The sequence below is a fragment of the Pelophylax lessonae genome, assembly GCF_965119305.1.
Source record: "Pelophylax lessonae genome assembly, chromosome: 5".
NCBI lineage: Eukaryota > Metazoa > Chordata > Amphibia > Anura > Ranidae > Pelophylax > Pelophylax lessonae.
In genome coordinates, this window is record NC_138772.1 from 165398348 (window position 1) to 165533470 (window position 135123).

Sequence of the window (135123 nt, forward strand, 5' to 3'; positions counted from 1 at the left end):
TACCAAAAATATGTAGCAAAAAACAAATTGGCCTAAATGTTAAAAAATTTAGATTTTTACATTTTTTTTTGAGAATGTTATATAGCAGAATGTGAAAAATATTGTTTTTTTTTTTTTTTTTTTTTTTCAGAATTGTCGCTCTTATTTTTGTTTATAGTGCAAAAAATAAAAAAAAATCGCACAGGTGATCAAACATTACCAAAAGAAAGCTCTATTTGTGGGGAAAAAAATACATCAATTTTATTTAGGTACAGCGTCGCACAACCGCGCAATTGTCCGTTAAAGGAACACAGTGCCGAATCGCAAAATATGGCCTGGTCATTAAGGAAAATCTTCCGGTCCAGAAGTGGTGAAACAAGCCTCTGGCATACTGGGAGAATATAGTCTGGTCAGATGAGACCAAAATTTTACTTTTGGGATGCCATAATACACACCATGTTTGGAGGTCAAATGGCACTGCACATCACCCCAAAAACACCATGCCAACAGTGAAGTTTGGAGGTGGGAACATCATGGTGTGAGGCCGTTTTTCAATATACGGTACTGGCGAACTTCATATTATTGAAGGAAGGATGAATGGAAAAATGTGTCAAGACATTCTGCCGCCATTTACCAGGATGATGAAGATAAAATGAGGGTGGACATTTCAGCAAGACAATGATCCCAAACACAAAGCCCAGGAAACTCTCAATTGGTTTCAAAGAAAGAAAGTAAAGCTGCTAGAATAGCCCAGCCAATCACCTGTCGAATCCAATAGAAAATCTATGCAAAGAACTAAAGATCAGAGTTCAAAGAAAAGGCCCACGGAACCTTCAAGATTTGATGACAGTTTGTGTGGAAGAATGGGCCAAAATCACACCAGAGCAATGCATGCGACTAGTTTCTCCATACAGGAAGCACCTTGAAGCTGTCATTACCAACAAAGGATTTTGCAAAGTATAAACCGCTTCCCACCCACGATGTAGCTGAATGACAGCTACAGCGTGGGCTTACTTTGCCAGGAGGGAGTCTATTGACGTTTACCTGTGGTCGTGCACCCTGTGCCATGCAGGAGGCGCACTCTGTGTTTGCCTACCCCGTTGAACTCAGCTGTTCACAGATCAGGGTAAAGGGCCAATCATGGCGGCTTATTGGCTTTTTCCTTCCTCACGCTGAGAGAAAAAGAGAGCCGATACCTGGCTTGTGTTAAAGAGACATTGGCACTGATGATCAGGGCAATGATTATCAGTGTTCTGATTATTAGTGCAGTCCCCACCAGTGCTGCCAATCAGTGCCCACTTATCAGTGCAGTATACCAGTGCCCATCTGTGCAGCCTCAACAGTGCACATCAGTGAGGGAGAAAAATTACCAGTTTGAAAATTTTATAACAAACTTTGAAAAATGATTTTCTTGTTTTTCTAAAATTTTTGGTCTTTTTTCATTTGTTTAGCAAAAAAATGCAAAACTCAGTGGTGATTGAATACCACCAAAAGAAAGCTCTATTTGTGTGAAAAAAAATGATAAAAATGTCATTTGGGTACAAAGTTGCATGACCGTGCAATTGTCATTCAAAATATGACAGTGCTGAAAGCTGAAAATTGGCCTGGGCAGGAGAGGGGGTGAAAGTAATCAGTAGGCCAATGGTTAAATACATTTCAGTTAGCATGTTCAATAGTTTTTTCCTGTGTCATTCCATTTTATTACACAAACTAATTTCTGAATGTATTTGTTTTGGTTTTTTTGTATGTATGGATTGTGTAGATTGTTACAGACGTAGTAAAATTTCTCATCCGGAGGAGAGCCTTGGGCAGTCTCAGAAGGTGCTATCACGAATTTTGTTCTTTTATGCAAAAAAATTGATTGCACTACGGTGGAAGAGTCCTGACCCTCCTTCTGTGGAGGCTTGGGTCTCTCTTGTTAATAACGCACTACCTCTCTACAAGCTTACTTATCTAGCTAGGGGTTGTCCCAAGAAATTTAACAAAATTTGGCTAGTTTGGGTGGACTCGGTTTCAGGCTCCTTGGAGGTGTAGTAGGGTTTGTCTTCTGTGGAGAACCCCTGTTCCAGGGTATGACCGAGCCTTGGCTCGGCCCCCGTAGGCTACGCTGCTATGCTCTGGTACTTCTACTAGATTATGGTTCCATATGGTCGGATGGTTGGGGGGGGATGGTTTGGGGTGGTTAATTTTCTGTTGTTTTAATTCCTTGCTGTTCTATTATGTCGCATGCTTCGATGGGTATGTACTCCTGGTTTACGCATCTCCTGTCGTTTGCTATCTACTGTAACCTGATCTTTTGATATCATTGGTTTGGAATTGCTGTTTGTGTGTTTTGAATACCAATAAAATACCTTTAAAAAAAAAAAAATTCTCGTCAATAGCACCTTTAGAAATACATTTACCTAGAAAAATGGTGACGTGTTCAATACTTATTTTACCCGCTGTAAATGAAATATTTCACTACTATTATGTAACTATTAACCGCTTGCCGACCGCCGCAAGTACATATACTGCGGCGGTCAGCCCCGTGCAGGCAAAGTGACGTATGGGTACGTCACTCGCCTGCGAGCCAATAGGGGGTGCGCGCGCCGCCGGAGGCGCGCTCCCGCCCCCCCCTTGCTCACTCTGATCCCCACGCGTGTGACCAGCGGACTCGATGTCCACCGGTCACTCGCGATCGTCCGTTACAGAGGGAGAAAGGCAGGCGGCTAATGTAAACAAAGCCGCCTGTCACTCTCCCTTGTGTAACAGCAGAGATCATACGATCCTGCTATGTAGGATCGTAGATCTCTGCTGTTACATGAAAAGCCACATCCCTGCACAGTAAGAATCACGCCCCTAGGGACACACTTAACCCCTCCTTCTCCAATAAAGTTAACCCCTAACCCCTTCCCAGTATCATTTTTACAGTGCATATGTATAGCACTGATTACTGTAGTAATGTCACTGGTACCCCCAAAAGTGTCAAAAATGTCAGTCAAGGGTCCGATCTGTCTGCCGCAAAGTCGCAGTACCGCAAAAAAAATCGCAGATTGCCGCCATTACTTATTAAAAAAAAAAAACAATAAAAATGACAAAAATCTTTTCCTTAGCAATAACTTTTGCGCAAACCAATCAAAATACACTTATTGCGATTTTTCTTACCAAACATATGTAGCAGAAAACAAATTGGCCTAAAATGTTAAAAAATTTTGATTTTAACATTTTTTTTTTGGGGAATTTCATATAAAACAATTTGAAAAATATTGTTATTTTTGCAAAATTGTCGCTCTTTTTTTGTTTATAGCGCATGATCAAAAAATCGCACAGGTGATCAAATACCACCAAAAGAAAGCTCTGTTTGTGGGGAAAAAAGGACGTCAATTTCATTTGAGGACAGCGTCGCACGGCCGCGCAATTGTCCGTTAAATTCACGCAGTGCCAAATCGCAAAATACCCCCTGGTCAGGAAGGGGGTAAAATCTTCCGGGGCTTAAGTGGTTAAAGAATATCAGGTTTAAACCACCGACCTCCTCAAGAGGGGTATACAGCTGCTCAGGGTTGTACAAATGCTGCAGTAAAAATAAAAAACAGCATGTTGAACATGACCCATTCAAGTGAAGTTGTGTAGCTGCTGAAGTGTGGCATTTTTATGGGTAAATAATTTAATGAATAAAACAAACATCATTTTATAATTTACAGACAGAAAAAGCAGACCCAGATATAGTCAAATTTCATATACTTACAGACACCCACAATAAATAACAGTAAAAAAGAGATCTTGGAAAAAGCACAAATCAGTATAAAGTAGTCCGGTCCGGCAGTAAAGGAACAGTGATATAGTCTACAACAGCAGAGGGATAGTACCACTGCCACCCAATGCTCCGCTGTAGATTCCTTTAAACTCTATACAAATAATATCTTTATGAAATTATATTCAAAAGTACTTTAACATTCTCCAAACACAACACATTGCAAAAGTATTACAATACACACCATGAAACATTTAATCCTGCAATCTATAACTGGGGGTTGGCAGGAGACCCATTGCTGCATTTCTTCTGTGTCTCATCATCTCCTTATAATCACATTTTATTTTATTCTACAAAAAGTGTGAACATTTTATGGTTTTACACTTTATTTCACATTCGTTTCATTTTTTTTTTATAGCTTTAGGTCATAATTTTTACTGGCATTTTACTTTTTTCCCCATTACCAGGAAAAAGGCTCATAAAGTGTGTGGACAGTATATTTGCTACACAAATACTTTACCACATTCTATCTATGACTGGAAAAATCCTTAAAAAAATTATCATATAGAGCAGCTTTTTTTTTTCTTTTTGAAATGTTTGTGAAACATTTGTAACCACAATAATTTCAACAGATTCTACATCTCAACACAAAGGAATATGGAAAGTTTGACAAGAGGGGGTGTATTTATAGTATGCCTACTTCTTCATACTTCTTATTGATCGCCTTAAAGACTGGGAAGACAATGTAATAGAGCAGCACGAAATGCCAGCAGAATGCTTGGATGTATAGGTTGAGGTATAAGCAGTAGAAAGAGAGAAGTGCTTATGCCGCTGTACAGAACCACTGGTGAGACCTCACTTGGAGTATTGTGCGCAATACTGGAGGCCATATCTCCAGAAGGATATAGATACTCTAGAGAGAGTTCAGAGAAGAGCTACTAAACTAGTACATGGATTGCAGGAAAAAACTTACCAGGAAAGGTTAAAAGGACCTTAACATGTATAGCTTGGAAGAAAGAAGAGACAGAGGGGATATGATAGAAACTTTTAAATACATAAAGGGAATCAACTCGGTAAAGGAGGAGAGCATATTTAAAAGAAGAAAAACTACCACAAGAGGACACAGTTTTAAATTAGAGGGGCAAAGGTTTAAAAGTAATATGAGGAAGTATTACTTTACTGAGAGAGTAGTGGATGCATGGAATAACCTTCCTGCAGAAGTGGTAGCTGCAAATACAGTGAAGGAGTTTAAGCATGCATGGGATAGGCATAAGGCTATCCTTCATATAAGATAGGGCCAGGGACTATTCATAGGATTCAGATATATTGGGCAGACTAGATGGGCCAAATGGTTCTTATCTGCCGACAGATTCTATGTTCCTCGGAGGAAAAACAAAATAAAAATACTGTCCCACAAAATCTTCTAGGTAGAACACGAAGCCTTTCTCAGTGGGGTTAATTTATTAAAAGTGCTGGAAAGTGCAAAATCTGCTGCAGCTCTGTATGGTAGCCAGTCAGCTTCTAACTTCAACTTGTACAATTAAAGCGGAGTTCCGGGCAGAATTTTTTTTTTTTACCTAAAAATACCCCCGGGACAGTCAGGGCTAGTGCATTTAAAGCGGAGTTCCAGCCATTTGACTCACCTGTCCAACGGTCCAGCGATGCGGCCGCCCGAAGCCTCGATCCTCTCCCCCGGCACCGGCATCACTGCTGTGGGCACCCGGCTGTTACAGTTTGCGGCTTCACAGCCGGGTACCCACTGCGCATGCGCGAGTCGCGCTGCGCGCCGTGATTGGCTGGCAATCTTCTGGGACCTCTGACATGTCCCAGAAGATTGCAGGGAGGGAGGGGGAGAGGAGAACTTCCGCTCAGGGCGCCGCGGCGCTCCGAGCGGAAGTGGGAGCGGGTACCTGTCAAAACTAGGTACCCGCTCCCCCCCCCAAAAAATGACATGCCAAATGTGGCATGTCAGGGGGGTAGGAACACCTAAAGCGGAAGTTCCACTTTTGGGTGGAACTCCGCTTTAAAGTGGAGTTCCACCCTTAAAAGTAATTTTTCCCCATCTGCTTGCTCTCTGTTACCTGAAAAATAAATGGATAATCACGCTTTTTTTTTCTTTACTTACCTTGTTTTAGAAGAAAAATATACTCACCTTACTTCCTCTTCCTCTCTCTTCGGCCGTGACCCGCGCCATCACTTCCTGCTTGCATTAATTCCTGGGAGCTGAGTGTCATCGCTCCCAGGAATCAATGCGCCTGCACCGGCCCCGCTCAGCAGTTCCGGTGCAGGCGCGTCATTCACTGCTAAAAAGCTTCTGGGCATGCCCAGAAGCTGTGCAGGAATGACGTGCCTGCACCGGACATGACGAGCGGGGCCGGTGCAGGGCATTCTGGGACGAAGAGGACACCGAAGAGGAGGCGCTGGCTTCAGCTGCCCACACCTGAGATGGCAGCGCTGGACAGGACATTTTCAAGGTAAGTATTTCTTCTAAAAGGTAAGTGCGACCTGGGACAGTTCAGAGGCTATCCATTGTGGAATGCACTAGCCTTGACTGTCCCGGGGGTATTTTTATTAAAAAAAAATTTCCAAGGGTGGAACTCCGCTTTAAGCAATGATAGCCTCTGAACTGTCTCCTGTTTCACTTACCTGTAAGAAGAAATACTTACCTTCAAAAAAGTCTTGTCCAGCGCTGCCATCGCAGGTGTGGGCAACTGAAGGCGGAGCGTCCCTCTTCGTGTCCTCTTCGGTGAAGTCGGAGTCTTCCCTGAACAGCTTCTGGGCATGCTCAGAAGCTGTTCAGCAGAGAATGACACGCCTGCACCGGAGTCACTCGTCGTATTGACTCCTGGGATCGATGACGCTCATCTCCCAGGAGTCAATGCAAGGAGGAAGTGACGTTGTGCGCCGTGTCCACAGAGGGAGGAAGAGGAAGAACGGGAAGTATATTTTCATTAAAAACAAGGTAAGTGAAACAAAATGGATTTTACGGTTAGACAAAAATTCTATTTTTTTTTTTACAGATCTTTGAATAGATTACATAGAAAATAAGACTTTTGCAAGACCGTATTGCCAAAAGAAATCCTGGTTTGTAACATCACTGAATAAACACACCCATCATGGAAATGGAAAAATTGCTCGGGCTCGATAAGGGGTAGAAATGTATGAACAGAACATGGGGTTGATTTACTAAAACTAGAGAGTGCAAAATCTGGTGCTGCTCTTAGAAACCAATCGGCTTCCAGGTTTTTGTTTTTTTCGTCAAAGCTTAAAGCGGAGTTCCACCCTAAAACTTTTCTTTGCACCGTCCGTTTGCTTTAAAAAACCTGAAAAAGAATTGGATAAGTAAAATAGTTTTTCTCTGATGTTGATTGACGGACACAGCTTCCATCATTCTTGACCATTGGGTTATACTGCCCCCTACAGAAGTAGGACACTAGGCAGAAAAAACTTCTGGCTTCACCCATGGGCAGTCCCAGGGGGTATGCTCCCTCTCCCTGCTATAGTCACTCAGATTTGTTACAAGCAGTGTCAGGAGAATTATATCTCCACAGAGGAGTGGGTGCTGTGTCCCTCAATGAACATCAGAGAAATGGATTTTACGGTAAGTCAAAAATCCCATTTTCTCTTTCGTTCATTGACAGACACAGCTCCTGTCATTCTTGACCATTGGGACATCCCAAAACAGTGTTAAACATGAGGGATGGGAAACAGCAAAAAAATTCTCAAGGCTAAGTATTAGCCAGCCAGGCAAGAGGGGCTCAACCAAAACAACTGGTGTTCCCACCTGAAGAAAACAATACACCCTCAAAGGGCATCAGGTCCTCCCAAACAGCAGCCTGCAAATTCTTGCGGCCAAAGGAAGCAACCACAGATGCCAACACATCCACTTTATAAATCTTTGTAAAGGTGTGCACCAACAACCAGGTGGCCGCCTTGCAAACCTGCATCACTGATGCTTGAGGACGGAAGGCCCAGGAGGCACTAAGTGCGCCTTGACAGGGAAAGGAAGAACCTGACCCCTGATGGAATAGGCCTGAACCCCCATCTGTCTGATCCATCTGGAAATGGTTGCAGAGGTAGTGGACAACCCTTTGTGAGGTCTATCCGTGAGCACAAATAGAGTCAGACTTCCTGAAAGACTCCGTAGCTGCCAGGTACACTCTAATTGCCCGGACCACATCCAAGGCATGCAAGGCAATCTCCTTTGGATGTTTAGGCCTGGGACACAGGAAAGGCAACACAATGTCTTCATTCAAATGAAAGTCAGAGACCACCTTAGGAAGGAATGACAGACAGGGGCAAAGCATCACCTTATCCTTGTGAATTACCAGATAAGGTGAACGACAGGATAACGCCGCCAGCTCTGACACCCTGCAGGCAGAGGTCATAGCCACCAAAAAGACCACCTTCTGGAACAGCGTAAGCAGGGGAATCTCCCAAATATTTTCAAAGGGAGGCTCCTGTAGAGCTGAAAGCACCAAATTAACATCCCAAGGCAGCAACAGAGTACGCACTGGAGGAACCCTGAAGAAAAGTACGCACCAGGAAGTGTATAGCCAAAGGTCCTTGGAAAAAAAATGCCAAGGCCGATACTTGGCCCTTGATGGTACTCAAGGCCAATTTCTAGTCAACCCCCCCCCCCTTTAAAGGAAGGTTAAGATCCGAGCCACCGAAAGAGTGAGGATGAACCCCAAGAGACTCACACCATGCATTGTACATCTTCCACAGACGATGGTAGATCTTCCTAGAAGTAGATTGCCTAGCTTTTAACAGTGTAGGAATAACTGACTCTATCCTTTAGCACCTGGCATTCAACAGCCAAACCGTCAAAGCCAGCGACTGTAAAGCAGGATGGACGATCCTCTTTGGGACAGCAGATCCTCCCTGAGAGAAGCTTCCAAGGAACGTCCGTGACCAGTCGCACCAGATCGGCGTACCAAGCCCCGGCGGGGCCAGTCCGGAGCCATTAAGATGACCAGAATCCCTTCTGTCTTGATTCTGCGTAGAAGTCTGGGCAGAAGCTTGAGAGGAGGGAAGATGTAAATCAGATGATACTGACCCCACGGGCCACCAGTGCATCTGTGGCATCGCCCAGAGGATCCCCTGACTGAGCTACAATCCTCTGCACCTTTCTGTTGAGCCAAGACGCCAACAGATCCACCTTCGGGGTGCCCCACCGGAGACACAGCTGAAGAAACACCTCTGAATGAAGGGACCACTCCCTTTGGTCCAACGCCTGCCGACTGAGATGATCCGCCTGCCAATTTTCTACCCCGGAAATGTGCACAGCAGAGAGAGCTGGAACAAACTGTTCTGCCGACCTTAGAATGCCGGCTACCTCCAAAGCCGCCAGGGCACTTCTTGTGCCCCCTTGGCAATTGACATAAGCCATGGCCGTGGCATTGTCCTATTGAATGTGCACAGGGCATCCCTAGAGACGATCCATCCAATGATCCAGATAGTCTGATCCCTTGGAGTTCTAGGACATTGATTGGTAGTCTGGACTCTTCCAGCATCCATATCCCCTGAGTAGAATGCTTGCTGAGGACGCCTCCCATGCTGGACAGGCTGGCATCCATGGTGACCACTGTCCAATACAAGGGGAGGAAGGATTTCCCAGCTGAAGTGCTGGAGAGCGAAGCCACCATATCAGGGACTCCTTTGTTCCCTGACTCAGCCAGATCTGATTTCCAAAGACTGTGGAGTCTTGCCCCATTTGGTCAGAATCTCCTTTTGCAGGGACCTCGTATGGAACTACGCAAACGGAACCGCCTCAAAAAGGTAGATACCATCAGGTCCAGCACCCGCATGCAAGTCCATTTGTTGGACAGCAGGAGGGGAATTGCAGCCTGCAATTTCTGGAGTTTGTCTAGAGGAAGGAGCACTCTGGCTACGGCCGAGTGCAGAGTCAGGCCCAAATAGTCCAACTTTGTGGACGAAACTAGGGCAGACTTCTGAAAATTCAGAATCCAGCCGAACTCCCGCAGAGATCGTATTGTGATCTCCAAGTTCTCCACCAGAGCAGATGGAGACTCCACTCGCAGAAGAAGATCTTCCAAGTAGCTCAGTACCGCGATCCCCCCGTTGGCATAACAAAGCTATCAGCGGAGCCAATACTTTTGTGAAGGCCCCAAGGAGCAGAGGCGAGACCAAAGGGTAACGCCACAAACGGATAATGCTCCTCTCCCACAGCAAAGCGGAGAAAACGCTGGTGACTGTCACATATTGGAATGTGAAGGTAAGCAACCGTGATGTCGATAGAGGCAAGAAAATCCCCTGACCACCGTTCGAATGGACCCCATTCTGAACTTCTGCACCCGCACAAAGCAGTTTAGCGCCTTGAGGTCCAGGATTGGACGCACTTTGCCTTCCTTCCTGGGAAAACCTAAAAACGTTCCGAAGTCAGAACCGGGACAATCACCCCTTGAAGGAACAGGTCTTGTAGCACCCCAAACAGACCCTGTAACTGGTCTGTGGGCAGGCGCATGTTGGAAGGAAAAAAACCTTGCCAGGGGACAAGAGCGAAACTCTATCTTGTAACCGGACCGAATAACTTTGTGGATCCCTTTGTCTTGCACCAGGTAACGCCTAGTAAAGCGCCTAGGAGCCCCATGAGGACGCTTTGGTTGCCCCCACTCTTTAGCGACAATTCTGTCAAAATAGGCGGGGAAAGGAAACATCTTTGCTGCTCTGAATGGCTTGTGAGTGCCAAAGGGTACCTGCGCCTCTGTCGCAGCTTCAGCCGCGTCCTCCATCTTCAGGGTCTCATTCAAAGATACAATCAGTGCATCTACCAGCATCATTTCGTGCGTGGTCACAGACGTGGAGGAATCACACTCACTATCAGAGGATTCCAGGCGCGTGGTCGCAGACCCAGCAGGGTGACCCACGTCTGCAGCGGCCAAATCAGATTCAGTATCTGATGAGACAGATGAGGCGGGGGGGGGGCGCTTTTAGCAAGCCCATCGACCACAAGCCGCCTCTACCTGGGACACAAGCAACTCCAGGACCTCTGTCAGTGTATGGATGGATGGTTGGGACCCTGAGGGCCCCGCAACCTCAGAGAGGGGATCAGGTGGGGAAAACTTGCTCCAAAGGACTCCATGAGTCAGCAGGGGGATCCCACAAAAGTGTAACACACTTCTAAGGGACAACCCCCACCATGCTGGCAGCACCACCCGGTTGCCAAGCACAAGGAACAGAGCGATCCTCAGCAGAGAGGGAGAGGACCCCATCAGACTCACTACCCGCTGGCACAGGCACCTGCAAGCACCAGGAAATTCTGCACTACACATGCAGTGATCAGGCAGCTAAATGATCCAGGAGTCAGCACCAGGGGATAAGGAGGCAAAATCGCCGCCCACAGGGCTTTACTGTCATGGCTGCCGCTATATGCAATGGTAAACCACACAAAAATGGCCGCTGGACTACACAAACATGGCCACCTTCTATAGAAAAACACAGGCTACAACAAACTTGTGGCCCTGCGCAGCACCATGAGGCATACAGGGACCCAGAATGGGGGGACCAGGCCTCAGGACAGATTCAGGCAGGATGGGGGGCCCTTGGCAGGAGCCCCCACAAGGTACAACCCCCCTGCATTTTTTATTGTCCGGCCTCTGGTGGCGCACCCCCGGCCCCCATCATCAAATACATCCCCAGCGTATGTGGAGGGGGGGCAGGATGCAGGACTTGACAAGGGGGGAGCCTGCGGGAAATAGGGGAACCCGGGGGTCCGACCGTCCCAAGGAGGGGCCAAGGTCCACCCCAAAACCCTCCAGGGGTAGGGGGGGGACAACTACTCACCATACCAGGAACCAGGTGTGCACCGCTCCAGAAAGATCCTCCCCTCCATCGAAATGGGGGGGCTGTCGGCCAGGAGAAAAGCTGCGACTCAGGCCGAGGCTAGGTCGTATGCGACCTCGTGAGATGTTTAATTTGCAGGGCCAGCCCCCGTCCAGTGGGGCTATGTCGCGACCAACTTAGCGCAGAGCTAAGGCCTGCGGGCACTCGCTGGCCATACTGGGATGACCACTGACCATCTCACAGGAAAAATCCAGTAGGAAAAATTTTCTCTAAAAAACATTCGCCAGGAGTGACTATAGTAGAGAGAAGGAGTATACCCCCTGAAACTATCCATGGGTATAGCCAGAAGTTTTTTCTGCCTAGTGTCCTACTCCTGTAGGGGGCAGTATAACCCAATTGTCAAGAATGACAGGAGCTGTGTCCGCCAATGAACGAAAGAGAAAGTAAGTTTTACTGCAAATACAAAATATACTTATTATAAATTTGTACAAGATGTAAAAACAGCCCTCACATCCCCCACACATGGCTCTAAACTCTCATATATGCTTAACTGGAAATGAGATCCAAGGGAATTATTAGATGTTTTGGACTGGAACAAAACTTGGTTAGGAACAGCAAAATGTTACACCAATATTCTAGCCCAGGGGTGTCTAACTCAATTTTATCGTGGGCCGCATCAGCATTATGGTTGCCCTCAAAGGGCCGGTTATATCTGTAAGATTAGATGTCCAGAGCACCCCACGTCCCCTTATACTCTTGCATGAGTTGTCAAGAGCCCCCCCATCAAGAACCGGGTTTGTAACCCCTGGGAAGCTTAACTTTATAGACCAATTTCTAAACTCACTGCTACAGAATTGAAGTTAGCCACCTTCATTTTCCTAGCTACACGCCAAACCATAGCCAAAGCTTAGAGACAGCCCTCCTTGAACCTCATGGTGGTGAAGTTGTGGAATAAGGACACTGAATCATGAGGAAGTAACTTATATACCCATTATATATACAGTAAACCCCCGCTCCATCGCGGTTCCGTTTTTGCGGTCCCGGTATATTGCGTTTTTTTTTGTAATGTTATTTTACTATATAAATCATTAAAATGAAATATTTTAGTGTTTTCCATAGCTCTTGCTAGGTCTCTCAGTATCTTTTATGTGTTTAAATGAGTTTCTATTGTTTTAAAAGTGTGTTTAAAGACCTTAAAATGCTTTTACACGTACGGTGACAGTAAAAAATCATGCCTACAATGCATTTTTATAGGGTTTTTCTATTTCGCGGATTTTCACTTTTCGCGGCTGGGTCCGGAATGTAACCCCCGCAATGGAGGGGGGTTTACTGTATATATATATATATATATATATATATATATACATACATACATACATACACACACACACATACATACATACATACAGTATCTCACAAAAGTGAGTACACCCCTCATACATTTTTCTAAATATTTTATTATATCTTTTAATGCCCCAACACTGAAGAAATTACACTTTGCTACAATGTAAAGTAGTAAGTATACAGCTTGTATAACAAACAGTGTAAATTTGCTGTCCCCTCAAAATAACTCAACACACAGCCATTACCGCTGGAAACAAAAGTGAGTACACCCCTAACTGAAAATGTCCAAATTGTGCCCAAAGTGTCAATATTTTGTGTGAACACTAATATTTTCCAGCACTGCCTTAACCCTCTTGGGCATGGAGTTCATCAGAGCTTCACAGGTTGCCACTGGAGTCCTCTTCCACTGCTCCATGATGACATGATGGAGCTGGTGGATGTTAGAGACCTTGCGCTCCTCCACCTTCTGTTTGAGGATTCCCCAAAGATGCTCAATAGGGTTTAGATCTGGAGACATGCTTGGCCAGCCCATCACCTTTACCCTCAGCTTCTTTAGCAAGGCAGTGGTCATCTTGGAGGTATGTTTGGGGTCATTATCACACTGGAATACTGCCCACAGCCCAGTCTCCGAAGGGAGGGCATCATGCTCTGCTTCAGAATGTCACAGTACATGTTTGCATTTATGGTTCCCTCAAACTAACTCCCCAGTGCCGGCAGTACTCATGCAGCCCCAGACCATGAAACTCCCACCACCATGCTTGACTGTAGGCAAGACACACTTGTCTTTGTACTCCTCAACTGGTTGCCGCCACACATGCTTGACACCATCTGAACCAAATACGTTTATCTTGGTCTCGTCAAACCACAGGGCATGGTTCCAGTAATCCATGTCCTTAGTCTGCTTGTCTTCAGCAAACTGTTTGCAGCCTTTCTTGTGCATAATCTTTAGAAGAGGCTTACTTCTGGGATGACAGCCATGCAGAACAATTTGATGCAGTGTGTGGCGTATGGTCTGAGCACTGACAGGCTAACCCCCCCACCCCTTCAACCTCTGCAGCAATGCTGGCAGCACTCATACGTCTATTTCCCAAAGACAACTTCTGGATATGAAGCGGAGCACGTGCACTCCACTTCTTTTGTCGACCATGGCGAGGCCTGTTCTGAATGGAACCTGTCCTGTTAAACCACCATATGGTCTTGGCCACTGTGCCTTTAGCTCAGTTTCAGGGTCTTGGCAATCTTCTTATAGCCTAGGCCATCTTTATGTAGAGCAACAGTTCTTTTTTTTTTTAGATCCTTAGAGAGTTCTTTGCCATGAGGTGCCATGTTGAACTTCCAGTGACCAGTATGAGAGTGAGAGCGATAACACCAAATTTAACACACCTGCTCCCCATTCACACTTGAGACCTTGTAACGCTAACGAGTCACATGACACCGGGGAGGGAAAATGGCTAATTAGGCCCAATCTGGACATTTTTCACTTAGAGGTGTACTCACTTTTGTTGCCAGTGGTTAGACATTATTGGCTGTGTGTTGAGTTATTCTGAAGGGACAGCAAATTGACACTGTTATACAAGCTGTACACTCACTACTTTACATTGTAGCAAAGTGTCATTCCTTCAGTGTTGTCACATGAAAAGATATAATAAAATATTTACAAAAATGTGAGGGGTGTACTCACTTTTGTGAGATACTGTATATATAGGATACCCATCCAAAATTCTTGAAAGTTGGGTCCCCAAATCTAGAGTACAATCACAACTTGAACCTCAATCACTCATTACTATTGCTTTGAGAATGATAGTATAACTAAAGGCAAAACTTTTATTTTAATTTTTTTTTACTTTTGGATAGATTAGGGATGGATTATAACACCTGTCAGTTTGTATTGTTTTCTGTTCCCTACATTAGGGAGATTCACTCTCTCTATTTGTCCTGTTTATTGAAAGTAACATCATTGAAAGTAAAAAAATCCCAAATTTTGGATTTTCCCGAGAAAAGCAATAGAGGGGAAATCTTCTAATAGGGACACTAGTTCTGGTGACCTGGGGGTCCCTAAGGGAGTCCCTAATTGTGCAGGGATTTCCTGTTTTGGCTATGGGACCGGAAGTGAAGGGAAATATCCCCAATAGGACACAGATGGCAAAAAATAAACTGTCTGGTTATAACCCTACCTTACTCCGTCCAAAATGAAAAAAAAAAAAAGTTTTGCCTAGAGTTGGAATTTAAGCTCTACAAACTGGGAATTTCCAGCTGGGCCCCCGATGTCTTCCCTCTTCCTAATCCATACATTTAACACTTCAACCAGCACTACTCCTTTTTCCCTTCTCCTTTCCTCTCCTTTTCAAATTAATTTATATATTGCTCTAGTTTACTACAACACCCAATACCTTGGGAAACGACATTTACCGAGAGAATACCATCTACATATGGCTGATGCTACCTGTGCATGGCCTGGGCACCAGCTATACCCTACCCCTCCCCCCTTTTCTACCCAATCCATTTATAACTACTGTATATCTTTGGGTTTATTTGCTGGCCTTCATTTCTAACGTGCAATAATCAAAGTGATCTTTTCGCTTTTGTTTACATCTATAAAGCTCATCTGATATTCTATGTGTTATATAATGTAAAGTATACTGTATGTGCTTCACTCTGTACTAAAATGGTTAATAACTACAAAAAAAAAACATATGTGAAAGAAAATTCTCATTGCAAAGTGAATAACCTCTGCTCCTTTAGGTCCCATTCACACGCAGCATGGCAGTAAGACGCACGTTTTTTCTTTATGCGTTGGCAGCTCTCTTCATTTGAACAGGCTGCTGTAATGCAACACTACATTAACTTGCCCAAAAAACACATGTTAACACAACACACCGGGGCACCAAGGTGTTAAAAGGGCCCATAGTAAATAAACCCTATACTCCTTAGGACTTTCTTACCCTTGCTTTAAAACAAGCCCAATGCGATAACAAGCTGAAATCCTTTGCTTCCAAAAGGTTCAGTCTGCGAGGTAGAAGGGAAGGGGGGAGTGTTTACCTGCACTAAAATTTACTTTAGAGTATTTTTGTATTGTGAAAATGTATGTTTGATAAACATGTGTACCAATATCGTGTGACTTAAAAAAAAATGCAACTACCATCATTTTTTCCCTGGGGTTTTTGCTTTCAGAAAATATATAAATCTTGTAACGGTGGTTAAACCAAACCAGTTGCTTTGTCCAGAATGACCCCTACCAGATAAGGATACAATTATATCCATTTAATGCTGTACATGGCGTTGGGAAAATAACACAAGATTTGCTCATTAAGGATAAGGGCTCTTTCACACGGGCGATCCGATCAGATCCGCCTGTCAGTTTTTTAAGTGGATCTGATCGGATCCTCCATGCAGCTCTATGGGGCAGCGGATGTCAGCGGAGACACCTCCACTGACACCCACTGCCATCCCTATCAGATCCTGTCCCGTGAAATCTGGACGGATGGAAACCCTATTTTTCCATCCGTTCAGGGATCGGAGCCCTTAGGGCTCTTTCACACGGTCCGCCTCCGTAGGCGGATACGTGCTGCTCAGCGGGGATCAATCCGCCGATCCCCGCTGAGCCGGCGGACGACAACTCCGTCTCCGCTTGCAGTGCGGAGAGGGAGGTGTCACAGCTCCCGCTGCTCTCTATGGGGGATCGGATGAGAGCGGACCGCCAGTCCGCTTTCATCCGATCTGATACCTGAATGGATGGAAAAATAGGGTTTCCATCCGTCCAGATTTCGGGGACAGGATCGAATACGGATGGCAGCGGAGGTGTCTCCGCTGATATCCGCTGCCCCATAGAGCTGCATGGAGGATCCAATCAGATCCGCCTAAAAACTGACAGACGGATCTGATGATTCTGACATGAATAAAGGAGTAATATCTCATCCCTGGTTCCAGCAGGATTCCTCCATCCACGCGTCTGGTCTGGCATTACCAACTCTGTAAGGCGTTCCCAGCCACAATTGCATGCTCCTCTCCTCCACAAACAATGAAGGGTTATTAGCTCTGTTTTGTACCAGAGGTACTGCCCTCAGCCTGGAGTGCCAGGGAAAAGGACAGGGCTGAAGTCGGCTAGACTGGGGAGTACAGTAAGTCATACAGACTCTTCCAATACCAAGCATTTAGCCCTTGCAGTGTTATTTTTTTTACAATTCCAGAATTCAGCTTTAAATATATAGCATAGTCTTTTTAGGAGAAAATGGGGGGAATTACAAAAAAGCACAATGCTTGCACATTTCATACAAACTTAGAACATGGAGCAAATGCTGCTCCTAATCACCAAAAAGGGCAATCTGTTCTCTGTTCTGTGGCTATGACACGCACAGCACAGCAAACAGAAAAGAGCAGGTGCTGCATGCTCTGATCTCTCTGCTCATCCCCGCCTCCCCATTCCCCACATAGCTCAGAACAGAGGGAGGAGGAGGGTGTTAATCCTGGGCAGTCTCTGCTCATGGAGTGTGATCACTACACGGGCAGAGAGAGGGATGTGAACTGTCAGCTGACCACTCACGTCCCGTACGACAAGGTAACGTGGCAGTAATCTGCAATGGTTTTCTATATAGAAAACTGCCATATTCCCTGTTAATTAGAGGCAGACCTGCACTAGTTTTGGTTTTAGAAAAACTGGCGCAGGTGGCACAGATAGACCTGTAACGGCAATCTGTTCTCTGTTTTGTGGCTATGACAGGCACAGCACAGCGAACAGAAAAGAGCAGGTGCTGCATGCTCTGATCTCTCGGTTTATCCCCACCTCCCCATTCCCCACTTAGCTCACAACAGAGGGAGATGGAGGGTGTTAACCCTGGGCAGTCTCTGCTCATGGAGTGTGATCACTACACGGGCAGAGAGAGGGATGTGAACTGTCAGCTGAGCACTCACATCCCATACAACAAGGTAACATATGGCAGTAATCTGCAACAGTTTTCTATAGAAAACTGCCATATTCCCTGTTAATTAGAGGCAGACCTGCACTAGTTTCGCTTTTAGAAAAACTGGCACAGGTGGCACAGATAGACCTGTAACAGGTCTCTCTGCTCTGTTAATGTGGCACGCATCATTTCTGACAGGAAGCTTATTTAATTTCTAAGTAGGTTTGCCCTGAACTCCATCTTCACTAAAAAAATTAGTGAATACTTGAATATACTGATCATTTTCCTTCACAATAAACACAAAAACAATTTTTTTAATTACATTTGAAGGTTTTATTTATTTACACATTTGAGATTAGATAAAGCCATGATTTTAGTACAATGTATTGTTTTCTAATGATCAGATAATTATATAAAAAGGAAGATAATAAGAGTGGATAAATATACTATTTAATGAACAGAACACAATAGTGTACATACAGAAATATATAGTGACGTGAACTCATGAGAGAAGAAATATGGAAGATATTATTGCTAGTTGTTAAAGCAGGATTCCCCATTGTCATCCTGATCCAGGCTTCATTATGTAGGATGATAATCCAGAGCCTACTCCTTTAAATACAAATCAGCAATGACAGCTTCTATCCATCTAGCCTCTCAGATTCTCTCTAATAACGTGTTGCCATATATGTATAGTATGTATAGTAACCCAGAGAAACCAATCATTTACCTGCTGATTGGTTGGTTTCCACGGTTGTTAGCACAACACTGTGCTGGAGCAAAAAAAAAAAAAAAAAAAAACCATGTAAGGCACATATGATTCCATCGATTTAACAGTTTCTTGAAAATAGAAAGGTCTAAAAGATCACCACATACATTACATTACCTCTACACCTACCAACTAGTGCAAGTGCCTGCCTGATTGGATAGATTAGTTAGGTCTTCGTATCACATAGCTTTGGTAAATCTAAAGTTGATTGTACAAAGTTTTAAATGTGTATGGTGACACTACACTGATTTTTACACGGTAAAACACCAGCTTTTTATTTTATCAAAGATCCCAAATCTGATTCAAATTTGAGCAGATGACAATTTTAACAGTGCACTAGTGATAGTAGTACACATATGAGAAAAGCGGGTGCTGGCCTGTATTTGTACACAGACTATTTCTAGGACCACTTAAAGAGGACTTCGTCTGTAAAATACTGTAGCTGCAGAATAGTAATTTAAGGACACTTACCTGTCCGGAGAGCCCGCCATGTCGGCACCCCTAGCCGATTCATTCATCGGCTTCGGGTGCAGGCGCCACCATTGGTAGTAAGGGAAACAGGAAGTGAAGCCTTTCAGCTTTACAGCTGGTGTCCCAGAAGGCAGCGGGAGGGAGGAGGGGCCGGAAAAGTCGTAGATCACCGAGCAGCAATCTTACCCCCCCCCCCCAAATGTGGCAGTAGATGGGGCGGGGGGTTTGAACAAGTGGAGCTTACGCTTTTGGGTGGAGGTCTGCTTTGAGTATAAGATTTTGTTTGTCTGTGTCACAGCTGGGGCAAATTCTCTTTGTCCTGTTGATCTCTGCCGCCAAGACAAAAAGTGATGGGATAACCAAATGTTTACAGTTGTCACCAAAACAGGAAGTCAGGGAAAATTTTCCAGTGAGGCCTCCTGTTCCGCTGAGAATTCTACACAATAGGACTTACTGCAAAAAAAAATAAATAAATAAAAATACTGTATTTAAACATTTTATTATTCTATAGAAAAAAAATTATCCTTTTTGAAAACTGTAACTTCACAAAGGTCAGCAGACTATGCATAGTAAACTCCAGTGTCTTACATTCTAATAAGGGGTAATGGCAGCAATGGAAGCAGCACAGTTCAGTCCACTTCCCATAATGTGAAATAAGTGCTTACATTAAGAATATCTTCACAATTTTAGATCTATAAGATGTATACAAATTTCACCTAAGGACTATGGCTAAAATGTACAGCAGGTAAAAGTCTGCCTCACCTGGCTACAAATTAAAAAAAACTCTGTGCGTATGCATTTAGGGTTCACAATTCAAACATCTTTTTAAAAACAATCAGATCACAACTGGATGATTAAAACAAAAAATTTAAAAGATGAAGAGATGTAGGCCCTTTTTACAAAAAGCAAGCGGATCAGGTCCACCTGAAAAACAGACCAGATCAGACCACCCATTAGAGCTGCACGAATAATCGTTAAAAAATTGCAATCTCGATTCAACCCTCCCCCACGATTTAAAACTGCATGTACTTGATTCTTACAGAGCTGTTCTCTGCTCACTCACAGCTGTCAAAAAAAAAAAAAAAAGAAGAGCCCCAATGTTTATCATCATTGTAAGGCTGCTAAGATAACTACACAATGCTTTACAATGTATCTTTTCCTTCTTTTAGATCAAAGGAATGAACTTCCGTCTATAAGTCCCCATTCACACTAGCGCGACTTGTCAGGCGACTTGGTCGCCTGACAAGTCGCGGTGGGTCGCTCGCCATTGATTAGCACAGGACCCGTTCTAATAGTCGCTCCGACTTAGAAAAAGGGTCCTGTACTACTTTGGGGCGACCTGGAGGCGACTTGCATTGACTTCAATGATATGAAGTCCGTGCAAGTCGCGCCGAGGTCACGGTGCACAGCTTCACAGGTCGCCCCATCAAGTCGTGTCGCCCCTGTCTGAACGGGGTCTAAGAGAGAGCAGTTTAACCTTTTAAAGGCTAAGCCTTTGACACTAGCTGCTTACAAGTTAAAATCAGTATTTTTTGCTAGAAAATGACTTAGAACCGCATTATTTATATTTTTTTTTAGCAGAGACCCTAGGGAATAAAATGGCGATTGTTGCAATCTTTTATGTCACACTGTATGTGCGCAGAGGTCTTTCAAACACAGTTTTTGGGGGGAAAATAACACTTTCATGAATTTTAAAAACTAAACAGTAAAGTTAGCCCAATTTTTAGTATAATGTAAAAGATGATGTTATGCCAAGAATCGGGATCTTTATTCTAAGCAAAAAAATTGTGATTCACATTTTAGCCAGAATCGTGCAGCTCTACCCCTCATTGATTTCTATGGGGCGGGAGATGTTAGCGGACATGTTTCTGCTGACACCCGCCGGCATCCAAACCGATCCGGGCCACTAAAAATCTGACGGAACAGATGGAAACAGAAATGCCGTCCTTTTCCATCCGGCTGCCCCATAGAGAACAGCTGTGTTTGCTCTGCATAGCGGAAGCGGATACGGACTTGTCAGCTGCCTTCTCATTGGGGATCAGCGGACAGATCCCACGCTGAGCAGGTGGATCCGCTCTGTCTGAAAGAGGCCTTTTATAAGATCTACCTTGCGGTAAGTCCACATATGGTGGATCATGGTCTGCATCAGCTTTGTGCACAAGTTATGCTCCCCAATTATATGAAAGGAAATGAAGCTGGCTGGGCTGTATATTACGTCCCTGCCTGACCTCACACTGCCAGCATCATTATCCAATGCAGGCACACATTTAGAGGAGTAAATTTCACACCTAAATGTCACTGTGGGCTGCCAAGGATACACAGTATCTGCTGATCATACAGAGAGGTTAATCTGTAAATCTCCAGCCCCAATTATTAATATAATATCAAACTGAAATATAGGAAAAATGTATTTTCAGCTTTTTGCATAGTGGAAATAAGTTTGGTCGAATGATATGTGCCTCATATCTGGCTGCTGCAGTGCTGGTTACATATCTACAAAGGCAGCAGTCTCCTTTGGGCACCAAATATCCAGTGCTGAGACTTGTAGTTCCAGTTACGTGCTCAGACCTCCTCCATTCATAACAAGCAATGTATTCTTTTCAATGAATTCAAGGTGTTCTGTGATTGGAGGAGGTGAGAACATGACATTCATCTGCACCTCCTCCAATCACAGAGCACCTTGCACTCATTGAAAACAATGCAAAGCTTTTTTTATGAATGGCAAACATGCCAAACAAGTGACCCATAGTTATCCTTGTACCACAACCAGAACTACAAGCGTCCAACATTGTATGTTTGCCACTGGCAGGAGACTGCAGCCTGGGTAAAAAGCAAGATATGTAGCAAATGGTGTAGCAGCTAACTTATTTTAACTTTGCAAAAAAAAATTTGGCCACACCTCAGCTTTAGGGTCCTCTGGCTGGCTTCAGAAATCTATAGAAGATTCCAATAATGAAGTTTCTCTGCAGCTTCTCTCAGTTCATCCATAGTATTTTATAGAGAACACTATAGGACAGGGATCCTCAAACTACCGCTCTCCAGCTGTTGCGGAACTACACGTCCCATGAGGCAGAGGTGTATTTTGTTTTTTTGCTGCCCTAGGCAAGACTAAAATTGAGCGCCCCCCTTCCCTCTCCTATGTAAATTTGTCCCACTCATTTTTTAACGGATGTGACTCCCTCCAAAATTGAAGGACTACAAGTCCCAGCATGAACCCCTGAGATCTGAGAGAGAGAGAGAGAGAGAGAGAGAGTGAGGGGGGATGAGAGGGGGAGAGAGAGGGGATGAGAGAGAGAGAAAGAGGTTGAGAGAGAGGGGGTGAGAGAGAGAGAGAGAGCGGGGGTGAGAGAGGTGGAGTTGAGAGAGAAAGAGGGGGAGAGAGAGAAAGAAAGAGAGAGGGAGGTGAGAGAGAGAGGAGAGTGTAAGAGAGAGAGAGAGAGAGAGAGAGGGGGGGAGAGGGAAAGAGAGGGGGTGAGAGAAAGAGAGAGAGAGAAAGAGGGGAGTGAGAGAGAGAGGAGGGGTGTGAGAAAGAGAGAGGGGGGTGAGTAAGTGAGAGAGGAGGGGGGGGATGAGAGAGAGAGAGAGAGGGGGATGAGTGTGTGTGAGAGAGAGAGAGAGGGGGGGTCTAGCAACCAGTGGCCAATAGAGTCTCAGATGGAGGGAGGGTGGCTTTTTTGCTGCCCCCCTGCAAAGTGCCGCCCTAGGCCTGGGCCTTGTTGGCCTAGGCCAAAATACAGCACTGCCACGAGGCATTGTAAAACTCTGATATTCACAGACATGACTAGGCATGATGGGAATTGTAGTTGCTGAACAACTGGAGGGCCATATAGTTTGAAGACCCCTGCTATAGGAGAACAAGGTTTGGCCATGTCATATGCCACTCACAGTGGTGAGAATTATGTTGAGGATATCTTGCTACTGAAATATCTGAGAGACACAAAAATCATTAACATGCTATATAACCTACTATAAGTCATGCTGATCCAATATATCAATTGTGGATGGGGTTGGCTCTTGGCAGCACAAGCTATGATAAGCACAAATATTATATAAATTATTTGTCTTAAATTTCGTTTCTGGCCAAAGCTGCTGCAATAAATGCCAGTGAAACATTTTGCAAAGATCTTATATGTGCATGAAGGGAAGATATGCCATTCATTTAAAAAAAATTATGATTTAATTATTATTTTATATTAATTAATTGCGAATAAATATTTTGTTTCACCTACGCTAGAAGCCAGTATATGGCAAGATGAGGTCCGCTCATTGGAACAAGCAATCTTAGTTAAAAGATGAAATCTCTCCCCTTGGTGTAGAAGTCTGCCTTTTAAAATTATTTAAAAAAAAAACACATGAATTATTTACATAATTATAATGAGCCACATTTTTCACGAGCTACAACTGCGTTGCCCCTGGACAATGAAAAACAGAACAGAAAGTTCTTATTGCAAAGATGTAGGTAAATGATTTTGTGATATAGGCTGTCCTGTGAGATCAGCTGTGATGCCTCACATACAGACAATACAAGTGTGGAGGCTAGAAGGGCTGCATAGCTGTAGCAGAATGTACACACAGTTCAGTTTTGTCGGTGTTCCTGGATGGGGTGGTGTAGAGGCTCCCCCTCAGCGCCACCATTTGCATTTGGTGGGGCCCTGGTCGTGTCTTTCTTTTGTAAGTAGTTACTTTTCCACATGTACAAGACTTCAACTAGAAATGCAAAGGATGCAAAGAACCCAAAAGCCTGGAAGATAAATGAAAACAAGACATTAGTAATAATGGTGGCCATACACACTTCAAAAAATAAATGCTTTTTTTCCCCATTTTCCAGTTAATCTCATCCAATAGGAATAATCAATCTATAGTCGATAACCCAGACAATCAATATGCAACACATAGGGAAGTGGATTTCAATCAATAATTAAATTTTTGAACCAACACAGCGCCTCGCAGCCCCCCCGGTCCCCGTTGCACTTACCTTCATGGATGATTAGCTTTCACTGCCCACACAGCTAGTGCTGGGAATTTGAAATCTGCGGTCTTTCTCCTGGAATGGTTCAGAGCGACCAACCAATCAGAATCGCTCCGATCCATCCCGGTGTCCCTAAGAAAAGAAGTAGAAGACCGCGGCTTCCAAATCTATGGACCCCTACAGGCTTCAACTCTGTTAAAGGAGCCATAGCTATTAAAGCACAGCAAAATAAGGCAAATATCACAAAAGGAGGAGTAAAATATCGAATTAAAGTGAAATTAAAGGCAAGTTTTTTTTTTTCTTTAACCACTTCCGGACCGCCCATCGCAGATATACTGTGGCAGGGTGGCCCCGCTGTGCAAAATCATGTACATGTAAGTGATTTTGTGCATGGGTTTTCGAGGGGCGCGAGTCGCCAAAGCGCCACTCCCACTGTGATTGGACACAGCAGGAGCCAATCAGCAGGTCAGGTGGCCTTGATGGCTGTCGGGACCCGCCGATCGTTCGGCAGAATGACAGAATGGCGGTCTGCCTATGTAAACAAGGCAGACCGCTGTTCTGTCAGGGAGTAAAAGAGAGATCTTGTGTTTCAGCTAAACTAAGCTGAAACACCGGTCTCTCTTTTCCTCTAGTACATGGGTGTCCAACCTTTTGGCTTCTCTGGGCCACATTGAGTGTAGAGAAATTTTCTCGGGCCGCATATAAAATATATACTATAGTTACGGTATATAAGTAGTAAAATGCCGCCGCGCACCCCGCACTAATTTAGCACAACTAGAGGATGATCAAATGAAATGGAATCAGTATACAGAGGTTTACTTTTCTGAGAGGTAATAAAGGAAAACTCTAAACCACCATGACCACTTCAGTGATTTGAAGTGGTCATTGTGGTAGGAGTCAGAAACACTGCACATGCGCCCCCCCCTCCCCCCTCCAAGGCAGCCTCTGACTACCGTTAGTTGGAAGCTGTTGTGGCCGTGCCCCCTGACCAGACTTCCTTCCTCCCCAGCAAAAAAAAAAAATGGCAGGGGGCAGTGGGCCGCATTGCCTGCGGTTCCGGGCCGCAGGTTGGACATGCCTGCTCTAGTACATCCAGTCCCCCTACAGTTAGAAAGCACTCCCTAGGAGCACACTTAAGCCTTATCCCTGCCAGTGTCATTTACACAGTAGCAGTGCATTCATTTTAGCGCTGATCACTGTATTGGTGTCACTGGTCCCCAAAAAGTGTCACTTCGTGTTAGATCTGTCCGCCGCAATGTTGTAGTTCCGCTAAAAATCGCTGATCGCCGCCATTACTAGTAAAAGCCATAAAAAAAAAAATAAAGTCCATAAATGTATCCCATAGTTTGTAGACAATATAAATATGTATCAGAATACATATTGGCCTAAATTAATAAAAAAGGTGATTAAGAGGTGATAAAATACCACCAAAAAAAAAACACCTCTATTTGTGGGTAAAAAATGTTGTTTCGGTGCATGATCGCGCAATTGTTAGTTAAAGCAACACAGTGCCGTATCGCAAAAAAGGACCTGGTCATTAGGGGGTAAAACCTTCTGGAGCTGAAGTGGTTAAATAACATGTCATACTTACCTGCCCTGTGCAGTGGTTTTGCACAGAGCAGTCCCCAATCCTCTTCTTCGCAGGTCCTTCACCAGCACTACTGGCCCCTCCCTCCTGCCCCCAGAGCAAGCTTGTTATGGGGGCACTCAAGCAGGCTCACTTCTGAGCCCCTGCTCTACATTTCCATTCACACACACAGAGGCGCAGCTCAGCCCCATCCCCTCTCACTCCTCAATGGCTCCCTGGCCATGTGACTAAAAGGCCATGTGACTAATCAAAGCCACATGGTAAATACCACAAATATCACTGGATCAAGACTGAAGGTATTTATCTTTGTGGACTGCTAGGTAATTAAAGGAAAACTGTACCAAAAGGTATAGTTGTAATGTAAGGTCTGCCTGAACTACAAAACTCCCCCCACCCCTTTTAGTTCCAATTCACTTGCATATATGGACTTCTTTCCCAGTAAATCAATGTTGCTGCCTTGACCCCTGAAAGCCTGCCCACAAACTAGGGTGGATTTACTAAAAGTAAATAGTCTGTGCACTGCAAGTGCACCCACATGTGCATTTGCTCTAGATCTAAAGGGAACATGCAAGGAAAATAAAAACAGCATTTTTGCTCGCACATGATTGGATGATAGAAATCAGAAGAGCTTCCCCTCAGTTCTAGAACATCTGCACTTTCAGTTCACTTGCAAGGCACAGACCATTTATCTTTAGTAAATCAACCCCACTGTGTACATGGGGGATGTAGTTCTGGAAGAGTGCTTAGGTTAGTAAAAGCCACCAAATTCCCAGCAGTAACTCAAAAATGTTACCTGCCTGGTAACATTCTTGTTGATATCACAGGAAGTGTAAAATAAAAAAAAGATGTTTTCTGATAGAGGGGAAATGTTTTAGAGCGAGGATCATCAACCAGTAGATTGTGGGCGGGTGAATGGTAGATCTCGTCTCGGTCTGAACTTGCTGACCTGCCATTCCAGAGTATCAATCAGAGTGCAATGCAGAGGGACTACTTGTAAAGTTGGAGCTGTAGTAGGGAGCAAGAGCCACATAGGCCGATGCCTCCTCTGTAGTCCGGGCTCTGTTCCCATGTGGAGTGATACCAACTGCACTTCTTATCCCGGCTAGCGGTTTCCAGAGTGGTGTCAGCAGCAGGAAAGAGGAGACCTTCAGGTCAGTGTAAAGAAATACACTGGGCATAATAGTAAAGGGATGCTTTCACACTGATGCGTTACTGTTTACCCACACCGCGGGTGTAGAGTGGGTTTGCTGCACTTGCCATAGACTTCTATTATATCCTGGGGGTTTGGTGCACTTTCTGAATGTGGGAGTTTTGTTGTGCTTTTCAGAAAGTGCACCACACCTGAATGATATAATAGAAGTCTATAGCAAAGCCCAGAAAAGTTGCAGATGCACTGCGCTGCACCCGTTGTGAAGGTACACTTTGTAATTCACCAAACAATCCTCTAGATGGAGCTCAATAAACACTAAAAAAAACACTGACATTTTTTTTCTTATGCCTTTATAGAAAGTGTTTTATGAGTTAGGATGGGAAAAAAAAACAACTACTGTGAAAGCAGCCTTACAGGGGGATCAGAACAGTAAAGGTTAATTTATTTTTTTGGGAGGCTGTAAAACCCCATAGTTAAGATGTGTATCACACCACCCCCCTCCCAACCGCACCCCCTTTAGCTGCAGTGGCCAAGGCTGTACACATGCCGCAGCAGGAGTTATATGCCCTGTCATGTTTGGTGAGTGTAGCACCTGCCAAGAATGACCCATTCAAGTGAATAGAGCCACTCTGCAAGTGCCCTGTAATCTTGTGCAGTACAGAAAACAAGGAGTTAAAGAAGGCAATGTTGTGTTGCATTCTCACCACCTGCTTTAACCCCTTGGACCCTGCAGAAGCATGCAGTTGCAGGGCACTTGCAGAGTGGCCTCATTTACTTGGATGGGGCGTGATTGGCAGGTAGGAGCACGCACCATAAATATTCCTGCTGTGGCATGTGTACACCTTTGGCTGCTGCCTCAGCAGCTAAGGGGTGGGGGGTGCCAAACCATGACTCAACTGCAAGATTTAACTACCCCCAACTTTACATGTGAACAAACCATAAGGGTGCCGCTGCCAACTGCAACTAAGGGCTCATTCACAAGTGCAGTAGGCACTGCTGCTCCTCTGAAAAGAGACCCAAGTGCATTTGACAGGTGGTGAGGAGGTGATAATGTTGCCTCCTCACCACCTGATTTCAACCCATTTTTGCTGTGCAGTGAATGTGATTGTGACAAGGAAGTATGGCAATTAGAGGTTTAAATCAGGTGTGAGGAGGTGATGCAGTTCCCGGTGATCTTGGACTTTTCCCATGTTGTTCAGGTAGATCTCCACCTCGTTGAGGTTACCTACCCCTGTTCTAGAGGAAGGGGGGGTGGAATTGGGGTAATACCTGAACATTCACTAAGTGTTTGAGAGTGTGGGAATTGGCTGATAACCCTGTCAAGTTTTGTTTTCTTTGCTGTCTGCGTCTTCTCAGGGAGATTCCTGTCCCAGTGGCAAAAGAAGAGCGAATCTAATGTGAAGGGAAATTCTCTCTCAAAGCAGTATTTAACCCAAAGGAAAAACATCATATTGCAGCTTACCAATTCCTGGATGTGATTGATGCATTAGTTTTCTATTTTTAGGCTTTCTTTCATTTATTTATTTACACCTGGTGCTCTGGCCAGTAACAGACACACTCTAATACAGGAGATGGGTTACCGGCCTGATTTAAAAAACAAAAACAAAACAAAAACTGATGCAGCCACCACATCTAATGACTGGTAAGCTGCAATATAATACATTTTTGGTTTTGGATTTAATACTGCTTTAATCATTACCTGAACAGGAGGTTTCCTGCTCACCTTCCATTCTGGTGAACAAGAGGTGAGGGGAACATTTTTATTTCTGTAGCAGTAACAATGGTGAATCCCCAGATGCAATAAAAGCCCAGTAGAAGTTCTAACCCTTTCAATACACTTCAGATACTTCTATTGAGAAGACAAATTAGCTGGTACAGGGCACCCATAGACATATTGACTGGCATACACAGCAGCTGTGAGGTTTAGATAGCAGCTGACAACTTACCACAGATGTATTTGCAAGTGTTGTCTTTTCTATTGTGGCAATAAACACAATAGAGGCGATGAAAAACAATATACCAGTGACCAATGTGATGTAGAAATCCTGAAAAACAGAAATATTTGTAATTCACCAAACAATCCTCTAGATGGAGCCCAATAAACACTAAAAAAACACTGACATTTTTTTTTCTTATGCCTTTATAGGAAGCGTTTTATGAGTTAGGATGGGAAAAAAAACACCTACAAGTCACCAAGATTCTGTTATGGTTCCCTTCAGTTTTAGGTGACTGAAATTATGAGATGTTTTATCAATCCTATAACAGCCTGAAGTTAGAACTGCCCATACCAATAAATTGAAATAAAAAATGCATGTGAAAAGGATATTTTGAAAAATGGGATATTTGGCTTACTGTAAAATCCATTTCTCTGCGTTCATTGACGGACACAGCGCCTTAGGATTCTTGACCATTGGGTTATACTGCCCCCTACATGAGTAGGACACTGCAGAAAAAAAGACTGTCTACACCTACGGGCAGTCCCAGGGGGTATACTCCCTCTCTCTGCAATAGGTACTCAGTTTTCTTACAAGAAGTGTCAGAAGTATTACAACTCCATAGAGGGGTGGGTGCTGTGTCCATCAATGAACACAGAGAAATGGATTTTACAGTAAGTCAAAAATCCCATTTTCTTTCGTTCATTGACGGACACAGCTCCTTAAGATTCTTGAGCAGTGGGACGTCCCAAAAGAGTGTCAAACATGAGGGGTGGGAACAGCAAAAAATTACCAAGGCTAAACAGTAGCCAACCAGGTAACAGGAGCTCAACAAAAAACAATTGGAGCGCACCTGAACAATACACCCCCAATGGGAACAGACCCTCTAAACATCAGCCTGCAAAACCTTGCGGCCAAAGGAAGCATCCACAGATGCCAACATCCACCTTATAGAAGTTAGTGAAAGTGTGCACCGACCACCAGGTGGCTGCCTTGCAAACTTGCGCCACTGACGCCTGATGACAGACGGCCCAAGAAGCACTAAGTGCCTAAGTAGAGTGTGCCTTAACAGGAAAAGGAGGAACATGACCCTTGATCGAAATACCTGAGTCACCATATGTCTGATCCATCTAAAAATGGTCAAAGAAGAAATGGACAGCACTTTTCTTGGCCCATCCGTGAGCACAAATATTGAGTCCGACTTCCGAAAAGACTCCGTAGCTGGCAGGTACACCCGAATCGCCCGAACCACATCAAGGGCATGCAACAGAATTTCCTTAGGATGTTTGGGCCTGGGACTCAGGAAAGGCAACACATGGTCTTCATTCAAATGGAAATCAGAAAACTACTTTTGGAAGGAACGACAGACAGGGGCGAAGAACCACCAAGTAGGGGGCACGACAAGATAACATCGCTAATTCCGACACCCATGCGAGCAGAGGTAATAGCCACCAAAAAGGCCACCTTCTGGGACAGCGTAAGCAGGGAAATCTCCCAAATATTTTCAAAGGGAGGCTTCTGGAGAACTGAAAGCACTATGTTAAGATCCCAGGGGGGTAGAGGAGACCGCACTGGTGGGGTCAGATGTCAAACCCCTTGAATAAAAGGTATGCACCAGGAATGCGTGGTCAGGGGTAATTAAAAGAAGACCGCCAAGGCGGACATCTGGCCCCTGATGGTACCCAAGGCCAATTTCTGCTCAACCCTCCGTTGGAAGGAAGGTCATGACCCGAGCAACCGAAAAAGAGCAAGGGTGAATACCAAATCGACACACCACGAAACGTAAGCTTTCCAGGTACGATGGTAGATCTTCCTAGAGATAGACTTCCTAGCCTTCAGCAGTGTTAGAATCACCAACCAAGGCAAACCTCTATCCTTCAGCACCTGGCTTCCAACAGCCAAGCCGTCAAAGCCAGAAACTGTAAAGCAGGATTGAAGACTGGCCCCTGGGACAACAGATCCTCACTGAGACACAGTCTCCACGGGACGTCGGCAACTACCTGCACCAGATCGGCGTACCAAGACCTGCGAGGCCAAGGCTACCCTTCTCCCTCGATCCACCCTAGTGATTGACATAAGCCACTACTGTGGTGTTGTCTGACTGAATCCTCACTGGAAACCCCGATTCATCTAGTGATCCAGGCACAGCCTGATCGCCCGGAGTTCCAGGACATTTATCGGTAGTCTGGACTCTTCCGGCGTCTAAACACCCTGAGCAGAGCTCTGACCCAGGACACCTCCCCACCTGGACAGACTGGCATCCATGGTGACCACTGTCCAATACAAGGGGAGAAAGGACTTTCCCCTGTCGAAGAGCTGGAGAGCGAAGCCACCAGACCAGACCAGAGACCATTTGGTTTCCTGGCTCAGCCAGATCGGATTGTCCAGAGACTTCATACACTTGTCCCTTTGACCAAGATTTTCCTTTGCAGAGACCTCATATGGCCATATCACTTTGTGGACCCATTTGTCTTGCACCGAGGAGGTCCACAGGCCCAGAAACCAGCAAAGACATCCCTCCACCCCAGGTACGGGTGAGATCACACCTTCATGCTAAAGGAGCCTTGTCCATGGGTCTAGAGAATCCCGCTCTCTGCTTGCCAGACCAGGGCCGCTTGGAACCTCCAGAAGATGACTTGAAAGGTTTTGAACCCTTGTCAGTGGACCCTGAGGGACGAAAAAAACTGTGAGAGCCGAGAAGGACGGGCCATGTCTGCGCTGAGGTGGTTCCTTACCCTTAGTAGTCTGCGGAAGAAAAGTACCCGCCCCCCCCCCCCCCCCCTTGAGACTCCTAATGCGGTCATCCAGGGTAGCTCCAAACAAGCGATCTCCCTGAAAAGGTAGATAAGTCGAGGCTTTTTTTTTTAGAGGTCTGGTCCGCAGACCAACACTTAAGCCACAATACACGCCTAAGAACCACTGCCGAAACAGACAGCCTAGAAACCAGGGGACCCGCACCTAGAGAGGCATTACATATAAACTGCAGCCCCTGGACCAACTGGTCTGCCAGTTCAGCAGGGGCAGGGGGGAGTTGCTCACCCTCCAGGCCACAGCGCAAAAGTTTAGCCCACTCGGTCAGGAGTTGTGACACCAGGGGAATGGTAAAGACCGGCCTAAGCACCGAACCCGCAACAGTGAACATACCGTGGGCCACAGCCTCTGCCTTTCTGTCAGATCCTTAATGGCTGGCGATTCTTCAACCGGAATCATGGTCACCCTATTCAACCAGGAAACCGGGGGGTCCACCACCGGTGGAACAGTCCACTTTTTAAGGAGGAACTCCTCAAAAGGTTACCTCATCGCAAAGCGTTTAGGAACCACAAAGGGATGTTTTGGATGCTCCCACTCTTTTGTGACAAATCTGTCAAAGCAGGAGGGAAAAGGAAACCCCTTCCCAGCTCTAGACAGCTTTTGAGTGCCAAAAGGGGACTGGCGCCTCTGCCACAGCTTCAGCTGCATCCTCCATGTTTAAAGCATCACGCACAGACACAATGAGTGCGTCCACCAGCGCTTTTTCGTGTGCAGCAACGAGTATGGAGGAATCAACCTCACGATCAGAACAATCAGGGCGCGTGGCCGCAGACCCCCGCAGGTGGGCCATGTCCAAAGCTGCTGAATCAGATTCAGGATCTGAGGAGACAGGGGAAGGCAAGAGGCACTTTTGCTAGCCCGCAGCCCAAAAGCCACCTCCACCCGGGACACAAAGGACTCCAAGACTCCAAGACCACTGTCAGTACATCAATAGATGGTTGGGACGCAAACCGAGACCCGGTCATAGGCGACCTTGCGAGGCATTTAACTTGCAGGCCAACCCCCGTGCAATGGGGCTATGTCACGGCTGATTTTTTTCCAGCCTTATGTTCAGCTTTAACAAATGGAAACATATGGCAACTGCTGAAGCCAAACAAGATCTGTAAGACCCAGAAACATCTGGCAGACATGTATGAAGACTGATCAGACATGCAAATCAAGCCAACAAGAAAAAGCAACTATCCATAGACCAAAACAAATATGCAAAGCAGGTTTTCAGACATCGCAGCACGTCTGTTCTAAATCAGGGACTCAAAAGGACTAAGCCCAAAAAGACAACCAGGTAAATATAATTTCAAATGGCACCCTAGATATTTTTTAGTACCTGAACTCTAGAAACTGTGTGCCGAATAAAGACAAACAGCGTGCAAAGGTCTAGTCACCAGTTAAGGCCATAGCCTTCCCAAAGCTGTCTCCACATTCCTGACTTACCATGCCTTGTTCTGCATCGTGTCTCTATGCGTAGGCGGCCATCTTGGTAGAAGAGCAAGATTTTGCTTCCTCATACCAGAGCCTCCCTCTGAAGACGGACAAGGTAATATTCAAAAAGCAGCAAGAAATGTTCCCAAAAGTCATTCACAGAATGAATTCTTCCACTGTAGGCCCTCTTAAACCGCTTCCTCTTCAGTAAGAAGAACAAAGATGTATAGAGTTGACCTTTCTTAATCTCGCAAGACAAGCAATCAGTGACAGTACCCTATATCACGTATTACAGACATACAGTACTGCTATGAAGGTCAAGCCACAGACACTGCTATTTTTCTGAAGGAAATCAAGACAAATGCAAAGGTACCATTTAGGCACATTTAACAATTTTTTATGTTTTCTTGAAGATAGCAAATCTTCACTTTGAGTTCAAGTCCATGTTCAGATTCAGTAGCAAATCACAAAAAATCTGTGGACCACCTGAAAAAATATTACTGGCTGCAGTGGGCGTTACTTTACTAAAACTGTACAGTATGATGCCGAGCGACCCACCATGCTCCTACGAACCTATAAATCCTCAGACACATGCTTGTATAGCCAAGCTGCAAGTCTGGTTCATAACAAATATTATTCTGTTACAAACATGCAATTTTAACCAATTGCCGAACGCCCCATGCAGATTTACTGCGGCAGGGCAACTTGGCTGCGCATAATCACGTAGATCTACGTGATTAATGTGCACGCGGTTTCGGCGGCGCGCAGCCGCGCTCCCACTGTGATTAGACACAGCGAGAGCCAGACCGCGGGAGGAGCAGGCTCGATCGCTGCCAGCCGCCCGCGATCGTCAGCTAGAATGATAAAAGAGCCGCCTGCCCATGTAAACAAAGCAGACGGCTCTTCTCTCTGGGAGGCAGGAAAAGATTGTGTGATTCAGCTAAACTGAATCACCGATCTCTCTCTGCCTCCAGAGTTAGCAAGCACAAAAGGGAACACATTTAACCCCCTTGATCACCCCCAGTGTTAACCCCTTCCCTGCCAGTGTAATTTATACAGTAACAGTGCATATTATTTAGCACTGATTACTGTATTAATGTCACTAGTCCCCAAAAAATGTAAAAAATGTCAGTTAGGGGTCTGATCTGTCCACCGCAGTGTCATAGTCCCAATAAAAATTGCTCATCGCTGCCATTACTAATAAAAAAATAAAAAGTCTATAAATCTATCCCGTAGTTTGTAAATGCTATAACTTTTACGCAAACCAATTAATAAATGCTTTTGGGGATTTTGTTTTACCAAAAATATGTAGCAGAATACAAATTGGACTAAACTGATAAAAAAATTAGATTTTTTAAAAAAAAATTTATTTGTAATGTTTTATAGCAGAAAGTAAAAAATATTGTTTTTTTTTTTTTTTTCAAAATTGTCACTGTTTTTTTTGTTTATAGCGCAAAATCTAAAAACCGCAGAGGTGATCAAATACCACCAAAAGAAAGCTCTATTTGTGGGAAAAAAGGACCTCAATTGTATTTGGGTACGGCGTCGCACAACTGCACCAATTGTCAGGTAAAGAAATGCAGTGCCGAATTGCAAAAAATGGCCTGTCATTAAGGGGGTAAAACCTTCCGGAGCTGAAGTGGTTAAAATAATACAGTTAGGTTATATTCCTGTTAATAGTAGCCATACTTACAACTTTCTTGAAGCTTGGAATGTTGATTTTCCCTTTTAGAGGTGTGAAGTAAACCACTAACATGAGGAGGCTGATTAAAAACGCACTACAGCTGACAAACTCAAAGATGTATAATCCAGAGCATACTTCACACTGAGTGATGACCTCCTCACATATAAATGCCACCAGGGAGAACAGCTGTAAAAGACAAGACATACATTGTGTCAGTGATGAACATACATGCCATTTACTCAACATTATTTTACTTCACAGCACACAAATTCATGTTAGCTTGAGGCACATCACATTTCCAAATATTAAAATATTTGTTGTATTCATTACTTTATTCTATATTCAATTGAATAATCTTTAAAAGTTATTAAAAAGATTTGCAGTTTCTAAGTATCTAGAAGTTTTCAAAAAAATTGCCTGACATTTTTACATACATATTATATCTCGAAGACAATAGAAAAAATGGTGCTGGAGAAATTAGGAAAACCCTACATATTCTAAAATATCAAAGCCATAAACAATGAGTACATGATAAAAAAATAAAAATAAAATAGTCCATATAAAAGGCAGCTTCACAGCATCAGTGGCAGCACCCCATAGAGCGAAGCAATACTCTGTAGGAATACAAGAAAGGAACACAAGGGGGCGCCAAACTAGGTGCAGTATGAAGAACACCTGGGATATTAAAAGTAAATAAAAACTCACGTGTATGAAAATGACAGTCATATCTATTGTACTGCGGCAAGGTGATGAGTCAACGCGGTCTCCTTTACTCTCCCAGTATAGCACAGTGTTCCTGCTATGACTGTGCGCCTCTGGGATGGCAGAAGATCATGGCCAAAACCCGCAGGAACCAGTGTGTAACGCAGGAGGAAGCCTTCGACCTTGATCTTCTGCCACCCCAGAGGCGCACTGTCAGAGCAGGAACACTGTGCTACACTGGGAGATTATGTTGTACAATAGATATGCCTGTCTTTTTCATACAGGCGAGTTGCTTTTTTACTTTTAAAGCGGTAGTAAACCGTTGTTTTTTTGTTTTTTTTTCAATCCTGCAAGGTAAAGCCATAATGTGCTAGTAGGCATCGCCTACTAGCACATTATGTGAAACTTACCTTAGAACGAAGCCATCCAGTGGCTCACTGTCACCACTGAATGCGCTTCCATCTTCTCCTGGTCTTCCTTATGTGTTCGCTGACTTCGGCTGTGTGAGTGGCCAGAGCCGCGATGACGTCACTGCATGCGGGCGGGAGCCACCGGTTACAGGACAGCACAGTATGCCGTTCCTTCAGAGCACATGCGCTGTTGACGTTACTGGCTGCATCAAAAGTAAAATATCTCCTAAATGTGCACCATTTATATCTATTTACTGTACCTAAAGGCAAACCTTTACTATAGGCTTACCTGTAGGTACAGTATCTCACAAAACTAAGTACACCCCTCACATTTTTGTAAATATTTTATTATATCTTTTCATGTGACAACACTGAAGAAATGACACTTTGCTACAATGTAAAGTAGTGTGTGTACAGCTTGTATAACAGTGTAAATTTGCTGTCCCCTCAAAATAACTCAACACACAGCCATTAATGTCTAAACCACTGGCAACAAATGTGAGTACACCCCTAAGTCAAAATGTCCAACTTGGGCCCAAAGTGTCAATATGTTGTGTGGCTACCCTTATTTTCCAGCACTGCCTTAACCCTCTTGGGCATGGAGTTCACCAGAGCTTCACATGTTGCCACTGGAGTCCTCTTCCACTCCTCCATGATGACATCACGGAGCTGGTGGATGTTAGAGACCTTGCGCTCCTCCACCTTCTATTTGAGGATGCCCCAAAGATGCTCATTAGGGTTTAGGTCTGGAGACATGCTTGGCCAGTCCATCCCCTTTACCCTCAACATCTTTAGCAAGGCAGTGGTCATCTTGAAGGTGTGTTCGGGGTCATTATGTTGGAATACTGCCCTGCAGCCCAGTCTCTAAAGGGAGGGGATCATGCTTTGCTTCAGTATGTCACAGTATAGGTTGGCTTCATGGTTCCCTCAATGAACTGTAGCTCCCCAGTGCTGGCAGCACTCATGCAGCCCCAGACCATGACACTCCCACCACCATGCATGACTGTAGGCAAGACACACTTGTCTTTGTACTCCTTAGCTGGTTGCCGCCACACACGTTTGACACCATCTGAACCAAATAAGTTTATCTTGGTCTCATCAGACCCCAGGACATGGTTCCAGTAATCCATGTCTGTAGTCTGCCTGTCTTCAGCAAACTGTTTGCAGGCTTTCTTGTGCATCATCTTTAGAAGAGGCTTCCTTCTGGGACGACAGTCATGCAGACCAATTTGATGCAGTGTGCGGCGTATGGTCTGAGCACTGATAGGCTGACCTCTCACCCCTTCAACTTCTGTAGCAATGCTCGCAGCACTCATACATCTATTTCCCAAAGACAACCTCTGGATATGACGCTAAGCACGTGCACTCAACCCCTTTGGTCGACCATAGCAAGGCCTGTTCTGAGTGGAACCTGTCCTGTTAAACCACTGTATGGTCTTGGCCATCATGCTGCAGCTCAGTTTCAGGGTCTTGGCAATCTTCTTAAAGCCTAGGCCATCTTTATGTAGAGCAACAATTCTTTTTTTCAGATCCTCAGACAGTTCTTTGCCGTTAGGTGCCATGTTGAGCCATGTTGAACTTTCAGTGACCAGTATGAGAGAGTGAGAGCGACAACACCAAATTTAACACACCTGCTCCCCATTCACACCTGAGACCTTGCAACACTAACGAGTCACATGACACCGGGGAGGGAAAATGGCTAATTGGGCACAAAATGGACAATGTCACTTAGGGGTGTACTCACTTTTGTTGCCAGCGGTTTAGACATTAATGGCTGTGTGTTGAGTTTTTTTTTGAGGAGACAGCAAATTTACACTGTTATACAAGCTGTACACTCACTACTTCACATTGTAGCAAAGTGTCATTTCTTGAGTGTTGTCACATGAAAAGATATAATAAAATATCCAAAAATGGTGGGTCTACCATATCTTCTGAAGCTGAAAGGTCTTTGCAGCTGCAGGAGCTCAAAAAGAGCAAAGCATGGAAAGCAGGCTGATCCTCCAGGTGCAAGGTGATATACACTGCATCAATGACATTTGAAGCAACCCCCTGAATATCAGAGTTAAATGAGAGGGTCTGCGGTGTCCCAAAAACAGCCTCTTGTACAATAGACTGTTGGGATTCTGAATTGGAATCAGAAATGGTAACATTGACTACAGGCCTGGCTTGGTTTAAGGTCTCGGGAGGATTACACTCTGTTTGAGATGGCGCCGGGGCCTGCTTAAAACCTCTGTGGGCAGAGTGCTTCAGTAACTGTGTACAAACAGACAAAGGCCAGAGTGGGCATGATGGTTCCTGTGTACATGGTGGAGGCTTCAACTGCAACCATAGGAGCTGCAGGAAGATCCTGATGACCCTATAACAGTGATGGCGAACCTTGGCACCCCAGATGTTTTGGAACTACTTTTCTCATGATGCTCATGCACTCTGCAGTGTAGTTAACCTCCCTGGCGGTATGATTCTGTCAGGAATTCTGTTCCAAAAGCGGTACAATTCTTTTCATGGAAATTTGGCGTTATGTATTATAGGCCTACAATTCTTAGTAATTACTGACTTAAACCTGACCAAAACAAGTCTCTAGTAGACATCCCAGATGTGATAAATTTGAAACACAAACAAGTGAATTATAATCGAATCAATAATATTATTTTATTATTTAATATATAATATATATAATAAAATTATATTATTGATTAGATTATAATTCATGCGTTATATATTATATATAGATATATGTGTGTATATATATATATATATATATATGTGTAGATATATATATATATATATATGTGTGTGTGTGTGTGTGTGTGTATATATATATATAACGCATGAATTATAATCGAATCAATAATATAATTTTATATATATATATATATATATATATATATAATATAAAATGTGTTATGTGTTTTGTGCAACGTTTTTTTTTTTTTTTTTTTTTTTTTGAATTTCCCTCTCTAGTTCCGCTCCCATGCAGCATTGCTGCTGCAGGGAACGGAACTAGGAAGTCCTCCTACCGACAGACGAGCGGCGGAGATCTCGGCTGGCGGTCACAGCAATGAGAGCTCATCGCTGGATCGCCAGGATAAGGTAAGAGACGCTCCGCTGCGCTGTCTGCATAGCTCTGCCCATTCACCCCGAGCGTGACTCGGGGATACCGCTAGCGAGGTTAAGCATCATGGGAAATGCAATTCCAAAACATCTGGAGTGCCAAGGTTCGCCATCACTGCCCTATAAAAATAGGGGGCCCAGGTTCAAGATTACAGGAATCAATTCCTTTATGGGATACAGGTTAGATGCCCTAGAATCATTATGGGAGTATGGGCTTTATGTGTCATTGGGAAGACATGTTGCGCCACTTAGCAGGAAACAATTTGGCCCGATGTGAGGTATGACCTCAAGTATTAACAAACCCAGGCAGCAAGTGGTAAAGAGAGTTTCAGGCAGCCGGAAGTTACAAAGTCACTGCAAGTGGGCAGTAGATGGAGACCCATGTGATGTTTCAGAAGCAGGAGCAGCAGTGGGATGGTACTTCCACTAGGTTGAATGATAGGAAAGAGGGCACAGAGTGCATATGTTGCACTACACCTAGCGGACAACGTCATCGCTCAATACCAGTGTTTTAACCCCTAGCATGGTAACAACCGGTGGTGGCAGGAAATCTGAAGAAAAAAAAAAAAAGGTGACCAGCAGTGTAAAAGATGAGGTCACTCTCGGTGCTTCAACCCTACTGGCCCCACCGGATGTGCCAAGGCTGCAAACCCAGAAAAGCGCTGCATGGCCAACATATAAATACAAAGGCCTGGAAAGCACCACAATGCAGAGCCCAGCAGTGTCTGGGTACAGCTTCCAAAGCTGTTGATTAGGAAACGCAATTTAGACAATTGCAATTAAAGACCAACTAAAACAGCGGTGTAGATACTGTATCTTAATTAAAGTCACAGAAGAAAAAAAACTCCACAAAAGAAAAAAGGCTAGCAATATAAAAATGTTAGATTTTTGTTTCAGTAGAGCTGAAAAATTGTGTTCAAACTCTTTAAATAGCAAAAAACTGGCTTACAACTGCTGTGGTAGTAGCATGACCTCAATGTTTCTGAGTTTCTGTGACACTCAATGGACGAAGAAGAAATTCATTTTCTAAAAGCAGAGAAGCCATCGAGTAAAAATTTTTTTGGAAAATGTTTATTTCATATACTTGCACAGGGGAAGGCTCTTTTACTTCGGCGACCAGATGACTTTATACTAGGGCAATTTTGGGCTCACATGCAAGGGCATTTTTTGCATCTGACTTGCTTATCTTGTTCCTGATATCCCAAGCATAATTTCCCTTAAATCCTATGAAAGCAGAGACTCTAAAAAAAGGTAAGACTGTTCTTTAGGCCAAAGTATCTCTTCCTGGAAAAGCAGGGAGTTTCCCCCTATAGCAGATGTGTCACTAAAAAGGCGATTACAGCAATTTCCTTCTGCTTATTTACTGTACGCTAGTTTACAGGGGAAGAACACAGGCAAATATACACTTTATTACCAAAAGTATTGGGATGCCTGCCTTTACACGCACATGAACTTTATTGGCATCCCAATCTTAGTCTGTAGGGTTCAATATTGAGTTGGCCCACCCTTTGAAGCTATAACAGCTTTAACTCCTCACGGAAGGCTGTCCACAAGGTTTAGGAGTGTGTCTATGGGAATGTTTAACCATTCTTCCAGAAGCACATTTGTGAGGTCAGCCACTGATGTGGACGAGAAGGCCTGGCTCGCAGTCTCAGCTTGAATTTATCCCAAAGGTGTTCTATTAGGTTGAGGCCAGGACTCAACCATACTACACCAAATGATTTGGACCAGTGCACAAAGTAAAAACCATAAAGACATGAATGAGCGAGTTTGGAGTGGAGGAACTTGACTGGCCTGACCTCAACCGAATAGAACACCTTTTGGATGAATTAGAGGCGAGGCCTTCTCATCCACATCAGTGCCTGACCTCACAAATGCACATGACACATGAAGCTGTTATAGCTGCAAAGGGTGGGCCAACTAAATATTAACCCTACGGACTAAGACTGGGATGCCATTAAAGTTTATGTGCGTGTAAAGGCAGGCATCCTAATATTTTTGGTAAATGTATTTTTGATCATTTTACACCAGACTTTATCACAAAAACAAAGTGACTGCATGTACTACATGTACTACAAACAGGATTGCATCCACCAATCTAAAATGTGAACCAGTACTCCAATTTTAAATGTAAACAGTAAATCTCTCACCTTAGAGCAGACCGGATGCTAGGTGTTGTATTATTAGTCACAAAAAGTAATCTGCCCGAATTTCCCTAGAGCCTGCCAACTGCCATTCCACTGTACAATGAGACTGCCTTAGTGGTCATTAAGGACCCAATGTGCAATTAGGGGACAGATTGAGGGAATATTTTTTATTTTTACAACTCCAATTCCAAAAAGATGCTATGATAAATCTACATAAAAGCAGAATGCAATGATTTGGAAAGCTCATAAACCCATATTTTAATCACAATAGAAAATAGAAAATGCATCAAATGTTTAATCTGAGAAATCTACCAGTTTAACCACTTAAGCCCCGAAGGATTTGGCTGCTTAAAGACCAGGCCCTATTTTGGGATGTAACGGACAATTGCGCGATCGTGCGACGCTGTACCCAAATTAAATTGATGTCCTTTTTTACCCACAAACAGAGCTTTCTTTTGGTGTTATTTGACCACCTCTGCGATTTTTACTTTTTGCGCTATAAACAAAAAAAGAGCGACAATTTTGAAAAAAATAACAATATTTTTCACATTTTTTTATATGAAATAAAAAAAAAAAAAAAAAAAGTTAAAATCCAATTTTTTTTACCATTTTAGGCCAATTTGTTTTCTGCTACATATTTCTGGTAAAAAAAAAAATCGCAATAAGCGTATTTTGATTGGTTTGCGCAAAAGGTACATCCGAGAGTACTCAAGGAACTAGTCGTGCGGCAGTCAGGAAGTGGTTAAGAAAAAGAAAAAAATGTATCATTTTGAAATGGATGGCAGTACTCATTTAAAAAAAAAAAAGAGTTGGGACACGGCCATGTTTACCAGAGTGTAGAATCCCCTCTTCTGTTAACAACACTCTGTAAACTGAGGAGATCAGTTGCAGGAGTTTTGGGAGAGAAAGGTTGTTTCAGGATGCGCCAAATATTTTCAAATGGTTAAAGGTCTGGACTGTAGGCAGGCCAGTTAAGAACCTGGACTCTTCTACTACGAAGACATGCTCTTGTCATAGATGCAGTTTATGGTTTAGCATTATTTTGATAAAACATGCAAGGCCTTCCCTGAAAAAAAGAGGTCGTCTGGATGGGAGTGTATGCTGCTTAAACACCTGGATATATATATATATATATATATCTTTCAGCATTGATGGTGCCTTACTAGATGTTCAAGCTGCTCATTCCATATGTACTAAGGTACCCAGAAACCATCAGAGACGCAGGCTTTTGAACAGAGCGCTGATAAAAAGCCATGAGGTCTTTCTCCTATTTGGTCTGGAGGATGTGGCACTCATGGTTGCCAAAAAGAATGTCAAATTGTGATTCTTCTGACTGCAGTTCAGTTTTCCATTTTGAAATTGATCATTTTAAATGAGCTTTGACCCACAGAAGATGGTGGCATTTCTGGATCATGTTCAGATATGGCTTCTTCTGTGCATGATAGAGCTTTACATTTCCTCTTTGGATGGCATGGCGAACTGTGGATACAGACAATGATTTTAGGAAGTATTCCTGAGCCCATGCAGTGATGTCCATCACAGAATCATGCCTGTTTTCTATGCAGTGCAGTGCCGTATAAGGTCCGAAAACTCATTGGCATCCAATATTGTGTTTTAGCCTTGTCACTTGAACACAGAGACTTCTCCAGATTCTCAGAATATTTTGATGATATTGTGTACTGTAGATGATGATATACACTGCCTGGCCATAAAAAAAGTCGCCACCAAAAAAAAAAATCACACGCTCTAATATTTAGTTGGCTTTGATTACGGCACGCGTTCACTGTGGCATTGTTTCGATAAGCTTCTGCGATGTCAAGATTTGTTTCCGTCTAGTGATGCATTCGTTTTTCACCAAGATCTTGTATTGATTATGGGAGAGTCAGACCACTGCACAAAGCCTTCTCCAGCACATCCCAAAGATTCTTAATGGGGTTGAGTTCTGGACTCTGTGGTGGCCAATCCTTGTGTGAAAATGATGTCTCATGCTCCCTGAACCACTCTTTCACAATTTGAGCCCGATAAATAATGGCTTTGTCATCTTGGAATATGCCCATGCCATCAGGGAAGAAAAAAATCCATTAAATGGAATAAACTGGTCATTCAGTATATTCAGGTAGTCGGCTGACCTCATTCCTTGGGCACAAGCAGTAACTATCCAATAGGATAGTTACTGCATGCTTAGTTTAGTTAGTTGCTTAGTTAATTCCAGGTGGCGACTTTTGTTTTTGGCCAGGCAGTGTATTTAAAGTCTTTCCAATTTTACATTGAAGAATATACTCTGAAATAGTTTTTTTCACAGATTGGCGAACCTCTGCACATCTTTACTTTCTAGACACTCTGACCTCTACCCATCTTTACTTCTAATGCTCTTTTTATACCAAATCAGATCACTGACCTGTTGCTAATTAACCTAATTGGTTACAAAATGTTCCTCCAGCTCTTTCTTGTTAGTACAACTTACTATGCCAATTTGTTGTTGCTACTTTTTTCTCTTAAAATTGTACATTTTCTCAGTTTTAACATTTGATAGGTTTTCTATTTTTAATTGTGAAGAAAATATGGATGAGATTGGAAAATCATTACATTCTGTTTTTTTGTAGATTTTACAAAGCACCGCAACTTTTTTGGAATGGAAGTTGTAAAGTGCATTAACATGCAATTTACCACCAAAGTCTCGAGATCTTGAAAAACTTTTTAGGACAGTGTGTGCATCTAGTATGCAACTGATAACAATAATCTGCCAGCACAGTACACACGGGTTAATTATAGTAAACATATCTCAGCAGTCTCTCCTTACCTCTTGTTTACCGGGGTACTTTTATAAAATGCTCTGGTATTAAAAGGGGTAAAACCAGCTCAGATGTGATCTTGGTATTGATTTTTACAGCCAACTCTCAGTTTTCAGGTAGAAGTGATCTGTATGGCTAGTGGGCTAGTGCCACGGATCACTTTTCCAGCATATAGTGCAGATTTTAAAGTGTGTAAAAGAAAAAGTGGACAATCTGACAAAAGAAACCTTTTTTTTGTTCCTCTGATCTAATCGATATCGATCGCAGCCTTCTCCCTCCACAGATGTATGCTTACCGAGATTCTATGTCTGTGGCCTCCTATGTTTCTTTATTGTCATCCAGAGCTGCAAGAGCTGGAGTCCTGTAGATTTCTATAGGGCTTGTCTTCCTTCAACTCATGGGCTGGGTTCCTTCAGCTCATGGGCTGGGTTCCTTCAACTCATGGGCTGGGTTCCTTCAACTCATGGGCTGGGTTCCTTCAACTCATGGGCTGGGTTCCTTCAACTCATGGGCTGGGTTCTACTTCCATTTCATAAGCCAGGAGATAGAGGAAGACAACCCTCAGACTTCTATGGGACTCTTACTGTGTAGTTAGGGAAAGAGGACTTGTGGTCCCGGATTTTAACAGACACAAGAGGCCACAAGCATCGAATCTTGGTAAGGATACATCTGTGTAAGGGGTGAGTGCGATCTGTCAGGTCAATGAATAGGTATAAAAAGAATAAGTGCACTTTGAAACATTCTTTTGCAAGTTATGCCACATGAATGGGAACATATAATAAATAAAAAGTAGGTGTTATCCCAATTTGTCTGCAAAAGGAGACCTTGGTTTTGCTCAGAAACAAAATAAACAAATACTAAGAAGGGGTGTCCAATGTGCCAAAAAACACAAGGGTTGATTTACTAAAGGCAAACAGGCTGTTAACTTTGCAACAGATTTTTCCCCAAAGCCAAGTGAATGAGGTAAAGTCAAAATCAATTCAAAGAAACATAAGAGTGGCACTACTAATACTTCACATAAACCAGTAATAGAATACTGCACAAAAAGTTGTGACATACCAATAACACAGCATATCCATGTGTGTGTCCCAAAATAAGGAACAAAAGTTCTTAAAAAAAAAAAAGACGTGATCCAATGGGTGCCCGTGTACTATGCTAATTTTCAGTGTTTTCTCACCAAATGCATATGACCCTTCATTAAGTAATGGGTCAATAAGCGCTTGTGGGAGCAAGAAATTCCATCTCCAAGCACCACTTTCAGGCTTTTCACAGCTCCAATGCTCTCAAGATGTTAAAATAAAAAAAAAAAAAACGCAAAAGGTACCATCATAGGCCAACCATTGTGTATTGTTCCACAATAACCCCTAAAATCCAGAAGAATACTTTTAAAATTGTTAAAAATGTTCACTCACATGTTTAAGTGCCATAGACCGGCACTAAAAGTATCCAGCAAAACAGCAAGTTACCTGGCCAGCGGTGTTTCAATACCCGGAACCAGCACACGTTCCACCGGAGGGGGGGAAAGGAACGTCACTAGAAGCGACGTGTACTGTCCGTTCTTGTCTCAACAAGTTTCACCTTTCCAGGCATCTTTCGGAAGTGGCAAGGTAGTTTGCAGAGAGTGGTGTCTGGAGATGGAGTTTCCTTGTCACACAAGTGCTTATTGACCCATTACTTAGTGAAAGGTCAGTTTCTTTCTTAAAAGGGGCACGGAGTGACACTTGCACTAAGGAGACTGAAAATTGCATAGCACACAGTGGACCCATTGGAACACTTCTTAACTTTTAGGAACTTTCTTCCTTATTTTGAGACATACATATGAATATACTTTAGAATTTGTGTGTCACAACTTTTTGTGCAGTATTCTATCACTGGTTTATGTGAAGTATAGGTAGCGCCACACTTATGTCACTTTGAATTGATTTAAATTGTCAGTGTATTTCCAAGGTCTCAAAGGGGAGAGGAGCCTAGCTATGGCACCGATACTGGGTCAGAGCTAGGCACGCCAGGGAGTTATCTCCTTACCTAAAGGAAGTGCCATGGAGCCTTCCCGCTTTCCCGTATCTCGAGAAGCCTACGTCTAAGGTCGGCCTGGAACTAGTGGAGCCAAGACAGGGAATGGAGAGCTGCCAGAGGAGCCTGGTCCTGACAGAGGCTGGAGATAGAGCCGTGACATGAGCTGAAGGAGACAGAGCTGCAAACAGGAGCAAGAGCCGTGTAGATCCGAGGCAGTATCTACGATGGAGGTGGGAGATCTGGCGGAGGTCGGCTGCATTCGGCAGCACTCGGCGTAGCTCAGGAAGGACAGCCTGTGGTGTAAAGCAGCCATGCTCTGAAGCACTCAGAAAAATTTAATTTAAATTTAAAGCGTTTAAAAAAATACCAGGGTTATGGCAGCTATCTGCTGCCATAAGACCGGTATTTAGGTTTAAATGGAGGACGTATATATACATTGGCCGGTTGGCAAGTGGTTAAAGATGAATCCGAAATCCGAAATTTTAAATATAAAAATAAACAAAAAAAAAAAAAGAGTTAGCCTTACAAAAATAATTTTCATTTAGCTGAGGGAAAAAAGACCTATAATATCTTGGGATAAAACTAACATCATCTTTAAAAAATCTATACCAAGCAAAATATATACCAATTTTGAACGAAATTAAAGTTGAAATAAAAAAACAACGAAACTACTCTCATGGTAAGGATTGATTAATCTGGTAAAAATGGCGATGTTGCCAAAAATCCTTTACATGCTACCAATACCAAACAGAGGAAAGATGTTTTGTAAGTGAGATTTTAAATGTATTAGACTCCATTCACACTGCCGCGACTTGTCAGGCGACTTGTGTGCCCTCAAGTCGCCCCAAGTCGCTTGACATAACAAATCCAATGTAAATCAATGAGAGCTGTTTTAATTGGCACTACTGAAGTCGCCCCGACTTCAGAAAAGGGTCCTGTACTACTTTGAGGCGACTTGTATCTGACTTGTGCCAATAGACTTCAATGGGAGTCGCCTCCAAGTCGGATCCTTATCTTATTTGAGGCGACTTGTGACCCGACTTTCCAGGAAGAAGAAGGAAAATTAACCAGGCATTCCCCACATTGCAGCCATGCCTACAGTTCCTATATACCATTATCTCTGCCTGGTCTGTGTGAGTGGCACTGGTGGGCAGTGGCACTGGTGGACACTGATATGTGGCACTGGTGGACACTGATATGTGGCACTGATACGTGGCACTGGACACTGATTCGTGGCACTGGTGGACACTGATTCGTGGCACTGATTCGTGGCACTGATATGTGGCACTGGTGGGCAGTGATTCGTGGCACTGATATGTGGCACTGTTGGACACCGATTCGTGGCACTGGTGGACACTGATTCGTGGCACTGGTGGACACTGATTCGTGACACTGATACGTGGCACTGGTGGGCAGTGGCACTGGTGTATTAAAAAAGAATAGCGCAACCATGCAAAAGAAATGACTATCAAATATGGAGACCATCCATAAATAAAAATGGGGATTTGGTTCCACCATATGGCCATATCGTGCTTAAGCCCACCACTGCGTCAAAGTACCCCATTATCGGTGGGTCCTACACTATCCATAAAAAAGGGGTGAATCCAGCCTCTCCAACCCTTGGAGACAACGCTCCTTGCTGGGAAGGTGTGCTAATGCACTGCAGGGGACTCCTCCTATATCTACTTGATAGAGGACTCTGATAGAGTACAGGTGTGTGTGGGGGATGGGATGCTCAACCTCAGAAGTCTGGTCAGACCGAATACATAATAAACAAGCAAAAAAATGGGGGAGCAAACCCTGAACATGTATATCTAAAGCCGGTGCAGCTATGGACCAAGCAACATGTATATTAAAAAAGAATAGCGCACACATGCAAAAGAAATGACTATTAAATATGGAGACAATCCATAAATAAAAATGGGGATTTATTTTACCGGCAGCGGGGAAAATTATCCGGTCTGCTGTCCCCTCAGGCAGGAAGTAGAGTGAGGGCAAGATGGCCCTCACTCGACTCTATGGCCTTGGAGGACTGGAGCAATGTCATACGTCGCTTCCTAGCAACGGATTAAAAGAACCCATTTTTTTCAAGATGAAAAAAAAAGTTTGTTTTTTTTTTGTTTCTTTTTTTAGTATAGATGTGAGATCTGAGGTCTTTTTGACCCCAGATCTCACATTAAAGAGGTCCTGTCATGCTTATTTCTATTATAAGGCATGTTTGCATTCCTTGTGATAGAAAAAAAAGTGATCAAAAAAAAAAAAGTGTAAAAATAAAAAAATAAAGGATAAAATAAATAGGGAAAAAAAAAAATGAAGGCGCCCCATCCCCGTTAGCTCGCGTACAGAAGCAAACGCAAGTCGCGCCCACATATGTACTCGGTGTTCAAACCACACATGTGAGGTATTGTCGCGATCGTTAGAGCGACAGCAAAATTTTGAGCCCTAGACCTCCTCTAGCTCTAAACTGGTAACCTGTAGAAATTTTTAAAGTGTCGCCTATGGGGATTTTTAAGTACCAATGTTTGTCCCCATTCTACGAGCGTGTGCAATATTGAAGCATGACATGTTGAGTATCTATTTACTCAGTGTAACATTAACTTTCACATTATAGAAAAAAATTGGGCTAACTTTACTGTTTTCTTATTTTTTTATTCAAAAAGGTGATTTTTTTCCAAAAAGATTGCGTCTGTAAGACTGCTGCGCAAATACGGTGATAAAAAAAAATTGCAACAATCTACATTTTATTCTCTAGGGTCTCTGCTAAAAAATATATATACTCATATATATATATAATGTTTGCGGGTTCTAAGTAATTTTCTAGCAAAAAAAAAAAAAACTGGTTTACACTTGTAAACCACAAGTGTCAGAAAAAGGGCGGTCCAGAGGTGGTTAAAGAAGCACTGGTATTTTTGAGTGGCTGCTGGGGTTCCGATTTATTTTTTTATACACACTTCAAGGCGTGGTTAAATATTCTACTTCTAATTCTTTGCAAAATGAAACTTTACCTCACTAAGCTGCCTTGCAAAGTGAACAGATTATTTGTCTTTAGTAATGCAACCCCGCCGTATTGTGGCCAGTTCAGTCAAATGGTATATTGTGCCTGTGGATACCTTTGGCTGTACTCCTCATAGGAGTAGGGTGCATTAATTATTTGGTTCGCTGAGTTGCACAACTGTCTCTAACCAGATTCCAACTCTCGACTGGCTTTCAGTAAACTGTTATAACAAAGCAACAACTGGTTGCACAAACTGAAAAAAAAACAACAGGCCAAGTGTAGTAATCTACACATCGCACTTGTAAATATCTTGTGTAATTCTTTCGTTCAAAAAATTGAAGAAAGTGTACTTTTTACATATCACCAAAACATGACCTACTTCTTCCCCTGAACATAGCTGAGTATAAACAGGACAGCCGCTGCTGCCTACACCCTTGTTTCCTCCTCTCACATCAACAAAGTAAAGACTTGCAGCTTTTTCCGCTCAGAATTTCTGAGGCAACCTCAACCATTCTCCATTTCCCAGTGCTGTTCAAACGTCTTTTGGAGACGTTTGACCACAGATTTATGAACGTGGCTAGATGTGGTTAGTAGTTCTCAGTCTAAAATGTTGGCACCTGGCACATCATTTAAAAAGCACATGCAACCAATGTGCAGCAAACAAAAAATAAGAACGTAAACAAAAACATTTCACATTTATAAAATCAGGTATCAGAACTTGTAAGCTACACAAACATCCAGCCTGCTGAGGTATGAAATGCAGAGCATAATCCTGGTGAAACATTTTTTTTTTTTTTTTTTTTACATCAGGTGTATTATAGGCATTTTGCAGGCATGTTGGCCCAAGTAATTTCAGGAGTTTTTTTTTCTGGGCTTGGCAAGGGGAGGAGAGAAGTTCTATGGGGGGGGGGGGGGGGAATGGAAGTTCCCCAGGCATTAAAAAAATGAGCATATTGCATGTTTAGGCCTGGTTCACACTGGTGCGACACGATAGTTGTGCAACTGTCAATCGACATGAACTATTTTTAATCCTACTGCTGCCAGCATTAGTAAATAGATAGGGAAGTATCTCATATTTACTTAAACTTTTTTTTTTTTTTTTAATTTCTTTAGTTACTTCCTGGATTTCTATGCCTAGGCAAATCATGTCATATATCCCAGCAATCTTCAGGAGGGGAGGAAGGGTTCTAAACTCAGCCTATCGCTGAGCTAATAGCAAATGGATTCCAGGAAGTAAATGATACATGAATCATCTGCCTCTACTCAAGATGGCCACTTCCAGAAATGCCGGGGGGTTTAAATGATGAAAAAAATGGAGACATGGATGGATGTGGGCGTTTGCTTTGAATATTTAAAATTAATTAAATAGCATTTTTGGTTTGTGGTGCTCAGATGCAGTACAGTTCCACTTTAATGAGAAATTCCCTCCTCCAGATAAAAAGGAAAAAAATGTCCACAAAGACTCCTGGGATGTCCGTCATAATTTTGGACAAAAACCAGGAAGCAACTGAAGGAAAAAAAAGTATATAATAATAAAATAATATTTTTTACTCTTGCTGTTTCTGCTAGCTCCTAGCAGCAAAATCCAGCATAGATATGAGTATTTTAATTATACTAATTTGCATAAACACTAAAGAGATACATTTTAATATTTAGTTTTTTTTTTAACTTCCGGATATATATCCCCCTCACTAATCACACCAACGTGCCATGAGGTGTAGATCTGAAAATTATTTTATTTTATTGTTCCCAAAAGACATCAAAAATTTATTTTAGGCCCCATTCACATCTGGCGTGTTAGGATCTCAGGCAGAATTCACTGCGATTCTGCAATCCCACATCGTGCTGCAATAGTGTAAAGTCGCACGGCATCGGGTGCCATTCTTTTTCAATGGCACCTAAACGTGGTGCAGTTTTGCTGCATTAAAGTGCACTGCAATCGTGGCAAACCACATCGCAGAGCTTGTCGCCCAAAAGAAGCTCCAGCTCGTTTTTGGGCAACAAGATTAACGCAATACGATTTATCAAGCTACAATGGCGGCAAAATCACACTATTTGCAGTGCGATTCGTTATCTAAAGGCTAAATTGCAGCGATTTTATCAAAGATCCCATAATGCCAGATTTGAACGAGGCCGAAGGGTTCCTCAAGAGTAAAAAGATGCAGCAAGGCTGCTTTAGGAACTGCTGTGATCTGTAGCTCCAATAAAAAACATCAACATTAGGGCTGTTGAAAATAATCGTTGCATCGATGAATCGCGATGCGGCCACCCGCGATTCTGCATCGATGCGGACCCCCCCAATAATCAATTTCTGGTCCCTCCCCCTCTCTTCTGGCTCCTCCCCCTCCCTCCCTCTTCTGTCATTGCTGGATAAGACGCATGTAGGTGTCCGCTTCCTGCCTAGCTCTCCTGCGCAACAGCTCTGCTTACTTCCGGCAAGTTTCCGGCTACAACCACCAAGTTCCGGACGCCGTGCAAATGGCGGGACAGGCTCCTCCCGCAGTGGTGAAGCGCTCCCTTTGAAAAAATCCCTTGGAAAGCTGACCGACGATCGCTCTTTGAGAAACTGCTGATGGGGGTAAGGAGTTAATTTTAAAGCCTAAAAGGGCTCTTGCTTAGCTGATGGGACGATCACTCTTTGGGGAAGCTATTGATGGGTGGAAGGAATTCATTTTAAAGCCTAAAAGGACTCTTGCTTAGCTGATGGGGAAACCCACTAACAATATATAAGGCTGATTTACACATTGAACCCTACTCCAAAGAGACTGCCTCAACTCTCTGAGCAAACTGCATTTTATGGCTGGATTTTGTGTCAGTGGCATTTCCCTGACAGCTGGAATAGGAGTGCATTGCTATTACCATCCCTGAGTAATCTGCAATTTAGGCTACATTCACACCTGAGCGTAGCGTTTTTCGCGCGTTTTTTACCGCGATTTTACCGCGATTTTTGCGGCGTTTTTTACCGCGATTTTACCGCGATTTTTGTGCAGGCGTTTTTAGATTGAATAGAGATCAATGGAAAACGCCTGTAATCTGCCCAAAAAGAAGCTCATGTACTTTTTTGAGCGTTGGGCGTTTTGTATACAGCGTCAAAACGCTCAGATGTGAACAGGGGCCATTGAAATGAATAGGATTTGTCTTGTTGGGCGTTTTGAGAGCTGATCCTAGAGCAGAAAAACGCCCCAAAAACGCCCCAAAACGCCTAGATGTGAACGGAGCCTTATGGCTGAATTCTGTCAGTGGAATTCTTCTGACAACTTGAATTAGGAGTGCACTGCTGCTATGTGGAGTCCAAGTAACTGAGTATGAAACCTATATCATGAAAGGCAACCTGTTTAAACCTTTCAGAATTCTTATGATTTAATTGGGGAAATTTGCAAACTTTCTACTTGTAACTAGATTGGATTGCCTTGCAGCTTTGTTGATTACTTCTGGGACTACATACATTACCAAACTAAGTCTATTACTAGTGGAGTACTTTACATAGATGTCTAGAATCAAGGAAAAGTACATTGGATTATGAGCTAGAGACTGCCGTGCCTGAGTTGATCTCTTAGGTGTAGGGGATATGTTCTCCAAATTAGCCGGAAAATTAACTACTTGTTTAGAGCTTTGATACTTGCTATCAAGAGCCAAATACTTGCTCTTGATACCGTCTCCTGTACCATGTCTGCAGTCTCTAACCGTCTCCGGTATCATGTCTGCAGTCTCTGACCCTCCCCTTTATCATGTCTGCAGTCTCTGACCTTCTCCTGTATCATGTCTGCAGTCTCTGACCATCTCCTGTATCATGTCTGCAGTCTCTGACCTTCTCCTGTATCATGTCTGCAGTCTCTGACCATCTCCTGTATCATGTCTGCAGTCTCTGACCCTCCCCTTTATCATGTCTGCAGTCTCTGACCTTCTCCTGTATCATGTCTGCAGTCTCTGACCATCTCCTGTATCATGTCTGCAGTCTCTGACCCTCCCCTTTATCATGTCTGCAGTCTCTGACCTTCTCCTGTATCATGTCTGCAGTCTCTGACCTTCTCCTGTATCATGTCTGCAGTCTCTGATCTTCTCCTGTATCATGTCTGCAGTCTCTGACCATCTCCTGTATCATGTCTGCAGTCTCTGACCATCTCCTTTATCATGTCTGCAGTCTCTGACCTTCTCCTTTATCATGTCTGCAGTCTCTGACCTTCTCCTGTATCATGTCTGCAGTCTCTAACCCTCTCCTGTAGTGTGTCTGTGGCCTCTGACCCTCTCTTGTAGTGTGTCTGTGGCCTCTGACCCTCTTCTGTAGTGTTTAGGGGGGAGCCTTGAGCTTTTTAAGTTGTTGTCTGCTGTGTTTGGACTTTGCTACATGCAGGGAGTTTTTTTTTGTTTGTTTTAAGAACAGATAAAATAACCATGGGCGTTAATCGTGATGCATCACGGAATCTAATCGTATCGAATCGTGACCCTAATAATCGTATTCGAATCGAATCGTGAGGTAAGTGAAGATGCGCAGCCCTAATCAACATACTATAGATGCTGGAGCTGCCACAACTAACATTCTTCCTTCATCTCCCTAGACAGCAGATATGACTCATCCACCAAAAGGATAAAAACGGAAATGGAGCACACTGGAGTGCGCAGATAAAACTGCTCGAATAGCAAGAAATTAAAATTCCACTTACGTATTAATGACTTGATTAATGCGTACCACCACAAATAGCTCATCCAGAGGAATATTGTGTCCCATAAACAGGTGAAGTTTTACTACCATGTAAAAGCTGGCAGTGGGGGAGACGAGACGGCAATCAAGTTGGAAAGTCTGTGGTGAGCACTGGAAAAACCATGACAAGGGAGACTGCAAAAATGTCCCAAGCTGGAACATGAACAGGGGGCCTGAATGTGTATGCAGGGTGATGCAGCACCTCCACAAACTATCAGCGGGGTCTATGCTCCCATCAGATCTTCATGTTCCAGCTTGGAACATCTCTGCAGTCTTTCTCTAAGGGTGTTTTCACACTTGGTGCGATTGCCTGGTCCGAACCCGAATTCGATTGCCCCCCCCCCCCTCCACCTACCCCCGATGGACTGTGTTCACATTTATGTTTGTATCTGAGCCGCGGTACGCTTGCGTCATCAATCTGCAGCCGGCGCGTACTCATGTTGCTTGGCAACCGCTGTAAACGAGAAGGTGCCAAAATGGATAGAATTGCTCTCTCTCACACATTCGGTACGATTGCGTTCTCATCAGCAGCGAACCGTACTGGAGTTCACATGAACCGTACCCCAGACCACCCTTTTTTAAGCGGAGCCGGGTACGGTTCCCGGGTGTGCACCGAGTTCAAAGACAGTGTTCACATCATCATAAAGAACCAAATTCTGACGTCAATTGAATCCGGGTGCGCACCAAAAGTGCTAGTGTGAAAACACCCTTAGTTTTTCCAGTGTCCACCACAGAATTTCTAACTTGGCTGCTGCCTCTCCTCTCACTGCCAGCTTCTACAGGACAGTAGATTTGAATCTGTTGGTGGGACATGCTATTCCTCCATGTGAGCTGCTTTTGTGGATACGGATTGTTCAAGTCACTTAATTGTAAGTGGAATTAGAATGTCATGACTAAATTGGTTATATCTATGCCATCCAGTGCACTCTGTTTTTGCACTTATCTTTGCATGTACTTGAAGATATATACAGAGCCAGCAAAGGAAAGTTTAACAGCAAACGTTCCTTCGTGAGCTTCCTAACATGCACAACCTCATAATGATATCATAGAGGGTGGTAACAACTAACATAGCATGCACACCCAAAGGTAATTAAGTACGCCCAGAAGAATGCTGACTCAACTGTTCTGGATTATTTATTTCTCAGAAAAAGTACACAAAGCAGACCTAGTACAATGTTGTCAGGTCAGTAACAGATCACCGAATGGTTTTATGAATTGCATGGTGCCCATTCAGGAGGTAGCACAGTGCTCGTTTTTAAAGATAAATATAGAGCCCAGTGCTCTCCCAGAAGCAGTGTTGCAAAAAATAAAAAGGAGGGAAGGAGAGGAGAGGAGCCACTCCAAAAATACACCCAACAAAACATCTCTAAAAGCCCCCCCAAGGGGTTACCACAAATGTCCTTCCTAGCCTTTTTGCTTTTTTTCCTGCGGGAGATAGAGAAATCACATTACATCCCACCCGCTACAATGGCACATCACCCAAGGCCGCAGAACAAAAACAACTTGTACAAGAATGCAGAGCTTGCTGGTTGGCCAGCAGAGAAAACTGTGTGAAATACTTGATAAAGAACCCTAGGTGTCCTTCACAAAGCTATACACATTTTTAGCCATAACTAGTATTTGCTTTAACGAATAATCATTACAGCAAGTAGCCTTTTCATTACAGCTTTGTAAATTGTCTCCCTAGGGCTGATGACACACGGGTGTCAATCCTGCTGGGTTCCTACCACTGGTGATGTGTCCCAATGACCAGTGTCAGGGATTGTCTGGTTGTTCCTATGGAACTGTTCAGACGCAATGATTTGTCGCTCTCATTGCTAGCGATCGAGATTCAGCAATTGCCAATGACAGAGCAACAAATCGCTGCCTCAGAGCAATTCTTTAGGGACACATGGGCAGCCTCTTAGTGCAAAGGACGCTGGCAATTTTTTAGCAAGTGGCAGAATCATTTGTGTGTCTTAAGGCCTCTTGCACACAAGGACATCCAGCTCGAGGGACAGGTGACGCTTCCAGCCTCGTCACAGGCAGCCTATCAAAGTTTCATGCAGGCTACAGCTAGAAAGGGCTGAACCCGGAATTAGGTGGTAATAACGTTTAGCACCCTGTGTGTTCAATGATTAAGGTCCAGAATGCAGAATACCCATGATAATGGAGCTGGTCAATGCCAATTGCAGAATGTTTATGTAAGCTCTGCCAACTATAGTTCCAGCAGTGAATAAAATAAGTCTAGCTCTGTGTTGTCTCCTGCAGCAAGTCAGTACAATAGAGATCTACTACTTGCTTATAACAGCAAGGAATAGACCACTAATATAAGTAATCTGTTAATGCAGTGGTAATGAGTGTGGCTGGGTCAGGATTCCCCTGACCTGACCCAAATGCCCTATAAAAAAAAAAAGAAACGATAATCAATAAGACTATGCTCACACCCAACAAACACGTTCAATGCTTTGAAGGATATTCATGTTAAATGACTGAGCATTATCCAGCTGTGCTGATTTCAGTTTGCAAAAACGCTTTGATTTATCCTAAAGTGGAACTTCACTCTCTCAATCAACATTATGCTGCTAGCATTAGTAAATAGATGGGCAAGTATTTCATATTTACTGGCATTTCTGCAGTTCCTAAATTCGGCTTCAGAAAATGCATGTATAGGGATTTTTGCTTTACAGAGTTAGACAGATTATAGGGATTTTTGCTTTACAGAGTTAGACAGATTAGTCTTGGAATGTGGAGGAGAATAGATTTAGAGATAGTTAGTTTTAGGCTGAAATAACACTTTAATGCTCATCTATTAAAAGCAAAGTATAGACTTTATTTTTATTTTTTTCAGATTCATACTTACCTAGGTGGATGCTGCTGCATCTGTCCCCCGCCGGCTCTGACACCGAGAACCGAGCGTTCTAATACCACAGATCGCTGGGTTCTCATAGCTCTCTGCTCTGCCCCCCATCTCACTCACTGGAGTGCCAGGCTGTAAAGGGGGTGGGAGTGGGCGGCTCAGGCTCTAAGCTTCCCATTGAGAGGCTGAGCCGGGTGCCAGTCCAGGCATATGGGCAGATCCCAACTCCATGGTCGCGATTTTGCCCAAGCTTGGACCGTCTCTGTGACGTCAGCAGACAGCGGACTTTAGCCGTCTGTCTGCTGAAAATACAGGTCACGGGAGCGCAAAATGAACTGCACTCCTGTGATCCACAGGTAAAGTACAGCCAAACGAGCTTTGGCTGTACTTTTCCTTTAATTGATGCAAACAGGTTATTTTTTCCAGTGTGAATCAGAACGTAACACTAAGGCTCCATTCACACCTGAGCGTATTGTTTTCAGGCGTTTTTTGCAGGTGTTTGGAGGCAGGTATTGACATCTGACCAAAAATGCTTGTAATCTGCCAAAAAAGAAACTCATGTACTTTTTTGAGCTTCAGGCAACAAAACGCGCATATGTGAGGGGCCATTAAAATTATTTGGGATTTTGCTTGTTGAGCGTTTTGAAACAGGGTGTGAACAGGGCCTAAAAAGGGTTTTAAAACCTTCTCCTGAAATAAAAAACAAACTTTCGATTTGTCTGTTGAAAAAAAAAAAAAAAAAAAAATCACTTGAGACCCCGTTCACACTGGGGCGACGCTACTTGCCGGGGTGACCTCACAGGTCGCAGTGCGCAGCTCGCACCGCGACCTCGGAGCGGCCGGCATGGACTTCATATCATTGAAGTCAATGCAGGTCGTTCCAGGTCGCCCCAAAGAAGCTCAGGACCCTTTTTCTAAGTCGGAGCGACTTGTGTCGCTCCTATTAGAACGGGTCCACAGCTACTCTATGGCAGGCGACCTAGTCGCCTGACAGGTCGCCCCAGTGTGAACGGAGTCTGAGCGCCGGTTCACACTACCGCGACGCTACTTCCCGGGGCGACCTCCGAGATCGCGGTGCGAGCAGCGTGCCGCGACCTCGGAGCGGCCGCCACGGACTTCATAACATTGAAGTCTATGGCGGTCACCTCCTGGTCGCCCCAAAGAAGCTCCGGCCCCTTTTTCTAGGTCGGAGCGACTTGTGTCGATCCTATTAGAACGGGTCCGCAGCTTCCCTATGGGAGGCGACCTGCGGCGACCTGTGAGGCGACCAGGTCGCCTCACTGGTCGGCCTAGTGTGAACCAAGGCTTAACCACCTATTTTTATTTTTGAGTAAATATTTGGAACTTAGAAAAGTTGTGTTTTGAGAGAGATAAAACAAAAAAAAAAAACGCATGTGATTTTGCAGGTAAAAATATGAGCATTTATTTTTTTTTTTTTTACACTGGAGTCTGCAAAGCATTGCCTCCTGCAGACTTTGCCGACAGCTCTCTGCCCATACCTCTACAACTACTGAACTGCAGGAAGTTCAGTTAACTAAGAAGGCGCCGAACAGCGTGCTTGTAGTTAACTGAGAACTGAAGACCGAGACTTGTGCAACTGCTGAATGATGGACTCATTCAGGGCTGACAATCTACACAGTGTGTAATCAGTGGCAAAGCCACAATTATTAATCACCATTGTTTACTACTTGGCTCAATGTGCTGTAAGCAAGCAATCGTTAGCACGGAGTATAATACGGGCCAAAGTGCAGGACCATAAAGACAGACTTTACTGTTTAGCTGCGTAAACCAAAACTACAGAGACCAAAACAGAGCAGTGCATATGGGACCATGCCATACAATAGTCAGATCTGTGTAAGTCATGGATCTGAATGCAGCAAATTGCATGCCCGTGTGCAAAAGCCCTTAATGTATTATATATATATATATATATATCTTTATTTATTAGGGATCGACCGATTATCGGCAAGGCCGATATATCGAGGGCCGATATTGACTTTTGCCGATATATCTGTAACTGCCCCCGGAACTGCCCGATATTCCAAATATTGCTCATGTAAGGGTAAAATGATGTCACATAGCATAATTCCGTTTACAAATGTTATTGAATATGCCACTCACATATGTACAAATTAAAGATATAAGCAATTCCACATTAGCAGATCTGCTGGCAGATTGGTATCTCTCACCCACTTGCCGTAAGTGATATCCGGGTGATACCGCTCCGTTGGGCATCCACTCAGTACTGCTTGGTCTCCCACCCGCTCCCATCTCCCACACACACTGCTCGAAAAATTTGAAAGGAACACTTTGAAAACACATCAGATCTCAATGAGAAAAAATACCATACTGGATATCTATACTGATATTGACTAGGTAGTGTGTTAGGAATATAAGGATGCCACATCGTTTGATGGAAATGAAAATTATCACTCTACAGAGGGCAGGGCCGGATTAAGAGTATCATGGGCTTGGTGCTGAGGATTTTGAAGGGCCTTAAGGGCCGTGCCTTGGCATGCACCCAGAGGAGGAAGGGTGCAGCCATGCATGCCTAATTCAACATGGGATGCTGTCTCTGAAGCCCATAAACACATCCATGCATCGGCAACTGTCCCTCCTTGTCCGGCCTTCGCGCTGTGTGGGGAGGTTCTGAGGGAGCTGCCTGGGGAAGCGAGCATAGAAGCCAGACTTCTGTGTTTACAAGTGACAGAAGAGCGGTAAAAGTGAATATGGCCAACCCGGGGCCTATATTAAGGTAGGGGCCTGGAGCTGCAGCTCCAATAGCCCCTATGTTAATCTGGCCCTGACAGAGGGCTGAATTCAAAGACACCCAGAAAATCAAAGTGAAAAAATTATGTATTGGGCTAGTCCATTTTGCTAAAATTTCATTGCAACCTAAAATGGTACCAGATCCAGACCAGGGCATCACTGAGCTCCTGAACAGACTGAGGTGCAACCTGGTGGTGTCAGATGGACCAAAACGTAATGTCCCAGAGGTGTTCTATTGGATTTAGGCCAGGAGAGTGTGGGGCCATTAAATGGTCTCAATTCCTTCATCCTCCAGGAACTGGCTGCATACTCTACCAAATGAGGCCGGGCATTGTCGTACACCAGGAGGAACCCAGGACCCACTGCACCAGTGTAGGGTCTGACAATGTGTCCAAGGATTTCATCCCGATACCTAAAGGCAGTCAGGGTGCCATTGTCTAGCCTGTAGAGGTTTGTGTGTCCCTTCATGGATATGCCTCCCTAGACAATCACTGACCCACCACAAAACTGGTAATGCTAAACGATGTTACAGGCAGCATAACGTTCTCCACGGCTTCTCCAGACCCTTGCATGTCTGTCACATGTGCTCAGGGTGAACCTGCTCTCATCTGTGAAAAGCACAGGGCACACCAATGGCAGACCTGCCAATTCTGGTGTTCTTTGCATAATGCCAATTGAGCTCCATAGTGCCAGGCAGTGAGCACAGGGCCCACTAGAGGACGTTGGGCCCTCAGGCCACCCTCATGAAGTCTGTTTCTGATTGTTTAGTCATGGACATTCACACCAGTGGCCTGCTGGAGGTCATTTTGTAGGGCTCTGGCAGTGCTCCTCCTGTTCCTCCGCGCACAAAGGAGCAGATACTGCTCCCGCTGATGGGTTAAGGACCTTCTACAGCCCTGTCCAGCTTCTCCTAGAGTAACTGCCTGTCTCCTGGAATCTCCTCCATGCTCTTGAGACTGTGCTGGAAGACACAGAAAACCTTCTGGCAATGGAACGTATGAGTTGGACTGCCTGTGCAATCTCTATAGCAGGGGTCCTCAAACTTTTTTAAACAGGGGGCCAGTTCACGGTCCCTCAGACACTGTTGGGGGCCGAACTATAGTTTGAAAAAAAGATATGAACGAATTCCAATGCGCATATTTTATTTGTAGTGCACAAAAAAACAGGAAAAACAATACAATATTTATTGTTTTATTTTATATATATATATATATATATATATATATATATAACCACAGCGTGCCCCCCTCTCAATGCCAGAGTGACCACAGCGTGCCCCCTTTCAATGCCAGAGTGATCACAGCGTGTCCCCCTTTCAATGCAGAGTGACCACAGCATGCCCCCTTTCAATGCCAGAGTGACCACAGCGTGCCCCCTTTCAATGCCAGAGTGACCACAACGTGCCCCCTTTCAATGCCAGAGTGACCACAACGTGCCCCCTTTCAATGCCAGAGTGACCACAGCGTGCCCCCTTTCAATGCCAGAGTGATCACAGCGTGTCCCCCTTTCAATGCAGAGTGACCACAGCGTGCCCCCTTTCAATGCCAGAGTGACCACAACGTGCCCCCTTTCAATGCCAGAGTGACCACAACGTGCCCCCTTTCAATGCCAGAGTGACCACAGCGTGCCCCCTTTCAATGCCAGAGTGACCACAGCGTGCCCCCTTTCAATGCCAGAGTGATCACAGCGTGTCCCCCTTTCAATGCAGAGTGACCACAGCGTGCCCCCTTTTAATGCCAGAGTGACCACAACGTGCCCCCTTTCAATGCCAGAGTGACCACAACGTGCCCCCTTTCAATGCCAGAGTGACCACAGCGTGCACCCTTTCAATGCCAGAGTGACCACAGCGTGCCCCCTTTCAATGCCAGAGTGACCACAACGTGCCCCCTTTCAATGCCAGAGTGACCACAACGTGCCCCCTTTCAATGCCAGAGTGACCACAACGTGCCCCCTTTCAATGCCAGAGTGACCACAGCGTGCCCCCTTTCAATGCCAGAGTGACCACAGCGTGCCCCCTTTCAATGCAGAGTGACCACAGCGTGTCCCCCTTTCAATGCAGAGTGACCACAGCGTGCCCCTTTCAATGCCAGAGTGACCACAACGTGCCCCCTTTCAATGCCAGAGTGACCACAGCGTGCCCCCTTTCAATGCCAGATTGACCACAGCATGCCCCCTTTCAATGCAGAGGGACCACAGCGTGTCCCCCTTTCAATGCAGAGGGACCACACCGTGCCCCCCTTTCAATGCAAAGTGACCACAGCATGCCCCCTCTCAATGCCAGAGTGACCACAGCTATACTCTGTCAGAATGCTATACCGTCACTTCCGGTGGCGGTACATCATGAAACAGCTGTGAGACTCGCCAGTGCACATGAGCAGACAGGACGGATTGCCGCTGTTACAGTCATCAACTCTGACAAGGTATACATAGCAGTCCATACAGGGGGCGGGACGGGGAGGAAGTTCGGCTGTGACATTAATACAGGCTTTCTGGCCATTAAAAAGGCATAAAAAAAACAAAACATATACTTAGTATTTTATATAAAATATATATATATATATATATATATATATAGCAGGGCTTGACAAATTTTCCTGAAATCTAAGAGCCAGCTAAAAAAGTTAGGAGCCAGTTTTTTTTTTTTTTTAAACTAACAACCAAGCTTTATTTAATAAAACGGATACAAAATTTACACATAAATACGACTAGAACCCCACTCTCCTGTAGCGCAATTGGATGAAAACAGACTGTCATTCTCTTTCCATCCGATGCCATCTGATCCGATCCACGGGATGGATAGAAAATAGAACAACCATCCGTCTGCTTTTGGAGGACAGGATCAGATGGCGGCAGATTACTGCTCCATAGAGGAGAATGAAGGGTCCGATCAGGTCTGCCTGAAAAACCAACAGGCGGACCTGATCAGACAGCCCGTGTGAAAGGGGCCTTCGGCTGTGGCATGGCGATGAGAAAAAAAAAAAAAAAAAAGATTATATATATATATATATATATATATATATTTTTTTTTTTTTTTTTTAATAATAATAATTGGAAAAAATATATATATATTTTTTTTTTTTTTTTAATAATTAAAAAGAAAAAAATATTATTTAGTTTTTACATTTAAAAAATAAATTAAATTAATAATAAATAACCACACTCCCTGTCAAAGGTAACTAACTGGACAGGGAGATGGTAATGCATTGTGAACAATCAGGCAGTGGAAACAGTAATTACAACAGTCATTACTCCCGGCCACCACAAGAGGGCGCCAGTTCCCAATTGGAAGCCTCTCATCTCAAGTAGGCCGAAAAGCCGGGGCCTCAATTTTCGGACGGCCCGGAAGTCCGTGCACTCCGTGCGCGGAAGTCCGTGCAAAAATGACAGGACACCTTCTGCAGGGCACCCCAGGCGCCAGGTCGCTAATTCTAGTCGCAAATGCGACCTGGCGCCCGGGTTTTGTCGAGGCCTGATATATAGGAGCCACTTCGGCTTTTAATGGCTAGAATGCCTGTATTAATGTCACGGCCGAACTTCCTTCCCGTCTCCTCTCAGTTCTACCCTCCGGCCCCGCCTCTGGTAAGTGAGCTGTGCAAAATGTTCCTCCCCGCCCCACCCCCTGTAAGGACTCGATGACGGGTGTTCTGACAGATACCCTGTCACTGCCCAAAATGTTCCTCCCCGTCCCGCCCCCTGTATGGACTGCTATACCTTGTCAGAGTCGATGACTAACAGCGGCAAGCCGACCTGTCTGCACATGCGCACTGGTGAGACTCACAGCTGTTTCATGACTTATCGCCACCGGAAGCGACGGGAGTATAGCATTCTGACAGGTTATAGCAATCTGTTAGAACACCGGCCCGCGGGCCTTGGTTTGAGGACCCCTGCTCTATAGGGTCCAGGTATCACCTCATGCTATCAGTAGTGACACTGACTCTAGCACAATGCAAAACTAGTGTAAAACAGTCAGAAAAGATGAACAGGGAAAAAAATGTCACCTGTAAAACCATTCCTGTTTTGGAGGTCATCTCATTGTTGCCCATCTAGTACACCTGTTAATTTAATTAACACCAAAAGCAGCAGAAACTGAATAACAACCCCTTCTGCTACTTAAGCGTCCTTTCACACGGGCGTTCCGTATGTCCTCTTTTCCTCCCATCTGTTTGCGGATGAAAAACGGACATAATGTATGTCTATGGGATTGCGGACGTTAGCGGATGACCATCCGCTGACATCTGTTTTGCATCCATTCCGTTCAGTTCCGCTTTTTGAGACAGAAGAGAACACTATTTTTCTTCCGTTTATAAAACGGAACGGACGCAAAAACGGATGTCAGCGGATGTCATCCGCTAATGTCCGCTAGCCCATAGACATACATTATTACATTATGTCCATTTTTCATCCGCAAACGGATGGATGAAAAACGGACATACGGAACGGACCCTACAAAAATGACATCCGAGTACGTAAAAAAAAAAAAAGTGACTGAGCGGGAAAAAAAACGGAGCTGACCGTGTGAAAGGACCCTAACTGACCAGATCAATACCCCAGGAGTTTAATTGACTTGATGCTATACTCTGATTAAAAAGTGTTCCTTACCCAATAGTAAATATATAAAAAAATGAATAATTCATACCATAACAAATAATCTATGCAAAAAAGGAGTGCATTACCACAATATATCAATGCATCTATTTAAAAAAGAATTGATGACAGAAAATGCTGTGCAAATCTAAGTGATTCAGTAACAAAAAAATTAAAATAAAAAATTGTGTAGAATCAAATGAACTTATTATAAGCCCATGAACCATGTAGGGTTTACACAAACACCTTCCACAAGGTGACATGCGAAGCAGATTGTCAGTGTGGTAAAGTGCATGTGCTACACACCCTTCCTGATGTACACCAGTGGTAGAATTTATTTACCAGGATTTTAGTTCTATTACCAGTAGATATGTTGCATGTGGTTTGATCCTAGCCCCACAGTTCTGCAGTCAATTTTTTAAATGATCTTGTGTTATATTTGCATGGCACTTCAGCTTCTATTCACTATTAGGGCTCGTTTAGACTGTTTGGGGGAGGGGGTCTTATAAACATGCGGTTAAAGCGGAACTAAACCATCAATGTAACAGTTTGAAAAAACACTTACATTCTCATCACATGCCGGAATGTAAGGCCCATCTCACACCAATGGACAGATCGGGTCCACCTGAAAAACGGACCACCCATTGTTCTTTATGGGGTGGCGGATGTCAGTGGACATGTGGCTGCTGTCACTTGCAGGCATCCGATCCAATACGCAAAAAAAAAAAAAAAAAAAAAAGGGAAGAAGATGGGGATCTGTTCCTCATCCATCCGGCATTTTCATCTGACTGCTCCATAGAAAACAGCCGGCTATGTCTGTGTCCGCTCTGCATAGCGGAGCAGACACGGACCTGTCATCCGCCTGCTTATCGGGGATCAGCAGAGAGATCCCCCGCTGAGCAGGCAGATCCGCTTGGAAGGATTGCACTCCATCTGAAAGGGGCCTAACCCGTCACATTTCCTAGTGCTCTCAGCCAAACTCTCAAATAGACAAATGGCTGGTGTCATAACGGATCAAATGTTCAGCATCATGGCAGCTGAGGATCAAACAAAGGCTAAGATGGCAGCTTCAGTGGCCGAAAACAATAGGAGGATATGGTTCTGCATTAGGTTGGGTTCACACTTGTGCGATCACAGACATCGCAGGTGATTCACTCCGATTCACTTGCTGTGCCAGATCACATGCAATGTCTGTGCAATACCAATTCAGCCATCCAAACTGTATGGCTGAAATCACATCGCATTCACACCAAAATGGTGAAGGACCCTTTTTTTGGTCCGCACTGGAATCAGACTGCATGGGTGTTTACACCTATGTGATCTGATTCATGCACCATTTGACAGTTTGCATTGTAATCTGCGCACCAATCTGGGGGGTGTCATTAACTTTACATTGACAACTCCAGTGGTTTGCGGATGTCAAGTGTGAACCAGTGTGTGATTCAGGTGCAATGCAGGAACCCGCACTAAATCACAAGGTTTCCCGCATCGCAGGACACAGGAGTTGGGGGCGGGGCAGAGTCCCACTGTCTGTGTCAATGGATGCAGCAGGGGGACTTAGGAGCACGCCTGCATGGGTGCCCCCAGGGAAAACGGTTTCCCATGGAGGCATGAAGAGGAGGGGAATGGGGCACCAGGGGCACCCCAGAAGAAGAGGATCGGGCTGCTCTGTACAAAATTGCACAAAGCAGGTAAGTATTGGCATGTTTGTTATTTTTACATTTTTAAAAAAGGGTTTACAACCCCTTTAAGTTGTGTTTTAGTGTCCTCCAACTGCCCCCCTTTAAGCTGAAATGGCAGTGGATTGGTGTGTTTACATGCCACGGTCAAAATGCTTTGCTGCATGCAACCAACTCAAGCAATGGCAGCAGATGGGGGGGGGGTTGTCATGCCACAGTCGCAATTCTTCACCGATCTTGACCTATTTAAACAAATGAGAACGTTCCGCAAATGTTCCACAACCGTGTGCAATGCACATGGTTGCGGCAGTTTGTGATGCAATTATGGAGTTAAAACACGCAGCGTGGAGATGCCAGGTTGCCTCCTCATCACCTGTCAAATAGACCTGAATGTGGATCACTTTTCAGAGAAGCAGATGTTTGGATGAGGGACTAAACCTAGCCTAAAAGCGGTTGTAAATCTCAGATACGAAATATGAACAAAGCATATTCTTCTATAGTGTGTACTTGTATCAATTCAACACTAAGGGGGGGGTTTACAAAAACTTATGCAGTTGTGCATGGTAGCCAATAAGCTTCTAACTTCAGCTTGTTCAATTAAGCTTTGACAATAAAAACTGGAAGCCGATTGGTTTCTGTTCAGAGCTGCACCAGATTTTGCACTCGCCAGTTTTAGTAAATAACTCCCCTAAAGCCCCGTACACACGTAGCGATTTTCGGCCTTAAATATTCGGCCGCCGAACGATCGGCCGATTGTCAGCTTGTTAGTATGATGCTTCCGACAGCGACTTTTCGGCCGAACAGAATCGGGTGTGCAGGCATTAAAATTTTTGTTGGCCAACACCAGAACGGCCGATTGTTCGCCAGTCAGTACAGAATTCGGCCGACAAACAGCCGATTAGCAAGACTGGGCATGCTCAGAGAAGAAAAAACACACGGAAAGTTAACCATCATATTACATCACTTCTGCAGTCGGCTGTTGTTGGCCGACAAAATTCGTGTGCAGTCTTTTGCAGTTTTCAACAGATACGACAGCCCTGGACAAAAGACGGCCGATCGTTCGGCCGACGATCAGTACGTGTGTACGGGGCTTTAGTGTCATTTCTGTCTGCTGCTTTATTCTTCTGCTCAGCATGAATCACAACGACAATTTTATTATTTTTATATTTTTGGATAGAGTGGGGAGGGATTAGAATTTATGAATGCTTTTATTGCTGTCTGTGCCTCCATTAGGGAGATTCACCCTCTTTGTTTGTCCAGTTTACCATTATCATCGAAAGTGAAAGTAAAAGAAAATCCCAAATTTTGGGTTGACCCCCAGCAAGGGAAAAAAGTGGAAATCTTCCAATGAGGAAAATAGTTCTGGTGACACCCTTGTATTCGCTCATTTTAGTGGGATTTTCTCTTATTTCCTGCTTTGGCTAAGAAGGGAAATCTCCCCAAAGGGACACAGATGGGAATAAAAAAAAAAAAAAGTAGACCGCGATAATTTATAACCCTTCCTTACTCTATCCAAAATGATCTAGGAAAGGATCTAGGAAAAGTGGAGCACATATACAGTACAATTTGTTAGCTGAGCTCCCATCCAGTGCGAAGCAGATCAGTAAAAATATGTAGTACCAAGGGTGGGCAGACAAGGCCCTATCAATGAAAGTACAGTAATGCAACAGACATGAATATTGCGTAAGAAAATTGGACTTCAGGGTGTTAACGAATTGTTAAAGTATAATTAAACAAAAAAAAAAACTAAATAGTAATAAGTCAGTGCCGGTTCACACTGATGCGCTTGCGATTGTAATGCGAATTTGCGGTGCGAGTTTACCTTGCGTTTTTCCATAGTACAGCGCGATTGCAATGCGAATCGCATTGCGTATAATCATGTTAATTAGCTCAGGTGCGATTTTTGCTCCAGCCAATCCAAATGAAATGGGTGTTAACTTCCGGTGGACTTCCTGGTCTTTATGAGGAGAGTACACCGTGGAGTGTGAGCTGTGGTTTTGTTTGGAGATTACGTTGTGGAGAGTGTGCTGTATTTTGGTGTATTGCCACTATGTTTCATTTGCCTTTGGTCATGGCAGCAGTTGCTACTGCCACTGCTGCAGTCTTGATCAATAAGGACAGGAGGAGGAGAAGGATGAGGATGATGATGATGAGAAGACGAAGGTATTGGGTTCATCCCATAATTTCAAACAGGGAAGAGAGAGGTCAGTTCAATGTCCTCTATCATGATCTCCGGCAACATGAAGAGAAGTTTTTCAACTATACTCGGATGTCTGTTAATAGGTTAGTATGTGAGAGGGAGTCTCTCCTTCTTCTTCTCTCTTTTTGCTGCTTCCCTCTATATCTCTTTTTTCCCCATCTCTCTTTTTCCTCTCTCTCTGTTTTCACCTATATCTACCCCTGAATCATTCCTGAAGCTTCCCACGCCCCCCTTTTGCTTGCCACTTACGTGTGTTGTGTTTTTTTTTAGTTTTGACGAATTACTTGGGCTGCTCTTTTCACGTTTGGAGCGTCAGAACACCACCTTCCGGAACAGTGTTGTGCCTGCTGAAAGATTGCTTGTTACATTACGGTAAGTGTGATATATTTTGTGAAAAGTCATGTATTTTTTTTCTCCATAGTTAGCAATACAGTGAATGCAGACAGATATGATGGCAAAGTTGACTTCAAAAAAAGTTTTTATTTTTTTTTTATTTTGTTGCATGTAACAAGAACAAAGGAACAAAATACAGAAAAATTAGGTCAAAAAAGACAACTTAGGTCAACGTGGCAATACAGTGGCAAGTGTACTATAGATCCAAAAAATTTGGTGAACTCTCCAGATCAAGTGGTGTTGAAGAGCCTGAGGGTGTATGATCCACGGTGTTGGGATATAGCCATGGCACAAGCGGGGATGGAGTTCTATGTGACGGTCCACTTGGGGGCCTATATTGTGGATAGGGTGGAGGTATTTTTGGGGAAAATGCACTAGATTGTGATGGTGGTGGTGGTGGTCTGCTGGAGGGGGGGAAATGGGAAGAAGTGGAGACATCCGGTGTTCTAGTGTGGGGGGGGATTACAGAGGGAATTGGGGAAGGAATAGGATATGGGATTTGGGATCTAGGGGTCTCATGGATGCTCCGATATTGGTCAAAACTTGACGGATAAGGGTTTGTTGGAATGGCAGAATGACTGGGTGTGAAATGAGGGGACCATGGAGTGTCTTGCGGTAACTGTCGTGGTACAGAGAACGAATGTATGCAGTTTTGTACCGCCATTCTCATGTCGAAATACCTTTCAGACGGGACCTCTTTGAGAAGAGGCACCAAGCTATGAGCAAATAGTGTGTGAGGACATTTATGTGCATCTAGTTGCTGGCTGATGCCTGACATAATGTCCACTAAGTGCTTTGTCTGCTCGTCTTCCGCCTCAGCAGTTGCCCTGCTGACTCTCCTCCTGTGGGATGTAGAGCCTCGACTTTGAGGCCTGGTGGAAGGCGTGGAAACGTCAGTTTCCTCAAACTCCTGTTCTGGTTCTTGAGCGGATCCTGACTCATCCAAACTCTGTGACTCGTTAGGAATATTTGAACTACTATTCGAACATGCAAAAGCGACGCCTTCTTCCTCATCAACTTGAGCTGCATGCTCCTCCTCCTCCCCTTCCTCCTGCACATTCTCCACCTCGTCCCAACTTGCTTGTGTGCTGCAATGACAAACATGAAACAACTTTTCATCATCCGCTCCAATATATAATTTGAATGATAGGTGGGGATTGGAAGGTGAGGGGTTTGGGGGTGGGGTGAAGAGGGAGGGGGAAGGAAGGATGGGTTAATAGTGAAAGAGAATTTGACAATAAACTTACTTCCGCATTTCTAGAACCGGTAGCAGAAAATCCAGACATCTGGCAAAGGCATAGGGACGCTTAGGGGGGGCACCGGATCCACTTCTCGCCTCACGTTCAAGTCTCTTGTACCTTTGCAGGGTATCCTTGAGGCTACGCCATCTTGTTCGTATTAGTAATTCTGGAAGAGAAAAACATGACTAATAATAACTTTCTGTTTTTTATTTCAGGTACCTTGGAACTGGTAATTCTTTTGCAAGCCTGCATTACGAGTTCAAATTGGGGAAATCTACTGTGAGCACAATTGTTCGTGATACCTGTATTGCCATCTGGGAGGTCCTAAGAGATGTGGTGATGAGAAAACCAACCAAAGAGGAGTGGATCTCTGTAGCTGATCTTTTTTGGCAACGCTGCAACTTCCCTAACTGTGTCGGTGCTATAGATGGCAAGCACATTAGGATTGTGAGACCAGTTGGTAGCGGCACCAAATATTTCAATTACAAAAAATATTTTTCTTTGGTTTTGCTGGCAGTGGCGGATGCAAACTACTCATTCACCTACATAGATGTTGGTTCATATGGGAGCAGTTCCGACTCCAGTATTTTTTCCCACTCCAGTTTTGGAAAAATGCTGCGTGAAAAAAGCCTGGACCTCCCACATGAACGACCACTGCCTGGAACATCTCAGCAAAGCCTCCCATTTGTTTTTGTTGGTGATGAGGCTTTTGCACTTTCGGAACACCTGCTTCGCCCGTATGCTAATCGCTCACTGACTGTTGAAAAGAGAGTGTTTAACTACAGGCTCACAAGAGCGCGCAGAGTTGTGGAGTGCAGTTTTGGTATTCTGGCAAATAAGTGGCGCTTTCTACACACGCCACTGACTCTAACCACGGATAACGCCATAATTGCCGTCAAAGCTGCCTGTGTACTCCACAACTTTGTAAGATCGCGAGATGGATACCTCTTCGAGGACTCCCTGATGGATGATATGGAAGGCGCAGAGTGGATCCACACCAGGGGAAACTACAGAGGGGCCAACATCAGGGAGAATTTCACTGACTATTTTATGAGTCCTGCTGGTCAAGTGCCATGGCAGCTTGATTCCATACAATAAAGAGTATTAATTAATTTTTACTGTACTTTGTTTCAATAAATAAACTATTGTTCAAATGTTCAACATTGCGTAATGCATTTCTTTTCGTCTGTGGTTACATACTGAGCATGCATTGTCTTCCACAGGGCCCCCCCATAGATCCCCATTTAAAACTTGGCCCCCCCACATAGATCCCCATTTAAAACTTGGCCCCCCCACATAGATCCCCATTTAAAACTTGGCCCCCCCACATAGATCCCCATTTTAAACTTGGCCCCCCCACATAGATCCCCATTTAAAACATGGCCCCCCCACATAGATCCCCATTTAAAACTTGGCCCCCCCACATAGATCCCCATTTTAAACTTGGCCCCCCCACATAGATCCCCATTTAAAACATGGCCCCCCCACATAGATCCCCATTTAAAACTTGGCCCCCCCACATAGATCCCCATTTAAAACTTGGCCCCCCCCACATAGATCCCCATTTTAAACTTGGCCCCCCCACATAGATCCCCATTTAAAACATGGCCCCCCCACATAGATCCCCATTTAAAACTTGGCCCCCCCACATAGATCCCCATTTAAAACATGGCCCCCCCACATAGATCCCCATTTAAAACTTGGCCCCCCCACATAGATCCCCATTTAAAACTTGGCCCCCCCACATAGATCCCCTTAAACATGCCCCCCCCATAGGAGAATATATACACATACCTTTCTTTTTGCGCTCTTGAGTTGTGAATCCACTCCAGTCCTCATACAGGCTTGCACAAATTTCTTCCCACCCTCTTTTCTTCATAGCGTTGTTTTTGTACTCTGCAGTACGACTGTCCCATATATATGGCCTGGAACGGACAAGCCTGATCAGCTCCTCATTGTCGATCCCAACACGTTTGGGTGCCATGTTTGTTGATGAAGATGTTTGTGGATGTCACATGCAGGCTCGGGACAGGAAATAGGGGGGTGTAGCTGTCGGGACAAACTATACACATATTCGCACATATCTGAACTGTACATGCGAGTTCAGAGCGATTTACATTGATGTCTATGGAGACTAAATTCGCAACGCAGCACTGTAAACTCGCACAAGACCCTTTTTTTCATCGCATCACATTCGCATCTAGATCGCAACGCATAGATGTGAACGACCGTCACGAATGCAATGTATTTTTAAGTGCATGCGATTGGAGACTTTTTAGAACGCAACGCATTCGCAGTACAAGCGCATCAGTGTGAACCGGCACTCACAGCTTACAGTCCTTAGATGTGGTGGCTGCATTTGTTTTTTTTGTTTGGTTTCAAGCCAAGAACATTATAGGCAAATATAGAAAATAGCTGTTGATTTTGCAGCTCACTTCCTATGAACTGCACCAAAAAATACCTACCTTCCTTCCTAGCTATCCTCTGTAAGAACTACTCTGCCTCCCATGTCAGAGAGCGATATGGATATGTATGTAGTTCATATAAGGAGAGCAGCCTAGGAATGACAACCATGGCTTCCTCCATTGATACAGTGAAGGAGTGAATTAAAGAGGAGGTCCAGGCTCCTTCAGAAAAAATTCAAAGTCAGCAGCTACAAATACTGTAGCTGCTGACTTTTAATATTAGGACACCTAACTGTCCAGGAATCCAGGGGTGTCTTCATCCCAACTGATTCTTTCATCGGGTCTTGGGTGCTGCTTGTAGGACAAACTGGCAGTGAAGGCTTATGGCTTCATAGCCGGGTCTCTACTGCGTATGCGCGAAGCACACTGCACTTTGTGAATGGCCCGGTGGCAGGAGAAGGAGGAGGGGGGCCAAACTTCCAGGTGATCTCACCGCATCAGAACCAAGTACCCGCTCCCCCCTTGAAAGGGTCCAAATGTGGCACCAGACAGGGGGCTAGGGAAGGAGGCAGATAAGCGGAGCTTCCCCCAGACACAAAAACATTTTTTCTGCAAGATTACCAGGTGAAAATAAAGCAGCTTGATAAAAAGAAAAAATGCAGCTAATACACCAAGGATTAGTAAACGGCAATATTTAGGAGATTTGCAGATCATTGCATTCTGTTTTATGTCGATTTTACAATGTCCCAACTTTTTTTGGAATTAAGGCTGTACATTGTGGGGATTTTTACAAACTTTGTTGCAGAGTCCTAACTTTTGTTGCTCTGAAGTAAAAGCTGTCTGTTTGTGTCTGTGTGCACAGCGAATCTGAATGGGAGTGACCTTTATTTCCAATCAGCCGATAGTCTTGTATGGGTTATAATGATGAAACTTTGGGGCTCCATTCTATAAACTACAGCAGTTTTCTCTCTGGCAGCTGTCTGTTCTGGCTGCCGGGGGGGGGGGGTTTATCGTGAGCGATTCATGGCATCACATGCCTCCCTTTTTCCCCCCTCTCACTCCACTTTATTTGAAGTGTACAAATACACACTTCATTCATGTCACTGTACAGCAGCGATATGCGATCCTGTATGGTGCACTGCAATAAAATGCAGCATGTCTGCAATGCATAGTGTGAAGATGTCTAGAATCTGACGTGCAGATTTCTGGGAAAACCAGTGAGCCACACAAGCAGGTAATGACCTTTCTAAAGGGGGGGTCTGTACACTAACTTCAATGCCACAATGCACTTCATTTTAAAGACAAATAAAGCGCTGCAGATTGAAAAGGAAAGGTAATTTGTAAAAACAAACATTCAGTTACAATTTGGCTTGTGTAGAAATCGTATATGCAATATTTTTTTTTCTACTTTTTTTCCACAAAAGCGGAGGTACCCTTTAACTCCCATTATTTCATATTAAAGTAGAACAATAAGGCAAAATGTTTATTTTTCATTTTGGATAGAGTTGGTTTACCTTCACTTTTTGTCCCATAGCCGAAACAGGAAGTGAGGAAATTCCTGCAAATTAAGCACGGTGTTCTATCAGAATATCGCTACCTATCAGATTCTGCAACCGGAAGTGACAATCGGACGGGAACAACTTACTGCGCATGCGTTCCAATAGGTTTCCTAGTGGGACGAAGCAGCTGCGGACATCTTTTTACACCCACACAAGTCTTGAATTTTACACTCATTTTAACAGTAAACTCACCTTATAGACTTAGTACCAGTATTATATTTCTATTATTATTGTAATATAGTAAATACAGTGAGAAACCTGCAGGTAGAAGGTGGCGACGGCCATCTTGAACACCCCACACTGCTCAGCAACAAACTGATTATAGTCTGAAATAGTCTATTTCACCCAATCGCGGTGAAATAGTCTATTTCAGTATATAAGGTGAGTTTACTGCTACAATAAATGTAAAATTCAAAACTTGCAAGATGTCCACCGCTGCTTTATGTTCTGTCACATTGGGAAACCTATTGGAACGTATAGCGGCCATGTTGGAACGCATGCGCAGTAAGTTGTTCTCGTCCGATTGTCACTTCTGGTTGCAGAATCTATTAGGTAGCGGTATTCTGATAGAACACCGGCCAAACACAGCCATTTCCTGCACTGGTTACAGGAAAGAAATCTGCATAATTCCCCCATCAACACAGACAGTACTGAGAGGGGAATCAGCAATAGTCCTCTCCCGGTGGGAGGGCGGGGGAAGCCTGTGATTATCGCTAGCAGCTATAGCAGCCTCTTGCGATAATTGGAAGTGAATTCGGCAGGCTGGTTGTACCCAAGTTGATTGATCTATCAACTTGGTACATTCAGCCTGCCCATTAACTTTTCGAAAAGTGTAAGCCCAGCCTAAGGGCACTAGAACTAGTGTCATCGTTGGAAGATTTCCCCTCTATTCGTTTAATAGAGACAAAGAAAAATTTGGGATTCTCTTTTACTTTCACTTTTAAAATTAATGGTAAACAGGACAAATAGAGAGGATAAATCTCCCTAATGGGGACACTAATAATCCCTCTCTGCCTTTAGTTATACTCTAAATATAGAAGATGGACCTTCCATTGGCAGCACACTTTCCTAAACGTTACTTTAGTACTGAGGATTACTATTTAAAAGTGTTAAAGGAGTTGCAATTAAGATAAAAAAACCTTCTGTGTGCAGCAGCTCCCCTCAGCCCCCCTAATACTTACCGGAGGTCCCTCTCTGTCCAGCGATGTCTACGAGCGTCTCAGCCGTCCAAGATTCTCCCTCCTGATGGGCAGAGACACAGCAGCAGCGCCATAGCCAATCAGGAGAGAGAGAGGGGGTGGGGCCGGATCACAGCTCCGTACCTGAATGGACACAGGGAGCTGTGAATCGGCTCGGGTGCCCCCATAGCAACCTGCTTGCTGTGGGGGCGCTCAACAGGAAGGAGGAGCCAGGATCACAGAAGAGTAGGAACCAGGCTGCTCTGAGCAAAACCAACTGCACAGAGCAGGTAAGTATAATATGTTATTTTTATGGAAAAAAAAAAGAAAAACAGTGAGCCTTTAGACCCCGTTCACACTGGGGCGACCTATCAGGCGACCTGGTCGTCTGACAGGTCGCCTGCCATAGAGAAGCTGTGGACCCGTTCTATTAGGAGCGACACAAGTCGCTCCGACTTAGAAAAAGGGTCCGGAGCTTCTTTGGGGCGACCCGGAGCGACCTGCATAGACTTCAATGTTATGAAGTCCGTGCCGGCCGCTCCGAGGTCGCGGTGCGAGCAGCGCGCCTGCGACCTATGAGGTCGCCCCGGCAAGTCGGATCGCCCCAATGTGAATGGGGCCTAACAATCGCTTTAATTAGAAGATACAGAGCGAAAGAATGGCTATCTATATAAACACCAAAAATATTACAATACTAGGGGTCAGAACTGCTTAACAGGAGCCTGTAAATGAAGGCAGCGTGAGCTGAAGTGGTGGCTGCTGTCATTACTTCTCTGGTTTAGAAAAGACTCCTTTGTTCTTGAAGTTTATAAATACTAGGGTTGCACCAATACAATTTTTTTTTACCAGCAGATACAAGTACCGATATTTTCGGTCAAGTACTCGCCAATACAGAGTACGGATACCTTGGTGATGCGTTTTGAGCACGTACAAAATATATGGGCTCAAATCACACTGCAAAGAATCACATGTGATTTAAACAAGAATGCGGTGCGATTCCTATCCAAAAATCGTATGCGGTTTCCTGCACCGCTTTTGTTTGAACCCAGACTGAAATCACGATGACAAGCCTGGGTTCATGAGTGGTGCAGTAATGCAATTCAGAGAGTCATCGCACAGCATTTCTGCCCAAATCACATGAGATTCTTTGAGTGCAGTTTGAGGCCATTCATTTTTTATGGGGGCTCAAATCGCACAGCAAACATCAGTGAAACCATAATATATTCTTTTAAATAGTGATGTGCCGAAAATTATCATCTGAAAATAGGGTTTTCAGCGTTGTGCCAAAAAGAACAAAAAAAAAAAGGCGATAACGGCTGCCGAAAACAAGTTTTTTGCCGTGATTTTACATTGCTTATGGTGTTTTTCATAGGTCATGTGACTCAAAAAATGCATCAAAAATGCAACACAGATGTATTTTTGATGTGTTCTTGCTGAGTTTTCAATTCATTTCAATGGGGAGGTGCCTTTAAGGCAGTTTGCCAAATATACACCAAAAATGCAGCAAGCAGGATTTTTAACACCGCTTTAAAAAGGTGCCAATCATGGCCGACGATAGATTCAGATTCATTTAAATTCATGATATTAATTAAAAGTCGAACATATTACAATTATTTCTATAATTTTAAAGATTTTTTTAAAATTAATTTTTGGTTTCGGCACCAAAATTTTCATTTTGGTGCACCGCTACTATGAACTATATTCAATTGGCTAACAAAAGGCATTGCCAGTTTTTCCTGCTGTTTGCGGCTAACATGGCATACAATGTTACTGTTCTCAGTTAATTATTATTTTTTTTTTCTTTTGCTGCTGTACTCGCAGCAGTCTAGATCAAGGACTGATAATGCAGTAGGTTTTTTCACCCTGTCTCACCCACACAATGCCCTCGCGTGTCACGTGAATGCACGGGATCAAACACATTTACACAGACATTATCATTGTGGCCTAAATAGTGACAAAAGGGTTATGTGCCACTATTACCTTACTACGCCTTGACAGATAAAATGAAATAAATCCATAATAAAATGTGGCTTCTTTCAGGCTCTTTTTTAGTGAGTTCCTCTTGTTATGCTGGCAAGACCAGATCTCCACTGCCAGCTCCTGACGGCACATAACCTTTGGATCCTGAAGCGATTTCCTTTGCTAGGACTATCCCTTTTACACTGAACAGTTTCTATGTTTCACTTTATGAGAACACTGTATTTTTACTTATCATATGGAAACAATATTAGACCATTTAGGAAAGTCCCTATACACTACCAAAGTCCCTACTGTGCCTAATGGTAAAACCTGCCCTGTCCACTACTGTAATTTGTATCAGCTCCTTATTTAGATCTCCTTGTTTGTGTAATACACAATTCCAGCACCCCTTGACCCTCCTTTAGAGCCGGTTCACATCCCTACTACTTCGGGGGCAACTTGTGCATTACAGTGCACCACGACTTCAGGGCGACTTGCAGGGACTTCACATAATGAAAGTCTATGCAAGTCGCTCCAAGGTCGCCCCGAAGTAGTACAGGACCCTTTTTCTAAGTCGGAGCGACTTGTGTCGCTCCTATTAGAACTGGTCCTGTATCGGTCAATGGACCACGAGGGAGCGCGACTTGTCAAGCTGACAAGTCGCCTGACAAGTCGCGCTAGTGTGAATGGGCTCTTAGGCTTTGTTCACATCTAGGCGTTTTTGGGCAATTTTCTGCTCTAAGCCTCGGCTCTTAAAAACACCCAACAAGACAAATCCCATTCATTGCAATGACCCCTGTTCACATATGAGCATTCTGTTGCCTTAAGCAAAACGACGTCGCTCAAAAAACAATACATAAGCTTCTTTTTTGGCAGATTACAGGCGTTTTTATTTTTGTCATTGGTCACTTGTCAACCTAAAAACGCCTGTAAAAATAGCAACGCCTAGATGTGAACGTAGCCTTATAAGCTACAACTGTGAGAGTTTTAACCCTCCTCTTGTGTTAGGGTCAGAACCGACCCGTTTTCAGGTTTTGAATGTCTATAAGTATCACATAAATTTGTTTATTGCATCAAGATTTTTTTACTTTGTCAGGAACCTCTATTTAAACAATGTAATAGAAAAAGAATCCTTTTCACTAAATTATAAAATACTGTGGTGAAAATTAAGACGTTTATGGTGTTAGGGTCAATTCTGACCCAGTTATAATATAGGATTTTAGGACACTAATAAGTGCCAAAACTGAAATCATAAACACTCTCTCTGCTTAGTAACAGTGACAGCCAATCACCTCTCAACCCTGTGAGCTGTAGTTAGGGAGGGGCCTATCTCTTTTCCTGCTTGTCTGCTTCTCTAAATAAAGTGAAGAAACATAGGACAAATTCATTTCAGAGTTGCTGACTTTATTTTACCATTTTTTAAATTTGACAATGAGAGGTATGCTATCAAAAGAAAGGTCTAGGGGTCACACCAAAAATATTAAAACCAATCTTTTCAAGGATAAAGAAGCCTAACCAAGAGGTAAGAAACAAATTTGATGATAAATAATTATTCAGAGGGTATTTTATGGCTGATTTAAAACACGGGTCAAAACTGACCCTAACATCATGGATAGTAACGGAATTCTAACATAAGAGGAGGGTTAACCACATTGCCGACTGGCCTTTTTTAGCTGCTACAGAGTGGCTGCTGTGTGCAGGATCACGTATATACACCATGTTACCAAAAATATTAGGACGCCTGCCTTTACACGCACATGAACTTAAAGGGCATCCCAGTCTTCGTCCATAGGGTTTAATATTGACTTGGCTCACCCTTTGTAGCTATAACAGCTTCAACTCTTCTGGGAAGGCTTTCCACAAGGTTTAGGAGAGTGTCTGTGGGAATGTTGGACCATTCTTCCAGAAGCGCATTTGTGAGGTCAGGCACTGATGTTGGAGAAAAGGCCTGGCTTGCAGTCTTCACTCTAATTCATCCAAAAGGTGTTCTATCCGGTTGAGGTCAGGACTCTGTGTAGTCCAGTCAAGTTCCTTCATCCTCCTCCATCCCAAACTCGCTCATTCTTGTCTTTATGGACCTTGCTTTGTGCACTCGTCCAAATCATTTGGTGGAGGGGGGGGGGGGGGATTATGGTGGGGGGTTGTTTTTCAGGGGTAGGGCCTGGCACCTTAGTTCCATTGAGAGGAACTCCTAAGGCTTCAGAATTAAAGACATTTTGGACAATTTCATGCTCCCAGCTTTGCAGGAACAGTTTGGGGATGGCCCCTTCTTGTTCAAACATGACTGCACCACAGTGCACAAAGCAAGGTCCATAAAGACCCTTTGATAGCCCCGGATGTTAACCACTTCCCAGCCAATGTCATTAGTACAGTGACCGTGCCTATTTTTAGGACTGATCACTGTATTAGTGTCACTGGTTAACAAAAACTGTCAAAAGTGCAGTCCTGTTATAAGTAGCTAATCGCCGCCATTACTAGTCAAAATTAATAAAATAAAAATTCCATAAATATATTCCATAGTTTGCAGACGCTTATATAACTCTTATGCAAACCAAAATATACACCTATCTGGATTTTTTTCCTCAAACGTATGTAACCAAACACATATTGGCCTAAATTGATGAAGAAATTAGATTTTTTACTTTTTTTTTTTTTTTTATTGGATATGTTTCATTTGTTTATTTGATATGTTTTTTTTTCAAAATGGTTGGTCTTTTGTTTATAGCGTAAAACATAAAAAAATGCAGAGGTGATCAAACACCACCAAAAAAAAAGCTCTATTTGTTGGGAAAAAAAAAAGCTCTATTTGTTGGGAAAAAAAAGGACATCAATTTTTTTTGGGCAGTGTTGCACAACCGCGCAAATGTCAGTTAAAGTAACGTAACGCAGTGCTGCATCGCAAAAGGTGGCCTGACCAGAAACGTAGGGGGGGGGGGGGGGGGGGAGTCTTCCAGAGGTCTTATCTGCCTGGTATGTGTTTATGATACGTGTGTGTTAAAGGGTATCTAAACCCCAAAACAAGAATGTAATATGTTGCTGCTTACCATGCCTGAGCCCCCGTTCACACTTGGTCGCCTGACAGGTCGCCTTCCATAGAGAAGCTGCGGACCCGTTCTAATAGGAGCGACACAAGTCGCTCCGACTTAGAAAAAGGGTCCGGAGCTTCTTTGGGGCGATCCGGAGCGACCTGCATAGACTTCAATGTTATGAAGTCCGTGGCAGCGCGCCGCGACCTTTGAGGTCGCCCGGCAAAGTAGCATCGCCCCTGTGTGAACGGGGGCTTAGATGTGGTGGCTGCATTTATTTTCTTTTTTTCAGGTTTTTTTCCCCTTTTATATTTCCTAATGATTTTACTACTACCACACTTTCTGTACTTGGGTTACATTTATTCATTGTACTTTGCCTATAAAAAAGCAGTACGGTCAGGCTAGGACTACAGATCACCTCCCTCTCTCATCTTCTTAATTACATAGGGTGAGATGTTTTGTAGACTACGGAGAGAACTGGTAATGTAAAACAAGTTTATTGTTAGGGTATAGATTCAATTTAAGTTCCATTTAATTTACCAGAAATGATCTCATCCTTAAAAAGATAAGATTTTAGCTTAATTGTTTCTAATGTCAGGAAATTCCAGCTCAGATCTCAGATACTCCCACAAATACAGTAAAGTTTATGTTAAAATGCTGCATTGCTAACTAGGCCGTTAGGACAGCTTCACACTGATCTGCTGCACTTTGGCCGCAGTTTTTGTGCGGGTTATCTGCGCTTTCCTATAGACTGCTATTACGTCCTGGGGTATTGGTGTGTTTTCTGAAAGTGTCCAAAGCCGCAGGATGGAAAAGAAGTCTTTAACCACTTAAGCCCCGGAAGATTTTACCCCCTTCCTGACCAGGGGGTATTTTGCGATTCGGCACTGCGTGACTTTAACGGACAATTGCGCGGTCGTGCGACGCTGTACCTAAATGAATTTGACGTCCTTTTTTTCCCACAAACAGAGCTTTCTTTTGGTGGCATTTGATCACCTGTGCGATTTTTTGATCATGCGCTATAAACAAAAAAAGAGCGTCAATTTTGCAAAAATAACAATATCTTTCACATTTTTTTTATATGAAATTCCCCAAAAAAAATGTAAAAATCAAAATTTTTTAACATTTTCGGCCAATTTGTTTTATGCTACATATGTTTGGTAAAAAAAAAAAAAAAACACAAAAAGCGTATTTTGATTGGTTTGCGCAAAAGTTATCGCGTTTACTAACAAAGGGAAAGATTTTTGTCATTTTTGTTGTTTTTTTTTTTTTTTAACGCGTAATGGCGGCGATCTGCGATTTTTCTTGACTGACATTTTTGACACTTTTGGGGTTACCAGTGACATCACTGCAGTAATCAGTGCTATACATATGCACTGTTACTGTAAAATGACACTGGTAGTGAAGGGGTTAACTTTATTTGAGAGGGAGGGGCTGTGTGTGTCCCTAGGGGCTTGATTCAAACTGTGATTGGCTGTGGCTTGAGGTGTAGGAACAATGATCAACGGTCCAACATAGTAGAACCGTATGATTACTGTTCATACACAGGGGAGAATGACAGGCGGCTTGTTTACACTAGCCGCCTGCCTTTCTCCCGTAGTCATGGACGATCGTGAGTGAGCGGCAGACATCAGGCCTCCGGCGGCGCGCGCTCGCTCCCCAGAGCCTCAAAGGCTAGTGACGTACCGGTACGTCACTTTGCCTGTGAGGGGCTGACCGCCGCAGTATATGTACTTGCGGCGGTCGGCAAGTGTTTAAAAAAAAAAAAAAAAAAGAAGAACAGCTAACCCACACGAAAACCACAGGTACACCGTGCTGCGGCCAAAGCACATCGGAGCATTGCTGTTCATACACAGGGGAGAATGACAGGCGGCTTGTTAACACTAGCCGCCTGCCTTTCTCCCGCAGTCACGGACGATCGTGAGTGAGCGGCGGACATCGGGCCTCCGGCGGCGCGCGCTCGCTCCCCAGAGCCTCACAGGCTAGTGACGTACCAGTACGTCACTTTGCCTGTGAGGGGCTGACCGCCGCAGTATATGTATTTGCGGCGGTCGGCAAGTGGTTAAAAAAAAAAAAAAAGAAGAACAGCTAACCCACACGAAAACCACAGGTACACCGTGCTGCGGCCAAAGCACATCGGAGCATTGCTGTTCATACACAGGGGAGAGTGACAGGCGGCTTGTTAACACTAGCCGCCTGCCTTTCTCCCGCAGTCACGGACGATCGTGAGTGAGCGGCGGACATCAGGCCTCCGGCGGCGCGCGCTCGCTCCCCAGAGCCTCACAGGCTAGTGACGTACCGGTACGTCACTTTGCCTGTGAGGGGCTGACCGTCGCAGTATATGTACTTGCGGCGGTCGGCAAGTGGTTAAAAAAAAAAAAAAAAGAAGAACAGCTAACCCACACGAAAACCACAGGTACACCGTGCTGCGGCCAAAGCACATCGGAGCATTGCTGTTCATACACAGGGGAGAATGACAGGCGGCTTGTTTACACTAGCCGCCTGCCTTTCTCCCGCAGTCACGGACGATCGTGAGTGAGCGGCGGACATCGGGCCTCCGGCGGCGCGCACTCGCTGCCCAGTATATGTACTTGCGGCGGTCGGCAACTGGTTAAAAAAAAGAAGAAGAACAGCTAACCCACACGAAAACCACAGGTACACCGTGCTGCGGCCAAAGCACATCGGAGCATTGCGAAAGCAAATTTAACCTGGGCATACACGTTAAGATTTCACTTGTTCAGCATGCAGAGAAATTGCTCTATTTCCCTGATTCATGCTAAACAGCCTGGGATAGACATATCTGCAGTTCTGGAAACTGTATTCTGACAACCCGCACCCATGGAATACCCAAACAGTGCCTGCATCTGACTGGATGCAAGCTCTGCTCAGCTGAGAATTGTATGGCCCTTTACTTTGACAAAAGGCAGTTGACAAATTGACTTTTGTTGAGCCAGGTGGAGCTGACAGGGCCACCCACGTAGCAAACATTGTCCGATTTGGTAGGAAATTTGATCTGTGTAAGCATATAAACCCTATACCACAGTGCAAAAACAGTGCTGATTACAATAAAATTGCAACATATATGTGCACAAAAACTATATCAGTGATATATATACCTCCATTACAATAAAATTCAGTGATGATGTTGGGTAGATATCAGACGACTTAGTTGGGTAGATTATCTTCAGGATACCTGCCTAGTTTCCCCTTTCACTTTACAGACTGACACCCATCCTCTGACTATCCTACACTGGGGTGGCCCACCTCAGGTCAGGGGCCTAGACACAATCTCCTTTACTCACGATACTGTTTTTCGAGGGTCTCCAGGGTCCTTACCCCTCCAATCAGTTCTTCTGGACCTCTGGGTTCAGTTCCTTTCCTCTGGTCCCCAGCCCAACTGCCTGTGACCACGTGCCACTGCTACAGAGGAGACAGCCGTCACCCTCCCTCTGGGACTCTGCTCACCAGCCAAAGACCCCGCAGCACATGTGCTCCTGTATATACAGTATCCCATAATGCACAGAGACAGCCAGTCTCTACCAATCACTGGGACTGTATCAAAACCTGTGTACCCATTGGTCAAATTTCCTCCCACTGTCCAACATGCCTCCCTATTGGACCAGTGTGAAACACTCTCTAGACCCAATAAATCACACACTGAGCAGACCTAACTCACATATCCTGCTCTCTGCTAGGCAGAAAGCAATATAGATTTCCCTGCTGCTCCTCTGATAGGCAGACAGAGGCAAAAACTACACTCTCTCACTAGCACCTACCTAGGAGGGTGCTACAAGTGTTATACCTTAAATTAATCCTCTACCCCTAGACTTAAGCATTTAACTCTTGCAGACAGTGGGGAGGGTGTTTTTCTGCGTTATTCCCAGAGTTCAGCTTCAAAACTGACATTTGCTCCAGCAAGAACATTATCAGCAGAAAGTCTGCTACAAAAGTTTGAAGTAAGGAAAACAGATTTCTACTCTCATATGATTTACAGCATTCAATAGTAAAATATCTGATTAATCACTGGTACAATAGGTCAACCAGAAAAATTCAGCTGTTTCAGTGAACAAAGGAGATGTTTATTAACTGGATGTTGACCTCTTGCCCAATGAATCCAAGAGCCGCTTCACACTGGGGCGACTCAAAATCTCCCTGACTGAGCCGCCCTGTGCAGCACTACTTCATCGCGGCTTGCAAACGACTTCTCTAATAGAAGTCAATGCAAGCCGATACGATGTCGCCCCAAAGTAATGCAGGAACCTTTTTCTAAGTCGGAGCGGCTTGAGTCGTTCTGATTAGAAAGGTTCCATTGCACAGACCAAGTCGTGGCAGTGTGAACCGGGGCTTAGATAGCTGCACAAACCTATTATAGCAACTTTCCTAACTTAAAAAAAAAAAACACACAACAATGTACATGTTTCTGACCACGTTTTCTCGTTACACCCTAAATATGGGTGTAACGTGAAACAGAACCCAAAAGCTGGAGTTAGCTTTTAACCCTTGCAGTACAGGAGCAGCCCCTCTACAATGGCAGATTTTCTTCTTCCCCGTAATGATTCCTCAGCTCCTGCCGGTACCCCACCACCCTTTGTGCTTCTGGTATTGATGACCTGGGCTCTGTGCTTGGACACACACCCAATCAGATCTTTGTTGTACAGTTCTCAGAAGGCAGCTCTGGTCATCAGACTCAGAGACTCCACAGCTGCAGTAATACGCTTGTAGTTGTCATTAATGACTGTCAAACAGCACTAGATTGTTCAGCTTCTCTCTCATTTTTAGATACCATAATTCTCAGAAAGAGAAACTGCAGAAGCATTTCAAGTCACAGCACAATCCTATGAAAGTTCACATGCTGCTGTGAGATGTCACATGACTTCCCGAAGCACGAGCTGCGATGTAGACGTGGGAGCTCTCAGTTTTCACATCCTCTGACTATATCAACCATCTTCCCAGAAACATCTCTGATCAGGAAAAACACTGACAGGAAGAAAAAGTGTAATATATCTGCAGGAATATTAGATTTTCAAGGGCTGAAATAAAACTCAATGTGCAGAGAGAAGACATGCCAGCCCTTTCAATTTATCACAATCTGCACACGGAGGACTGTCGCACCATGTTCATTGAGCCGCTATGATCTGCACAGATCAACACTGGGGCACAGAAAATAATTGGGGGTCATAGAAGGGCAGACACATCATGGCACTGCAGTACATAGACTTCAATAAAGTGTCAGTTTGTGATACCTCAATAAAGTGTAAAAAGAGAAAAAAGTAAACAGCATAATGTGCTCTAACAACGCATCACACCGCGCCTACACAGCTGTGAACAAGCCCTGGAAGCAGTTCATTGTGATTCACCTATCAATGAAATATCACATCTGGGGTCATTTCTATTAACTGTCTAATAAAATAAAAAATGATTACGCTTCATGCACAAAGGACATTTTTACTGCCGCTTTTAGGGGCGTCTGGAGTTTTGTCCATGCACACATACTTTTAGCAGTGTTTAGTGGCAAGGGCTTTTAGAGGCAATGAAAAAGAAAAACACTGGCAAGTACATCAATAAGCAGCAGCGTTTAAGCAGAAAAAAACGCTTTACACTTGTAAACGTGTTTAAATGCTAGGTGCGTTTAGCGCTTGAGCATTAACTTATTTCAATGGCCAGAATAAATGATTATTCTGGCCAATAAAATAAATTGACGCCCAAGAGCTTGACGCCTGTAAAAGCACCTAAACGCTTGTAAAAGCGTTGGACACTTTTACAAGCATCGGGCGTTTTTTCTGCAAAAACGCTGCTGCCAGGAGGAAATTCTACTAGGAGAGTTTTCAAAATGTCCAGCGTGCATGAGGCCTAATAGTTATGGCTACCTGAGTACATGACATTTCCTAATGACTGGCTTGACCCTGGGGATAGAACATGGACATGAACCTTTTTTAAAAAGTCTTTTATATCAGTTAAAGTGTCACTAAATACACTCCTTGCAGAATCAAAGTTTTTACTTCCTCCAGTAGAAGCCATGATGGATATGGCGTAACGCGTATAGGCACCAAGAGCTGGGCAGGTTTTTACGTTACATATGTGATCATTATGGATTTGTGAATTTTAAGCTGTTTTTTATATAATAAATGTGAGTTTAATAACTGAAGCAGGGATTGGTCTTATTGCTTCATAAACGTTTGGGTACTGCGCCATTGGAGATTCTCTTTTTTGTCTCTACATGTGTTTATTTGGAGCAACAGCTAGTAAAGAGGAGTGATCTAGACTGCGGTCGGCAGTGTGTATATGTCTTATAATTGCCTTAGACCCCTAGTGGGTTAATCGTGAAGGTGAGCAGACACTTCACCTGGTGATTGCAGCACAAAATTTAAGGAGTGGACACATATGGAATGATTCACAGAATGACCTTCTAAGGGTCCTTTCACACAGGGCGGTCCAGATTTTCCTCCGCTCAGGCACTTATTTTTTTTTAAACGGACTCGGAGGACACTTTGGAGTGTTCGTTCCGTAAGTCCATTTATCATCCCATCCGTATGCGAATGATAAATGGAGATAATGTATGTCAATTGGATTGCGGATGTCAGCAGATGACACCGCTGACATCCGTTTTTGCGTCCATTCCGTTTTTTTTAAAACTGAAGAAAAATAGGGTTTTCTTCCGTTCCAAAAAACAGAACTGATCGGAAAGGACGCAAATCGGATGTCAGCGGATGGTTATCATCTGCCATCCACAATCCTATTGACATGCATTATGTCCGTTTTTCATCCGCAAACGGATGGGATAAAAAACTGACATACGGACCGCCCGTGTGAAAGGCGACATGTCCGCTGACATCCGATCCTGTCCATCAAAACCGGATGGATGGAAACCCTATTTTCCATCCGTCTGGCGGATCGGATGAGAAGACACACGGTCCGTTCCCATCTGATTCCCCCATAGAGAAGAATGGGGACCCGACAGCTGTGTCTCCGCACACAGCGCGAAGACACAGCCATCATCCGCCTGCTCAGCGGGGGATCGGTGGCTGAGAAAAACGGAGTCCATCTGACAGACTCCCCTGTGTGAAAGGGGCCTTATATAAACTTCTTTGGACTTTATTGCACATTTGCACTGCTTTTTCTTTTTTGTTAGCACTTCAGGATTTATTGCTTCACTTGCACTTTATTCAATCAGAATCTCTGCACTATTGTTGCACTTCACTAGGTGCTCATTGTTTGAATTGCACAATAATAATAGTTTATTTATTATATGGTATGTCATTGTATGTTTAGCCCATTTTTAAAAATGTATTTAACGATTATATTAATTTTCTAGCAGCGCTATCACATAGTTTTATTCTAATTTACCCTGTAGATGTGGGAACACATTTAGGTGGAAGCAGCAGCTTTTATAGGTTTATCACTGTTGTTTTTTTTTTTTTTTAAGGGTAGCGCACCATTATTTTTGTCTTTCTTACCTGAGTACATAACATTTCCTAATGACTGGCTTGTTAAAACCAGATGACCCTGGGGAGAGAACATGGAGAAAACCTTTCTTTAAAAAGTTTTTTATTTCAGTTAAAGTGTCACTAAAAACGCTCTTTGCAGAATCAAGGTCTCAAACTAAATTAAAATATAAAGTGCCGCCAATGCTTAAAACATGCAAACAGATCTCACATACCGTATTTTAGTGTGATAAATTTTCTCTCCGCACACTCACAGTCTGCGTGTGTGCCAGTAGTCCTCGTAAATTACTGTTCTCTGGACCACTAGACTGAAACTACGAACCCTGGCTATTGTTGCACCCATGCATGCGCCCTTTTTTGTTTACTTCCGGCAAGTACCTCCCTCAAGAGACGGATACAAAGGATCAGCATCTAATACAATGATTCATGACTCTACATGTTGTAAACCTTTCAACTGTCACTCCGTAGCCTGGGCAGTGATGTGTTTTTTGCCTTTTTATGAATGGGCGTTTTTACTGTTTTTATACATACCAGTGCTTGACACATTGACATGTCTAACTGTAATTCATCTTAGGAGCGACAAGAGAGTGGCTACAGTAAGACTATATAGAGTGAATGGAACCCATTGGTGCTGTGTGATAATGACATTATACAGGACCATCTGTCTATTAACCACTTCGGCTCGAAAGCATTTTTCTTATTTTTTTGCTCATATGTAAAAACCTGCATTTCTGGTCAAAAAATTATTTAAAACCCCCAAACATTATATCATTTCTGAAAGTAGAGGCCTTGTAAAATAAAAAGATAGTAGTTGCAATCTATTTGTTGCATGAGGTTTGTGCAACTGTTTATCAAACGCATATTTTCAGAAAGAAAAAAAAATAATAATAATAAATATTATGTTTGTGTAAACTCATTTTATCATAATAGAATACCCAATTCTTTGGTAAAACATAAAATATGGGGTTGCCTCGAGTAAAAAGATACCAAACATGCCAAGTCATGGGTGCGCCCATGGTATCGCAAAAAAACAAAAAGGTACCCAAAAATCTCCATAGACGCTAAAGTCTCCATTTACTAGGGATGCACCGAAATGAAATTCTTGGCCGAAGCCGAAGCCGAATAATAATAAAATGTTTGGCCGAAGGCTGAAGGCCGAATACCGAACGCGGCGTTTCACATTTTTTCCATTTATTTTGCCAATTTTTTGTCCTCTCTCTTGTCCTCTCGTGTCTCTCTCTCTCTCTCTCTCTCTCTCTTGTCCTCTCACTCTCTCTCTCTTGTCCTCTCATGTCTCTCTCTCTCTTGTCCTCTCATCTCTCTCTCTCTTGTCCTCTCATGTCTCTCTCTCTCCCTAAATGTTACTGTAGGGAATGGGATTCAGTGCACACTGCAGCCTTGTACCATAGGGTTAATGTTAGTGACACTGTAGGGATTGGGAAGGATGCTGGGAATGGAAATCAGGAAGCATGCAGGCAGCCTTGTAAATTTTAATTGCAGATACAGGGCACTGGGCAGGTCAGGGTTAATGTGGTAACATCAATTACTCAATGACAGTCAGTCAGTGTGGACTCGATCAGATTATACAGTGACAGACAGTCTCTCATAGTGGTTGTAGTAGGAGCCTGGAAAGGAGCACAGCCGCATACATACATTACTCACTCGTGCACTGCAGCCCGCCCCACACATTCAGTGAGTCTTACTCTCCTCCCTAGTTTTTTCAATGGCACATTCAGGAAGCCAATCACGCCGTGAGTAGCGGCACAGCGGAACCAATCAGGTGTGAAGGCACGCGTGATTGGTTCGCTGTGCAGCTAATCATGGCGTGATTGGCTTCCTGAATGTGCCATTGAAAAAACTAGGGAGGAGAGTAAGACTCACTGAATGTGTGGGGCGGGCTGCAGTGCACGAGTGAGTAATGTATGTATGCTCACCGCTGAAGTGTCCCGGCTTCACGGAAGTCTGTGAGTCCTCCTGTCCTCCTCCGAGTCCCTTCCCCCTGTAAATATCGTGACCTCGGCGATATGAATATCGCCTATGGCCACAGAACGATAGTCGATATCATATCGACCATCGTTCAGCCCTATTATTCGGCACAAAATTATTCGGCCTTTTGACTTATTCGGCCGAACACCGAAAGTGCTATTTTTTCTATTTTCGGCCGAATAATGTTCGGCCGCTGAACATTCGGTGCATCCCTACCATTTACACTAGTACGACTTGTCTGGTGACTTGATCAGCCTGGCAAGTCGTGCACCGTCGCGGTCCTTAGTGTAGTACAGGAACGGTTCTAATAGGAGCGACACAAGTCGCTCCGACTTAGAAAAAGGGTCCTGTACTACTTCGGGCCGACCTCGGAGCGACTTGCATAGACATTCATTCTGTGAAGTCCGTGCAAGTCGTGCCGAAGTCGCGCTGCACGCGACTTCACAGGTCGCCCCCGAAGTCGTGCCGCTTCAGTGTGAATGGAGTCTTAAAGTGGTTCTAAAGTCATAAGGTAAAAAACGTGACTGTTTCTCCCAAGTGGCCCGCACTATGAAAATGATCAGCAGCTATACAGTCACCAGATCACTTTCAATTTAAAGAGGTTGCAAACCTCAGAAAAAAAAGAAATTAAAAAAAGAAAAACCTGAAAGTCAAAGGCATACTAGCTCATTATGAAATACTTATCTTAGAATGAAGCCCCCGCAGTGCCGCCCGCTCACCTGTAACTCCACAGAACCTGCTTCCTGGTTCGTGTCCTCCGGCCATCTGATTGGCCGGAGGTGCAATGACATCACTCCAGCGCATGCGTGCCGGAGCCGCCGTTCACGGCACAGGGCTCTGAAGGAACGGCACGGGTAGGCGTTCCTTAAGAGCGCATGCGCTGATGACGTCATTGGCTGCATGCAATGTAATAATCTACTAAACGGTGCAAGTTTAGGAGATATTTACAGTACCCATAGGTAAGCCTTATCATAGGCTTATCTGTAGGCACAAGTCATTAAGGGGGTTTACAACCTCTTTAACAGCCAGGAGCTGACAGAGAAACACAAGCACAAGCCGTCAATTTGTGCTTAACCCTTCACACTATTATCGTACTATGTAGGTCCAAGGAGCTGAACTAGTTATTGGTGGTACTGAATATACTCTTTTTTTTCTTGTGTTTAGTGACACTTTAACCACTTCAGCCTCGAAAGGTTTTACCCCCTTCCTGACCAGGCCATTTATTGTGATACGGCACTGCGTTGCTTTAACTGACAATTGCACATTTGTGCGACGTTGTACCCAAATAATGCCTTTTTTTAACCCACAAATAGAGCTTTCTTTTGGTGGTATTTGATCACCTCTGCAGTTTTGATTTTTTGCGCTATAAAACAAAAAAAATTTATATTTTTTTACCTTTTGCCATAAAACATATCCAATGAAAAAAATGAAAAAAAAAAAAAATCAAATTTCTTCATCAGTTTAGTATTATTTAATTCATCATATGTATTCTGCAACATATTTTTGGTAAAAAAAAAATCCAAAAAGAGCGCAAAAAAGTTATAGCATCTACAAACTATGGAATAGATTTATGGACTTTTCATTTTTTTATAGTTGTTAGTAATGGCTGCGATCAGCGATTTCAGGACTGTGACATTGCAACAGACAAATCTAACACTAATAAAAAAAAAAATAATAATAAACAAGCTGTGCTAAAATGATAAAAAAATGACTAATCATATGGGTGACTAATCATATACCACAAATGAAATTGTGCAGTGCAATCAATAATATCTGCAAATTAATGTGAACAATCAAATATCAAAAATTGGATAAGTGAATATAGTAAAGTGCACTAAATATATAAGTGCAAACGATAAAGAATATACAAAAAAAAAAAAAAAAAGTCTCTATTAAGAGTCCATAATGCCCATAAGGAGATGTGACTTTCAGTGAAAATTCAAATAAATGTGCAGTTCACCACCAGTGTTCAATCCTCCACCATCATCAATGCTGCTTACCAGAAACTGGTATACAAGTGCCTGTAAATCACGACAGGAGGCTATCAGGTTTCACTGCAGGATAAGGGAGGATGCCAGGATTTTGAAGTAATAACCGTAGATGTCCCCCAAATAGCAGCTTTGCTCCACTACCACAATCCACACCAATGGATCACCATCATGCAATGAGAAGCAATAGAGGCTCCATAATGTAAAACCATCACTTTAAGTTTAATATAAAAAGACATACACTTACATAAAACTGCAAAGAGTGCGCAAAGTGGAAAACAAACAAGCTGCTGGCCGGTCGGCTATTCTGCCCGTCTTCCTGGATACGAGGGGTGACGTCAGCACGCCGTGACCCGACACGTTTCGTCACTGCTGACGTTGTCCTAGGGTACGGGCGGTGTGCTGACGCCACCTCATATATAGAGAGACACAGAAGGAAGTACCGCCTCAGTCTGAACACAGGGTCTCAACACAAACGCCATCGTACACAAGGGAAAGAATGCCAGTCTGTATCAGTATATCTACCGAATCAAAAATGAATTGAACTATAAAAACACGGGCAATAGGGATTACTCCCATGCTTGTAAATAAACAATATGCTACAAGTATTAGCCAATATATAAAGGCCACTATATATAATAAAATGTATGTATATGGCAAATGATCAAAAATACAGAACACACACATACATATTTTCCAAACATTAAGATAATATACTATGTAACTATATATATATATATTCCAAACATTAAGATCATTTAACCAAAAATAATTGTTACTAAATCTAACACTAAGTGACACTTTTTGGAGACCAGTGAGACTACTACAGTAATCAGTGCTAAAAAAAATGCACGGTCACTGTACTAATGACACTGGCAGGGAAGGGGTTAACATCAGGGGCGATCAAAGGGTTAAGTGCGCTCCTTGGGAGTGCTTTCTAACTGTGTGGGGGATGGACTGACTGCAGGAAGAGACACATCTGTGTTCCTGATTAGTAAGATTACAAGATCTCTTTCTTCCTGTCTGACAGAAGGATGGTCGGCCTTGTTTACTTTGGCAGACCGCCGTTCTGTCATTCCCAGAACGATCCCGGGTGGCCATCATAATTGCCGGACCCGCTGTTAGGCTCCCACTGTGTCCAATCACAGCAGGAGAGGGAGTGCGACACTGGTGGCACGCACCCCGCGCCCCAGAGCCGATGGAAGAAATCGCGTACAGTTACGCGATTTTGCGCTTAAGGGCGTCCTGCCACAGTAAATGCACGTGGGACAGTCCTTTAGTGGTTAAAAGAGCTGTCAAGGTGTTACCTGTGTGCGGAGGGGGGGGGCACACTGTAAAAGTGTTCAGATTGCTTTCACTTTACAGCCAAGAGCTGGCTGAGAAACTCAAGCACAAGCTGATGGCTGCTGCTACATATGTCCAAAGTGCTGAACTAGTTAATGAGGGTACTAAATATATATATTTTTTTTTTACTGTTGAGGGGAACTCTGCTTTAAGCCTAGTACACACGGGCCAAATGTCAAGCAGAATCAGCCGGTTCAATAGAAACCGTTTGATACTCAGCCCGTGTGCGCTGAATGGTTTGCTTCTGTCGAAGGGTCATGACCGAAAAAAGTTCTGCCAACCGTCTCCTGATCAGCGTTCTTAGCCAATGGCTGACAGCGCTGACCAGAGTGTTCTGGCGGGGGTCTCCCTGTCAGAACACAATAACAAAAGCAGGGGAGATCCCTGTACCAACATCGGCAAACTGGGCAGGAGGGTTTATTCCCCTATAAAAAAAAAGCCGCTGTCACCTGGTGTCATCCCAGGCCGCCCACATAGTAAGCTGGGTGGGCTGGGAGTCGGGGCTGGGTGATGGAGGGAGAGATATAACAGACAACATCAACCAGCTACTGGCTGAGGAGGTAGCAGGAGGAGGGCTGCAGCGTGTCACAGTCCGGGCTTCCTGTCCCAGGCAATGGGTGCACTGTCCATTATTGCCTATGTGCATGGAGTGGTATGACTGGAGGTACCTCTCTCCATCCCTCCTTTCTCTCTCCCTCCCTCCCTCTCCCTCTGATTCCTTCTCTCTCTCCCTCTCATTCCTTCTCTCTCCCTCCCTCCCTCTCCCTCTCATTCCTTCTCTCTCTCTCATTCCTTCTCTCTCTCTCCCTCTCATTCCTTCTCACTCTCCCTCCCTCTCATTACCTCTCTCTCTCTCCCTCTCATTCCTTCTCTCTCTCCCTCCCTCCCTCTCTCTCATTCCTTCTCCCTCTCATTCCTTCTCTCTCTCTCCCTCTCATTCCTTCTCTCTCATTCCTTCTCTCTCTCTCCCTCCCTCTCATTCCTTCTCTCTCATTCCTTCTCTCTCTCCCTCCCTCTCATTCCTTCTCTCTCTCTCTCCCTCTCATTCCTTCTCTCTCTCTCTCCCTCCCTCTCATTCCTTCTCTCTCTCTCTCTCCCTCTCATTCCTTCTCTCTCTCTCTCCCTCCCTCTCATTCCTTCTCTCTCTCTCTCTCATTCCTTCTCTCTCTCTCTCCCTCTCTCTCCCTCCCTCTCATTCCTTCTCTCTCATTCCTTCTCTCTCTCTCCCTCTCATTCCTTCTCTCTCTCCCTCTCATTCCTTCTCTCTCTCTCTCCCTCTCTCTCTCTCATTCCTTCTCTCTCTCTCCCTCTCATTCCTTCTCTCTCATTCCTTCTCTCTCTCTCCCTCCCTCTCATTCCTTCTCTCTCATTCCTTCTCTCTCTCCCTCCCTCTCATTCCTTCTCTCTCTCTCTCCCTCTCATTCCTTCTCTCTCTCTCTCCCTCCCTCTCATTCCTTCTCTCTCTCTCTCCCTCTCATTCCTTCTCTCTCTCTCTCCCTCCCTCTCTCTCATTCCTTCTCTCTCTCTCTCCCTCTCATTCCTTCTCTCTCCCTCCCTCTCATTCCTTCTCTCTCATTCCTTCTCTCTCTCTCCCTCCCTCTCATTCCTTCTCTCTCTCTCTCCCTCCCTCTCATTCCTTCTCTCTCTCCCTCTCATTCCTTCTCTCTCCCTCCCTCCGTCACTCCTTTCTTCTCTCTCTCCCTCCTTCCCTCTCCCTCACTCACTCCTTTCTTCTCTCTCCCTCCTTTCTCTCTCCATATATATTACCACATTATCCACTATGTAAGTAATTTCAGACTCTAACCACACCCATTTAAGCCACGCCCAATATTTATCGTAATTAGGACCATGCCCATGCTTTGCACGCTGCATTTTTTCACTCCTGCTAGACCACGCCTACGAATAAATGCCCCGCCCCTAATTAAAATAATACTTCGCCTACAGACAAAGTGGCCCTAAAAATGTTTTGAGATTGTTAATAACTATGCTTTCAGGTGCCAATGTAACGAGGTAATCAATGTTATTCACTTTACCTGTCAGTGGTCATAATGTTATGGCTGGTCAGTATATACTATAAACAGCTGATACAAGGACTAATGTATACAGAGCTCTCTCCTCCCGCCTCTGGCGGTGGACTTGGTTTCCTCCATGAGAACAGTGCAGGGAATGTGCTAGAACTGGAGTGACAACATACATTACATAGTAACCAATCAGCTAACTAACTTTAGCTTGTTCAGGTAAAGTTTAAAAATAAAAAGTAGAAGCTGATTGGTTGCCATGTCCGCCGTGCAGTCTGGTTGGGTTCCCTTCAGTGTGGGGGGATCATACCTCCTCCTCCCCCCTGGTACCTGAGAGCACAGCGCTACCCGCCACCCGTCTCCCCGCACTCACCAGCTGGCACAGTTTCAGGGCGAGCTGTATGACGTTACATTTGCTTTCCGCCTTGTTCAGGGGCTCTGTGGTCGTCTGGTATGCCGGGTCGGCCATGGTAACAGTTGGTCGTTCCTCACACGATAAGTCTCTGCTCTGCTATGGCCGCTCCTCGTTATGAGGGGAATTTTCTTTGTGTTCTCTGCACTTCCTCCTTCTCCTCAGCTCGGTCACCGCTAAAATGGAGTCTGTGGAAAGCGAAAGTGAAAGTATGGCGATTCAACCTGTCACCCCCCTCTCTGTTGGTACTGGGCGGGAATCCCATTACATTCCCTCAGAGCCTTCTACTAATGCTGTATGACATGGCCCCAACTCTCCGAGATTCTTCCCGCTCACTGGGTATGATGAGATGTGTGGAGCCCTGTATAGCGTCAGTTCACCATTGTAATAGTTCTAGGACCCCCCGGTCATTTCCAGATCCTGGTGCAGGTACAGAAATGACCCACTTGCCACCCAAGCCAATTCTGGCTTTTCTCTTCTATGTGTAAAAGTCAGTTGTTTTGTTTTTTTTGCTAGAAAACCACTCAGAAACCCCAAACATTATATATATATTTTTAGCAGAGACACTAGGGAATAAAACACCGGTCGTTGCAATTTTTTATGTCAGCAGCTATTTTTTCAACGCAATTTTTTTGGGGAAAAAAAAACACTTTGATGAATTAAAGCAACATTCCAGTCTCCTGTGGAAAAAAATAAAAATTGTATTTGCTGACTTTTAAAAAACAGCCACTCTCCTGTCCCACGATCCAGCGCTCTGCTCATCCCAGTCAGTCTCACCAGCTGTCTTCTTTCCTCGGCGCTGGTGTTCTATCAGATTACCGCTGCCCATCAGATTCTCTAAGGCCCCTTTCAGTTCATCGGTTCAGTCACGTCAAAATGTATCAGTTTTCCATCCTTTTTTTTATCCGTTTTTCGTCAGTTGTCATCTGTTTTTCATCAGTTGTTATCCGTTTTCTCATCAGTTGTTATCTGTTCTTCATCTGTTGTCATCCATTTTTCATCCGTTGTCATCTGTTTTTTGTCCGATCCGTTTTTTTGACGGATGAAAAATAGGGCATTCGTCCGTTCAAAAAAACAGACATTGACGGAAGCGGACGAAAACGGATGTTAACTGATAATCATCCGTTGTCCTTCGTCTTTACATAGAGATACATTAATGTCCGTTTTTCATCCGTCAACGGATGGATGAAAAACGGACAAACGGACAGCATGTTTGAAAGGGGCCTTACGGAAGTGAAGTTCTGACCAAAAATAATTACTGCGTGTGCGTTATGCGTTCCAAACACTCCATGATCTGATGGGTAGCAGTAATCTGACAGTGGCAGCGGACATCTTACTAGCACTGTGATGCTGTTTGGATGTTTAATTTTGAAAGCATAAAGGTTTAGCACTGAGCAGTGCGGAGTGTACCAACATGGCCTCTGCCACCTTCCTACTGCTGGTGTCCAGCTTCTTTCAAAATGTAACATCAAAATAGCATTACAGATGTCAATATACTATATTTATTCATATATGCTCACTTTATTGCTAAAATTACTCTGCAATTCAAGATGTAACTGGGTGTAGTAAGATGTCCGCGTGAGTGTTCTATCAGATTACCGCTACACAACATGGAACGCATAGCGCACAGCCAGGTTCCCAATGCGCATGAGCAAGCTGCACTGCACATTGCATTGCGAATGATGAATGCAATCTTCTGGGACTTGTCAGTGTCCCAGAAGACTGCAGGGGTGGAGGGAGGGAGAAGAACTCCTGTTTCCTATTGCCCAGGTGATTGGAACGGAAGTGGAAGCGGGTACCTGTCAAAATCCGGTACACGCTCCCCAAAAGTGGCAATTGTTCTAGAGAGGTTGAGCTCTGCTTTAAAGAAAAAAAAAACACAATATCTACCCCAATTGTTTTGTATAATGTGGAAGATGATGTTACGCTGAGTAAATAGATACCAAACATGTCACGCTTTAAAATGGCGCCAAACTGCAGTACTTAAAAATCTCCATAGGTGTCGGTTTAAACCTTTTTTTCAGGTTACCAGTTTATAGTTAGAGAGGAGGAGAAATATTTCTCTCACTCTAACCATTGCAGTGATACCTCACATGTGTGGTTTGAACATGCGGGCACAACCTACGTATGTGTATGCTTCTGGGTGCACAAGGGGATGGGGGCACTTCAACATTTTTTTATTATTGTTTTTTTTTTTTTTTTGCACTTTTCCTTTTATTTTTAATTTTTTTTTTTTATCCCTTTTAGACCCCATTCACACTAGCGCGACTTGTCAGGCGACTTGGTCGCCTGACAAGTCGCGGTGGGTCGCCTGCCATTGAATAGTACAGGACCCGTTCTAATAGGAGCGACACAAGTCGCTCCGACTTAGAAAAAGGGTCCTGTACTACTTTGGGGCGACCTGGAGGCGACTTGCATTGACTTCAATGATATGAAGTCCGCGCAAGTCGCGCCGAGGTCGCGGTGCACAATGTGCACCGCGACTTCACAGGTCGCCCCAGCAAGTCGTGTCGCGCCAGTGTGAATGGGCGCTTATTCCTATTACAAAGAATGTAAACATCCCTTGTAATAGAAGTAGGGCATGACAGGTCCTCTTTACATAGAGATCTGGGGTCTATAAGTCCCCACATCTCTCCTCTATGCGGGAAAACCTGAGATAAAAAAAAAATGATCTCAGGCTTTCCAGCAAAAAAAATGACAGTGTTTACATCTGCTGGCACCGGTAGTGACGGCATGATGTTGCTTTCGGACTCTGAAGGTCATAGATATGGCCGGGGACCACCTGGTTCACTGCCAGCTTTATGGTAAACCATGGGGGTTACTCATTTTCCTATTTTTTTTTTTACAATTTAGGTAATCACCAGCTGAAAAGGGATCATCCAGATATCTTCTCTCAAATTAAATGATGCCATATAACTTCTATCCAGGGGAAGTGGTTAAACTTCATTTAAACTGTACACCTGTAGGCCAAGCACAAAAAAGTAGCATTGTGAAAGATCCTAGCTGCGAGGGTGAACTCATCAGACTTTCTGTCTTAGCTGATATGCCATGGGGGTAAAGCCCCGTACACATGGGCTGAATGTTTGAAAAGAAATCGGCCGACATTCAGCCCGTGTGTACAAAAGCCCCCCGAATGGCTTCTGTCGGACCGGAAGGGTCATGACTGAAAAAGATCTGTCAATGGCTGAGAGCACTGACCAGAGTGTTCTGGCGGGAGGGCCACCCCCCTGTCAGAACACAATAAAACATCAGGGCAGATCGCTGTACTAATATCACATGGTTGGTACAGCGGCTCTTCCTAAGCTGTCTTTTTTCTTTTCGTTTAGCCCACTGGATTGAACGGAAAAAAACTACCAGTGTGTACTAGGCTTTAGGTAAGAATAACTATTTCCCTGCATTTACCCTTCCCTCTACAGCTCTGTTACCCATGGCACAACCCCTCAGAAACCTTCCTCTGCTGCTGCTACCTTTTGTTCTCTGCTCCTCAGTACTGTTCCCCACCAGCAGCACAATCTGGTCACCACCATGCAACCACTCACCATGCCCCCCCCCCCCCTCCCAAAAAAATTAATAAAACTTCAAAACAAAATGCATCCAATAATTCTAGCACCAGAACTCCTAAATAACACTAAACTGATGATCTGTAGGGGCTTTGCATATGTGGACTAGAGATGGGCCAAACAACCCCGGTTTTGTTTGCGGCAGAATTCTCCAACACCACAAAAGTTCGAACCCTATTAAAGTCTATGGTACTCGAATTTGAAAAATCCAAAGTCCCCATTTTGAAGGCTTATTGGCCATAAAAGGTGTATGGAGCCCGGGTACTGCCGTGGGGGGCATGTACTAATGCAAAAAAAAATAAAAAAAAAAAGATAATTTTTAAAGGAGCAGTGATTTTTATAATGCTAAAAGTGAAACAATAAAAATGAAAAATTCCTTTAAATATATTACCTGGGGGGTCCCTTTAGTCTGCCTGTAAAGTGGCGCAGCTGTACCATGTATAGAACCTGCTGCAGCAAAACTGACTATTACAGTGTAAAGAAAAAAAAGGACATTTAAATTGCTAGCAATACAATACCATTGCCATCAACTTAAAGCGGAGTTCCAGGCACAAAATCGATATTTTTTTTTTTGTGCCCGTCCGCTAGTTCGACATCACCTGAAAAGGAATTGGATAGTTAGGTTTTCAAAGGAATCAATGCGACAGCACCAGCCCCGCTCGTCACTTCCGGGCGACGCCGCATTCCCCTGCTAAACAGCTTCTGGGCATGCCCAGAAGCTGTTTAGGAATGCGGCGCCACACCGGAAGTGACGAGAGGGGCCGGTGCAGGCGCATTCTGGGAGAAGAAGACGCAGAAGGGGACCGCGCCGGCTTCAGCTGCCCACAAGAGAGATGGAAACGCTGTGGAAGAAATTTTATAAGTAAGTATTTCTTCTAAAAGGTAAGTGCGAACCGGGACAGATGAGAGGCTAGCCATTGTGGAATGTACTAGCCCTGACTGTCCCGGGGGTATGTTTGTTGAAAAATCATTTCTGTGCCCGGAACTCCGCTTTAAAAATGTTTAAAAAAATAGCATTGGGTTCCCCTCCCCCTGCCCCAAACCATACCAGACCCTTTGAGTCCGATATGGATTAGAAGGGAAACCACGCCAACATTTTTTTTTTTCAAAAAGCAGCGTGGGTTCCCCTTAAAATCCATACCAGACCCTCTTCTGAGCATGCAGCCCAGCAGGTCAAGAAAGGGGAGAGGAAGAGTGAGTGCCCCCATCTCCTTAACCACTTCAGCCCCGGAAGGTTTTACCCCCTTAATGATCAGGCCATTTTTTGAGCTTCGGCACTGCGTTACTTTAACGGAAAAGTGCATGGTATTGCAATGCTGTACCCAAATACAATTGATGTCCTTTTTTTCCCACAAATAGAGCTTTCTTTTGGTGGTATTTGATCACCTCTGCGGTTTTTAGATTTTGCGCTATAAACAAAAAAAGAGCGACAATTTTGAAAAAAACGCCATTTTTTACTTTCTGCTATAAAACATTCACAATAAACAAAATTTAACCACTTTACGTCTGCTTACGTTGACCCTACTGCGGCAGTGTGGCACGATCCCATCTGACGACGTAGACCTACGTCGGGCGTGATCGCGGCTCCCAGAGCGCGCTCCCGCGCGCCGCGGGTCCCGATTCCGACTGGGTTCGGTAGGAAACCGATCAATCACCAGATACTGACCAATGATTTTTGGTCAGTGTCTGGCGATCGGTCCCAACCAATGGCAATCTGTCCCCTGTCTGTGTAATGTAAACACAGGCAGGGGAAGTGATGTCACTGTCCCTCCTGGAGTCCTTTCGGTTCCAGGAGAAGACAGAGAGACATCAAAAACGTGAGTTCCACCAAGCACTACACTGACACACCTCACATAGGCACATTTAACCCCTTGATCACCTCTGATCACCCCCAAACCCCACACAGTGAACACTATATACAGTGGTATACAGATATTTTACTGATCACTGTATAAGTGTCACTTGTGAGCCTAGTTTGCGCCTGCGTTAGGCCCAAATAGGATTAGGGCACCCGCCACCTATCCCCTAATAAAGTTTTAACCCCTTGATCACCCTCAGTTAACCCATTTACTCCCTATTACTCTGTGCACTAAATACAGTATATAGGTAAATACTGATCACTGTATTTAGTGTCACTAGTGACCCTAATTTGCGCTAAGCCCAAATAGGTTTAGGCCACCCGCCATCTATCCCCTATAAAGGTTTAACCCCTTGATCTCCCGCAGTTAACCCCTTCACTCCCTATCACACAGTGCACTAATATATACAGTATATCAGATAACTACTGATCACTGTATTTAGTGTCACTTGTGACCCTAATTTGCGCTTGCGCTAGGCCCAAATAGGTTTAGGCTACCCGCCATCTATCCCCTATAAAGGTTTAACCCCTTGATCTCCCCCAGTTAACCCCTTCACCGCCCTGTCACAGTGTTCACTATATACAGTGATGACCAATCACTGTATTAGCGTCACGGGTGACACAACTTTGGCTAGTTAGCGTCAGGGTCCCACTAAACCACCGTTACTTAGCGTCAGTTAGAGTCAAGTACACTAACACACATACACACACACCTCCATTACTAGTATAGTGTTTTAACAGATCAATATCTGATCTGATCAGAACTATACTAGCGTCCCCATAATTTAGTGTTCCAAAAACGTAGTGTTTGCACAATCAGCACTGATTCCTGTTAGCACCTGCGTTTAGCCCCCTTGCCCAGACCACCTTACCCAGGCAAGTGTAGTAATTAATAGATTACTGACACTTCCAAAAAACACAAATCACACAAAACCGCTGCGTTAGCAGAGTCAGGCCTGATCTCTGCTAGCACTAGCAGTTTTTTTTTGTAGCGACCAAATAGTCCTCGACAACCAGGTGCTTTTATTACCTAGTAGTCGCACTACTGTACCGGTAAATTTAGTTACTAAAATGACAAAACGTTGGTACAGTGGTGAAGAGGTCTACAGTAGAATGGCCATGTGAAGTGAGAGCGATGGGGAAGCCTCACTGGCAGAATCAGGGTCAGTATACGAACCAGATGACAGCAGCGGCTCCCTGACAGATAGCTCCGACGACAGAGGGGTCCCTGCTAGGGTCAGGCGTACCCGACCCCATTCTGGAGTTGCTGACTTGCAAGAACCGGGAGTTTCTCATATGCAGCAGAGTGCCAGTACTAGTGCTGCTCACACTTCTCGTGATCTGGCAAGCACGAGCGGCCTAGTACATCTTGGACCGTCAACCAGCACTGCAGTATCACCTGGTGACGTGGCGAGTCACCTAAGTGCAGTTGAAGCTGGTGCGGTGGCTAGCCCGAGTAGTGGCCCGCAGCCACCGCGTATCCGAAGACAGGACCGTAGAGCCCATAGTGTCCTCCCTGAAGAGCTGGCATATCCTAATTGGCAGCCCACAGATTCCACAGCGCCAGTACTTCCCCCATTCACCGCCCAACCCGGAATCCAAGTGGAAACAGCTGGTTTTAATCCCATAAACTTTTTTGAGCTGTTTTTCACTGAAGATCTTTTCAGATCTATTGTGGACCAATCAAATTTGTACGCTCAACAATTCATCGCCGCCAACCCAAATTCACCCCTTGCCAGACCATTCCCCTGGAATCCTATTACGATTCCCGAGTTTAAAAATTTTCTGGGCCTTTTTTTCAACACGGGCATTACAAAAAAGAATGAATTGCGGTTATATTGGTCCACTGACCCAATTCATCAAATGTACGTGTTCTCTGCTGCTATGTCCAGGATTCGATACGAACAAATATTTTGGTTCATGCATTTCAACGACAATGAACTCTGTCGTCCTCGGGGAGACCCTGCATATGATTGGCTCCACAAAATTCGGCCCCACATAGACCACTTCAATCAGATGTTCGCAGCCTTGTTTACCCCCCCAACAAGATGTCTGCGTTGACGAGTCCCTGATTAAGTTTACTGGTCGCCTTGCTATCAAACAGTACTTCCCCAGCAAGCGTGCCAGATATGGGGTCAAGTTGTATAAGCTGTGTGACAGGGCCACAGGCTATACAGTTAATTTCCGTGTCTACGAGGGAAAAGATAGCACTGTGGAGCCCCCCGACTGCCCAGGCTACATAGGGAGCAGCGGCAAGATGGTTTGGGACTTGGTGTCACCCTTATTCGGAAAGGGGTACCACTTGTACGTGGACAACTTCTATACAAGCGTGCCACTTTTTAGACACCTCTTTCAATTTCAACGTGGCGCTTGTGGCACCGTGAGATCTAATCGCCGGGGCTTCCCCCAACGGCTAGTAAATGCCCCACTGAGCTCGGGGGAGAGAGCCTGCTTGAGGTGCGAGGAATTGCTTGCAGTGAAGTGGAGGGACAAACGGAACGTTTTCGTTCTGTCCTCCATTCACCCAGACATGGCAGTCCAAATTACTACGGTCACCGGTGTTGTTGTTGAGAAGCCCCTCTGTGTCCACGACTATAACCGTAAAATGGGAGGGGTGGACTTCAACGACCAGATGATGGGATCGTACTTAATTGCCCGTAAGGCCAGACGCTGGTACAAAAAAGTGTCTGTATACCTATTTCAATTGGCTGTTTACAACGCTTTTGTCTTATACAAAGCGTCTGCCGGAACATTATCCTTCTTTCAATTCCAAGAAGAGATAATCAGAGCCCTTCTGTATCCAGCTGGTGCTCCTGCCCCAATTCCCCAACCAGATGCAGTGAGCCGGCTGCATGAGAGGCATTTTCCGGAATTCCTCCAGAGTACCCCTACCCAACGATACCCCCAAAAAAGATGCCGTGTCTGCAGCAAGCGCGGATGTAGGCGTGACACCCGGAATTATTGTCCCGACTGTCCTGAGCGACCTGGTCTTTGCCACGGTGACTGTTTCCGTTGCTACCACACACTAGTGGATTATTAGCGTAGGGTACAGCACGGCACAGTTTAGGGCACATTTACACAGGGTCTCAAAAGATGTTCGATGGCTATCGTCATTTTGAGAGACCCGAACCTGGAACTCGACGTTTGAAGAAAAAAAAAAAAAAATACATAAAAGCCAAAAATAGTTGTCGTCTCAGTCATTTTTTATGTTCTTCTACACTTCCTATATACTTTTAATGTACTTTGTTTGTTTTTCATTCTTTTGTGACCTGTTTCTCTTGCAGGTACTCGTCGGCTGCCACGGCATTGATTTTATATATTCTGACACAAACAGTGTTTGCGCTCAGCATATATATAGATACCTTTGCTGGCAGCAGCTGTGGTGATTTTCTGATTTCAGCACTGCAGTTAAAACCCTTTTTTGGTATACGTGGATAGTGTCGTGTATACCCATCATTAAATTCAGTGGGTGGTTGTTTGGGCGGTTAATGATGAGTAATACTACGCATTATTCCTGTGCTGATTTCTGATAGGTTCTCTTTTTTTTCGTTCAGCCCACAGGCTGCATGAAAAAAAAAAAAAAAAAAAAAACCTATATGCCAAACAAGGACCAGCAATGTACTGGTACGTTGCTGGACTTTGAGTAGTTATACCAGGATGATGCCTGCAGATTTAGGCATCATCTTGGTATCGTTTTTTACAGCCAGCGGTCGGCTTACATGTAAAAGCAATCCTAGCAGGTAATTGGCCGCTAGACTGCTTTTACATACAGTGGGAGGGGACCCCCCTCCCACCGCCGCCTTCCGCAGCCTTCCGTGGTTTTTCTCGGGCTCTCCTGTCCCACCGGTTAACCCGAGAGTGCAGCCGGTGGTTCAATTATCTAACCATAGAGCTGATTGGAGATGAGAATGGTTCCAATCATCTCTATGGCCTAAGATATCGGAAACTACGAGCAATTCATGACTTCTGTTTCGCCAGAAATAAACAGTGCCATTGGGAAATTGGGAAAGTATTTTATCACACCAATTTTGGTGTGGTCAGATGCGTTAAGGTCAGAGGAAAGATCTAGAGTCTAAAAGACCCCAATTTTTTTTTAAAAAGAGTACCTGTCACTAAAGATTGCTATCATAGGGGAAATTTAAATTCACCGTGATAACAATAAAAATGATAAAAAAAAAAAATGAAAGAAAAGGTGTCAAAATAACATAGAAAAGCAAATAAAAAAAAAAAGAAAATCAAGCCCCCCTGTCCCTGCGCGCAAATGCGCACACAAGCGTTGGTCTAGTGTCATATGTAAACTGCAATTGCACCATGCATTTTAGGTATCGCCGCGAACGCCAGGTCGAGGGCAGTAATTCTTGCAGTAGACCTCCTCTGTAAGTCCAAAGTGGTAACCTGTAAAGACTTTTAAAGGTTTTTAAAACCGTACGTAGTTTGTTGCCGCGGCACGGGCGTGCGCAATTTTTAAAGCATGTCATGTTAGGTGTCTATGTACTCGGCATAAGATCATCTTTTAAATTTTACCAAACAATTTGGAAATATATAGTGTATTTCTGCATTAGATATAAAAAAAGTGTTTTTTTTTTTACGCAAAAATTGCATTTGGAAAATGTGTGCGCAAATACCGTGTGACAAAAAAAATTGCAACATCCACCATTTTGTTCTGTAGGGCCTCTGCTTTAAAAAAAATATATAATGTTTGGGGGTTCAAAGTAATTTTCTTGTAAAAAAAAAATATATTTTTTCATGTAAACAAAAAGTCACAGAAAAGGCTTGGTTTTCAAGTGGTTAGAAGAGTGGGTGATGTGTTGCTAAAATTGAGCATAAAATGCCAGGACTGTTCAAACACCCCCAAATTACCCCTTTTTGGAAAGTAGACACCCAAAGCTATTTGCTGAGAGGCATATTGAGTCCATGGAGTATTTTACATTTTGCCCTAAGTTTCAGGAAAATGACAATTTGTTTTTTTTTTTACACAAAGTTGTCACTAAATAATATATTGCTCACGCATGCCATGGGTATATGTGAAATGACACCCCAAAATACATTCTGCTGCTTCTCCTGAGTACAGGGATACCCCATGTGTGAGACTTTTTGGCAGTCTAGCCGCGTACAGGACCCCGAAAACCAATCCCCATCTTCAAGTTTTCTAATGGCATAAATTGCTTATTTTACCTCTGCACTACCTGTCACAGTTTCAGAGGCCCCGACATTTCAAGATAGCACAAACCCCCCCCCCCCCCAAATGACCCCATTTTGCAAAGTAGACACTCCAAGCTATTATCTGAGAGGCATGATGAGTCCATGGAATAGTTTATATTTTGCCACAAGTTTCTGGAAAATTATTATTTTTTTTTTGTTTTTTTACACAAAGTTGTCAGTAAATGATATAATGCTCACACATGCCATGGGTATATGTGAAATGACACCCCAAAATACATTCTGCTGCTTCTCCTGAGTACAGGGATACCCCATGTGTGAGACTTTTTGGCAGTCTAGCCGCGTACAGGACCCGGAAAACCACTCCCCACCTTCAGGCTTTCTAAGGCCATAAATTGGTGTCTACTTTCCAAAATGGGGTAATTTGGGGGGGTTTTGTGGTATCTTGACATTTCAGGGCCTCCTAAATCGCTATAGGTCAGTGGTTCTTAACCTGGGTTTGATCGAACCCAAGGGGTTCGGTGAGTCAGACTCAGGGGTTCGGCGGGGGGCAACAGGGCAATTGCTCCCCCCGAGAAAATATTACTGATTGTGTACCTGACCACGGAGATCGCGCCCGCCTGGAAGAGGGAAGTGTAAGCAGCTGAGCAGAGGGAGCCGAGTGAATGTTCCTGGAGGTAGGCTCAGCTAGCTGTACATGGTGGATTAGTTTGCAAGCACCTCTATGCTAAGTCTGCTGAGTTACTGCAGCTTAGCATAGAGGTGCTGTTAGCTGACAAATGGAAATGCATGTCCTTTTCATTTAGCTCAATAAGCATTGTGAATGCCCCCTGGTGTGTTCCCTCCCGATACCCCATGGTATGCCCTCCCAACACCTCCCGCCCAGTGTGTTCCCTCTTGACACCCCATGGTATGTCCTCCCAGCCCCCCCAGTGTGTGCCCTCCTGATACCCCATGGTATGCCCTCCCAACACCTCCCCCAAGTGTGTGCCCTCCTGACACCCCATGGTATGCCCTCCAAACCCCCCACCCCAGTGTGTGCCCTCCTGACACCCCATGGTATGCCCTCCCAACCCCCCCAAGTGTGTGCCCCCCTGACACCCCATGGTATGCCCTCCCAACCCCACCCCAGTGTGCCCTTCTGACACCCCATGGTATAAGTGTGTGCCCTCCCACCCCCCCAGTGTGTGCCCTCCTGATACCCCATGGTATGCCTTCCCAACCCCCCCCCCCCAGTGTGTGCCCTCCCAACCACTGATGTGTGCCCTCCTGACACCCAGTGTGTGGCCTCCTGACTCTGAACTGGTGTGTGCCCTCACTACCCTCCCCCACATTGCGTGTCCTCCTGACCCTCCCCCCAGTGTATGCCCTTCCAACCCCCTGGTGTGTTCCCCTACAACCCCCCGGTGTGTGCCCTCCTGACCCTCCCCTGGTGTGTGCCCTCCCAGCCCCCTGGTGTGTGGCTTTACTGATCCCTGTACACTGTCCTATCTGTCCTGTCAACTCCTGTCCTCTGCCCTATTCTCTGTACACCGTCCTACAGCCTACTGACCACTCTATCCTTCCCTACAATCAACTGACCCGTATACACTGCCCTACATCCTACTGACCTTTCTACACCGCCCTAAAAACTACTGACCCCTATACACTGCCCTACATGCTACTGACCTCGCTACACTGCCCTACAAACTACTGAGCACTGTACACTACCCTACAAACTACTAAGCACTGTACACTGCCCTACAAACTACTGACCACTGCCCTACAAACTACTCACTACTGCACGCTGCCCTACAGCCTACTGACCTCTGTACGCTGCCCTACAGCCTACTGACCTCTGTACGCTGCCCTACAGCCTACTGACCTCTGTACGCTGCCCTACAGCCTACTGACCTCTGTACGCTGCCCTACATACTACTGACCACTGTACATTTTACTTTGTATGATACGTTTAATTCAGTTCTGTAAACAACACCTTATTTTCTGGCAGTTCCCCTCCCGAGACTAGACTCATAAAATCATATTTTACTTTTCCAATTAAGAAGGGTTCAGTGAATGCGCATATGAAGCTGGTGGGGTTCAGTACCTCCAACAAGGTTAAGAACCACTGTTATAGGTAGTGAGAAAATGCAATGAAAAATGTACACCCTTTGAAATTCTGATGGTGGGGATTGGTTTTCGAGGTCCCATACACAGCTAGGCTCCCAAAAAGTCTCACATATGTGGTATCCCTGTACTCAGGAGAAGCAGCAGAATATATTTTGGGGTTTAATTACACATATACCCATGGCATGTGTGAGCAATATATCATTTCAATGACAACTTTGTGTAAAAAAAAAAAAATTTTTTTTTTAGTTATTTTTCAAACACCTGTGACAAAAAAATGAAATATTCAATGAGCTCAACATGCCTCTCAGAACATTCCTTAGGATGTCTACTTTCCAAAAAGTGGTAATTTGGGGGGGTCTTGTACTGCCCTGCCATTTTAGCACTTCATGAAATGAGCTAGGCAGTCAGAAATTAAAGCTGTGTAAATTTCAGTATTTACACCATAGTTTGTAGACGCTATAACTTTTGCGCAAACCAATAAAAATACCCTCATTGAATTGATTGGTATTTTCACATGATGATTGGAGCCCTGTCACATGATATCCGGTCGGTGAAGCGCACGCTGCGGGAGCAGTTAACCACCGAGCCGAGTGTTTTACATGTCTTTTACAACACTATGTTTGTGAGTATCCCATTGTCTGTTAACCCTAATAAATTGCATTTTTAAACGGGCTTCACCATGGAAAGTTTTTTCTTTTTATGAGGACACTTGGGAGTATTCAAAGAGGAAAAGGAGTCTTAATTGGATTTCTAGCCAACATTAATGAATTCAAAGATCACCATGATTATCATTTCCTGCTCAGTTTAAGCCAGATTGTGGTAAGTACATCCACAAAGGGGGAGACCCCACAAGCAATACGGATGAGCACCAGCACTTTATAATTTGAAAAAGGACTTTTATTATGGACTTTATATGAGTTTTTATTACTGCACTTGTTTTATGGTGATATTTAACAGGTCGTTTATGCACACTTTTAGCACAGCACCATTGCACTTGATGATATATTTCATTAATGCAGTTTTATTTATTTATTATGCACATATGAATTTCATTATGCACTTTTGAATTTTATTGTAATTTATGGTATATTTGCACATTAACACTTTTGAGCAGCGCTGCAAACACAGACTAACACATTCAAAAAGCACTTGCACTTTTTATTGCAGCCAGCAGCTCATTCATCTGTTTTAATTAATTTAATTTATTTACCATAAGCGCGAGGTACACTAGTTTCACAGCTCCTGTAGAATGGCAGCGTCGGTCCAGGAAGTGACGTTATACATGTCACTTCCTAGTCTTTGCTCAGGAGGGAGGCTCAGCAGACAGATGTCCATGGAGCTACCCCCCTCCCTCCATGACCACACCGGGCCTGCAGGTCGGATATCGGAGCTACATAAACATGGAGGGGGGGTGGGGTATCGTGGGGGAGGACGGCACATTGTGAAAGTGACCCGTGGCCTAACAGTATTACTTCCACTTTGAAAGCTGATAGTTGGCTTTACTGAACTACACACACTCCCGGTGTTCTGTGAAAAAACCATACCCGTGAAAATTCCCTACCCTCGTCACTTCCGGTGCACCTACGTCATTGAACAGCTGAGCAGCTTAGCAGTGCGCATGCTCGAAGCTCCAGAGGGTAGGGAATTTTCACGGTAGTGTGTTGTAACGTTACACCGCATCAGCTGTTGCCGCGGTTACATTAAAACATCTCGGCTGCAACATAAAATCATCTCCGCTCCTACCCCTGTGACTTCCCTGATCTTGGCTACTAATTGTAAAAGTGGCGGCAGGTCTATGAAAATATAAATCACGGAGCCGAGATCTCCGTGATTTATATTTTCATACACCCACCGCTTTTACATTTAGGAGCCAAAATCAGGGAAGTCACAGGGGTAGGAGCGGAGATGATTTTATGTTGCAGCCGAGATGTTTTAATGTAACCGCGGCAACAGCTGATGCGGTGTAACGTTACAACACACTACCGTGAAAATTCCCTACCCTCCGGAGCTTCGAGCATGCGCACTGCTAAGCTGCTCAGCTGTTCCATGACGTATCCAGAGCTGTGAGCATGCGCAGTGGTAAGCGGCTCAGCTGTTCCATGACGTATGTGACAGGAAGTGACGAGGGTAGGGAATTTTCACGAGGTATGGTTTTTTAACGTTACAGGGGCCGGTACATACTGCTGAAGCACCATTAAAAATCCAAATCCCCGGCTGCTTCAGCTGCCTTGTTCTGATGCCGGCCCTGGGGAAACCAGTGACCAGTGCCTACCAGAGTAGGCCAGACCAGGTTTAATACCAGAGTTGTATAAAGTACTCGAAACCCATACTTGAGTAAAAGTACAAGTGCTCGATCAAAAAGTGACCTCTGTAGAAATGGAAGTGCTCGATCAAAAAGTGACTTGAGTAGAAGTACTAAAGTATTCAACATTTTTTGTACTTAAGTATTGCAAGTAGTTTTTTTTTAAATTTTGCTACTCAAGTACTGAAGGTAGTACCAGTAGTTTTGAAAAAAAAATTGCTACTCAAGTACTGAAAGTAAAAGTACAAATAGTGTGTTATGTAGTTATTAAAGAAAGAAGTCAAAAGTTTCAACATCATATTGTTTTTTTTATTATTTCAAATGCAGCTTTTATTTATACATACAGTAGCATTTATTTTCGTATGCGCTGATAATACACATGTTTTGAGCTTCATGAAACCTACCATCTACTGTTCTGGCAGTGGTAATCTTTATAATTGTAACGAGTAACTATGCAGGAAAGTAGGAAAGTACAGATACCACCTTTCGGTACTTAAGTACAGTAGTGAAGTAGTTCTACTTAGTTACTATACATATCTGTTTAATACATACCATAGCTGTAAAGCTTTGCTTCGCAGCTGTGGTAGGAATTACACCCCCTGTACTCCTGCCGATTGTGACCCGTTCAAGTGAATGGTTTTAATTGTGCAGGATCCAAGAGGTTAAAGTAGGTAGAGAGGAGTAATGATCACTGTAACAGCAGTCATTATAACTGTCATGAATGGCTATTACATGGTACAGGGGCTTCTGTGATTGGCCACGTACACCATATGATCACTTTGACCACAGTAGTAAATAATGAATCATGAATGTCTGCCATTCATGACAATTATTTACTTGAGCATGTGATTGGTACCTGGGACTATCACAGCATCCCAGTACTGATCGGTCAGTATAGCATAGAAAAGCCCCTGCCCGGCCATCATTTTACTATAGGCTGGCTGGGAAGTGGGTAAAGTATAATTAAAGGCAAAACTTTTTTTTGTTTTTAGTTTTGGATAGAGTGGAGAGGGATTAAAACTCTTGCAAGTTTCTATTGCTGCCTGTGTCCCTGTTCGGGAGATTCCCCCTTTCTATGCCTCCTGTTTACTATTACCGTCGAAAGTGAAAGTTAAAGAAAATTTGGGTTGACACCAGAACAGGAGTAGAGGAGAATCTCTCTAAGTGAGCCTGGTGACACCCCAGGATTCCCTCAGTTTGGAGTTATAACCTTCCCCAACTCTATCTAAAATGAAAAAAATTGCCTTTAGTTCTTTTATAATAACGTTTTACATTTAATAACTTTTAGAATGTTTAGATGCTTGCTCTTCTAACATTTATTTTTTTTCAAGGAAAAAGCATTCTAAAATAGATTCCTATTTAATTCCACGTACAGTGCCTTGAAAAAGTATTCACACCCCTTGAAATTTTCCACATTTTGTCATGTTACAGCCAAAAACGTAAATCTATTTTACTGGGATTTTATGTGAAGTGGAAGGAAAATGATAAATGTTTTTTTTACAAATATATATTTGAAAAGTGTGGCATGCATTTGTATTCAGCCCCGAGTCAATACTTTGTAGGATCACCTTTCACCATAGGTGTGCGCAGCCTATTGCATTAGGGTGTGCACCCCAAAGTTTAAATACACATGCATGTGTTTGACTACATGTACATGGCCCCGATACATTACTCTCCCTGCTGGCAAAGTGAAATAGAAGTGTGTGGCACTTCTCTTATGGCAGAGCAGGTCCGAGGGAGATCTTTCCCATCTCCTCACTGGCAAACAGAGCGATAATGCTAATGTGCCCTAGGTGATTAGGGTGTGCCCAGGCACACCCGGCACACCCTGTGCGCACGCCTATGCCTTTCACTGCAATTACAGCTGCAAATCTTTTTTGGTCTGTCTCTACCAGCTTTGCACATCTAGAGATTGACATTTTTGCCCATTCTTTGCAAAATATCTCAAGCTCTGTCAGATTGGATGGAGAACAGCAATTTTTAAGTCTTGCCACAGATTCTCATTTGGATTTAGGTCTGGACTTTAACTGGGCCATTCTAACACATGAATATGCTTTGATCTAAACCTGAAGAAAGGCAAACCCCCTGCCCCAGTCTCATGTCTTTTGCAGACTGTAACAGGTTTTCCTCTAAGATTGCCCTGTATTCGGCTCCATCCATCTTTCCATCAACTCTGACTAGCTGTCCATATAACATGATGCTGCCACCACCATGTTTCACGGTAGGGATTGTGCATTCAGGTTGATGTGCAATGTTAGTTTTCTGCCACACATAGTGTTTTGCTTTAGGCCAAAAAGTTCAATTTTGGTTTCATCTGGCCAGAGCACCTTCTTCCACATGTTTGCTGTGTCCCCCACATGACTTTTTACAAACTGCAAACAGAACTTCCTTTAGCTTTCTTTTTGCCATTCTTCCATAAAGGGCAGATTTGTGGAGTGCGCAACTAATAGTTGTCCTGTGGATAGATTCTCCCACTTGAGCTGTGGACCTCTGTGGCTCCTCCTACCATGGGCCTCTTGGCTGCTTCTCTGGTTAATGCTCTCCTTGCCCGGCCTGTCAGTTTAGGTGGACCGCCATGTCTTGGTAGGTTTGCAGTTTTTCCATACTCTTTCAATTTTCAGATGATGGATTGAACAGTGCTCAGTGAGATGTTTAAAGCTTGGGATATTTTTTTATAACCTAACTCTGGTTTAAACTTCTTCACAACTTTATCCCTGACCTGTCTGGTGTGTTCATTGGACTTCATGATGCTGTTTGTTCACTTAGGCTTCTTTCACACGGTCCGCCTCCGTAAGCGGATCCATGCTGCTCAGCGGGGGATCGATACACAGATCCCCGCTGAGCAGGCAGGTGACAGCTCCCTCCCTGCTCTCTGTGTGGAGAAGGAGGTGTCAGAGCCCCATGCATCTCTATGGGGGAATCGGATGAGAGCGGACTGCCTGTCCACTCTCATCCGATCCCATCTGATCCGATCCCCTGGATGGATGGAAAATAGGGTTTCCATCCATCCGGATTTCACAGACAGGATCGGATGCGGATGGCAGCGGGTGTCAGCGGACATGTCTCCGCTGACATCCGCTGCCCCACAGGGATGCATGGAGGATCCAATCAGTTCCGCCTAAAAACTGACAGGCGGATCTTATCGGATCGCTCGTATGAAAGGACCCTAAGTTTCTCTAACAAACCTCTGAGGGCTTCACAGAACAGCTGTATTTATGCTGAGATTAAATTCCACACAGGTGGACTCCATTTACTAATAAGGTGAATTCAGAAGCCAATTGGTTCCACTAGATTTTAGTTAGGGGTATCAGAGTAAAGGGGGCTGAATACAAATGCAGGCCAGGAGCGCTGAGGAGGCACCCAAGAAGGATCTGGGCTGCTCTGTGCAAAAGCCCTGCACAAGGCAAGTAGGTATAACATAGTTAGTTAGGTTGAAAAAAAAGACACAAGTCCATCTAGTTCAACCAATAAAAAAAACAACAACCATACAATCCCATATACACAATCCTATACCCACAGTTGATCCAGAGGAAAGCGAAAAACCCCAGCAAAGCATGATCCAATTTGTTCCAGCAGGGGAAAAAATTCCTTCCTGATCCCCCGAGAGGCAATTGGATATTAACTGGATCAACTCTATCTATAAATGTTAGTACCCAGTTATATTATGTACATTTAGGAAAGATTCCAAGCCTTTTTTCAAGCAATCTACTGAGTTGGCCAGAACCACCTCTGAAGGGAGTCTATTCCACATTTTTACAGCTCTTACTGTGAAGAAGCCTTTCCTCGTTTGGAGATAAAATCTATTTTCCACTAGACGTAAAGAGTGCCCCCTTGTCCTATGTGATCACATTAAAGTGAATAACTCAACACCAAGTTCACTATATGGACCCCTTATGTATTTGTACATGTTGATCATATCTCTCCTTAATCTCCTTTACTCAAGAGAGAATAAGTTTAGTTCCTCTAATCAATCCTCATAGCTGAGCTCCTTTGTGCCTCTTATCAGTCTGGTTGCCCTTCTCTGCACTTTCTCCAGTTCTCCAATATCTATTTTGAGAACTGGTGTCCAAAACTGAACTGCATATTCCAGATGAGGTCCTACTAATGATTTGTACATTGGCAAAATTATAGCTCTCTCTCTCTGGAGTCCATGCCTTTGTTAATACAAGAATCCTAATTTGCCACGTAATCGCCCAATTAAACAGTGCATTGAGGTCATCTTGTAAGTTGGAGACATCCTGTAAAGAAGTTATTCTACTGCATAGCTTGGTGTCATCTGCAAAGACTGAAATGGTACTTTTAATCCTAGACTCTATATCATATATAAAGATATTAAAAAGTAAGGGTCCCAACATTGAACCTTGGGGTACACCACTGATAACCTTAGACCAATCAGAGTAAGAGTCATTAACCAATACTCTATGAATTTTATCTTTTAGTAGTTTTCTATCCATTTAGTCATGTGTGGGGAACTGTGTCAAACGCTTTTGCAAGTATACTACGTTCACAGCCACCCCTCTGTCCAAGGTTTTACTTACCTCCACATAAAAAGAAATCAGGTTTGTTTGACAACTTCTGTCTTTCATAAATCCATGCTGCCTGATGCTTAAAATATTTTTTTCCAGCAAGAACTCATCTATGTGGTCTTTTATTAAACTTTCCAGTATCTTCCCGACTATAGAAGATTAAACTAACAGGTCTATAGTTACTTGGTAAAGACTTTGATCCCTTTTTTAAATATTGGCACCACATTGGCCCTACACCAATCCAGTGGTACTATTCCAGTCCTTAACGAGTCCCTAAAAATTATAAACAAAGGCATTGAAATGACAGAGCTCAATTCTTTTAGAATCCATGGGTGGATGCCATCTGGTCCAGGGGCTTTATCCACCTTTATTCTGTCTAAATATTTGTGGACCATATCACGTTTGAGCCATTGTGGATCATTTGGGGCTGTGTCAATATAATCCCCATTATGGGCATGAGCTCCCCCATGCTCCTTTGTATACACAGAGCTGAAGAAAGTTTCTCTTTGTCCCCAGTCACCCACTCCTGATTATTTTGTAAAGGGCCTACATGCTCAGACCTGACCTTTTTACTATTAATATATTTGAAGAATTATTTGAGGTTTGTCCTTCTATCTTTTGCAATCTGTCGTTCATTTAGAATTTTTGCGTCCTTGATTTCTTTTTTACATATTCTGTTCTATTCTTTGTAACATTTAAACAATGATAGTATTCCTTCATTTTTATATTTTTTAAAAGCTCTTTTCTTATTATTTATAGCTTTTTTAACTTTGGCCGTGAGCCACATAGGTTTTGGTTTTAGCCTTTTAAACGTATTGCCTATGCGAATATATTTTGCAGTGAGTTTACATAAAATGGAAAATTTATATCAATACTTACTGTAATTTTCCTTTCCTGATGGACTCCATGGCAGCACACGTATGGGTAGGCTCTGCCTCCTCTCCTACCCTATAGGACCCCACTCCCATAAATTTTTGCTGCATACCAGGAGCCGTGTTCCATAAATAGACTACTCCAGCAGATGGGAGGGGACTCCTGCTGCCATGGAGTCCATCAGGAAAGGAAAATTACGGTAAGTATTGATATAAATTTTCCATTTTCCTGACAGACTCCATGGCAGCACACATATGGAAAATAACTGGCCATACACACCCGGGCGGGTAACTGCTGGTTTAACAGAAAATAGGTTTAATTTGCACCGTCAATAGACAAAACTTTTAAACCAAAATTAACCGAAGACAAAGAAGTCAGTTCAACACAATAATGCGACATGAAGGTATTGATTGATGACCAAGAAGCCGCTCTGCATATAATGTCAGGAGCTACGTGAAGAGAAGCTGCCCACAACGTAGAGATCCCTCTGGTGGAATGAGCCGTCACCACCTCCAGAGGAGCCAGTCCCTTGGCTCTATATGCCCACTGGAGGGTCTGAACTATCCAACTTGCTATGGATCTTGAAGATGCTTGTTTACCTTTGTTTTTCCCGTAAAAGAGAACAAAAAGATGGTCTAACTGGCGAAAGGGAGCCGTGGTCTCCAGATATAGCCGAAGTGTTTTCCCCACATCCAAAGGATGGATGGATACTTAATTTGGAGATTTAAACGTAGGCAAAACAATCTCCTGGTTAACGTGGAAGACCGACATTACCTTCGTACTGTAGCCAAGCATCGGAACCAATCAGGGAAAAATGTTAGGAATGGTTCCTTGTATCCCAAGGCACTGAGTTCGGACATCCTTTTAGCTGATGTAATAGCCACTAGAAAGGCAGTCTTCATGGATGGTTTTTGAGGAAGGACGGATCTTCCCGCTCCAAGGTAGTTGAGGAAAGAAAATCCAGGACTAGCGGAAGGTCCCATTTGGGGAACCTGGGCTTTCTAGGAGGCCTCAGCCTAGTAGCACCTCTGAAGAACTGACAAATCAGAGAATGTTTCGCCCATGCAGTCCCAGTGAAGGCAGAAATAGCTGAGACTTGGACTCGAAGGACTCGCCAGTGACAAATCCAGCCCGGACTGGAGAAAACCTAAGATATCCTGAATTCCTGGATCAGTAATGGAACCGGACACGCTATCCACATAATCTTAAAATTTAGACCAGATTTTTTCGTAAATTTTGTTGGTTCCCGGGTCTTCTGGCACTCATCATCGTGGAAATTGCCTTGTCTGGACAACCAAGAGCTTTCAGTCTTTCCCTCTCAAGAGCCATACCATGAGATAAAGCTGTGCTGTGCAGGGATGAAGAATAGGCCCCTGGGATAGAAGGTCCGGCCTGGACGACAGGGGCACTGGGTCCCGACAGCTCAGTTGGAGCAACAGAGGGAACCAAGGTCTCTTTGGCCAAAAGGGATGGATCGCTATGATCTCCACTCTCTCTGTCCTGAGTCTCTGAAGAAACCTGAAAATGACTGGCACCGGGGGAAAAGCATAAGCTTTGTGGAAGCTCCAGTGATCTGTCAGGGCATCTACCCCGTAGGCCTGGGGATAATGCCACCTCGTGTAGAATTTCTCCAGTTTTGCATTGCTTGAAGAAGCAAATAGATCTACCTCCGAAAGGAATCCAAGAGACATGACCCACCTGAAGATCTCTGGATGGAGGGACCACTCGTTGTTGTCCAGAGTGGACCTCGAGCGAAAATCCACCTGGACGTTCTGGACACCGGGAAGGTAGGCGGCCGACAGATTGGACAGATATCTTTGAGCCCATGCCATAATCGGTTTTACTTCTTTCAGGAGAGAACTGCGGGTGCCTCCTTGCCTCTTGATATATGCGACAGCTGTCATGTTGTCTAGCCTTAGGAGGACCGAGGCACCGGTCACCAGATGATGAAAGGCCTGGAGAGCACAGAATGCGGCCCGAAGCTCCAGTACATTTGAGACCACCCCACGGGCAGGGAAATCCCATCTGCCCTGGGCCACTTCCGACAGGCAGTGCGCTCCCCAACCTGTCCTGCTGGAATCCGAAGTTACGACCAACCAGGGTGCCGGAATGATCGAATGGCAATTCAGGAGATTCTCCCACTGAAGCCACCAGGTCAAGCTCTCCTTCAAGGACGATGTTATCCGTATGAAGACATCCGAACTCTCGGAACTCCACTGTTGGAGGAATCCCATCTGAAAGGGCCTCATCCTCCACTGTGCCCATTTCACCATGGAAGCTGTGAAGACCATGGTCCCGATTATCTTCATGCACTGAGAGGCCCGGAGATGAGAGGCTAATAAAGCTGGACGAATCCTGCCGCAAATTACCTAAATCTTCTCTAATGGAAGGGAGATGGTGCCTCTGGAAGTATCGAAGACGGCCCCTAGGAAGACTAACGATTTTGTGGGCTCCAAATGGCTTTTTTCCATATTCAGGAGCCACCCGAATTCTTGAAGGGTGGAAATCACTTGAGACCTGTGATGCAGAATTTGATCTTGGTGTTGTGATAGAAGAAGCAAATCGTCCAGATAATGGTAAAGTCTAATCCATTTTGCTCTGATCAGGGCTACTACAGCCAGTAAGATCTTTGAAAAGATTTGAGGTGATGTGGTAAGCCCGAAAGGGAGACAGGTAAATTGAAGATGCGCCTGACCCACTGCAAACCGAAGAAATTTCTGCATTTCTTTTGCTACTGGGACGTAAAGTAGGCATCTTTCAAATCTATGGACACCATCCAATCTCCTGGCTGCACCACCTGGCGAATTGTGAAAAGTGTCTCCATCCTTAACCTCTCTTTCTTGATGAAGGTGTTTAGGTGTGTCAAGTCTATGACTTGTCTCTAAGAGACGCTTTTCTTCAAGACCATGAAGAGTGGAGAATAAATGCCTTGGAATCTTTCCTCGATCGGAACGGGCACTGCTGCGCCCTGGGCAATCAGGGACTCTACATATGATAGAAGAATCAGCTTATTTTCTTCTGAACGGGGTAAGGCCGTAGGAATGAAGCGAAGAATGGGATTTTTGTTGAAGATCCACACATGGCTGTGTGACACGGTTCTGACAGTCCACTGATCTTTGACTGAGGCTGCCCAGACATGCGCAAACATAAGCAAGCGCGTGCCTACTCGCACTGTCTGGACAGGTTCGATATCAAAAGGACTTCGTAGCCTCTTGGCCACCAGAAGATGTCCCTTTGGAAAACTTTTGTCCCGTAGACTGGGGGCGCTTCCAGTTCTTTCTGAACTCGCAGCCAGGCCTGTAGAAATGCGCCTCTCTGGCACGGTCAGAGTTCTGTTTGTTCTGAGGTCTTCTTCGGTTTGTTCTGAGGTCTTCTTCGGTCCATCAACCGGCGATCCTGGGGGAAGGAACCCTGATTTACCACCAGTGGCACGGGTAATGGCACTGTCCAGCTTGTTGCCAAAAAGGGACGAACCCTCGAAGGGAATTCTACACCAGGCCTGCTTGGAGGCAGGGTCGACCAGCCAAGGACGCAACCACAGGGCACGTTTGGCCGTGACAGAGGACAGCATGACCTGCGCCACCAAGCGGATGATATCAATGGATGCCTCCCCCAAAAAGGCCGTTGCCTGCCTTAATTCTTGAACAGTCGAGCTTCTGGCCACTTCTTCAGAGACACTCTGTAGTGTAGCCTCCACATTGTCCACCCAGGCCTCCATAGCCATAGATGTGGCTGCCAACGCCAGGGCCGGCTTACAGGCCATACCTGTGGACAGATAGATCTTTTTAAGATCTGTGTCAATCCTTCTGTCAAGACCGTCCTTGAAGGAGACTGAGTCTTCCAATGGTAAGGCTCACGTGTTTTACCAACCTCATCAAGGCCGCATTTACTGTGGGAGAGGAATCAAGATGTTTCACCTTATTACTTTTGAAGGGATAAATCCTGGAGAACTTGGATGACAAGGAGTTTCTCTTCTCGGCTCCTTCCCACTCATCTGTAATAATTTCACCCAGCTCCCCCAAAAAGGGAAAATGGGAACGCTCTTTCTTGAGATGTTTGAAATATTTCTTTTGCTTTGCTGGGGATTCCGCTGGATCTTCCCATTTCAGTGCCTCCTTCACCGCTTTAACAAGCGGAGGGGAGTGCGCATGCGCGCGGTGCCGACGTCAGACATGATCTGACCGTGCTCCGCACATCCCGGCAGATCCGCAGCTAAAATCAGCAGCTAGGGAGTGGGCAGAGACTCCGGAGGACTCGTAGGTGGCAGCGGAGGCGATGCTGCATCGCAGGACATCGGGTAATCCGAAAAAAAAGCACCCGTCAGCGCTCCAGCCCTCTTCATCGGCGCGCCCGTCTCCTCCCAAGACACAGTCTCCTGGGACCAAGATGGCGGCGACTCGCAGCTCCACGGCCCGGAACGGCCCTCAGCCAGCACAATCGGCACCTTCCCGCCCTGACCAACGGGCACCTATAGCGGCAATTATGGAGGGGGTAAGAGACCTTTTCTCCTCACAATCCTCACAATCGCAAGGGGACCCCTCGCAACACTCACAGGCATCGGCGCCACACTTCTCCCCATATCAGGCCTCTTCTTCTCCAGCCTCCTCCCTAGATAGGCAAATAGCGGACATAGCTGAATTAGCACTGAGTCAAGGGGGCTCTATGACATCCTCGGCCCCCCCTCCTCCCCAGGCACCATACTCGGGGGATTCTGTGCTGATCGCCAGATTCTCTGCTTTACTGCAGCAGGAACTTTCCAAAGCATGTGCAATCATTACAGCAGATTTAAAGGGGGACTTCCAGGACATTGGCAATAGACTGGACTCCATTGAATCTAAAGTGGATGGCACTGTGAGGAGAGTCAATCAGAATCACAAACTGATAGTATCCCTGCAAGATCGCCTCGACCAGGCCCAGCATAAAATTGAAGACCTGGAAAATCGGTCCCGCCGCTATAACTTTAGAATACGGGGCCTCCCTGAGTCCATCACGGACCTGGAACCAACCATACATGATCTCATGACCACCCTCATTCCTGATATTACTCCCAGTCATTTGGAATTGGATCGCTTCCACCGGGCCTTGGCGTCCCCGCGCCAAGATGGCCTACCTAGGGATGTCCTTGTTAAACCGCACTTTTATAGGATTAAAGAAAAGGTGATGGCAGCGGCCCGCTTTAAATCCGATTTCACTCTACAAGGTCACCCGATCCAAATTTTTGCGGATATCTCCCAAACCACTATACAAAGGAGGAGGTCACTGAAGCCTTTATTGACCCATCTCATCAACCGGCAGATTAAATATCGATGGTCTTTCCCTTTCCGCCTATCCTTTACTTATAAGGGGAAAACGCATTCCTTTTCTACCTTCCAAGACGGAGAAGATGTGCTTATGGGCCTAGGACTCCTCTCCAAGGATGGCCCCCCACCTAGATCTCGCTCGGTATCCCCGACGACGTCAGCCAGGCCTTTGTCACCAATATGGTCCCAACAGAGCCGGAGAGGGGGGCGCTTCCAGTTCTTTCTGAACTCGCAGCCAGGCCTGTAGAAATGCGCCTCTCTGGCACGGTCAGAGTTCTGTTTGTTCTGAGGTCTTCTTCGGTTTGTTCTGAGGTCTTCTTCGGTCCATCAACCGGCGATCCTGGGGGAAGGAACCCTGATTTACCACCAGTGGCACGGGTAATGGCACTGTCCAGCTTGTTGCCAAAAAGGGACGAACCCTCGAAGGGAATTCTACACCAGGCCTGCTTGGAGGCAGGGTCGACCAGCCAAGGACGCAACCACAGGGCACGTTTGGCCGTGACAGAGGACAGCATGACCTGCGCCACCAAGCGGATGATATCAATGGATGCCTCCCCCAAAAAGGCCGTTGCCTGCCTTAATTCTTGAACAGTCGAGCTTCTGGCCACTTCTTCAGAGACACTCTGTAGTGTAGCCTCCACATTGTCCACCCAGGCCTCCATAGCCATAGATGTGGCTGCCAACGCCAGGGCCGGCTTACAGGCCATACCTGTGGACAGATAGATCTTTTTAAGATCTGTGTCAATCCTTCTGTCAAGACCGTCCTTGAAGGAGACTGAGTCTTCCAATGGTAAGGCTCACGTGTTTTACCAACCTCATCAAGGCCGCATTTACTGTGGGAGAGGAATCAAGATGTTTCACCTTATTACTTTTGAAGGGATAAATCCTGGAGAACTTGGATGACAAGGAGTTTCTCTTCTCGGCTCCTTCCCACTCATCTGTAATAATTTCACCCAGCTCCCCCAAAAAGGGAAAATGGGAACGCTCTTTCTTGAGATGTTTGAAATATTTCTTTTGCTTTGCTGGGGATTCCGCTGGATCTTCCCATTTCAGTGCCTCCTTCACCGCTTTAACAAGCGGAGGGGAGTGCGCATGCGCGCGGTGCCGACGTCAGACATGATCTGACCGTGCTCCGCACATCCCGGCAGATCCGCAGCTAAAATCAGCAGCTAGGGAGTGGGCAGAGACTCCGGAGGACTCGTAGGTGGCAGCGGAGGCGATGCTGCATCGCAGGACATCGGGTAATCCGAAAAAAAAGCACCCGTCAGCGCTCCAGCCCTCTTCATCGGCGCGCCCGTCTCCTCCCAAGACACAGTCTCCTGGGACCAAGATGGCGGCGACTCGCAGCTCCACGGCCCGGAACGGCCCTCAGCCAGCACAATCGGCACCTTCCCGCCCTGACCAACGGGCACCTATAGCGGCAATTATGGAGGGGGTAAGAGACCTTTTCTCCTCACAATCCTCACAATCGCAAGGGGACCCCTCGCAACACTCACAGGCATCGGCGCCACACTTCTCCCCATATCAGGCCTCTTCTTCTCCAGCCTCCTCCCTAGATAGGCAAATAGCGGACATAGCTGAATTAGCACTGAGTCAAGGGGGCTCTATGACATCCTCGGCCCCCCCTCCTCCCCAGGCACCATACTCGGGGGATTCTGTGCTGATCGCCAGATTCTCTGCTTTACTGCAGCAGGAACTTTCCAAAGCATGTGCAATCATTACAGCAGATTTAAAGGGGGACTTCCAGGACATTGGCAATAGACTGGACTCCATTGAATCTAAAGTGGATGGCACTGTGAGGAGAGTCAATCAGAATCACAAACTGATAGTATCCCTGCAAGATCGCCTCGACCAGGCCCAGCATAAAATTGAAGACCTGGAAAATCGGTCCCGCCGCTATAACTTTAGAATACGGGGCCTCCCTGAGTCCATCACGGACCTGGAACCAACCATACATGATCTCATGACCACCCTCATTCCTGATATTACTCCCAGTCATTTGGAATTGGATCGCTTCCACCGGGCCTTGGCGTCCCCGCGCCAAGATGGCCTACCTAGGGATGTCCTTGTTAAACCGCACTTTTATAGGATTAAAGAAAAGGTGATGGCAGCGGCCCGCTTTAAATCCGATTTCACTCTACAAGGTCACCCGATCCAAATTTTTGCGGATATCTCCCAAACCACTATACAAAGGAGGAGGTCACTGAAGCCTTTATTGACCCATCTCATCAACCGGCAGATTAAATATCGATGGTCTTTCCCTTTCCGCCTATCCTTTACTTATAAGGGGAAAACGCATTCCTTTTCTACCTTCCAAGACGGAGAAGATGTGCTTATGGGCCTAGGACTCCTCTCCAAGGATGGCCCCCCACCTAGATCTCGCTCGGTATCCCCGACGACGTCAGCCAGGCCTTTGTCACCAATATGGTCCCAACAGAGCCGGAGAGGACATGCCCGCACACACACACCACCGTGAGGCCTTGTAACAGGATGAGCGACTTTTGGATCCCTCTCTTGCCATTCACATAGGTGCCAGTGCCCTATGGCAGATCGCCATACACAGTTTTATTGTTGACTCTGTTCTTTTTTTCCCTCTTGCCTACAAGTTGCGACATGACTGTTCCAGACTGGATGAAGTTACACTCCGGTGGACGCAGGAAGATGACAGCCTAGACCGCCCTATCGAGAGCGGCCCACGTGAGACTGTTCTTACCCTTTTTAGTTTTGTTGTTCCCTTTTTTTTTTTTTCGGGTGTTGTTTCTGTTTTTTCGGGGTACCTGCCACCCCCCATCTAGGGGAACTGACGATTTAATGGACCGAATCGGTCCCTGTGGATTTGAGACTGTTTTTCTAAGTCCCCATTGCCATCTTGCAGTTTACTGTTTTTTTTTTTTTTGTCTATTTCCCTGGTGGTCACACTAAGGGATGGGGACTCGGCATCCCGGGTCCCAACCGGACTACAGTTGGGCCTTAATGTTTGTGTTGCTACTGCCCGAGTATATTTGCACGGTACATTGAGCCCCTGAGATAGTCCCGCCTCATGACACCCGGCGAGTAGCTGGGACGGTTTGGAGCGGAACTGCTCGGGATGGTTCCACATGCCACTGACCATTTGCGAACTCGCTCATGGCTTTATGCTGTGAGAGATCTCGCATACTTCTTGGGGGAGCTGGACCCCACAACCAGCCCAGTTTAGACGATTTTCAGGTTTTGGATAGCGTGTTTTCGATTGCCCCCCCCCTTGGAAATGGGTGGGGGGAAGGGCAGGGGGAGGACTCCCTTTCCTCGCCCCTCTCTTCTTTCATTGCTTTCTCCTCCCTTCTTCCTTTCCTTCTTCCTTACCCAGGTGTTCTCTTGGTGTCCAGGTCTTACAACTTCCGTAGACATAGTCATGCTTCCCTCAGGTCTGCGCTTACAGGGGGGGGGAGATCCCCAGTGTATTTGGCCGAGTGCAATTTGCTGAACCACAATGACGACTCTTGCCCCAACTCCCTTTAAAATCCTGACCCATAATGTTCAGGGCCTCAATGCGCCAGTGAAACGTACAAAGGCCTTCCAATTCTATTCTAAACAAGGTTTTGACATCCTTCTACTACAGGAGACCCATTTTGCCCACTCTTCCTCCCCGAAATTTCTGAGTGCGAAATATCCTACCTGCTACTTGTCCAATAGTTCTGATAAAAAGAAGGGGGTGGCTATCTGCATAGCAAAAAAGGTCCCATTCACGCCTAAAAGTGTGATACGAGATAAAGAGGGTAGATATGTTATGGTGCACGGCACAGTAAATGAACACGAGGTTACGTTGGTCTCCTATTACGCCCCGAATGTGGGTCAACTGGAATTGTTCCGGTCCATGCTCACAGTCATCATGCCGCATGCAGCGGGCCATGTCATCTTTGGGGGAGATAGTAACCTTCCGTTGGACCAAGTCATGGACAAGTCCTCCTCCCTCCGAACTTCCCTCCGGCATGTTCCTAGACAGGGAGTTAAATTGGCTCGCCTGCTGCATTCGCATGATCTGGTGGATGTTTGGAGGAATGACCACCCTACCACTAGAGACTTTACGCACTATTCTCATGCCCACAAGACCTACACCCGCATTGACCACCTGTTTACTATGTCACCGCTCCTCCCATTTGTCTTGAAGTCCCAGATACTAGTGACCCCGTGGTTGGACCACTCACCAGTAGCTATGACAGTCTCCGATCTCTGGACGAAACCAAAACCCGCTCCCTGGAAACGTAATGCTTCCCTCCTTAATGACCCGACTATTTTCAAGGAGTTAGAGGGCGCTATAACCCAATACTTCCTGGATAATACTGCTACTGCCACTTCCTCTGCGATTCGTTGGGCGGCGCATAAGGCCACAATCAGGGGCAAATTACTCCAGATAGCTTCTAGGAAAAAGAGAGAACGAGCCCAGGATATACATAAGCAGGAGTTGGACCTCCGGGACCTTCTGAGAGAACAGAAACGTAACCCTGACATTGACATACGACCTAAAATAGATTCCGCCAGACTGACCCTCAACTTGAGTTTAACCACACACGCAGAAAAATCTCTCCGGTGGTCGGGTAACTGCTACTATACCCTGGGCGACAAACCTCATACCTTACTGGCCCGCAAACTGACCCCACGACCATTCTCCCCTGCTCTTCCAAAATTGAAACTTCGCAATGGCAATAGAACGCAAAACCCGCAGTTGATTGTTAACGAATTTTACAATTTTTACACTAAACTGTACTCCTCCCCGGCTCCTCCTCAGGGTTCTCGGATGGATGAGTTCTTCCGGGACCTCCCTGTTCCGCGATTGTCCGTAGAACACGGTGACATTATGGACAGGGAATTTACGGAATTTGAAATCTTATCGGCCATAAAAACCATTAACCCCTCCAAAGCCCCAGGCCCAGATGGCTTCTCGGGCCACTATTATAAGAAGTTCAGTGAACTTCTAGCCCCTCATCTCTGTTCTTATTTTAATGAGATCAGACGCGGTTCTCCCATTCCTCGGTACGAAAACAATGCCTTTATCCATGTCATCCCTAAGCCGGGTAGGGATCATGGCGACTGTTTGAATTACCGACCGATCTCCCTCATCAATTTGGACGTGAAAATTATGACCAAAATTCTGGCCACCCGCCTGAATTCTTTTTTAGCACACTACATTCACCCTGACCAAGTAGGATTTGTCCCGACCAGACAGGCCTCTGACCAAACTAGACGGGCTATCAACGTTATATCTGCTTTACAGTCTAATTGGGATGGGGAGGGAGGGCGGAAAGGTATGTTATTGTCCCTCGATTTACATAAAGCATTTGATTCTCTGTCCTGGGACTACCTGTGGCACACACTCAAGAGATTTGGGTTCGGGCCTTCTTTCCTCACACTGCTGCGGACTCTATATAGCGAACCAGTGGCGACATTGTCAATTAAAGGCTATAGTTCAGATTACTTGGAAATCCGTAGGGGCACCCGTCAGGGCTGTCCTTTGTCCCCCCTATTGTTTATCCTAGCTCTAGAACCCTTGGCGATCAAATTACGTCTCAATCCAAACATCCAGGATATTCCCTGCGGAACCAGGATGCATAAGTGTGCCCTCTTCGCGGACGATATTCTGTTGTATCTGTCTACCCCGCTGGTTTCAATTCCCAACTTGCTTCAGGACTTGGGATTGTTCACTGCGGTCTCAGGTCTGCCGGTGAACCATTCCAAGTCCCAGGCTCTGAACCTCACTTTGGATGACGCCACTGTGTCGACACTTAAGAGCGCTTTCCCTTTTCGGTGGCAGGAGAGATCTCTACCGTATTTGGCCAACTACCCTCCCTTATACAAAACCCTGGGGGCAGACCTCAACAGATGGGTGTCTAACCCCCCGTCGTGGTTCGGCAGGTTGCACTCGGTGAAAATGAATATTTTGCCACAATTACTCTATTTGTTCCGAACCTTGACGATATCCATTAACATGCCAGACCTCAAAACATTTCAGAACAAGGTTGTACAGTTTATATGGGGGGATAAGAGGCCCAGGGTAAATAGACGCACCCTGTATACACCTAAGTTGAGGGGGGGTTTGGGAGTCCCCGATTTTCTCAAATATTACTACGCCGCACAGCTCACCCATTTGATAAGATTCCACTCTAGGGAACCCCCCCCGATTTGGATGCAGCTGGAAACCAGCCATGTATCTGCTCATTCCATTGAACATCTACTGTGGCTACTGCCAAAGGACCGCCCCCCCCGATTCTGTGTCCCACCCTGTCCCTGTCTTTGGGAATATGGGACCGACTGGCGAAACAACATGGTTTCAGATCTCCTCATGCCCCACTGGCGCCCCTACTGGGCAATCCGCGGTTTCCCCCGGGCCTCTGTCCCCTAGCCTTCACTTGGTGGACCAACAAGGGTCTTCTTCGTCTAGCAGACTTATGTGATAGTAGGGGTATTCTCTCCAGAACTGCACTGAAGGACAAATATTCTCTTCCGGAGGGAGAGTTGTACCGTTATACTCAAATCTCTCATTATGTTTCCTCTCTAAAGAACTTCAGTGATATAACTACCTCGACTCCAATGGAGTACCTTTGTACCAATATTGATAAACAGAAGGGATTTATCTCCACAATATATACAGTGCTACATGATGATGATGTTAAACTACCATACATGGTTCGATGAGAGGCAGACCTGGGGGAGGAGATGGACAGGGCTGAATGGAATCAGTTAGCGGTACTGAACTCAAAATCCCTAATCAATACCTCTCTGATAGAGGCCAATTATAAGGTTCTTCTGAGGTGGTACATGGTCCCTGTCAGGCTGGCAGCGGCGGTCCGGGAGGCCTCTCCTTTGTGCTTCCGGGGCTGCGGTCATTCTGGCACGGTCATGCATATCTGGTGGACCTGCCCCAAGGTCCGCAGATTCTGGATCCGAGTATATAATTTCATATATTCCCTCACTGTTAACCTGCCTAAATCCCCTATCCAAGCGCTTCTGGGTAAACCAATTACTATGGCCCCAAAACACATTAAACGTTTGGTCGCTCTCATTTTTACGGCAGCCAAGATTTCCATAGCTCGCTCATGTCGATCTCCGGTAGTATTACTAGAACTACTTAAAGCTAAATTAACCTGGATCTTACTGAACGAGCGAATGGTGGCTATCCTCCAGGACAAATTACCCCTATTCGAGAAAACCTGGGACCCTTGGATGAGATATCTGGCGGGACCCCAGTAGCATGAGAGGCTCTCAGGGTGAGCTCCTCTGTAAACACCTCTCCACGGCTATATTGGTTTCTTTGTGGCAGACCTGGACACCACCCTCCCCTTGCCCCCCCTATCTTACTCCTTCTCTATTCCCTCTACTCCCTCTTTTCCTTCCCAGACTCTCTTATTCTCTCTTTCTATTTTTCCTTTTTCTTTCCTGTATCTCTGTTGATCCATACTTTCAAAGACGCGGCCCCCGTGGGATCCCGTTGGGTTTGACAGTGCCGCCTGGAGCGGCCTTGCTATGCACTGTAGTTATGTCATCTGGTGCAATACTGCGGCTACATGGTTCCCCTGAGACTGGGCTTGGGGACCGGCTGGGATCTGGACAACCGCCCCCCTCCATTCGGTGCAGTGTGTTCCCCTGCGGGGCGACGGGAGGGGGTGGAGCCGGGCCTGGCCCGGACCGACCGGCCGGGGACGTAGCAGACAATGTAACACTTGGAAATGTTGTATGTTGTTATGAATCCCTTCGGAGACTGTGTCACTTGTGTTTTTAAGTTGTACCCATGTACTCCACAATGGACGTTCTCTACACTGTTTTATTGTGTATTCTTTTCCCTTGCATTTAAAACAATAAAAAAATTTATTGAAAGTTAACAAGCGGAGGGACCATGGCAAACTCAAAGCCTGCATTCTGGTCCTCCAAGTCATCTTCACTGCCCGTGGAATCCTCCGAGAAGCGGCTCGGTTGGGAAGTACCTGGCTCCAATTCATCCCTCAGGAGGGGACCAGGAACTTCCGAAGAGTGACTTGACATCCTACCAGGATCCCAATCTCGAAGGGATTCCTGAACAATCCGCCTTACGATAGACTCTACCTGTTGTTCTGTGCCTTGTTTCTCTTTTAGTGCCCGGGAATAACAGGTATCACATAAGGACCTATCCTCAGGGACACGGGCCCGGCAGCCCCAACAGGACTTCTCTGTAGAGTGGTCAGAATGGCGGGAAGGTCACAGTGAAACTGAGCTAGCAGTATCTTCATGACGCCTGGACCTGGAGCTAGATCTATGGCGTCGAGACTTTGATGAAGAGTGATGCTGAACTGAAGGAGATTGATCCTTGGAACCAGAAATAGGGCGTTGGTCAGACCTAAATGGGCTGAATAGAGAAAAAAACAGGGGGAAAAAAACACTTAAGCTCCAGCACACAACCAGCCGAGGCAGACAGGCAAGGGTTAAGGTAGCTGACTTACCTGTTGCGCAGGGCCTGGCCACCAGGGGGTGGTGAAGTATCCATTGCAGTCAGATGAACAGCCTGCAATAGGAAGAAAGTAAGCATATATAACCTACCTTCCCCTTCTCCACTGCTCCCCCTCACCCCAACAGCAACTGGCCCATTGCAAGACTTACCCCCTATGAGCAGAGACGCAGCACGGGCCACCGCAAAGCCCGCAGACATCCCGAAGATAACAGCTGTTTAAATTTCCCGGGAGCCGCGACACCCCGCCCCCCCCGACGCAATTGCGTCATAGGGGACCGGACAGCGGCGCAATCACATGCGCCAACGCCGCAAGAGCCAAGCCTCCACCTGGACGACCAATCAGAGGCCCAGAGAAGCGGGGGAGGAGCCGAAGCGGCGGTCTGGAACGAAGGAGCGCTAAAGCCGCCATAGACAGGAAATAACATAGTGAAATGAAAGTTTATACATTACCACCCAAAAGGCAGCAGGACAGTCTCAGGCCTGGAATGGAATCTACGTGTGCATTAGGGCATTAGGGCCTCCCGCTAGTAGCAAGGACATTTGGCCAGCGATGCAGCCCACCTCTCATGCAGGATTTACAGCATCTTCAGCATCATGTAACATTGCCCAGGTCCATCCAGTAAATACAGAGATTGCTGGACTAATACAAAGAGGCACTCTTCAAAAAGGAATGGTCACACGCCACCAGGTCGCCTGAAACCGATAAGTATCCTATAAGGTAAGACTTCCTTCTTGCAGGATGTGACAAAAAAGGAACACGGCTCCTGGTATGGAGCAAAAATTTATGGGAGTGGGGTCCTATAGGGTAGGAGAGGAGGTGGAGCCTACCCATACGTGTGCTGCCATGGAGTCTGTCAGGAAATTCTTTTTAAATAATTCCCATTTCTGTTTTGTGTTCATCAATGCCAACATTCCCTCCCAGTCTAAGTCTGGGAGGGCAGCCCTCATCCTTGGAAAATTTACTCTCTTAAAGTTAGGTGTTTTTAAAGTTGTGTTTTTATATTTCCCATAGGTGTTTGTTGCTTACAGCTAACATTAAATGAAATCATATCACTGCTACACTCATGTTTTTTATATGTATATTGGTAATTAGCTGCATGGTTTGAAATTACCAGGTCCAGCAGAGCAGCATTCCTAGTTGGGGCCTCAATAAACTGGATAAGAAAATTGTCTTGTAATAGGTTCATACATTTTGCCCTTTAACTGTTTCAGCATTGCCATTACTCCAGTCAATTTATTGGGTAGTTAAACTCCAATGATAACCTTTATAGTATGCACACCCATGTACATTTCCACCCATAATGCTTTAGACTTATCACACTTTCCATCAACTAGGTCTTCTTCCAAACTCACTTTGAGATCACTTCTCACATAGAGACAGACACCACCACCCCTAATTTTACCCTGTCTTTCCGAAAGAGAGAATAGCCAGGAATAATATCAGCCCAGTCATGTGAAGAATGAAACCAAGATTCAGCAATACCAATTAAGTCATCTTTCTCCTTGTGCACCAGAGCTTCCAGCTCACCTATTTTGCTTTGGCAGACTTCTGTTATTGGTGAACAAACACTTTTAATCATTGTCACATTTTTCACACTTATTTTGTATATTATTTATTTGAGTACAAATAGTACCATTTCCAATGGTTGTTTGTAACATGGGAACCTTTATATATTCTGCCATAGCCCTCTCCCCATCTTTTCCCATTCCACCCACCGATAGAGGCTGACCCCTGTCTGCCCCATTATAATCTAATTTACCCTCCCCCTCTATCCTAGTTAAAATACTCCTCTAGCCTTCCCATAAACCTCTCCCTCAGCACAGCAGACCCCCTTCCATTTAGGTGAAAACCATATTTAGCATATAAGTTGTACCCCAATGAAAAGTCAGCCCAGTGCTCTAAAAACCCAAATCCCTCCTTTTTACACCAGGTCTTTAGCCATGCATTCAGTTCTTTAATCTCCCCCTGTCTTTCCTGCATTGCACATGACACAGGCAATATTTCAGAGAATATCACCTTGGAAGTCCTTCCCTTTAACTTGCAGCCTAGTTCTTTAAATTGGTTCTTAAGGAGTCTCCACCTTCCATATACTCTGTCAAAGTGGACCAAGACAGCTGGGTCATGTTTTGTGTTTTTTTTTTTTACTTTAAAATAACAGATTTTGGTATCACTTTAAAAAGATAAAAAGAGAGAAGGCCAGTAATCTTGAATCTTTTAAAAGAAAAAGGTAAGGTGATCAACGACACCGGTATATAGGATATGTTATGCATTGTAACGCCAATAGGCAAACAAGGACAATAGGAGGAGAAAGAAAAGGAGTCCTTCAATTTTAAAGCCAAAAGTGGTTGGGAGATGAGATAGTCATACTATAACCTGCCTGAATGAATATTAAATATACAATTCTAGGAATCAGAAAACCTGGTTGTTTAAAGGACAGAATCCATTGTAGAGTAGCTAGGGTTAGGAAACCAGCTACGAGCACTTAAGAAAAGTTTATTTTTTTTAAATAAAGGTTTTCCTTTTGAATTGCTTTAACTGTTACCATGCCAAGATGGTGATGGCAGAACAATTAAAGCGTGCACTAGAAGCTACCAGGGCTTCTAGTCTGACCAGCATTATTCACTGCTTAAGTTCCTAGAGATTGGGGAGTGCAGTAAAAAAAACTCATATTGTCTTTATCACAGAAGTAGTCAGTCAATTCATTTAAAAAATACTCCTGGAGTAAAAAACTGAATTTTTGTAAAATCTTACCGTAAAAATCCTTTTTTCTGAGTCCTCTGACAGTCACCGCCCACTCATACAGTCTTCACCAATGGGTATTGACCTCTTATCCATAGAAGCAAGCTAGGCATAAGACTTGTTAGAAACAAAGCAATTTACATAGACACACCTTTAGGGGGCTGTCCCTCGGGTCCAATACCCCCCTGCTATCAGCATTCCCAACTCAGTTTGGTAGCAAGCAGTTAAAGTCCAAAAGAACCCCACAAGAGGGGCGGGGGCGGCGACTGTCAGAGGACTCAGAGAAAGGAATTTTACGGTAAGATTTTACAAAAATTCAGTTTTCTCTTACGTCCTCTGACAATCGCCGCCCACTCATACAGTCTTCACCAATGGGACGTCCCAAAGCAGTGTAGACATGAGGGGTGGGAAGCGCAACCCTCACGAAGGCAACACAGCACCCAGGTCAGAGAAAGGAACCTTATCTGAGCAGAAAGGTAAAAACTCTGGGTAACAGAAAAGCTCAACTGGAGCAAACAACCCAGGAAAGCAAATAAACCAGGGGGAAAACAACCCCAACAGACGGGGACCAGCCAACGCCATGGCCCCCTCAAGGCACCACCACACACAGAACTTTGCGGCCAAAGGAGGCATCTGCTGATGCCAAAACATCAAGTTTGTAGAATTTGGAAAAGGTGTGCACGGATGACCAAGTCGCTGCCTTGCACACATGGGCCACCGAAGCCTGATGGCGGAAAGCCCATGACGCACTCACCGCTCTGGTAGAATACGCCTTGACAGGGAAGGGCGGAACCCGTTCCCTAATAGAATAGGCCTGTACAATCGTCTGCCTGATCCATTTCGAAATGGTTGCCGCAGACGCAGTCATACCCTTCCGAGGGCCCTCGGGAAGGACAAAAAGGGAATCCGACTTTCTGAAGGATTCAGTAGACGACAGGTACACCCTGATCGCCCGGACTACATCCAAGGAGTGCAAAGCAAACTCCCTAGGATGCTTAGGATTCGCACACAGCGAAGGCAAGAAAATATCCTCGTTAAGGTGAAAATCTGAAACCAAGGAAAAGATTGGTTCGGTCGCAAGACCACCTTATCCCTATGAACAACCAGGTAAGGGGAGTGGCACGACAGAGCCGCCAACTCCGACACTCTGCGGGCAGATGTGATCGCCACCAGGAAGGCAACCTTACGAGACAGCACAGGCAGAGGAATCTCCCGGATGCTCTCAAAGGGATGACGTTGCAAAACGGACAGGACCAAATTCAAGTCCCAAGGAGGTGCTCTCCTAGGAGGAGCCAAATGACGCACCCCTTGAATAAAAGTGTGTATCAAAGAGTTTCACGTCAAGGGGCGCTGGAAAAGGATTGCCAGTGCAGACAACTGACCCTTAATCGTGGTCAGCGCAAGACGCTGGTCCACACCTGTTTGCAGGAAGGCCAACACCCTCGCCACCGAAAAGGAGCGAGGATGGACACCCCTGGATTCACACCAGGCAAAATAAGCCTTCTAGGTACGGTAATAGATCTTACCGGACGAGGCCTTCCTAGCCTTAAGCAGGGTAGGAATGACCGTCGACGAGAGACCCTGATCTCTCAGGACGTGGCTTTCAACAGCCACGACGTTAAAGCCAGTGACCGTAAAGCAGGATGGAAGATCGGCCCCTGAGACAGCAGATTGTCCCGTAACGGGAGCCGCCATGGAGGCTAGATGACCAGTTGTATGATGTCCGCGTACCAAGACCGGGGCGGCCAGTCCGGGGCCACCAGAATCACCAACTTCGGTTCCGAGACCAACCTGCGAAGGAACCTGGACAACAACTGAATCGAGGGCAAGGCATAAATCAGGCGATACTGATTCCAAGGCACCACCAGTACATCCGAGGCGTCTGCCAGAGGATCGCGCGTTCTTGCCACGAACCTTCCCACCTTGTTGTTTAGCCTGGACGCGAACAGATCCACATCCTGGGATCCCCCATCGCGCACACAGCATCTGAAACACCTCCGGGTGTAGGGACCATTCCCCCTGGTCCAGGGTCTGGCGGCTCAGATAATCGGCCTGCCAATTCTCCACACCCGGAATGTGAACTGCCGAAATCGCCGGGACGTGCGTCTCGGCCCAAGACAGAATTTTGGTCACTTCCTGGGCCGCCCGGGCACTCCTGGTGCCCCCTTGGTGATTGATGTAAGCCACCGCAGTGGCGTTGTCCGTCTGCACCCGCACAGGGCGGCCCCGAAGATGATCCGACCACCGGAGCAAGCACAGTCTGATCGCTCGCAGTTCCAAGATGTTTATTGGCAGGGAGGATTCCTCCTCCGACCAAGTGCCCTGGGCAGACAGAGTGCCCAGAACGCCACCCCAGCCTGACAGGCTGGCGTCCGTGGTGATCACCGTTCACAAAAACGGCCGGAAAGACTTCCCCTCCTTCATAGCCGGAGACTGGAGCCACCACAGAAGAGCCTCTCTGGCTTGGCGACTCAAAGATATCCTCTGTTCCAAGGATTGAGGAAGCCTGTCCCACCTGGCTACGATCTCCGCTTGGATAGATCGTGTGTGAAACTGTGCAAACGGTATCTCCTCGAAGGCTGATACCATCAACCCCAGGAACCGCATGCAGGTCCTGAGTGACGAGGATTCGCTGTCCCTGAGGGACCTGACCTCGTTCTGCAGAGTCCGGAGCTTGTCCTCCGGCAGAAAGACTTTTGCTTGGGCGGAATCCAGGACCATCCCCAAGTAAGGGAGTCGAACAGAAGGGGACAAAGTCGACTTCTGAACGTTGATGGTCCACACGAACTCCTGGAGCGTCTGAACCGTAGTTGACAGATCGCGTAACAGACCCGGGCTGGCACTCGATCTTAACAGGAGATCGTCCAGATATCCCAAGATCGCAACTCCCTGCGCCCGTAACAGGGCCAGAACAGGAGCCAGCACTTTGGTAAACACCCTTGGAGCCGAAGCGAGACCGAAAGGTAACGCCACAAACTGATAGTGTTCCTCCGCGATTGCGAATCGGAGGTACCTCTGATGACCCTGTGTAAATACGCATCCTTGAGGTCGATGGAAGCCAGGAAATCTCCCGGGCTCAGGGAGGCTACCACCGAACGCAGGGATTCCATGCGGAATTTTTGAACCAGCACGAAGCGGTTCAGAGCTTTCAAGTCCAGAATCGGACACACCTTGCCCTCTTTTCTGGGCACAGTGAACAGATTTGAGTAAAAACCCCCGAAATCTGTCCCGATGCGGCACCGGGACGATAACCCCCTGGGCGAGAAGATCCTGAACCGCCCGATGAAGATCTTTTAACCGATCTGGGGTCAAATGAAGATTTGAGGGAAAGAACCTGGCCGCTGGCCGCGAAAGGAATTCGATCTTGTAACCTGATCTAATGATTTCCTGAACCCACCTGTCCGGGATCCGGAGCAGCCAAGGTTCGAGAAAACCACGCAGACGTCCCCCCACCCCTGGAACGGGTGAGGGCGTCCCTTCAGGTCGCGGGAGACTGGGCCGCCGCGCCAGCGTGGGCGGTTTTTGACTTGCCCGCCCAAGGCTTCCTCTGGCCACCATGGCCTTTGAAGGATTTGCCCTTGTCCTGTGCCTTGAAGGCACGAAAGGACCCCTGATTTGGTTTATAGGAAGGGCCCCGCTTACCGCGGAAAAACTTACCCTTGGGATTCTGGGGCAGCAGAGTGCTCTTGCCCCCAGTGACCCCTTTAACCAATTCGTCCAGGGAGTCCCCAAAAAGGCGAGTCCCGCATAAGGGATGTCAGACACCGTCTTCCTGGAAATCTGGTCAGCCGACC

At 45.0% G+C, this 135123-nt stretch overlaps 1 protein-coding gene across 1 annotated transcript; it reads right to left on the reverse strand.

Moving 5' to 3' along the window:
- Positions 1-23515: 23515 nt before the first annotated feature.
- On the reverse strand, positions 23516-94648 carry CMTM6 (CKLF like MARVEL transmembrane domain containing 6). The gene is made up of 4 exons (XM_082259594.1): positions 94408-94648; positions 34562-34738; positions 28651-28749; positions 23516-23738 (listed from the first exon to the last, which is right to left on the reverse strand). Exons 1-4 carry the CDS (start codon positions 94501-94503, stop codon positions 23574-23576), a joined length of 537 nt encoding a protein of 178 aa, XP_082115720.1. The 5' UTR covers positions 94504-94648; the 3' UTR covers positions 23516-23573.
- Positions 94649-135123: the final 40475 nt, after the last annotated feature.

Coding starts and splice junctions, on each gene's coding strand:
- CMTM6 (XM_082259594.1), bottom strand. CDS start 94,503: ATGGCCGACCCGGCATACCAGACGACCACAGAGCCCCTGAACAAGGCG. Junction 28,750..34,561: donor TTCCAAGCTTCAAGAAAGTT/GTAAGTATGGCT, acceptor TCTGTTTTTCAG/GATTTCTACATCACATTGGT. Junction 23,739..28,650: donor CACTTGCAAATACATCTGTG/GTAAGTTGTCAG, acceptor TTTATCTTCCAG/GCTTTTGGGTTCTTTGCATC.